General features: G+C 40.4%; 7 protein-coding genes, 2 long non-coding RNA genes and 1 pseudogene across 14 annotated transcripts; 5 read left to right on the forward strand and 5 right to left on the reverse strand.

Moving 5' to 3' along the window:
• The first annotated feature begins 21,647 nt into the window (after positions 1 to 21,647).
• On the forward strand, positions 21,648 to 24,879 carry LOC127753746 (uncharacterized). Its single transcript, XR_008012690.1, has 3 exons — positions 21,648 to 21,953; positions 22,078 to 22,791; positions 22,894 to 24,879. It is a non-coding gene; the product is annotated as an uncharacterized LOC127753746 (long non-coding RNA).
• Positions 24,880 to 26,383: 1,504 nt separating this feature from the next.
• Positions 26,384 to 28,438, reverse strand: LOC127755711 (uncharacterized; annotated as a pseudogene).
• Positions 28,439 to 30,253: 1,815 nt separating this feature from the next.
• On the reverse strand, positions 30,254 to 47,771 carry LOC127755256 (uncharacterized). 3 transcript variants are annotated; one of them, XM_052280913.1, is made up of 6 exons: positions 41,966 to 42,309; positions 37,057 to 37,297; positions 34,704 to 34,820; positions 33,296 to 33,366; positions 32,651 to 32,773; positions 31,199 to 31,265 (listed from the first exon to the last, which is right to left on the reverse strand). In XM_052280913.1, the coding sequence occupies exons 1-6, from the start codon at positions 42,307 to 42,309 to the stop codon at positions 31,199 to 31,201; spliced, it is 963 nt and encodes a 320-aa protein (XP_052136873.1). The 3 variants fall into 3 exon arrangements, 1 of the variants encoding a protein (XP_052136873.1); XR_008012982.1 differs by lacking the exons at positions 31,199 to 31,265; positions 33,296 to 33,366; positions 34,704 to 34,820; positions 37,057 to 37,297; positions 41,966 to 42,309 and adding an exon at positions 30,254 to 30,517 and having other exon boundaries at positions 32,651 to 32,741; XR_008012981.1 differs by lacking the exons at positions 31,199 to 31,265; positions 32,651 to 32,773; positions 33,296 to 33,366; positions 34,704 to 34,820; positions 41,966 to 42,309 and adding an exon at positions 46,829 to 47,771 and having other exon boundaries at positions 37,215 to 37,297.
• A 16,581-nt stretch (positions 47,772 to 64,352) lies between these two features.
• LOC127754581 (zinc finger CCCH domain-containing protein 63) lies at positions 64,353 to 73,017 on the reverse strand. 2 transcript variants are annotated; one of them, XM_052280158.1, is made up of 7 exons: positions 72,782 to 73,017; positions 69,139 to 69,290; positions 68,561 to 68,623; positions 67,589 to 67,708; positions 67,177 to 67,473; positions 66,099 to 66,425; positions 64,353 to 65,192 (listed from the first exon to the last, which is right to left on the reverse strand). In XM_052280158.1, the coding sequence occupies exons 1-7, from the start codon at positions 72,888 to 72,890 to the stop codon at positions 64,926 to 64,928; spliced, it is 1,335 nt and encodes a 444-aa protein (XP_052136118.1). In that variant the 5' UTR covers positions 72,891 to 73,017; the 3' UTR covers positions 64,353 to 64,925. The 2 variants fall into 2 exon arrangements, with proteins under 2 accessions (XP_052136118.1, XP_052136117.1); XM_052280157.1 differs by lacking the exon at positions 72,782 to 73,017 and adding an exon at positions 70,753 to 70,903.
• A 22,049-nt stretch (positions 73,018 to 95,066) lies between these two features.
• LOC127755089 (GDT1-like protein 3) lies at positions 95,067 to 99,326 on the forward strand. The gene is made up of 9 exons (XM_052280728.1): positions 95,067 to 95,271; positions 95,373 to 95,435; positions 95,549 to 95,674; positions 95,818 to 95,916; positions 96,251 to 96,323; positions 96,921 to 97,006; positions 98,282 to 98,365; positions 98,601 to 98,660; positions 98,859 to 99,326. The coding sequence occupies exons 1-9, from the start codon at positions 95,212 to 95,214 to the stop codon at positions 99,045 to 99,047; spliced, it is 840 nt and encodes a 279-aa protein (XP_052136688.1). The 5' UTR covers positions 95,067 to 95,211; the 3' UTR covers positions 99,048 to 99,326.
• Positions 99,327 to 101,243: 1,917 nt separating this feature from the next.
• Positions 101,244 to 102,563, forward strand: LOC127754429 (uncharacterized). Its single transcript, XM_052279954.1, has 2 exons — positions 101,244 to 101,573; positions 101,838 to 102,563. Exons 1-2 carry the CDS (start codon positions 101,471 to 101,473, stop codon positions 102,236 to 102,238), a joined length of 504 nt encoding a protein of 167 aa, XP_052135914.1. The 5' UTR covers positions 101,244 to 101,470; the 3' UTR covers positions 102,239 to 102,563.
• A 40-nt stretch (positions 102,564 to 102,603) lies between these two features.
• On the reverse strand, positions 102,604 to 111,061 carry LOC127754430 (uncharacterized). 3 transcript variants are annotated; one of them, XR_008012827.1, is made up of 3 exons: positions 110,788 to 111,048; positions 103,454 to 110,370; positions 102,604 to 103,192 (listed from the first exon to the last, which is right to left on the reverse strand). It is a non-coding gene; the product is annotated as an uncharacterized LOC127754430 (long non-coding RNA). The 3 variants fall into 3 exon arrangements; XR_008012828.1 differs by lacking the exon at positions 102,604 to 103,192 and having other exon boundaries at positions 103,350 to 105,167; positions 110,152 to 110,370; positions 110,788 to 111,050; XR_008012826.1 differs by lacking the exon at positions 102,604 to 103,192 and having other exon boundaries at positions 103,350 to 110,370; positions 110,788 to 111,061.
• A 13,386-nt stretch (positions 111,062 to 124,447) lies between these two features.
• On the forward strand, positions 124,448 to 128,204 carry LOC127754822 (ER lumen protein-retaining receptor). Its single transcript, XM_052280417.1, has 6 exons — positions 124,448 to 124,646; positions 126,424 to 126,689; positions 127,142 to 127,257; positions 127,542 to 127,615; positions 127,699 to 127,762; positions 127,842 to 128,204. Exons 1-6 carry the CDS (start codon positions 124,556 to 124,558, stop codon positions 127,876 to 127,878), a joined length of 648 nt encoding a protein of 215 aa, XP_052136377.1. The 5' UTR covers positions 124,448 to 124,555; the 3' UTR covers positions 127,879 to 128,204.
• A 153-nt stretch (positions 128,205 to 128,357) lies between these two features.
• LOC127754823 (uncharacterized) lies at positions 128,358 to 130,858 on the reverse strand. The gene is made up of 5 exons (XM_052280418.1): positions 130,568 to 130,858; positions 130,366 to 130,439; positions 130,145 to 130,248; positions 129,941 to 130,009; positions 128,358 to 128,952 (listed from the first exon to the last, which is right to left on the reverse strand). The coding sequence occupies exons 1-5, from the start codon at positions 130,648 to 130,650 to the stop codon at positions 128,695 to 128,697; spliced, it is 588 nt and encodes a 195-aa protein (XP_052136378.1). The 5' UTR covers positions 130,651 to 130,858; the 3' UTR covers positions 128,358 to 128,694.
• Positions 130,859 to 135,935: 5,077 nt separating this feature from the next.
• On the forward strand, positions 135,936 to 143,953 carry LOC127754500 (ubiquitin carboxyl-terminal hydrolase 5). Its single transcript, XM_052280058.1, has 13 exons — positions 135,936 to 136,378; positions 137,298 to 137,540; positions 138,340 to 138,484; positions 138,706 to 138,765; positions 138,849 to 138,944; positions 139,124 to 139,540; positions 140,295 to 140,435; positions 140,514 to 140,684; positions 140,865 to 141,122; positions 141,212 to 141,360; positions 141,546 to 142,028; positions 142,617 to 142,890; positions 143,101 to 143,953. Exons 1-13 carry the CDS (start codon positions 136,236 to 136,238, stop codon positions 143,275 to 143,277), a joined length of 2,757 nt encoding a protein of 918 aa, XP_052136018.1. The 5' UTR covers positions 135,936 to 136,235; the 3' UTR covers positions 143,278 to 143,953.
• Positions 143,954 to 144,179: the final 226 nt, after the last annotated feature.

The raw sequence follows: 144,179 nt of genomic DNA on the forward strand, positions 1-144,179 counted from the left end.
TTGTGACGGGTCTCAATTTAGACCCCTCCGTCACAGGTGACCTCACCTGTGACGGATTTTAGTTTGCAGTCCGTCAAAGGTAACTTTTACCACTGACGGGTCTTTACCCGTCACAGGTGACTGTGAGTCATCAGTGACCACTGATCTGTGACCAGCGCTTAACCCGTCACAGGTAAGGGTATGAGGCCGTCAGAGATGACCTGATCCAGTGTAGTAATACTATCTGCATATATCTCTAAAGCTGCAGGCCGGCTAATTCATTCCACTCTGACGTGTGTGAGTCTCTCGTTTCTGGTTAGTTTGTTAGGTTTTCATTTTCAAATGTTGCTTTTTCGCAGATTTACCGTTGGAAACGTTTTGCAACATAAACTTCTACATATTTTTTATAATAAATTTTTATCTGTTTTACAAACGTACAGTAATCTACAACTTCTTTATAGTTGATACCCACTAAAGCTCAACATCCCTGCAAATATCTCACATGACCATCAACTACTATCTCCGTCCCAAAATGTTGCAACCTAGGATAGTGTGAGCCATCCTATCCTAGATTGCAACATTTTGAGACGGAGGTGGGAGCAATTACTATTACAGACACTACTACACAACAGAACATCAGACACTACTACACAACGAAATCTGGCACAGATTATGGTTTCCCGCACATAAAAACAAGAACCCGCGATATCGATGCTATACTCAGTATAGATGACAAGGCATCAGTGCCGGGTATTGGTAAGACCAGACATTGATGGGTAGGTCCGATGTCTTATCAGTATCGGGTAGTACTATAACCCATCACTTATGATCAACCCATCAGTGTCGGATGTAGCTGATTGGAGAGGGTATCAGTGGAAAAATTCATTAGTCCCGGATCTTATGATTACCTGGCACTAATATCGGTACGACATCAGTGCCGAGTATCCTTAAAGACCCGACACTGATGACATAGCATATGTTTTTTCCATGACCTGACCTCTTCCTTTCTCCTACATTCCTCATCAACCTCTTTTACCTTATCTCTTATATTCCACAGCTCACAGCCAACTTAAATCACTTGCAAATATAACACATCATTTAGAATTAAACAGTTTAACATATAAGTATATCAAATCATCTTACTCATATCATTTTCTTAATATTTTAACATTCATCATATACTATAATATTTAACATATATTCATTCATTCATTCCGCAACAAAGCACGGGATTTCACCTACTGTTTTACCATATCCGTCCTAAAATACTATTGAAGAAAATTTTACGGTTTATTAATTGGACTGCGTTTGAGTGTGAATCAGTAATCGTTCTATTGCAAAGATAGACCCGTATCACATGTTCACAGTACACGCCATTTTTCAACTTTGATAATCATAGTAAACTGACAGCTAGCGCCTTTTGTCCGTTAGTTAAGCTTGTAGATTAACTGTGTGCAGCATAAAACTTGATCGTGTAGGCTCGCGTGGCATATTTCCTCTTTTTTTCATATGACCATTAGGGCATGTACAATGATCACAAATAAAGGGCTCTTAGTATTTTTAATAGGAATATATTTGCTAAAATGAAAGAAAGAGAAGACACAAACATCATGGTTAACAACGACTTAGGGTCTATTTGGTAGGGCTCCAAACTCCAACTCCTAGCTCCCAACTTCAATTTCAGTGAGAGCTAGCTCCTATAGGAGCTGAAGTGGGTATTTGGCTAGATTGGCTAGCTCCACCCCACCAAGTCCCTTGTTGGCATTTCGTCGAACACCTGGTTGGCGTCGCCCTGCCGCTGGAACCGCCGCTCTGCCCGCGTGCCGCCGCCGGCAGTCAGCCCATGGGCCGTCGCCGCCGCTCGTGCGCCTCTAGCCACCTGCGCCCCTCCCACGGCCCGCGCCCCTCCCGTGCGTCGCCTGCTACCACCGGCGGTCCGCCTGCAGGCCGCCGTCACACACGCGTTGCCTGGCCGCTGTTGCTGCCCGCGCGCCCACCGACACCGCCGCCGCCCACCGTCGGTTGCCGCCGCCGCCTGTCGCTGCTGTAAGGAGGAAAAGGGGGAGGAGACAGAACGGGAGGAGAGGGAGTGTGAATGGGGTAGTTAAGTGGCATATGGTCTAAATACGTGAAAAAAAATTAAAGGGTAGTGGGTCTTTTGAGGTGGAGTGGAGTTGTGGAGCAGCAAAAACCTAGCTCCACCCCCATAGTACAATTTTGTGGAGCGGCTCTGCCAACTCCGCTCCAAAAAAATATGGAATCTATACCGTTTGGCACAGCTTCAGCTCTGGATAAGTTGAAGTTGGGAGCCAAAGCTGTGCCAAACGAGGCTTTAACACCGACTCTAACCGTCAGTAAAATAAAAACATAGTCACATGAAGATAAAATAAGGAAATAACAGTAATAAGAATTGTTTTTTCTAAGTTAATTGCTAAAGTATTTCTTGTATTAACTATTATAAAAATATAGTCTAAATAATTTTATATTATCTAAGAGATTATATTAGGCTTTATCCTTGAACATGACCTTAATCCCCATGTATTGACCTTAATCCCCAGTAGGGTACATCATTCTTATTTTAGTTATCATTCTTTCTGTCCTAAATTAGGTTGTTTTGCAAGTTTAAAATTTGTTTTAACATAAGTTAATTTCTTAGCCTTTTGCTCGTCATTGATACATAAAACGAGAAATTTTATCTCTTCAGTACTCTTTATCTCTCCACTCATCCATGCTACTCAACAGGGGTATTTTGGTTTTTTTTACTACTACTAATTTTTTTTCTTAGGATGCTATAAATAAATTTATTGTTTAGACAGAGGAAATATGAGTATAGCCAAGACTCCACACCGGTAACAGGTACTGTACTGAAGATCGAAAGATGAGAAGATGCCTAGGTGGCACTATATTAACTCAACGATACCTCAGAATCCTCGATTTCACTGATTACATACCTATACCATTTTCAAATACTATAAGCCTCTAAACACAATCCCATAATATCATATGGGCTTAAATTAATAATAATGTGGAGGAAAGAAAAGAAAGTGAGAAAGGATGAGTCACCTCTTATGAAAGTAGCAGGCTCCACACAAACTAAAAATAGCAAAGAAAGAGAGAAGTTGATTTGTGCCCAAGTAAATGTTGGTTATTTTAAGGTGATTCACATGGTTGGTCGGGTCTTATGAAAGTTAAGACCACGTTTTTAAATATAGGTTCCTGGATTGTGAATAATGGTGAACAAGTCAGATTTTGGGAGGACAAATAGGTAGGAAACTATATCTTTAAAGATAGATACCCATCGCTTTATGCTACAGTAAGAAGGAGAAATTCCTCAGTTGCAAATGTTATATCTTCTGTTCCACTGGATGTTTCTTTTAGAAGAGGTTTAGTAGGCCGGAATTTGGCTAATTGACATAATTTGTATGCTTTACTTGTGCATATTCATTTGACAGAGGACAATGACGTATTTAGATGGATTTTTTATCAAAATGGTCAATTTTCAGTCTGTTCTATGTATTTAGCCTTAATTAATAATGGCTACATTGAGAGGAATAAGTTTTTATGGAAACTTAAAATGCCTCTTAAGATTAAGATTTTCATGTATCACATGCTTAAAGGGGTTGTGTTAACGAAGGACAATTTAGCAAGGATGAATTGTCATGGTAGTTTGAGATGTTGTTTCTACCTGAAAAACGAGACTATTCAACATTTATTTGTGGAATGTCACTACCCAAGATTTCTTTGTAGAGCTCTATATTATTTTTCTGGTTTAAATACTCCGCTTAGTATATCTCATATGTTTGAGAATTGGCTGGTGAGGGTTGATAAATAAACTAGCAAACTTATTCTTTTTGGAGCATCCGCTATTTGTTGGGCTATATGGTTGTGTAGAAATGATATGGTTTTTGACAAGTCACTATCTATATCTTATATGCAGGTTCTTTTCAGGGTAACATACTGGGTCCAGTCTTGGGCTCAACTACTAAAGTGTGATAAAAATATAAAGTTAGTGAATATTGCATGTCGCAATCTTGAGTCAACGGTTATGTAGTTTTTCGCTAACTTTGAATGGAGATTCACAATTAGAATTCAATAATTTGGTGAACTTTTCATGTTGTGCGCATCTTTAGTAGTTGGTGTTCTCCTGTTTTTTAGACTGTGTTTCTTTATTTGGTTGAATTGCTATAATAATTGGCTGTAGCTCCCTGAGCAAAGGCCGGGATTCTATTCCATTATTAAAAAATGTTGGTTTTTAAATTTATGATGAATAAATGATGTGGATAAAAAAAATCTTAGAAATAGCAGCAGCATCACCTCCAACTACCATCTAGAGCCCACGAAAAAAAAGAAGGAAAGCTTTGCATTTTATTTCCATCCACACGAGTAAGACCACATACAAGATAAATTGAATACCCTTTATTATGGAATTTTCCATCACTCAATGATATATAAAAAAATTGTTACTCCTTTTGTCCCAATATGTAGCAACCTACGATGAGTTTAATTTCATCTTATTGGGACGGAGGGAGTATATGCTAGTACGATTTGAATGAAGTTTTGGAAATGAAGCGATTAAGATGACGGATCGTTTTCAATAGACTACGAGTAGTGTAGTATGCACCAATGACTCCTACACTTGTGGATGAAAACCAAGCCGAAAGCAACACGGCGGCTTTTGCAGCACTTTACTACAACTTAGCCTACGAGAATGAAATTAGTCACCTTACTACAACTAGATCGAACTGGTGTTTGGACTAACCGCTTGCAACACGGCGGCTTTTGCATCACTTTAATTTCTGTTAAAATATCCACGTCATTTCTGGCTAAACGATAGGTGATCGAGTATAGGCGATGTTTAGTTCACAAATTTTTTTCCCAAAAACATCACATCGAATCTTTAACACATGCATAAAGCATTAAATATAGATAAATAAAAAAACTAATTGCACAGTTAGAAGGAAAATTGCGAGACGAATCTTTTGAGACTAATTAGTCCATGATTAGCTATAAGTGCTACAGTAACCCACATGTGCTAATGACGGATTAATTAGGCTCAAAAGATTCGTCTCGTGGTTTCCAGACGAGTTTTAAAATTATTTTTTTTGACATTCGGTCAAACATCCGATGTGACACCCAAAAATTTTCTTCTCGCAAACTAAACAGGCCCTAAGAAGAATCTTCACCTAAAGAACAGAACTACAAAGAAAAGCGCACGTCTTGTCATGCAGGACGTAGGATCGGCCAAAAAAACCAAACGTACCGTAGGAGATGAGAACACAAAAAAAAAGCTTTTGCAAAATTAGAATAACACTCAATCCTCATGTTGATGCGTCGGTCAAGCCGCCAGAACAAAGCCAGTTAGACTGAACACTAGCCGCCGGTCAGACCGAGAGCGAAGCCGCTGGTCAGACCGCCTCAATGCCGCTGGTCATACCATCTCCCTGCTGCTGGTCAGACCACCGCCACATCGTCAGTTAGACCACCCTATACACTCCGATCAAACCATCGGGATCCAAAAAAACACATATTGACAAAACTTTTGAAAGTAGATCAACTTTATTGCATTAATATGTGTTTACAAAGTGCATTTAAAGCACTTATCTCTCAACACACGAGCTACGATTAAAACCACGAAGCAAACCCTAACTTCTCTCTCCCAAAAAGTAAATATCCTTCTAGCCTCATTCCCTCTTCTATTTATACCTATAACGTGGCTGCCACTAGCAATGATTCCAACTAGAACGAGGACTCCTAATCACACAAGAAACCTACCAAACAGAACAAACAAGATCCCCATACAACTCTACACTCCAATCTTTCCAAACTTGGACTCTGTCAGGGTTACGGATAAGGTATACTCTCTATCCTTGGATACACATTGTATACTGATACGGTATACCCGCGCGTATACGGATATTTGCTGTGTACGTTAAAGAAATCTATCACGTGATAGAAACGGAGTCCACAGATGGAAGGAGTCCTACTCGGACAGAACTGGGTCGTTACCATATCGTGTGGGGTCCGATATCTCCGAGCTCTACTTGGAGATCGACTGACCCGTGGTATAAAAGGGACCCCCCGGGCAGGACCTAAGGCATCGAATCTCACTGCCAACACATCCACTACAGCCTACGAAGCCGAAGCCTACAGGAGCCAAGTCGCCGAGTGATCTAGTCGAACCAACTCGACTACGATCTCGTCGGTATCGCCGAGTTCCATTATTCCTTTTGTAATCTGTGGTTTCCATCATATAATCTCATACCAACTGGATTAGAGCTATTACCTACCAAGGGGCCTGAACCAGTATAATCCTTGTCTTTTGTTCGCTTGATGTCGTATTACGTAGATCCTCGTTCCAACGTACCCCAATACCCTCTATATCCGGTCTACGGGTATCCCCCATTGACAGACACCAATACAAATTTGATCATCTTTCCATACACACACAACACCACGTATATGCCAAATGGAAACCTTCACATCCATATGCATTGTTATCTAGCCTGAGCATCCCGCGTGATATCCTTGACCGTCTAGATCTCAACTTCTCCAAGCCTAGTTCCGATCCATCACCGGCTATACTCCTATGACCGCAATCAACACTTGCACATGAACAAAGAAACTATATATCTTAGTACAAGTTCGCATCAATTTGACTCACATCAGCACATAATAGTATCACATATGAATAAAAACCATCTAGTAGTCATAAACATGAAACAATCTTGAAATCCATGAAAACAACCTGAAAACCGACTACATCCCGGAGTCTATTGGTCTGACCATTGGGCAACCTGGTCAGACCGCCCAGATACCTCCGGTCTAACCGACGTGCACCACCTTGTATGACCGGCCACCCAATGTTGCACTGTTCACCAACTGAAAACATTATTTACCATATTTTTAATAACACTCACTTTGACAATTTGTTCATTACATATATTAAATCAAGACCTTGATTTCACAAAAGATACGGTCATGAAAACATAGCACAGTTTATATACTCTTTACTCGTACCCCTTTTAAGGGAGTAGCTAGTGATGGTGGTGGGTGGTTAATATACCACCATCCTCTATAATTCCCTTTTTTTTAAAAAAAAAAGAAATAGATTGTTTGAGGCCAGTGGACCTATGTATCAACCAAACCTGGCATTAATTCCTGACTTTTGTTTTAGAAAAAGGAATAGAGTGAAGATTATCGATATATCAGTATTAAAAGATAATATATATGAAAAATAATGGTAATAATGGGATAATAATAACTTACTTTAATTAAAATCTCATTACATTGCAGGGGCAATATGCTAGTCTCCACAAACGAGTGAAGCACACGCGGTATGCATGGTTACATGCTAAACAGCCATATGCTAATCGCGTACTGTTAAGCGAAGCGAAGCGAGTAATTAGCGTATGATTAATTATGTATAAACTATTATAAATTTGAAAATAATTTTATTTAATTTTTAAAAACACTTTTATATAAAAATATTTAAAACGCAACATTTAGAGTTCGAGAAACATGCTTAAAAAAGAGAAATTTATCATTTCGAGTTGTTGAAAAGAACTCAACCCACGATGCAGAGATGATCTTCTGACTTCTGGTGAAGAAATGGTAAACCCACCAAAACCCAGCTCTATGCATGCCCATTGAAATTAAATCAGTCAATAACAAAAGGTCGTCGTCATGTTTTCGATGTCTAGGATCATTAATTGACTTGATGGTGAGGAAAAGGCGTAAAGCAACTTTTTTTTTAATCCACAGGCCCATTCTATCCAATGCCTTAAGCCATTCCCAACCCAATATCTAGGATGATGTCCATAGCATTAAATAAGTTGCCACATAGGATGAAAAGTGATGTGGCAAGTGAATAAATGAGAAAAGAGAAGGAAACCATGTCTTGCATGAGACATGGTTTCTACACAACATCCAAGACATCATGTGAGATAAGTAGCATTAAATTTAAATATGGAATAGTGGTGTTTGCATTGAAAGAGTGGTGTCTAGTACTAGTTTCTTGATGATGTGGAGTTTATGGAAACTATGTCTCGTGTTTTGGGTTGGGAATGGCCTTGGGGCAGTCCCAACCCTCCACCTAGGATGGTGTCTATGGCATTAACTACATTGCCATGTAAAACTTTTAGCTTATGTGGCATTATATTAATTAAGAGAAAGAGTGAAGAGAGGAAGAAACTGGGTCTAATGCAAGACACAGCTTCAACACGAGAACCTATGCACTACACACTATCAAGTTTTGCATTGGGAGAGAATAATGTCTTCATAATATATGAAGAATAAATATGATTGGTAAAGAAGAGAGATGATGTATTTATTAATGGCCCACTTTAAGAAACCATCGGTTGTAGAGTGTAGTTTCTATTGTGATGTCTTATTGACATGGCACTATAGACACTGCTTATAGACACTATGGGTTAGGACTGCAGATGTGCGAGAAAGGATAGGTGGTGTCTTGATTGCGAGGTTGGGTTGCAACTAGGTGACATTATAGCATCAGCCTTTATTTCGCCTTTAGTAGTGTTTGGTTGCTGAGATGGAGAGAAATCGGAGGAGGATGTCTTAGGGTTTGATTCGATGAACGAAATAGAATGTTGTTGTTTTTTGCCGTTTTGAATGTTACTTACCTTAAAATTTAGAACTAACATGTTTTACTAATTTTATCGGATGAGCTTGTTTGAAGCTCTAAGTATGTTTGGTACTCCCTCTATTCAGAAATATTTATCAGTTATTATCGAAAGTGAACAAATTTGGACCGCTGTTTTTTAAAAATATTAAATTGAATATATTTAAACTGCAAGATATTAGTAAAATACTTTTGTTTACAAATCTGATACAATTTTGATGCTAAATGGTTAGATCATTCAAAAGTTATCGATAGTTAAAATAGCTAGAACAACTCAATGTCAAAACCGGCAGTTACTTCTGAATGGAGAGAGCAGTTTCTAGGCCATGTGTCGAACTTGAGCGCAAAAAGATTGTCTTTTGACCATTGTACTTGCTCCTTGATTTCTTAATAAATTTAATTAACCACCGTACTTTCCTGGTCTGGCAAAAAAAAAATAGAGAGAGAGAGAAAGAAACAGCACACAAGTTTGGAAAGTTCTTGTGGAACCATATACTAATTTAGCTCCGTTCTGCATTGGTAGTAGCTACTCGATCCCTCCGTTGTAACTTTTAACTACAGTTATTCAGATTCATAGCTAAAAATATTTATATTTTGAAATGAGGTGGTAATTTAGCTGGCACTTCTACCAAAGAAAATGTCTTCCTAAGCAATGGATATTCTCTCTGCATTGGTGCACCCGACCTACATAACATGCGCCAAGCTTTGATGTGTGTTCACTTGTCAACGAAAATTAATGCCAAGCGTGATGGATATCCTTGTAGACCGTAGAGGCTGAGTAGTTACCGTTGCGAATGTGTCTGCTCACAAACATTGAAAACATACACTCAAACACTACTACTAAAAAAAACCAAATTTTTACATCCATCAGGACATGGAAATTTTATTTTTATTCTTTTTTCAAACGGAGGGTGTGCTCTGGACGGCCGCTGCAAGAGCCTCCCTATTTCCGTGAGCAGTCTGGACTTAATTATCGTGATGTACGTGGAATTGAACTCTTTAAAAAATGTGTGTGGGTTATCTACACTCAGTTATATTCGAATTAAAAGCTTTTGGAAGTCAAGCATTCAAAATTACAGATTCTGTACAGGTGGAATTGCGAGTCATCATGCAGTCATCTACCGACGACTCGTGGACTTGGGACAATGAGAGGAGCGGAAAGAGACGGTGGGTTACTAGAACAATTAGGCAACATGGTACCTTTAATTTGTGCACTAGACCGTACGGCTGTTTGGACTAACTGTGTGCAGCACGTCTGATTTTGCAGAACTTGCTGCTAAAATATCCGTAAGATAGTACTCGATCGGTGATAGCCCATTTTCCATGGCTTTTTTGTCCACTTGGAGCATGTCTAATAGGCCAATATGGACAGATGATAACATCTTTATGTAAGCTTCGCTGGACGAAAAAAAATGGTAGAGAGAACGTGAGTCGACGATAGAATAATGTACGGCTGCAGCACGCGGTACAACGAAGAAATGAAAAGATACCTACGGCTGCACTTATTTTAAGATTGGTTCAGGCTTAGAACAGTTTTCGATGCAGTAATTAGCACACCCATGTCAATAAAAAAAATATTACTGTTGACGATAGTAATAAAGACCATTGTCATACAAGCAAACTATAGTACTCCTTCCATCTGAGAATAAGTGCGGTTTTACACTATTCATATCCAACGTTTGACCGTTCATCTTATTTCAAATTTTTTTATGATTAGTATTTTTATTGTTATTAGATAATAAAACATCAATAGTACTTTGTGTTACTATTTTTTAAAAAAATTTCATAAAATTTTCAAATAAGACGGACGGACAAACATTGGACACAGATACCTACGGCTGCACTTATTTTAGGATGGAGGTAGTAACAGGCTATAATGATGCGGATATTTTACAGCTAGCAAGTTAACGATATCATTAAACCTGCTTTGAGAGCTCTCAGAGGGGCAGTGGGTGATCGAGGAAGAATTAATTAATTCTTCAACTGTATATATAGAACTAGAACTTTAGAAGAGGACATATAATGCCGTACGTAACGTAGAGGAAAGGGTTTGGAAAAGAGAGCGAAGTTTCTACTCAAACGAGTAAAATACACGCGACAACGCGGCATATGCTAACATCAACATATGTTAATTGCACGTTGCACCCGCTGCTGCCCACTGCCCACTGCATGCCAAGCCTGATAGTTTAAATTCCTAAGAGCAAGGTTAATAGTGCAGCCGGCTAATGATGGTAAAAATGACCACGTCAGCTTCTTACAGCTAGTGCTAAAAGTTAATGTATACAATAAGCAGGTTTACACCGACTGCTGTCTATTATTTTAATCTTAAGCTTACTCCATCCAATTCATCTTCTTGCTTGTTGCGTTCCTGTACCTATTTTCCCACCTCTCCTGCTTGAATGGGTTGCTGCCAGGCAACCTAGCGAGGATGTGTTTTCACAAGCTACGAGCATGACACAGATAGATGCCAGTTGCTAGCGGATTGACGCCGGCGGAGCCGGAGAAGCTGGCGGATGAGTGGAGCAAGGGTGAAGTAGGATGATAGGCAGCTGCACGGGAAACGCTGAACCGCCGTCATTCCAGTCATCGTTCGAGCTCGCAACTTCTCTCTCCGTCGCCACAACCCTCGAGCTAGCTGCTTCCGTCGCCGCCAACGGCACCGTTGTGTGACCTCGCAGCTTTCGTCACCACCAACACAGCCATCGTCGTCCTCGAGCTCAGCTTTCATCTCGCCATCAACGACCTCTCTGCTATAGTTCTTGTTGCCTCGTCGGCGAGCTTTCTGCTCCGTCGTCGTCGAGCACTTCGCACTCAAGCTCACCACGGTGGTCGCCGTTGCGCTGCCTCTGCATTCTCGGCCGGTTGCCGTTGCTTCATCTTGCCATTTCCGCTTCGCCTCAGCTCGCGTGGACCCACAACTGCGTGGCCCAATCATAGCTAACCTGGTCTTGCTGCACTGCGTTGGAGCACGTGTGTAGTCGGCGATAATTTAGTCGTCGGCTCACGCTCTCTCTCCTGCCTAGCTCATCAACAAATCTGAACGGCCAAGCTCATCAACAAATCTGATGTGGCCGTTTTATCACCGGCTAAAACAGCCTATTATATTTGCTGTAATGACTTGGATGGTGAGGAAATTAAGAGCGTAATTAATACTTGGGTTTCTTATTGAGAGGCCAATTGTACCATGAAACAAATCAGAAGCGCGAGAAAGGATGCATGATTGTCTTGGTGTGAGTTTGGTTATGATCTTTGTAAATGAGTAAAGTATATTGATGGTCACTAAACTTGTTGGTGTGTGCTATCTATGTCATCAAATACTCAAAATGCATTTTTAAGTTCTGGTTTTGTTGAAGTGCGTCATTCGGGTTCTAAAGCCACGACCTATTGGGGACACTACAAGGTGCTTAAGTGGAATGCCACGTAGACACTAAACTGACATGCCACACAGATATTCTTATTCCAAATTTTCTTCCATTTATTATGATGAGGACACAACACTGGTGGAGAAAGCCTTTTTACTCCCGGTTGGTAACCCCCTATAGTCCCGATTTTCCAACCGGGAGTATGAACCCAAGGTCCCGGTTCAAATACCCAGGACTAAAGATCGATCTTTAGTCCCGGTTGGTGTTACCAACCGGGAAAAAAGAGAGGAATCTTTAGTCCCGGTTGATAACACCAACCGGGACTAAAGAGAGAGTAGCGCTTTTTTTTTCTTTTGCCAGATTTAATCTCTATATTTTCTCCTGAATCTAGTGCCATGTATATCCCTAAATCAATCCCCAAATCCCCAATTCAAAGTAACATCCCCAATTAAATGTAACATCTCAAATCTTAAGTTACTTATAAACATAAATCAAATACATCACAAATCCTAAAAAAATACATTCAAATCAAATACATCACAAATCCTAAAAATTGCACACAAATCAAATACATCACAGATTATACATCTCATATCCATGCAATGAATCACAAAATTACACATCTCAATCAATCACAAATTATCAAAAAAAAAAGAAAAAAAAGAAAAGAGGCCGGCCGGCAGTCGAGAGGGCACGGCCGCCGCCGGGGGCGCGCCCGCCGGCTGCCGCCGCGCGCGGCACCTCCGGCCGCCCGCCATGGCCGCCGCCGGCAGTGCCCCCGCCGGCCGCCGCCGCGCGCGGCACCGCCGCCCGCCATGGCCGCCGCCCCGCGCGGCACCACCGCCGCCCGTCATGGCCGCCGCCGGGCACGGCCCCGCCGGCCGCCGCCCCGCGTGGCACCGCCGCCGCAGCTCCGCCGGCCGCCGGGCCACCGCCACCGGCCACCGGATGGGAAGTGAGGAGAGGGGAGGAGAGGGGAGGAGAAACGGGAGGAGAGGGAAGAGGAGTTAGATCTGTGAAGAGGAAGGGGAACGGATCTGTGAAGTGTAGGAGAGAATAAGGGTTAGGGATTATATACTACGTATTAAATTTTAGTCTCGGTTGGTAATACTAACCGAGACTAAAGATCAATATAATTTTTAGTCGTGGTTAGTATTATCAACCGGGGCTATAAAGATGATTTTTAGTCCCGGTTGGTATTATCAATCGGGACTAAAGATCCTCGGCCCCCTGACAGACTACTGACACGGGATGAACCGAGTAAAGATGATTTTTAGTCCCGGTTGGTATTACCAACCGGGACTAAAGATCATAAAATAGCTGTGGTCTTTTTAACCGGGACTAAAGATCATTTTTAATCCCGGTTTTTATTGCAACCGGGACTATTGTGGATTTTGGCCGACCGACCAAAGAAGGTTTCTCCACCAGTGCAACTATCTCGGATATAACCAAGACTATCTTATGTATTAATCAACCAAAGGTGTATATGTTCTACATTAGATTTACTTGTTATATATTTGAACAAAACGTTACTAAACAATGAGTTTTATGTGTTTTCGTTTGCGGAGGCACTTGCTTGGGCGAAAGAAAAGAGACCGGGCGTAAGGAATGCATGGATGATTGAAGAAGTTGATTGGGGACCAAACCAAGACCTTCTCCAAGTCCACTTCCATCTCACCACGTCACTTCTGGTCTATAGAAGATAAGAGATAAAGTTCTACACGTTTTGGATTTGGATTCGGGCCTCCTGAAAGTATCAACTTCAAACGGACCTAGCCGCTGATCTAGAAGGAATTTCGGGGGGCCCATGAGTACTTGTTGGAAAGATTATGCAGTCTACTTTCAGATGGTTTTGGTCCTACGTCAAAATTCCTATCGAGCTGCGGGAATATGCAAAACAAGCCACATATCTCATCCAGTCCGAATCTGATTTGGGTTTTGGGCCTTGTAATTGTGTCATGGGCTTAGCCCATGAGGGTGTGTGCCCAGGGGCAACCCTAGGACGTCCCTAATCATACTTAATTAGTAGCCGTCATTGTTTAGAGTCGGGTTTTGCTTAGATCAATCTATAAGAACAGTTTCGCCGCTAGATCAGTTTGTTGAACCCCAAATTGAAGCGCTTAATCATTCATATGCAATTTGGTTACAATCTATCTTATTCTTACTTCTGTTCTTCGATTCGCATGTAGGGATTAGCCTTCTCGGCGAGGTCAACCGGTTTCAGCACGGTTGATAACCAGAGAAGACGTGATGCTACGATTGCGGGGCTTAGTAGCGTCTTCGTTCAGAAGCTGGATCGAGTTGTGTCACGACTCTGCCCAAATCGACTGTTTATCTATACCTATCGGAAGATCGGGACCTAACATCCCTCATCAGTTGGTATCAGAGCGCGGTTGCCTGTTAGGTAATTTATCTTCCATAACCAGAAAATTGAAACACAAATATATTTATTCTTTACCTAGACAATTTGAGCCGTTGCATTGTTCTATTAGATTTTTCTTTGTTGAATTCTAGATTGCATCATCGTGTCGAATGCTGGTTTAGTTTTAGATTTAATTTTTAGTTTTGAGTATTGCATCTGTTCATCACTTAGGTCTAGGGTTCATCACTCAAATCTGTGTGAGTTGTACATCAGTTTTGGGTTCAGTTTTTCATCTCATCGGTTGTTGCCGGGACCTTGAAAAATTGAATCATCTCATCATTGGGTTTCCGTTTTTGTAGTTTGGAGAAGTTAACATCGAGTGGTTTTGGAGTTGCTCAACTGATAAGGCTCATGTATTGCTGTGCTTGTGTGCGGCACTAGGGGATAGGAGAGGTAGATCAGATCTATTCGGTAGGGAGAGAGAGTTGTGGATAAGGGTGGAGTCCGTTTTTCTAGCCCAGGCCGACTCGCCTCATGTCTCTACCGTGGCCTGTCCACTTCCGGGTATCCCTATATCATATATTTGTTGTATCGGATTTAAGATATTTTTTAAAAAACGGAACCTATATGACATGAGCAATCCATTTTTTAGGTGATCCAATTTTAGTTTTACACTTTGCATTTGAGTCCCTGTAATATTCATATTTATATTTGAGTCCCTATTCGAGGTCAGTGGCCAGTTCTAGATGAAAAAATAGTAAAAAAAGGCAAAAAGGTGAAAAGAAAAGGAAATAAAAAGCCGCACTAAAAAAAGAAAAAAAAGGCAGAAAGGTGTTTAAAAATAGAAGAAAAAAAGCCGCACCAAAAAAAAGAAAAAAAAAGAAGAGAAAATTCAGTGATTCTTTTGAGTGGTTTGAGCTGCTTCTAGTCCTTAGTGTTATCGGATGCTTGCTTGAGCTAGAATCAAGTCTAGGCTAGACCAGCACATTGACTAGTACTTTAAACTATTATTCAACTTCACATTTTCTGATTAGTAGAATTGTGTTCCTTTGCTACTATATATTGTGCCTCCCAAGCTCCACATATATACTTCTGGTCAGCACGACTTTGATCCTTGCAATCGCCACATCACATCCTTCAAGGTGTCACGAACCAGCCACCGGTTGTACCGTACTTAGCATTGCTGGTAAGACACTTATAAGAGCTTGATAAGGTGCTCCATTTGGCTGAGTTATTGAGAGGCACCACTACACCGCGTAGCAGATTATTAGGGATAACCATCACTGTTTGCTGCTGTTTTTGTGTTTGCAATGACAGGTATGAGTGGCGCTCAAAATCAGCGATACCAACAAGGTAACAATAATCGCGTGCCCAATGATCCTTATGCTAAGGTTAAGTTTAAAATACCATGTTTTTCGGGTTATTACGATGCAGAGAAATACTTTGATTGGGAGATGACAGTAGAGCAAAAGTTTAGTGCCCACCTTGTGCCTGACCAACATAGAGTTCGACAAGCCAGTAGTGAGTTCAAAGGTTTTGCTATCATATGGTGGGCTGGGTTAGCTGATGATAGAGTTTTACCTACTACTTGGAAAGAACTTAAGGTAGCTATGCGTGATAGATTTGTTCCTCCATCTTATCTTAGAGATTTAAGTAAGAAACTGATGCGTTTAGAACAAGGGGATAAATCAGTACAGGATTACTATGGTGAGCTACAAAAGGGATTGATGTGATGTAGCATAGTAGAGGGAACCGAGAATTCTATTTGTCGTTTTTACTCGGGATTGAGGCGCGAAATTCAGGACATAGTTGATAATAAGGAATTTAACATTGTCAACCAGTTGTTTCAGTTTGCTATGCTTGCAGAGAAGGAATTGCAGGGGCGTGATCAACAGGTTAAGAACAAGGCGAGCACGTACACGCCGTGGGCGAAGCCACCTTCGAGGCTACCCAAGCCTATCTCTTTCTAGGCGCCTCCACCAACGAGCAAGCGACCAGTTGCGTCCGGAGTTTCTGCAGCTCCAAAACCACGTCCCCCACGACCCGCAGTTTCAGGTAAAGGTTCTTCGCAGGTACATGCCAAGAGTGCCTCATCCGTTCCTTTAATGGGACGCACGCCCAGGATTCAGTGCCACCGCTGCCATGGATTTGGCCATGTGTAGAAGGTTTTCTCTAGTCAACGGGCAAACGTTGCTAAGGAAGATGGCTACATCAACACCTCCGATGTTGAAGATCATGAGAAGGAAGAGAAGAAAGACAAAGAGCAAAAAGACCTACCCATAGCTCCATGCATGCTTGAGGAATGTTTAATTAACCAAGCGCCTATAACTTTTGATGATGAGAAAAAAGGTAATGATAATGGTGCTACAACTACTCAAGGTATGCATATTTATGATGTGTCAACTATGTCCACTACTTGTGCTACATTAGGGCAACCCATAGTGGAAACAATTGTTGAAATACCTTTGTCACAAAATAATTTGCTTGATGTTTCTTGTGATAAAGAAGAGTTGTGCGATGCTTCACTTATATCCATGCCACAATTAGTGGATGAACATGTTAGTTCTGTAGTACAGCCACCTTGTGTTGAGTTTAAACATGTTATTCACATTGCTAGCGAGAATGAAAAGTTTAAATTGCTATCTTCTTTAAATACTTGGGGATATATTCAATTTGATGATCTTTGTCCAATAAATTGCTATCTTCTGATTTGATTTTTCATGTTATTGGCAATTGAGATAGTAAAGGAGAATATAATGTGCATCGAGTATATATTTGTTCAAATTTTACTATACCTCCTTTTCATGACGAAATGTATTGTCTAGAGGACCGCATGCGTATAAGTAATTCTCTATCTAGTTCCTCTAGTTGTTTAAATGAGTTACAAGTTGGTTTGCAAGAAGGGGAGTGTTGTGGTTTTGCGACTACAAAGACTTCAGGATCCAACCATATGACCATCAAGAAATGTTTCTCACCGGATGTTGTGATAGATAAAGATAAGTTCAATATGCTCCATGACAAGGTGAAACCGAGGACGGTTTCCCATCAAGAAGGGAGGATGATGAGGACACAACTATCTCGGATATAACCAAAACTACCTTATGTATTAATCAACCAAAGGTGCATATGTTCTACATTAGATTTATTTGTTATATATTTGAACAAACGTTACAACACAATGAGTTTTGTGTGTTTTCGTTTGCAGAGGTACTTGCTTGGGCGAAAGAAAAGAGACCAGGCGTAAGGAATGTATGGCTGATTGAACAAGTTGATTGGGGACCAAACCAAGACCTTCTCCAAGTCCACTTCCATCTCACCACGTCACTTCTGGTCCATAGTGAAAGTGCATCAATCCCCCTAGTGGGTTTTGGTGATTAATGACAAATGTGGTTAAGGGACTAATGAGTTCATTGAGTAACTTTCAGGTGCATTAGTCCAAAGGTGTGGAAGATGAATGCTTGGAGACCCCCCAAAAGTACAAAATCAAAGCTGACCGGAACTCGAGAAGTGCATAGGATAGTTTATCTTTTGAAATCGAGTTTTTAGGAAAAACCGTACTACTAAGAAGGGTTCCAGGTGATGCTCTGAGATATGTCAAGTGCTCTTAGTGTGAACCAAGTGTCAAGTTTCCCTAGGAGTTATTTCTGCAAATTCTCCATCTATCCAAAAAATGCAAGTCCGGAACTTCCTGTCTTCCAGGTCTGGAAGTTCCGGTCTTGTGTAAAAGATTTTCCAAGTGTTGTCCGGAAGTTCCTGTCTTCCAGGTCCGGAACTTCCTGTCTAGTTTTCAGTTCAAAATTGTGAGTAACGGCTAGATGATGTCATCTAGCCGTTATACATAACCAGCTCATTTCCAGCTCGTTCTTTGGCCATTCCACTTTCACTTTTCGAACCTAGAGCTGTTGCTAGCCTCTCCCAAGTGTTTCTTGCCTTCTCCACTCAATCTAGAGCCTAATTCTAGTGAGAAAGAGAGATTGAGCGGAGAGAACAAGATTTGGAGAGGTGTGAAGACTAGGATCTTGGGTGAGCACTTGGAATATCTCGTGGGATGTCATCTCGGTGCTTATTACTCTTGGAGATGATCTCCTAGACGGTTAGGTGTCGCCCGTGAGAATCCGTTGCATATTGTGGATGTCCCGGGTAAGTTTGTGAAGGATCTCCTCTCCTCCGAAAGGGAACGAGGTAAGTTAATGAAGTTCTTATGCTGAGATTCTAGAGGCTTTCCAAGTAGAGCAACCCACACTTGTGGCGGATTTCTAGAAGTAGGTTGTGTTGGATCTTGGTGGTCACTCAATTCTAGAAATTTGCCTAGGAGTGTTTGGGGTTGAAGGCTGTGGATTTCCTCTGGGGTTTTTGCACAAGTGAGGCAAGGGGTTAATCGAGACCCGGCTCTTTGGAGCTCCTCAACGGAGAGTAGGATCGCAAGATCCGAACTTCGGGAAAAAATCGCTCTTGTCTCTTTCTGTGATGTTTCTATGGATGTTTCTGTGATCTATCCTCTGCTTAGAATACATGTGCTTCATCTTGTGAAGATTGGCTTAGTCTCGTGTTTCGAAATTTGAATTTCATCCTTGTTCTGTTACCCGAAAGTTCCTGTCCTAGAACACCGGAAGTTCCGGGCCTAGCAGACCGGAAGTTCCGGTGTTCCTTACCAGGAAGTTCCGGGTCTGTTTGAATTTTACCGCTGCGATTTGTTTTTAAGTTTTCAGGGACAGCCTATTCACCCCCCCCCCCCTCTAGGCTTCATCAGCACGTTCACATAGAAGATAAGAGATAAAGTTCTACACGTTTTGGATTCGGGCCTCCTGACAGCATCAACTACAAACGGACCTAGCCGCTGATCTAGAAGAAATTTCCCATGAGTACTTTTTGGAAAGATTATGGAGTCTATTTTCAGATGTCTGTCAAGAACAGTTTCGCCGCTAGATCGGTTTGTGGAACCCCAAATTCGAGTGCTTAATCATTTATATGCAATTTGGTTGCAATATATCTTGTTCTTACTTATGTTCTTCGATTCGCGTGCATGGATTAGCCTCCTCGGCGAGATCAACCGGGTTTCAGCATGGTTGATAACCAGAGGAGACATGGTGCTACGATTGCGGGGCTTAGTAGTGTGTTCGTTCAGAAGCCGGATCGAGTTGTGTCACGACTCCGCCCAAATCAACTGTTTATCAATACCTATCGAAAGATCGGGACCTAACATCCCTCATCATATTACTTCCGTTCTATGTTTCACTTCTATCTTTTTTTTCACATAAACAGGAAGGAAAAAGAGAAGAAAATGGAGGGAAATATAAAGAAAATGAGTTAACGGCCGTATGGCTTGCCGCGTACGCGCCACATGGGATCCCATTGGAGTCGTAGTAATTTGGGACCGAATGATACGCTTTGATAAGTTCGAAAATCTGAAAATGTATTTTGATATTTCAAGAATCTAAATGACGTAACGAACTAGGGACCGCACTCTACTTCACTCTTTGTAAATTATAGCTTTAGTTATGTTTGGTTGTGAGGAAACCTGAAATTGACGTCAGGATGGAGTTTTCCTTTTTTTTTTTTTGTTTTTTACTTGAACCACTGCAATAAAAGGCCCACGAAGTTAATACATTGAAAATAAGGAAGTTTTATACGCATAGAAAAGAATGAAATAGCTAGAAAGATTACAATGCCGACGAAAGCTAAACAAATAAGATATCTCTTGGGGTTCTATCCCATAAAGAATAAGGTGCAAATCATCCTTTAGAAGGGTTGCAACCGTAGCTGTCTTCCATACAAACTACCCTTGCGCATTAGAATGGATTTTCCTAAAGATTATAAAATTAATTTTTTTTTAAAGTTTCATCTCTGTTCGCAAACTTATCAGACATAATGAAAAATTTTAACAAAATTTAATTTCTCATTTGACTGGAGTTTTTTTCCTGTGGTCCACTTTCTAACATCGGTTTTTAATTTATCTGTGGGTGAAAGGTGAATTTAAATGTTTTATTTGTAAGTCTTTGCAATTTCAAGAATTAGCAATTCCAAAACCATTAACATATTGTACGAACCTTATGTTTTTGGCTTCATATGTTACTTTTTGGTGTTGGAGGCAAATTCGGTCACCATCATATATCATAAATTGATAAAAATTACAGTACAACCATGTTTTAAGGATGGTCGATAATCCATTGCGGTTGCGGACAGTATACGCGAGCTAGGTCAGCCATCTAGCCTTCGCCCCCCCCCCAACCATCGGGCTCAGCTCACCTAGATCGAGCTAGGGCTGGCCAGATCAACTCCATCCAACGCTGCTAGCCTTGGCTGACCCAGATCATTGACACCTTATTTGGATCATTCTTCTCAATGTCGCCGCCGAAGTCGATATCACAGACCTTCAAATCTCACGTCCTCGCTATGTCTCTCCGTCTTGGTGTCTGTGATGACTTGTCGAACCACCGGGACCTAACGGTGATAGGCGGTCGAGCGCAAGAAGCCCTAGAGGACAGGATGCGGTGAGTTCTCCAACAACGATTCTCATAGACGTGCAAGGCCCCTGCAGCTGGAACAGGCCATTGGCATTTTCAAGTAAACACCCTGCGCCGGAAGGACGCGCTAACTCTATTGGCAAAACGTTTTGAAAGAAGAACAGCCCTATCACACATGGCTGAACTCTTCTCTTCAGGCCTGTCACCATGATAATAAGAAGTTATTCATCTATATCTATACCAATATAAAAAGTACCAGTTCATCAAACACCTCTCTCTCCTGACACTTAGATCTATTTATCCAACGGTTTATATCAAAAGTTGAATCAACCCCTGCAATTAGCAATTCCCACTCCCCACTCCGCCTAAACAGCGGTTACAGAAAGCGATCGGTAAAAAGAAAAAAAAATAGCGATCGAGTGCCGCTTCTTCCGATCTTCCCACCCACCCTACGGCTTGTTTGGCAACTTGAGAGAAGGGGATTGGGAGTTTACACGAGGGAATTGATAGTGAGATTAAGATGGGAATTTGATTTTTCATCCCAGTTTCTTGTTTGGTAGAGGTGTTTGGTAGAGGTGGTGGAAATTGACAGGGAGTTTAGTTGAAGATTAGGTCATTAATGAAAACGGATGGCTGAGATTTGTTTAGGCGGAGTAAAGGAGGAATTCCCTCCCAATTACCACCCCCACCCAGGTATTGAAAAGGAGGGAGTTCGTTCTTCAATTCCCCATCCCCATCCCACTAAAATTCACATGTCTCCCAACCAAACAAAACAGTTAATAGCCTCATCCTTCTAAACTCCCAATCCCTCCTAAAAACTCTCCCCAACCAAACGGTCCGTACGTCCCTACGCCTCGTCCTCACCCTTCCCCTCGCGCCCGCTCCCTCGCAGCGCCGTCGTAGGCGCCGGGCGCCGCCGCCTCCTCGCGCGCGCCCGCCGGAGAGCCAGTTTCGAGAGGACGGAGAGCCAGGCGCGACACGAGAGAGGCAGGGGTCGACAGCGGCTGGCTTGAAGCCCTCAGTTCCGCCCCTCCCCGGCGGTCCACAGCGGCCGGCCCCGACGCCCTCAGCTTTGCCCCTCCCCGGCACCACTCCTTCCCCTGTGCTCACCAAATCTCCTTGCAGCGCGAAGCACCACCACGCCTCTGGTGAGTCTGCCTTCCAACGCCAGCTCTCAGCCTCTTAATCATACACTCGATCCATCCCTAAATCCCTTAATTAGGTTAGTTAATCACTAAACAATGCTTCGATCCCATCCCATTTTTATCGCAGCATTCAACAATCCCTAGGACGTATGCAATGTGTTCGTTGATTTGCCTAAGCCAGGTTGGCCAAACTGCGTATTACGTTCTTCCGTGCATATTGGTTCAACCATTGCTTCATTGCCTTTATGCTTGCTTTGCTATCAATTTTTTATTGCTCCGATCTGACATTCACAATCCACAGAGGCTTGCTTCTGTTTGATTTAATGGCTCCGCTTGATTAAGCCTCAGAAGTATGCACTTTGTACCGTGAAAGTTGAGCACTTTGTTGTCAGAGGTTTCATATTATAAGACTTTCTATCATTGTCCACATTCATATATATGTTAATGAATCTAGATATATATGTATGTCTAGATTCATTAACATCTATATAAATGTAGGCAATGCTAAAAAGTCTTATAATCTGAAACGGAGGTAGTATAATAATGGAGATCATCGTGTTCCTGGAATTTGTAAGTGGGTCACGAATTTCTCTCGTGATGAGGTAATCATGCACTTCTTCCCCCTATTAATATTTTTTAATCATTTCAGGAATGTCAAATATTGGAATCAAAATTTCAGCCTTGGAACTTAGTGTCCCTTGTCCTAATCAATGGGCTATCTTTATTTTAGGAACATAAGCTGTGTTTCAGTCAACAAGTAAAATGGTCCACATTGTTTGTTGCTGGTGCAGTCCCTATGCACAAAGTTGGATGATATCGTTTCACACTCCTTTTACTTATGGTAGAAATCCTAGCTAAACTTTTGCTACCTCCTGCCCATGCATACATCTATATACTTCTAATTCCCCCCCCCCCCCCCCCCCTTTTTTTAATGACACAGCAGGTGCTCACCAAACAATTCAGATTTATCTAAAGCTCCAAATATATTTTAAAAAACGATGTCCTGCTGCCAAAGATTTGTGGATATGTGAAATGAGTTCTATTTACTAATGACGTAATGTATAAATTTTATATATCAGCATATATTTTCTTGGCTTGTTCTTTTATTTCTTTTTATTTGGCTGAAATTTGATTGAAAGATTTGATGTGGCTAAAAATGAGAATTTCTAAGGCCATGTTTGGTGTCTCAAGAATTGAGTACTTGCAGCCATGCCGAACATCCCTCATGCTAATGTCTACCCAAGCTTTCAGATTTTAAGGCCCTTGCCACATTGATCAAAATATTCAGTCCAGTGGAGGCTCTAAATTTGCTTTAAATCTAAATGGTTTCCAGCGGTAAGGCCTTAAGGCATCATATTCTTATGGTTAGTGTTTCTATGTGCCGAGCTTACTGATGTCCATGTTTGAACCATTTTCATCATCATTGTGGATATATTATTTATTTGTAGTTTCACCAAAAGTGGAGTGTAGCTGTGGACTCTTGGATTACATTGAATCTTGAAAAGGTACTACCTTCGTCCCAAAATATAAGAAGCTTTGAGGTTGGACATGGTTATTAAGAAAGCATGCAAAATTAAATGGATGGAGGTGTGATTGGTTGAAGAGTGGATGTAGGCGGGGAAATTGAATAATGAAGGATTGTAATTGGTTGAGAAGAGAATGTTGGTAAAGAAGTTGCTATATTTTGGGACAAATTCTGAGTGCTAGAATTTGTTATATTTTGGGATGGGGGGAGTATATGCCATTCCAATTTCAGATGATGCATTTTCCCTAATTTGAGATGTTGAACTTTTTCCAGCCTAATAGAGGAACCCTTTCCTTCGGGGAAATTCCATGAAAGATATTAATCTCCAGATTTTAAGATTGTTGGCTGCCACTTCAATTCTAGGTCTTTGCATGCTTTACAATATGGTCCTTTTGTATTAGTATTATGATAAAGGAAAATATAAAGGTGGTTTAAACTAATTTTAGTGTTTGTAGAATGGTCACATTTGATATATACTTTTGTACTTCAATTAAGGCAACTATGGATGATATTTTTTGGATAACTATGTGATGACCATTTTTTGCAAGTGAAAGAGATATCAGCTTCTGGGTTTTGCATATCACATTAACAAGTGAAAGAGATATTAGCTTTTGGGTTTTGCAGATCACATTAACTTATATTGGTCACACGGCAGGAGATGTATACATCTCATCGGTGATCATGTAAATGCTATTTTAATTGCAAGGCAAGAGGGGCATATTTGAAGTAGTTGTTGCTGAAGAGAAGCTAATTTATGTACATCGTGGAGACGTGGTCTTTTTTTCCAATTAGATACTGTAGGCAGTGAGCTTCACTACAATGCCATATAGACAAATATCTTGCTTTGAGTTTTCGAGTGTTTATCGAGCTACGGCAAATTATATATTCGGTATTGTTAGCTGCTTTGTATTTTTTTAGTGTTTTAAAAGGGTGCTTAATGTATAGTATGTCAAATAACATTTAAGTAGATATAGTTATTAAACTTTATTGTGTTTGTATATTTCGTCTGACATATAATGTGGGAAAATGCAATAGATTTTGAGTGTTTGTTAACATGTGATGTTCGAGACAACCTACTAATCAACATTGCGATCCACAAATTTCTCAAAAATGGTCTCAGATGCATGATGGTCAAAACAAAGCTGAACTACAATCCTCCATTTCTGAGAGGAACTTATCTGGCAATGGATGTTGAACTGATGATGAAAAATAATAATTTTACACATTTTCCATTTTGGTACGATATAATAGAATAAAAGTTTATATTATTTCATGAATTACCAAGTCAACGCTTACAATATTTTTTGATCGGTGCCTATGATCTCTAATGTATCTGTATATGTCAACATGCATCAGCATTCAGCAATGAAGGGGGTGTTTAGATCCAAGGGTATAAAGTTTTAGCGTGTCACATCGGTTATTATATAGGGTGTCGTATGGGATATTCGGGCACCGGTAAAAAAACTAATTACAGAATCCATCAGTAAACCGCGAGGCGAATATATTAAGGCTAATTAATCCGTCATTAGCAAATATTTACTGTAGCACCACATTCTCAAATCATGGAGCAATTAGGCTTAAAACATTCGTCTTGCAAATTAGTCGCAATCAGTGTGATTAGTTATTTTTTAAGTCTATATTTAATACTTCATGCGGGTGTTCAAACGTTCGATGTGACAGGATAACAAATTTTGAGGTGGGATGTAAACAGGGCTAGACATATTTTTCTTCAATTGTATATGTCGAGGTGACAAATGTTGAGGTGGAATCTAAACAGAGCCGAACATATTTTTCTTCAATTGTATATGTCGACGTGTCTTGCATGTGCACTCTAACTAGTCATAGGTAGAAAGAAAGACCGTTTCTCTAAAGAGAATCCATGAAATACCATTGACAAGCACCATAATCCTAGAAATGCTATCGACCAGCGCAACTTCCTGAAAATGCCATCATACAAGTCTTTTTCTCTCAGAAATGCCATCACAGCCATACTGTTGTTAACTCCTCCCCATTAAGTTGTATGAAAAGACAATCTTACCCCTGGGTTCACACAACATTATTTTGCATTGATGCATATTTAAACTCACATATATCATTATTTTGCTATCAATCAAATTATTTCAAAATTAAATTCACAAATTTTGGCATCAAAATTATTTCAGAAATTTTACTATCAATTATCAGGGTTGTGATATCAGCAAAAATAAGGCTATCAATTATCAAGGCAATACACACAAAGTACCAATTATGATCAACATGAATTTTGACAAAATAAAGAGTACACAGTACTTAATTAGCATCACAACCCAATATAAAGGGTTCACAGTGCCATCCCTATGCCGCCGCTTGCCACCTCCTCGCCGCCCGTCGCCTGAGAGCCTGCTGCCGACGCGCCACCGCCTGGGAGCCGCGCGTCGCCGGGGGCCCCGTGCTGCCAGCTAGGAGCGCCGCCACGCCGCCGCCTGGGGGCACTGCATCGCCACCGTCGCCCATCGGTTAGGTTTAGGGTTCTCTTTTTTTTTCCCAATTTCTTTTCTTTTACCGCGTGAGGATAGTAAAATTTGGAGCGAGGGCAATCTGGTCATTCTAGTAAAAAAAGTTCTAACGGTGTGGACTAAACGGTACGTTGACTTTGATGGCATTTCTGGGAGAAAAAGGCTTGTACGATGGCATTTTCAAGAAGTTGCGCTCGTTGATGGCTTTTCTGACATTAGGATGCTTGTCAATGGCGTTTCATGGATTTTCTCTTCTCTAAAAGGTTAATTTGATTCATGCTATTGCAAATATAGCTATTTAGATAAATGCCATTACAATTCGTCTATTTGTAACTGTGCCACTCAAATTTTACAAAATTGAAAATTTGGAATTATGCCATGCCATCACGTTTTCCATCTTCTTCCTCACATACATGTGGGACCCACCTATTAAGATTCATCTTCTTCCTTTCACCTTACCTTATATTCTTCCTTCCCCATCTCTTGCAAGAACCACAAGTATGGCTGTCCGTCATTCCTGCGAGCACGAGTCCTGCTTCTGCCCGATCTGCCGCTGCAGCTTCTCCGCCTATAGCCGACTTCCTGGGGTGCCACCTGACCACGCGATATGGCAGGGGCCCCCTCGGCGGTGGTGGTGCCCGTCCAGTCGCCGACCATCCTTTGCGCTGACGACGGGAGGATCTTCCACCTCAGCTACACGCAGGAGCGCGGTGGCATTGCCATGTGCATGGCGTGCATCCGCCCCGACCATGTCGCCGGCGCCGAGGAGGAGTTCACCTACGAGGTGAGGACGGCGTGCCAGCGGCTGCACGCCTGCACACCATGGACGCGGCAGCTCCATCGGGCGAATCTCCGGCATGTCCAGCCCGATGTGCCCATCGCGCCAGTCCCGTCTTGTGGGCCATGTCAGCAAAGGGGAGATTAACCATCGCTGCAGTCGCTGTCGTGTGCTCCTCGTTGTGCAGTTTTGTGCATCGATCTTCCTGTGCTAGCAAGCAAGCTCCAGTCCGGAGCCCGTTCTTGCGGCTCTGCCTCCGCCACCCGCGGACGCAGCCGCTGTTAGCTTTGGCCCAGGAAACAACGAACTCACACTCACACAAGCAGCAAACTCACACGAGAGCTCGTTGGATAAACACAAAGAAAGCAGACACACTAGCTTTTGCGGCAACTAATGCCTTTCCTCTTTTCTTTGTTAATTAACACACACGTAAACAGATGATTACATAGCTTATATAGCTAGCTAGTCTTCCTCACATGCACATACGGGAGCGCCTACTCCCCAGGTCATACGCGCACGTACGCACGGCCTGCACGAGCCACGAACTCATGCACAACAGACTCACTAACTCCATGATCCACATGAAGCGGTCTACCAGCCTGACCACCTAATCACGCATACAACTAACTAACTACTTGCTAATTCCATGCATCTAGTTATTCCACTAATTAAATTAACTCCTACATGCAACACACGCGCGCACCTCTACCGATCTATGCACGACAACACATGCAAAATATTCTAATACATGTACAAGTCATGATTAGTGCTAACAGCCGCCACATCCCTGCCTTCACTGTAGTTGGCAAGAATCTTGCAGCCCTTTGTTCTACATGTTTCTCTGTGTTTTTCTCTACTACAATCAAGATTTTTCCAAACGGGCATTTTGACTTTTCCGTGCGGCTGTCCGGTCCGCCTGGAGCCAATCGTCTGGGAAAATCAGCATTTTCGCGTGCGGGCGGTCCAACCGCACGGGATAACCGATTATCCCGTGCGGTTGTGTTATACCGACCGCACGGAATAAAAAAACCAAAAATAAAAAAAAAGCGAATTCGGTCGCTTGCTGCCGCCGCCTCGTCGACGTCGTCATCTGGGCCGCCGCCGCGTCTGGTTCGCCGCCTCGCACGGCTCGCCCACTCGCTGCCGTGCCTGGCTCGCCCAGCCGCCGCCGCGCCCAGCTCGCCGCCTGGCCTGGTCGCGGCCGCGCCCAGCGCCCGGCTCGCCTAGTCGCCGCCTCGCCCACTTGCTGTCGTGGCCGGCTCGCCGTCTGGTCTGTTCGTCATCGTCGGCCCGCTCCCAGCCGCCACCTTGCCGTCGACGTCGTCGTCGCGCACACGCCACTTCCGGCCGCCGCCTCGTCGTCGTCGTCGGCCGTGCGCACGCTGCTCCCAGCCGCCGCCTCCCCACGTCCGCCCACCGCGCCCGCCCATCGCTGCTGCGCCCGCCAGCCGCCATCGACCCCACCGCCGAGAGCCACCTAGAGGAGAGGAGGCGTCGGCGCCATGCACAGGAGGAGGAGAGGAGGCGTCGGCCCGGCCGCCTCGCCCAGCTGCCACCGTCGCACCCCACCGCCGCCGTCGCCCAGGCCGCCGCCGCGCCCAGCCACCGCCTCGCCTAGGGGAGGGGGAAGGAGGAGGGGAAGCCAGCCGGGGAGGAGACCGGTGGGAAGCCGGAGAGAAGAGGAGAAGAGATAAGGTAGAGAGAAAGAGAGGTGGATGGGGAGTGGTTGAGGGAGAAGAGATAAGGTAGAGGTGGGAGTGGTTGAGGTTGCACGGGAAAAAGGGAAAAAGGAGGAGAGAGAAAGGAAAATTTTGAAGTGGTTGAGAGGGAAAGGAGATAGGAATAACCCGTGTGGTTGGGTTAGGACGCCCGCACGGGAAAATTGATTTTTCCATGCGGGCGACACCCCAGCGCCGGTTCCTTATTTTTCCGTGCGGTTCCACTTACGACCGCATGGAAACAAAAAGGGGGGACGTCCAGGAAAATCAATGTTGTAGTAGTGTTTGTTCGTTTGTTCCTTTGATCTCTGATTGTGATTGAGAAGAACATAGCAATTTGGGAAGGAAGAAGACAAAGAAGGTGAAAGAAAAAGATGAATCTGAATGTTGGGTCACACGTGTAGATGGGGAAGATGATGGAAAACGTGACGGCGATGGTATGGTTCTAATTTTGTAAAATTTAAGTGGCACAACTATGAATAGACGAATTGTAATGGCATTTATCTGAATAGGCATAGTTACGATGGCACGGATCAAATTAACCCTTCTCTAGACCCCTAAAGCTTTGCATAAGTACGAATTTGGAAAGGAATAGGTCTTGCTTGGAACAAAACGGAATTTGGTTGTTGCAACACAAGGGGAAAACTCATCATAAAGTAAGGCAATAGTTTCTTGCACAACAACAGAACCAGCATAGGATTTTCCAAATATTGCCTGACTTTCCAACAGAACCAGCCAGGTTCTATCATACAGCAAGCTATTTCATTCTCGGAATTGGGTTTGAATCAGAATCTCTTTCCCAAATAAAAACACATGCTTCTAGAATATTAGGTAGATGAGTACCAAGCTATCATGTGGTTTTCCTTCAATACCACTCCTATCATAAGTCTGATATGACTACGATATTCCTATCCTTAAGCGAATACTGGAACAAAAGTAAAAGTAAGGTCTTTGTCATGACCTAATTTTTTTTTCTTTTTTTTCCTTGACAACCTGCCGTATCCTTATAAGCATATATATATATACTAAATATTTATATATATGTCCATAAGGATACAAGGCAAGGTGTAATGTCTAACCATCACAACTGGAGCTTTGACACCTACAGCCGTGGTTCCATTTATTTTTGAGAAAATTCCTTGTGTACCCCTGAAATTTCACCTAATCCCTTTTACGCCCTTGAATTTTGTTAATTCCCTTACATACCCATGAATTTTAGTTTGGATCTTTTCCATACCCTTTCCGCTAGTTGACCGTTAAATTCTTATGAAAAAGCCCAGTTTGCCCATTGCTATGAAGAAGCATATAAATTAATAGAGTGTATTGTTGGAGCGTAAAATTGTTTTAGATGGGACTACTATATTTATGAGTTAGTTATACACCATATTATTTGCGATAAATATACTTTTAGATATGACATAAAAAATTAATACTTATTTATTAGTTATTAAAGTTGCTTATGTGGCATATAAATATATTTGTCTTATACAACAAATCTATTGTATTACTATCAAAACACATATGCTACATAAAAAACTTTTAATAACTAATAAATAAATATTAACATTTATGTGATATCTAAAATTAAAATAGTCAGAAATAATATGGTGCATAACAAACTCGTAAATATAATACTCTCATCCAACAAATTTCTACACTCCAACAATGTACTCTATTAATTTATTATGTTTCTTCATAGCAAAGGGCAAAATGGACCTTTTCATAAAAATTTAACAGTCAACTAGCGAAAAGGGCGTGGAAGGGATCCAAACTAAAATTCAGGGGTATGTAAGGGAATGAGCAAAATTCAGGGGCATATAAAGGATTAGGTGAACTTTCATGGGTACATGGGGAATTTTCTCTTTATTTTTCACCTGCTACATTGCATAATACATCGGTTGGTTCACTGACCAACTTATTATCACCAGGACGATACCTATACCTAGCATGCAGGTATGTCCTCTTGTATGCCTCTAAAGACTAAGTAGGCCACACTCTCCACTAGGTTTGCGTGTCACCATTTCCCTCTGACATCACATCTTGACTAGTTTCTGCGCACATCAAATAGTAATAATATATGAGTATGTGAAACATACTCAGCGAGATTAGTACATAAATTTTTATATGCATATTTTTTTAAAGAAGAATATTACTGTCCATGGATATTAATTAACGGCCGAAAAATATATTAAAAAAACATTAAACATAGTAAGTGACTTAAATACACTCTACATAGGTATTAAAATAATCGTCATAATCTCGTTCCTTCAATCCATTTTTTCCAACTAGTGATAACCTCATCTGAGAATCACACCGCCGAATTCCCTACTTGTGTGATGCATTCCTTCTCTCACACTGATATCAGCTGACCCGATATCGTTGTTTCAGGTATCGGTCGTCTCAGGCTAAGTATCACAATCACGTTCCATGATTATGACGTTATTATTCTCACTGATAAAATCATCAATTTATTATTCGGGTGTTAATAATATTTACTGTTAGATTGTTAGTATCATCATGCCAATATATAATACAGGTAAACGAATTTAGTTAGAGATGATTAAGTAAAATAGTTGATGGGCACAGTCTTGCCTTGTATTCTGTTATTCTTCCTCTGCGTCCCACCTAATCAAATATATAGGTCTTGGGTATTAATTTATATTTATATTTGTCATGCAGGACATTAGCTACTGACATCAGCTACTAGCACCATAGATAGCTAGTTGATGTGACTATACTGGAGAAAGAAAACCAACTTGTAGTAGTATGTACTCCCTCCGTCCCAGAAAGAAGGGATTCCTGGAAGCCCAAGGTAGTTTTAGGACAAATAGCAAAAGTCTAAACTACCCTCAGAAAAAGTACACCCAATCATTAGCTACAAATAAAATAGTGCAAGTTGAATTAATATTACTACTGCTGTCACACATGCAGACATTAATAAAATGGTAGTAGTACTCCATACTCCTATTTCTGCTGCACACATGCAGACATTACCAACACACAGGCAGACATAGGGCGCCAGGTGCCAAAAAATTTGAATGAAGAGTTAAGCGCCACTTAATTGGCAGGAAGTAATACAAATTTAGCACACCCCACCACAACAAACCCTACAAGCTTCAAATCAAAAGTTTCCCTCCCACTTTATCACTTTATAACTCTGCAAAAACACAAGTTTCCCTCCCACTTTATCCCTTCATAACTCTGCAAAAACACATCCATGGCTTTAGATCTAAACTACTCCCTCTATCCCCCTAATATAAGGAATTTTGACATTTTGCTTGCACTGTTTGACCACTCGTCTTATTCAAAAAATTTGTGCAAATACAAAAAAATTTGTGCAAAGTTCTGCTTAAAGTACTTTGGAGAATGAAGTAAGTCACAAAAAAATAAATAATAATTCTAAAATTTTTTGAATAAGACAAATGGTCAAACAGTATAAGCAAAATGTCAAAATCCCTTATATTAAGGGACGGAGGGAGTAGAAAATATGCGCACCAAACGGCGCGCTTAATATCTAACCCGTTGGTTCATATGAGTGTGTTCGGGACTCACAATCCGCGCATGCAAAATGGAGCGACATATTTTCTTTTGATTAATTAAGTATTTATTATTTTTTTGAAAAATAAATTAATATAACTTTTTAAAGCAACTTTCGTATAATTTTTTTTTAAAAAAATACACCGTTTAGTAGTTTGAAAAGTGTGCGCGTGGAAAATGAGGGAGCGAGTTGGAAAAGTAGGGAAAAGAACATAGCCATATATTTATGTATAAAACATTAGATTTAGAAATATTGGTTTTTAGTATGTGAGCATGAAAAATAAGTTTAATGAAGGCTTATATAACTATCTGAAGTGAGCGCGCAGACAACTATTGTTTAATTTTGTACATTCAAAATTGCTATGAAACGTTTGGTCCAGCCCAAACTGACGGACGGACACTGGGACCTGTAGGTTCGTGATAATTGTAGAAGTGTGAATCGTGAGAGGCGAGATTAGAGAGATTTAGAAACCTGAATGGGCAACTTCTCCGTTAGCACCGTAAAATATCCTGATTTTCTTATTACATAAAATCGGAATTTATTTGCAAGATGAGGAAGGACACGTGGTCCAATCAGCTGGCTGGATCTCCAGCCAGCTTTAGAAGTATAGATATACCATTAGATGAGGGAGATGAACAGGCTGTACCTAATCTCAATGAAGCAATGGCTGAAGAAGCAGTAGTGGCTGATCAAGAGAATGACCAGCTTGGAGGTGATCTCCACAGAGGTGCCATCCATGTGCTTCCTTTTGATATCAACTTGTATGCATCTGACCATCAAGGAGAAATACATCCAGGTAACCTTGTAAACATGAATAGAAAACAATTGATCTTTGTAGATATGGCTTGCATAAATCACTCTAAAATCTTTACCATTTCTCTGTAAAAATGATCTATAACATGTGCATTGATGCAATTGCTATCTTCTTGGAACAAAATTGATCTTTGATAAGTTTGAGAAAACAATTACGACTTGATTTTTTTTCTTTGATATTTACCAACTCAATTCTGTCTTTGATATTTATACATGTATCTACCTACAACTAACCATGATATGCTAGATTCTACATGGATAATTTCCTTTACAGTACTGGTATTGAGCTAAATTGTTTGTAGCTCAAGCAACATCATCTTAATATAAAGTAGGAATAAACATGAGAAATCAGAAAGCAAGACCACTGTTTTCGTCTATTTGTAAAATCATGAACTGGAATAAAAAACAAACAACTTTTGTATCTTCCTTTCTAATGTCATAATTTCAGCTAGTACTATAAAAGAAAGTTAGATTGTACCTCCAATGTTGTGCGCAAAGAGCTCTGAACTTCAGCACGATATATGGAACCATGGACCAATATAGAATAATCTGCATGGAACCATGGATCAATATAGAATAATCTGCATGCAAAAATTATTGTTTTTGGACATGTGTTAACGGCTGTTAAGTACTGAATTAATGCCGTCAATACTTACATAAGACCATAAATATAAAACATCCAATATAGTGGTAGAGTTTATTTCTAACAATTCCCATGAGTGTTGCTGTATATTCCTATGCAGGTGACAAACTACCAAAGTTGAGAGAAAATATACATGAAGGTGGAGGAGAATCAAACTCGTATCCGAAGTTATGGAGTTTTGGACCCAGAAACCTAATTAAACACCTCCAAATGGACCAAACATTCATACCAATGGATTTAGGGGCCTAAAATGAGTGTCCAGGCCGAAAACCGAAGCGAACGGAGCCGTCCCAGGTTCGGCTGAACCCTGAGTACGGATGAACCCTCACGAAGGCCGTTGGCCCAGGCCCAAGTTGCGTTTGGTAGCAATCCGCTTACCAATGACGGTTATGGCCATTTTCACCGGTAAAAACCGTCATAACATGGACACTTGGCAACACAAGAGAGAAGATGCTCTTTGGATGCTTGAAGGATCTCCACTCTCTCAAGTCACCTCCACACTATAAATACCCCTCTCCTCCCTCATTCTCACACACACTAAAGCATGAGCTGAATTATAAGAGGCTCTAGTATACTTTATTGTATATTAGATTAGGGAGAGAGTAAGGTAGAAAAAATCGGAGGAATTACGGAGTTGTCGGTAATCTTCTCTTACTTTTGTATCTTGTTAATTACTCTGCTTTAATAGAAATATCATTCTGAGTAATTAAGATTTACTTAGTGAGAATTACTTTTTGGTTAGTTCCTAATTAGCGTACAGGATCATTGTTCATTATAGTTTATTAATTTATAGTGATTGCTTTAGTGTTTGATCGGCACTAGAGTATTATTAATTGCGTAGACGCGGTGTCTAGGTAATTAATTTCCAGTGGTTGCTGCATATCCCACAGTACGTTTGAGGTAGGTGTAGAGGTGGTGACAGCCCTCAAGAGAACTTAAGTCCTCCCTGTCCAGGTACGTAATAGAGCAACATCTGGGAACAGCGGGTTGCCAGTGCCTGAAGTATTGCGTTAGGATTAAAATTAAGCTTTCCCTAGACACTTTCTCATTAGGAAATCCTCTATACCCTCTGCCCACATTAGCTTTGTGTCCTTGGATGAACCTGACGATGAGTTGAACTCACACGTTCCCTATGGAAATCGATACTCTGGAATACTCCCAGGTGAAGTGCTACATCTGTATCTTCTGTGCGCTTGCGGATTCTATCTCTAACGTTAAGAAATACCAACAACATGGTACTCACATGGTATTTGTTATTGTAGATGATGCTGATGCCATGGATCAAGTTCTGCAAGTAAATGGAGGTCATAACCATAATGCCTTTCCTTTTGATCTCAACTTTGATGCCGATGAGGAAGACCTACAAATGCATCCAGGTAAACCCTTTCATGAATATCAGACTTACAAAAAAAATGATAAAATGTGGTTTTACCCAAAGGATCATTGAAGAATAATATTATTTATCTAAAACCATGTTTTTAATTAGTAGTAATATTATATCATGCCAACTACCTACAATAGTCCAGCCGTGTCATTGGTTGTATTAGTTGCAATAACAATTAAGGATTGTAAATTAGACATTTCAGCACATAGTATGTCACAAAGAATAAGGAGATTGACCAATAAATACATTGATATCTTGTATTTACATACAATTGTCATGTCAATTGGTTCACTACCACAGCAGTCGGAAAGAAAGCACATAAACTAAATTGTGTTAATGTCTCTCTGTCTCACTTAGATCTGATATGTATGGTTAAATCATATTACAAATAAAACCACGTGGTGAACCTAAAAAGTTATGCCATAATGTTGCAAGCATGTTGATCCATGACAATAAAATATTAAAATTCTGAATTGGTACATATGACTAACCGTATAATTGTTGTTGTAGACATGCAAGAGTATGGCGTGTATGCGGGTGATGTGGAAGTTGTTTTCGAACAAGAGGAGTTGGATGATTCAGATCAGGAAGATGAACAACAAAACAAAAATCTGACCAAAATACAAAGGCAACAAATATATGCAGCATTGGCTGGAAAAACTAACAATGGAACCCTAAGAAAAAATGCTACAACTGAAGTTGCAGCAATGTTTAATGTGAAAAGGGCTAGAGTGCAAGCTATTTGGTGAAGAGTGAAGCAATGTCGTGCCAAGGGAATACCAATCGATGTAAGGTCTAGGAAAAAAAAGAATTGTGGTCGCAAAAAGAATGAAATCAACCTGACAGATGTTGCTAATGTTCCCTTGCAACTAAGGAGCACTTTACGGTCATTTGCATCAGCCTCAGGTATACCAAAGAACACGCTGCACAGGATGTTGATAGAAGGGCTGCTAAGACGTCACTCAAACACACTAAAGCCATTGTTGAAGGAAGAGAATAAACAATCAAGGCTGCGGTGGTGTCTTTCCATGTTAAATTGGCATACTTTGCCAAATGAACCCAAGTTCATTGATATGCGAAACATTGTGGACATAGATGAAAAATGGTTCAATACAACTAAAAGGACAAGAACCATTTACATGGTCAATTGGGAGGATGATACATACAGACCTGTCCAAAACAAAAATTCTATTGATAAAGTGATGTTCTCGGCAGCAGTTGCTAGGTCTAGATACAATGAAGAAGGTATCTGCACTTTTGATGGCAAGATAGGCTTGTGGCCTTTCACCAGAAAGATACTATAACCTCTTCATATATGCATTTTTACTTAGTGATTTGATCTGAAAATTAATTATTTGATCTAAAAATTAATTGTTAATCTAACTTGATTATTGTACTACTTAGGAACCAGCTCAAAGGACAAGTCATAATAGATGAAGGGGGACTCTAGTCACCAAGACAATCAAGGTTGATCAAGATACCGTAAGGTCATTTCTGATTGCTAAAGTCCTACCTGCTATTATAGCAAGTTGGCCTCGAGAAGAAGCACACAACACTATATGGATTCAGCAGGATAATGCTCCCTCTCATGTCCCAGTGGATGATACTCAATTTGCCTATGCAATTTCCCAAACAGGGTTTGACATTCAACTCATGCATCAACCTCCTAATTCCCCATATATGAATGCACTAGATCTTGGGTTTTTTGCGTCTCTACAATCATTAACATATAGAAGGATATCCAAGAATATGGATGACCTAATAGATAATGTTGAGCAGTAATTTCAGGTCTATGATGACAAGCTAAATAGGGTGTTTCTAACATTGCAGTCTTGCTTGTTAGAGGTTATGAAAGCTGATGGTGGAAATGGAGACAAGATTCCTCATATGGGTAAAGAGAGGCTAGAGCGTCTAGACATTCTCCCCAATACACTTAGTTGTGGTTTTGAGCTATATGATAAGGTAAGAACAACATTAGCCAACCAAGTGCAATAAATCATGCAATATGGGAAAGCACTATCATGGTTTCAGCTTTTGGTTAAATGTCAGGTTGTATATGTGATAAGTTAAGATCAGTGTTACGCAAGTAATTTAAGCACTTCAACTATGTTAGGCCATCATTCATAACCACCAAACCAGCACAAAAGCAACACATAATTTTAAGCATTCATCTAAATTTTGTATTCTTAAAACATTCCAGAAAATTCTTTACCGATTTTTCCAAGGCATCTTGGTCTTGCATGAGTTCTTCTAGGCCTCTATCATCGTATGGATCTTGCGCATATCCCCCAATGACCATGCCAACATCATTGTCGCTATCCTTCATCTCCTCGCTGCTCCCCTCCTCGCTGATCACATCCTTAGCTTTTCCACTCATATCCTCAATGTTGATTTGCCCGACGAGTGCCTTCTCGAAGAGGGGCTTGTGGTCGCTATCGTCTTCTAATATTGTCCTGGAAAGGATAAAACACAATACCAATACAAGATGGGATCAGTTGTTAGAGACTTGAACCTCCAACATATAAATAAAGTATTTCGATTTGTGATGTAAAGGTGAATCTATCACCGAATCAAACTAAAATGTATTTTGATTCCATTATATAATGATGCAACATGTGAACAATCAATGTCTAAAATGAAGTAAAGACCAAAGGGACTGATCATGGCAATGATATCTAAAAATCAGAGTACATCAGTGTATATATATATATGTGTGCCCTAGTTAAGGGATCAAAACCAGTGACTTATCAAAAAAGAGTTGCGCCAAATAAATGTTAAGCATCCATGCTATTTCTCATACAAAAACAGCAAGATTATCTAGTTAATTTAATTGGCTATGAATGGCAATATATGAAAATGCTACTCCTAACTATTCGTGGGTGCAGTTGGACTGTTGGAGCAAGCTGAAGCTGTTCAGGGCAAGGTTTCAGAACTCCTTACTGATTATTCTACTCTTAGTGTTACTAGTAGTTTTAAAATAAACAGGTCAAGCAAGCAACAGCCGCTAGCTAGTTAGCTGAAGCCAGCAGGGGTCCCAAATTAATCATGTCATGCCATGCACGAGGGAACAAAACAAGTGTGACAAGTGTGACACTAGTATACTCCTGTAAATTAGTTTCAGCTCAACTGAAAAGGAGAGGGGAACATGGTGTAGTGACCTACAAAAATGAGGGATGGAGTGAACCCAAAGACCGCCCATAGGCCACAACTTAACTAATATTTGTGGACATAGAGAGTATTATGGATTATCGAGGGTAAGCTTTGTAAGTTACAATCTTCCCATGAATTCTTTGCCTATAATCAGTCCCTTTTTTAGAAAAAAGAAACTTATCAATCTTCTAATATTTTTTCAGAGACCTTTCTAATATTTAAATCCACCTACTTTCTACTTTCTTAATACTTTCTAATATTCAATTATCTCAAGAAATTGGTAGAAACTCAACATATATAATTAATCATCCACCGGAAACATAGATTGGTTTGAACATATATAATTAATCCCATATTAACATTGCAGGAGATTATATATGCTCATAATTATATGCAAGATAATACAATATTTGATGGAACATTAAAGTTGAAATAACTACTATAAAGAAAGCATGCCAACCGGCACGCTAATGTTATAGTACTTGCTATACCTAATAGTTATTTTCATACAAAAAATTAGGTATGCAACCACACCCCGTGCATCTGTGCTACATCCACCATTGAAAGCAGTTTTCAATGCCATTCAAATGTCACACCTGGAGTTTTCCCTTCCCTTAGGTTTCAAATCACTAATAAATAGCTTCAAGAATTTGCTTTGGTTAACCAGGAGAAAACCCCAGTTAACAATGCATTTAATAATCAGAATTATCAGGGAGAATTTTTTTTCGAATTCTCTTTGCTCTAAAAATCATTAACAGGACTTAAAGAGTAAATATCAGATCACCGGAGGCAATGTTGCTAAGTTAAAAGTGTCAAGTTAATCTTCTTCTTTTTCCTTTGGTCGTGAATTGTGCCCAATTCACTCCTCCTCTTAGTCAGCGGTTCATTTTGCATGACGAACCGTATCCGTGTCAGTTCGCGGGACCGTTTCCTTTCCTTTCCTAGAACGGCACCGCCTTGTTTTTCCTTGTTGGGAAAGTCCTAGTCCCCTCCTTTTTCCTTTTTCCCTCCCCCTCTCCCACGCGCGCGCCTCCCCTCTCCCCCTTTGAGTCGGACTCCCTCCCCTCCCTCCTAGTCCTACTCCCTCTAGGACTCCTCCTTTCCTAATCCAGTCCTCCCCTATATAAGTCTTCCTCCCTAGTTTTTATTTCGTGTTTTCCCGAGTCCTAGCTGCAAGCCGCCGCTGCCCACTGCCTAACCGCGAGCCGCCGCCACCGCTTGCTGCCACCGCCGTCGTTAGCCGCCATTGCGTCGTCGGTACTCCGTTCTCCTTTATTTTGGATGTATTTGGTGCAGCATTCATCAATTCATCTATCTAATTCCTTCCGTTCAATCTTTTCTAGCGTCGTCGTCGTCTATCCCGAGCTCGCCGCCGGAACAGCCGCCGCCGCCGTCGTCCTCCCTCCGCTCGCCGTTCTTTTCCGGTGAGGTTCTCCGTCCTTTTAGGGCTAAGTTTTCTTGTCCCTAGAGTTTCTGCCGTAGCCCTAGCCCTAGAGCCGAGTCGTCATGCCGCCGCTGTCGCCGCTACCGCGCCTTGCCGACCCGCCGCTGCCACGCGCCTAGCAAAGCCACCGCCGCCGCCACGTGCCGCCGAGCCGAGCCGCCCTAGCACTACCGTGTCGCAGCTGTGTGCCGCTAAAACCTAGCCACCGCTTTAGCCCATTGCTCGGTAGTTGAGTTGTCTAGCCGTAGGTGCAACCCTAGGTTCCTACGGGCCAATCGTTTGCCGTACCGGGGCTTTACCGTGAATCGTGTCTATCCCGCAGGTTTAGCCACAGTCGTTGTTGAGTCGTTCGCTCGTTCGTACGAACGAGGAGTTCTCCTGTGGTTCGTTCGTTCGTCCGTCCCGAGTCAATTAGGGTTCAGAGCCACCGGTTCCATTCGCTGGTTTCGGTTGATCATTTGGGTGATCCCGTGTCACGTTAAATTGACTCGTTGGGTCGGTATCTCGTGAGGCTCGCTTGCCAGTCAATCTATCCTTTGATTCTATGTTCTTTTGGGCTTAAATCCCTGTCAATTGACTAAGGTCTTTATGTTAATACTCCCTCCATCTACTTTTGATAGTCATATTTCATCTTGGCATACAGACCAAGGATAAGTAATTCTACTTATCATCCATTTAAACATGCTACTAGTCATTCCTCGTAAACAAGCGATTCATTAATATTTACATTTCTCGATGCCGATGTAGCCAATCTTGTGTGGAAGAATGGAGAGTCACGCATTAAATCCGAGAAAGTCATTAAGATGATAGGTTGTTGGATTGAAATATGTTTATCAAAAATAAATTTTTCAGATTTGGAAATATGACTATTAAAAGTAGATGGAGGGAGTAGTAAAAGACACAAAGCACATTGTAATATTCATAACTAAATAATCTGAGCTCCGTTTTAACCCATTCTAATTGCAGTAAATTCGTTAAAATGTCAAGAATCCATTAAAATTGGTTTCTTTTCCTGTTTCGGTATCTTTTTAGCTTCTATTTATTGTGTTCCTTTTTTGTCGTTTAGACTCTGGCAGTTCCGACGCTCCAGTTTATTTTGAAGTGGTCGCGAGGTCCCGTCAGCTGAAGAGCAAGGCAATTCATACATATATCATTGATTATATTGAGCCTATTTGCAAAAACCCATGCTTTTCTCTCAAAATTGCATTACTTTTGTAATGTCATGTGGGATGGTTTTACCCATACTTAGCCTTTGTTACCCTGAGTCATTGATAGCTTGGGTTAATAATTTGACAAGATGATTGGTCTAGGATTGCTTAGCCATGCTTAGATCAACTATCTCACATTGGGATTCACTATAATATAGTCCTTAATTTGCAGTTGCTATGCCTTCTTGGCATATGGTTAATTAATTAAAATATGCTTTACTTGGTGGGTCGTGGGCACATGCATGGTTTCCTTTGGTGGTCGTGCCCAAGATAATTAAGGACCGGTTCTCGAGAATCCCTGGAAGATATACTCGTACTAACCACAAGCCAGATGGGCTCCAGGCTGAATCTTAAGTATAATCTTTTCTAGCTAGCGCACCATTGGCAAGGGTAAGCGTGATGGAGTATGGATGGACCGGGAGGCGGTCTATGCTGCTTCCGATTTACCTAGGCACGAGCGGGGGCTGCCTGCTCCTGGATTTTGGCGTGGGGGAGAAACCGGAGGTGCGTGTGCTAGTTAGGGGTGGTTATATGGAGGGTTTTTTCACGATTTCCCCCTTTGCAGTATCGTGGCAGTACTTTGGGGCATGTTTTCATGTGTGGAATCGTGTCTTGTGGGTAAAGTTGTACACCTCTTATCAGAGTAAAACTATTCGAATAGCCGTGTCCGCGGTTATTGGGCTGTCAACCAACTCACCGTGATTAGTCTCACCTTAATAATTTGCCTTAATGAACTGGTGTAGTTCATGTGGTTTTGGTTTGGGCCTGTCGCAACGTGGTTTAGCGTTGGACAATGATGATGTTAATACTACTTAATTATCTACTGTTTTACTACTTTCAACATATGATTTACAAATGCTGCTTTTACTGCAAAATATCATGAGCCAATCCTTTGTTTACCCTTGCGTCATACCTTCCCCTAGGTATTACTTGTTAAATACGGTGGTTGTACTCAGTCTTACTTCTTTTTTCCAATCCCCCCGAAGCAGAAGTTGGTTCAGATGGTGAGTTCTATGAAGATTAGGCTTGTGCCAGCCGTCAAGAGTTTGCCTGGGGAGTTATGGAGGAAGCTTCGCATTGCTGTGAATATTAAGTCTAGTTCTTTAGTTTTTCCGCTGCATATGAGTTTTATTTTGTTATTTTTGTAAGACGTGGAACTGTATAAATTGTCATCTGTGTACTCTGGTTGATGCCTGGACAGAGGTTAAATGCACAGATAGCCGGTGATTCGGGTTGTCGAATCCCTGGGCGTGACATCAAAGCAGTTTTCATTGCATGAGAAGAACGTATTGGTGGCAGGGAGATGAAGCGGGAGATACCTTTGGTAGCAGGATGGATTTTCTACCTCATCACCGCCAATGTCCACAGCTCTTGGCGCCGGAATTAGAAAAGGTGGTCGGTAAGCCACCTTCTCCACTGTTGTCCCCACCTGCATCAGATCCGCGGGCGCCGCCACCTCCTTGTGCATCACATCCACCGCCTTGCATACCTCCAATGCCTTTGCCACACCCGAACCGCTTCCATCCCCCGCCGTCGCCACCACCTTGCAAAGCTCCGATACCGCTGCCACATTCGAGCCGCCTCCTGCCGTAGCCTCTTGAATAAGAGCCGCAAGACGGCATGCCTCCTCTGCCTTGGCTCGCGTATCTTTAATCAAAACCATAATTTTTTCTGCCGCTTCCATGAATGCCGCTACCGAGCCGAATCTTTCCACCGGAACCGCCTCCTTTATCGGATCTAAACCCTCGCAACTGTCTGCCACCACATCCGAGCGGCCGCATCCTGGTGAACGCAGAACATCGAAGGGAGAAGCGGGAGCGAGGGGAAGCGGCGTGGAGCGGGGAGGGGTGTGCGGGGAGGATCGGGAGGGAGGTGCGGGGAGGATCGGGAGGGAGGGAAGCTTGCGGCTTCGATTTGGCATATGGAGGTGCGAAGGGGAAAGATCTGGGAATGAGAGAGAAACGAGAGGAGTACGCAAGAGAGAGAGGCGGCAATTCTGGGAAGGGGAAGAGATAATGTTTCTGTGGTGTGAGAGGAGAGAGAGGTCGCCGCCCTCAGTAGTATGGCCCACAGATAGATGCGATAGATAAAATATCTGGTTTTTTGGGCTGGAATCGCTTCTTTGTGGGACAAATCCTCCCCGCCAGAAATTGCCTTATTCTGGAACGGAGGGGGTAGATGCTTGCATGTATCTAATCTAGCAGTGCTGCATGGGCGCAGTACTGCATGCATGCAGCATGTAGTACAGCTGCTTGCTAGTAACTCCTAGTCTCTATACTAGCCACTAGAAGTACTAACCTTTCACACTAATATATCTATCTCCTGCTGCATTTAGTACACAAGTTCATAAAAGCACCCTATTTCTATAAAAAAAATATGGTAAATGTAGCAGCTTACTAGTACCATAAGAAATTTTGCTGATCTAGCTAACTTATTACTAGCTACTTGCTAGGTCTGAACACTATTAAAATGTAACAATACACTTACCTCCTTGATCTGTGCAGCCCTGTTCTCACGCTGGCTTCTATGGTGTGAGTAGTATTCCTAGGTTTTCGTAGGCTTTTATAGCAACAGCTTTCTTCGGACCGAATGAGACACCTGCCTTGTTTATGAGAGGAATGGATAGCTTTCACCTGCTGGACATTTATTTGTTTTTTTTTACTGGTCACTACGTTCCTATCCACTGGTGCATGTCTATCCTATTCCCTTTGGTCAGTAAAATATACTGCCCTCCCCCATTCTCTTTCTTTCTCTATCTTTCTCTAAGCTTAACACACTTTAAGTTCACAAAATTATTATTATTATTATTATTATTATTATTATTATTATTATTATTATTATTATTATTATTATTATTATTATTAGCAGCAGCAGCACTACAGGCTTCCCTCCTTTAGAAATTTCATCCTCGAAATTATTATACCTTGGTGATGGAAAAACTGAGGCTAGTTTTTTCTAGAGATCATCTTCCTTCTCCCATGTGGCCTCATCCATGGTGTGATGACTCCATTGTACCTTTAAAAATCTAATTGTTTGGTTCCTTGTTTTTAGATCTTTAATATCCAAGATACAAACAGGATATTCCTGATATGTCAAATCGTTATACAACTCAGCCATAGGAATTTCAACTTGATCACTTGGCCTCCGAAGGCATTTACGAAGCACGGAGATGTGGAATACATCATGTACCCCGGTGAAAGCATCTGGTAGCTTTAGCATGTAAGGCACTTCTCCTATTTGCTTGACAATTGTAAATGGTCCAACATATCTGGGACTTATTTTTTTTCCAAGTCCGAATCGCTTAATTCCCTTTATAGGTGATACTTTTAAATATACCCAGTCACCTATATCAAAGTTAAGATCCCTTCTCCTATTATCTGCATAACTTTTTTTGTCTATTTTGAGCTGTTTGCAGTCGTTCCCGTATCAGTCGTATTGTTTCTTCTGTCTGTTGTATTATATCCGGTCCTAACAATTTTCTTTCTCCTACTTCGTTCCAGCAAACAGGTGTTCTGCATTTCCTTCCATATAAGGCTTCATACGGAGCCATTTGTATACTAGATTGATAACTATTGATATATGCAAATTCTGCTAATGGCATAAATTCTTTCCATGATCCTTTAAATTCTAGGATGCAAGATCGTAAAATATTTTCAATTATTTGATTCACCCTTTCAGTTTGTCCATCGGTTTGGGGGTGATACGCTGCGCTGAAATCTAATGTTGTTCCCACGGGCTTGTGTAGTCTTTTCTAGAAATTGGACAGAACCTGTGTATCTCTGTCTGACACAATCCTTCTTGGAACACCATGTAAAGATACTATTTCTTTGACATATAGTTTAGCTAACCTTTCCAAAGAAAATTTGCTTTTAACGGGTATGAAATGAGCAGATTTTGTTAGCCGATCCACTATTACCCAGATACTATCATTTCCTGGAGGTGTGGTAGGTAATCCTTGAACAAAGTCCATACTGATTTCTTCCCATTTCCATAGTGGAATACTTAAGGGTTGTAACAGTCCTGCCGGCCTTTGATGTTCAACTTTTACGCATTGGCAGATATCACATTCTGCAATGAATTTTGCAATTTCTATTTTCATGATACATTTTGGTACTTCTTGGATGTATGGTATAGGGAGAGAAATGTGATTCTTCCAATATTCTCTGTTTTAAATCAGGGTCGTTAGGCACACACAATCTATTTTGAAACATATAGCACCATTATGATCAATTCGAAATTCAGACACCTTCCCTTCTTCAATATTTTTCTTTGCCTTTTGCAATTCACTGTCGTCTCTTTGTTTCTCTAGAATATTATCTTCTAAAGTAGGCTTTATTTGAAGCATGGGTAATAATATTCTGGGTTCATGGATCTTTAATTCCACATCCAATCTTTCCAAGTCTCTAAGTATATGTTGATCCTGTGTGATCTGAATAGCCATATTACAAAGAGCTTTTCGACTTAGAGCATCTTCCACAATGTTGGCTTTCAGAGGGTGATAATGAATATTCAAATCATAATCTTTCAATAATTCTAACCATCCCCTTTATCTCATATTCAATTCCTTCTGAGTAAATATGTACTTTAAACTTTTGTGGTCAGTAAATATTTCACAATGCTCACCATATAGGTAATGTCTCCAGATTTTTAAGGCAAAAATAACAGCAGCTAATTCCATATCATGGGTAGGATAATTTTGCTCGTATGGCTTTAATTGACGCGAAGCATAGGCAATTACCTTACCTTTTTGCATGAGAACACAACCTAATCCAATTTTTGAAGCATCACAGTAAATAGTAAATTCTTCTCCCATTATAGGCAAGGCAAGAATAGTAAATTCTTCGCAATTCTGAGTCCACTCATATTTTACTCCCTTTTGTGTCAACCGGGTTAGAGGAGATGCATTTCTAGCGAAGTTACTAATAAATCGACGGTAATATCCTGCCAACCCAAGAAAACTTCGTATCTCGGTTACCGATGAGGGCCTTTTCCACTCTGAGACGGTTTTGACCTTTTCAGGGTCCACTGATATATCTTCACCCGAAATAACATGACCAAGGAAAGATACTTTATCCATCCAGAAATCGCATTTCTTTAATTTGGCAAATAGTTTATGATCTCGCAATGTCTTGTAGTACTATTCTCAAATGATTTGCATGATCTTCCTTAGTCTTGGAATATATCAAAATATCATCTATATATAAATACCACTACAAATTAATCAAGATAAGGCTTGAATTTACGATTCATTAAATCCATAAAAGCTGCCGGTGCATTAGTCAAACCAAATGGCATTACTAGATATTCATAGTGTCCATAGCATGCACGGAAAGCAGTCTTGGGTATATCACTAGGTTTAATCTTTAGTTGATGGTAGCCTAATTGAAGATCAATTTTTGAGAAAACCCGAGCTCCTTGTAGTTGATCAAATAGATCGTCTATCCTTGGTAAAGGATATTTGTTTTTGATAGTCACCTTATTCAGTTCTCGGTAATCCGTGCATAATCGCATAGTTCCATCCTTTTTCTTGACAAATAGAACAGGAACACCCCACGGGGAGACACTAGGACGAATGAATCCTTTATCTTCTAATTCTTTTAATTGTACATTTAGTTCCTTTAGCTCAACAGGGGCCATTATGTAGGGTGCCTAATAAATCGGAGTAGTTCCTGGTCCTATTTCAATACCAAATTCAATCTCTCGATCTAGTGGTAATCCTGGTAATTCAGCTGGAAAAACTGGAAACTCATTCACAATTGGCATTCCTTCCCAACTTGCTTCCTTTCTCATGATTTCTGCCACTAAAGGTCTTGGTAAATTGTTTTAATCTCCATGGTAAGTAATTTGGTTTTGATCCCATGGTTTAAGTGTAATTTGTTTTTCATGGCAATCAATATTTGCTTTGTTCTTACATAACCAATCCATACCAAGTATAATATCAAAATCATGCATATCCAAGGGTATGAGGTCAGCAGTTAATTCCCATCCATCAATAGTAATTGGACGCAATTTGCAAATTAAATTAGTTATTTGGCTATCCAAAGGAGTTTCTATGCAAATCCTTTCTTTTAGTTGACTAGTAGGGATGGTGTATTTTCTCACGAAGTTGGTGGAGATAAACGAATGTGTTGCGCCAGAATCAAATAAAACTTTACCAGGATAAGAGCACACTAAGACATTACCTGTAACCACGGTGTTGGATTCTTCGGTTGTGCTCTTAGTTAAGTTGTATACCCCAAGCGCGATTCCCACCTTGTGAATTATTCGACCGTATTCCTCATGTAGTATTAGTATTTGCAGGTGGCTTTCCTTGATTTGGCCCATTATTATTTGCTGAAGATGGTCCAGGTAAATAAAGCGACGGTACTGAAGTCAATACTTTAGTACTTGGCTGAGTAGTTCAATTAACTCGATTTTTACCCTTCTGTAACAGAGGACAAAGGTACCTAGTATGTCCTGCTTCTCCACACTCAAAGCACCTTCCCCACCGATTAGGACAAATTGATGGAACATGGCTACCTTGGCATATTGGACATTTTCTGTCTTGATTTTCTAAAGATTCCCTCTGCATTTGTCCAGAGTAGTTTCCACGGAATCTTCCCTGGTTTTGTTGATTATTTGTCTTGAATTTCTTTTGGGGTTGTCCGTGTTCTATTCTTTGTTCATGATACCCCTTCTCAAGAAGTTGTGCTTTACTTACTACCTCCCTGAATATGGTTAATTCAAAGGCTTCGACGCGCCTTTTGAGAGGTTGGCGTAATCCACTTTCAAATCGTCGAGCTTTAGAGCCGTCCGTTTGTACAAATTCAGGAGCAAATCTTGCAAGTCTCGAAAATTCTATTTCATATTCTACTACAGATTTATTACCTTTCTTAAGCTCTAGAAATTCCTTCTTCATTCTCTTCACACTTTCTGGAAAATATTTCTTGTAAAAAGCTTCTTTGAATAATTCCCATGTAATAGAGATACGTTCCGAATATGACTTTTTGTGAGCATCCCACCATTCAAAAGCACTAGACTGAAGCATATAGGTAGCATATGTAATCTTTTCTTTATCTGTACAACCCATAGCTTCAAATGCCTTTTCCATTGCTACTATCCAAACTTCCGCTTCAAGTGGATTGGCAATTCCTGAAAGGAAAAAGTATGAATTACCCCCTGAACTATTGCGAGAGTATGAATTACCCCCCCCCCCCCAAAAAAAACCACAAAACCAGACATATTAAACCTCAAACTATTGAAATCGGATTACCCCCCTGATTCAATCCGGAGCGGTTTGGTCCTACGTGGCATACACGTGGCACCGCCGTGGAAATCCAATCAGCAATATTAGGTGGTCCCACATGTCATGATCATGTATTTCTTCCACTTTCCCCTCTCTTCATCTCCTCCAGGCCAAATAGAAAGCGGCGCGGTGGTGGCGCTCTCCAGGGCGGCCGGGGGAAGCGGCGGCGGTGGCGTCCAGGGCGGCTGCGGAAGCGACGGCGGCGTCCAGGGTGGGCTAGGGAAGCGGCGGCTTCCAGGGCAAGCTGGGGAAGTGGCGGCGGTGGCGGCGACGGCGGCGTCTAGGGCGGGCTGGGGAAGCGGCGGCGTCCAGGGCAGGCGGGGAAGCGGCGGCGATGACGGCGCCCTCCAGGTCGAACGGGGGTGGTGGCGGGGAAGTGACGGTGGCGACGGCGCCCTCTAGGGCAGGTAGGGGAAGCAGTGGCGGCGGGTGTGGCGGGAGCGCTCGTGCGGCGGGCGCGGCGGGAGCGGGAGCGGGCGCTTGTGCTCCTCCTCCGTGGTGCCAGAGATGGAGCGGGCGCTCGTGAGCGGGTCGGCCGCCGCTGCGAGCTCGCCGTGGAGGCGGCGAGAATCGAGTTCGACGGCGAGCTCCACGGAGATGGAGAGAAGAAGGGAAGGGGCAAAGAGGAGGGGGAGAAGAGGAGGGTTGGGCAGACAGTGGGCCCCACCATATTTATTTGTTGTGGCTGACAAGTGGGTCCTATATATTTTTCTTTTGTTTTGGCTGACCAGACTGCCACGTGTGCATCCACGTAGGACCGAAACCACCCTAGATCGATCTAGGGGGGTAATTCATCCGGTTTGTAAAGTTCAGGGTTAAAAATAACTGGTATTGGAGTTCAGGGTTAAAAATCGGACGACCGTAATTGTTGAGGGGGTAATTCGTACTTTTTCCTTCTTGAAAATGTTGGTGGCTTCAATTTCTGAAATTCCCCAAGTCCACTCCGTTTAGCATCACTTTTAGTAGTACGTTCTAAAATCTCCATCTGTCGTTGTTGGGTTTCCTGTTGCTTGCCCAATATATTCGCGAGTAAGTTAGCCCAAGGGTCTTGACTACTTGCACTAGGAATTATTGATCCAGTGGCACCATTACTAGTATTATTTCCATCCTGACTAGTACCATTGTTGTTGTTGTTTTGCTCCATCTATCATATTCAACTCATTAGCTAGAATACATAAATGATCATTGGATGGATCTCAAAATGGTAACAAAAATCAGATTTACTATAAAATATTCAATATAGGTAATATTAAAATAAAACTATTTAGTTATATTATCATCATTATACTTTTCTCTTCTTATTTTAGTCTAATCATTATTCTTAACATGCACCAGTTAAAAAATAAATAAATAAAATTAGTACAAACCACAAGCACCACAGCACTAGTGCATTACGGTCATGTTTAGATTCAAATTTTTTTCTTCAAACTTCTAACTTTTCCATCACATCAAATGTTTGGACACATGCATGGAGCATTGAATGTGGAGAAAAAAAACAATTGCACAGTTTGCATGTAAATTGTGAGACGAATCTTTTAAGCCTAATTACACCATGATTTGACAATGTGATGCTATAGTAACAAATGATAGATTAATTAGTCTTAATAAATTCATCTCGTAGTTTACAGGTGGAATCTGTAATTTGTTTTGTTATTAGTCTATATTTAATACTTCAAATGTGTATCCATATACTTGAAAAAAAATTTGGCACACGAACTAAACACAGCCTACTTCGACGAAAAGAAAGTGCAGGAGCCTATCATGCTACACAAACACTAAGGCAAACACCTACTGGTGTACTAGTGCCACATACAGAGCTCTGGTTGTTTACACAAGATGTCTAGAAAGACATCACCATGAGTTCTGATGTTAACTCTTCAGTTCTAAAAACTCCTTTGGCTGTCTGGTGGCCCATCCACACATGCTACTGACACTAAGGGTGTGTTTAGTTCACGCCAAAATTGAAAGTTTGGTTGAAATTGAAACGATGTGACGGAAAAGTTGGAAGTTTACGTGTGTAGGAGAGTTTTGATATGATGAAAAAGTTAAAAGTTTGAAGAAAAATTTTGGAACTAAACTCAGCCTAAAGGACTTATTATAGTGGAGTACATCCCATCCCAAGGGAAAACAAAACCCATACTGACACCACTCCTACATCTCACACACTGCCACTAGAGCTGTCACTACCCCCAACCCCACTCTGCAGAACAGTAAATGGTTTCACTCAGGTAGCAGACGCGGTGGTACAGGCGATAGGTGAGGCGCTCCAGAACCATAAGCTGTGTTTAGATGGTGGAAAAGTTGGGAGGTTGGGAGAAAGTTAGTAGTTTGGAGAAAAAGTTGGTAGTTTATGTGTGTACGAAAGTTTTTGATGTGATGTGATGTGATGGAAAGTTAGGAATTTGGGGGGAACTAAACACGGCCATAACTTCATTCTCACTGGAGTGAACAATAGTCGGCAGTTATTTTTATATACATATTTGTTAAAGAAGAAATATTACTGTCCATGGATATTAATGGCCGATAAATAGTATAAAAAACATTAAATATAGTAAGTGATTTAAATACATTCTGCAGAGGTATTAAAATAATTGTCATAATCTCGTTCCTTCAATCCATTTTTTTCCAACTAGTGATACCTCATCTGAGAATCACGGCGCCGAATTCCCTACTTGTGTGAGGCATTCCTTCTCTCACACTGATATCAGCCGACCCGATATCGTTGTTTCAGGTATCGGCCGTCTCAGGCTAAGTATCACAATCATGTTCCATGATTATGACGTTATTATTCTCACTGATAAAATCATCAATCAATTATTCGGGAGTTAATAATATTTACCGTTAGATTGTTAGTATCATCATCCCAATATATAATACAGGTAAGCGAATTTAGTTAGAGATGATTAAGTAAAATAGTTGATGGACGCAGTCTTGCCTTCTCTTTTGTTGTTCTTCCTCTGCATCCCACCTAATCAAATATACAGGTCTTTGGTATTAATTTATATCTATATTTGTTATGCAGGACATTAGCTACTGGAACCAGCTACTAGGACCATAGATAGCTAGTTGATGTGACTCTACTGGAGAAAGAAAACCAACATGTAGGCCTGGTTTATTTCCCCCAAAATTTTTCCCAAAAACATCACATTGAATCTTTGAACATATGCATGGAGCATTAAATATAGATTAAAAAACTAATTGCACAGTTAGGGGGGAAATCACGAGATGAATCTTTTGAGCCTTATTAATCCATGATTAGCCATAAATGCTACAGTAACCCACATGTGCTAACGATAGATTAATTAGGCTCCTAGTCTCTATACTAGCCACTAGAAGTACTAACCTTTCACACTAATATATCTACCTCCTGTTGCTTTTAGTACACAAGTTCATAAAAGCACCCTATTTCTATTAAAAAAAAGGTAAATGTAGTAGCTTACTAGTACCACAAGAAATTTTGCTGATCTAGCTAGCTTATTACTAGCTACTTGCTAGGTCTGAACACTATTGAAATGTAACAATACACTTACCTCCTTGATCTGCGCAGCTCTGTGCTCACGCTGGCTTCTATGGTGCGAGTAGTATTTCTAGGTTTTGGTAGGCTTTTATAGCAACAGCTTCCTTCGGACTGAAGGAGACACCTGCCTAATTTATGAGAGGAATGGATAGCTTTCACCTCCCAGACATTTATTTGTATTTTTTTTACTGGTCACTACGTTCCTATCCACTGCTGCATGTCTATCCTATCCCCTTTGGTCAGTAAAATATACTGCCCTCCCCCATTCTCTTTCTTTCTCTATCTTTCTCTAAGCTTACTATGGTCTTCCTTCAGAGGGTGTGTTCACACCAAAATTGAAAGTTTGGTTGAAATTGGAACGATGTGACGGAAAAGTTGAAAGTTTGTGTATGTAGGAAAGTTTTGGGGTGTGTTTAGTTCACGCTAAAATTGGAAGTTTGGTTGAAATTGGAACGATGTGATGGAAAAGTTGGAAGTTTGTGTGAGTAGGAAAGTTTTGATGTGATGGAAAAGTTGGAAGTTTGAAGAAAAAGTTTGAAACTAAACAAAGTGAAATGAAAGCAAAGGGTATTGCAAATAAACCATCCTATCCTTGATTTTGTTGAGGTGAGTGGGCATGGCGTCGTCACTGCTATTGACATTGCTGACTCCGCCTATGTCATTCTTGCCTCGGAGATGTGCACGCCAGGGAGAGGGACTTGGACTCCGCCTATGTCATTCTTGCCTCGGAGATGTGCACGCCAGGGAGAGGGACTTGGACTGGGGCGAGGTATCGAAAGAGAGGGAAGAGGGAGAGACTAGTCATGGTCTCTGTCTCTGATGCATGTGGGCCTTACTGGTGGACCCCAATGTCAGGTTGGTGGGGTTGCCAGCACAACGGACACCACCAATACCAACTTTCAGGAGTATCAATAAAACTAACTTCATTTCTTTGCTTCCGCATGTGCCAAGGTGCATATAAGTCCTTTTTATAGCCAATGAAGACCTTGCCTCTAAAAGGATGTTGGAATAAAATGGGATGACCTAGTTCCAAGGAGTGCAATACTCTTTTAAGATTTGAAAGACGTTTTACTATTTTTTTTTTCTCGACAAGTTTTAATTGAGTAGAAACTTTGACCATTATTTTTAAGCGATGTCAAAAACAGACATGCTTTAATGTAAGATATTAGTAAAATGCTTTCGATTATATATCTCATGATACAATTTTGAATGTTCTCTCCGTTTTTGCAACTGATAGAGGGATGTAATTGGGATGAGAAGGCAAGTATCTTTTGCCAGCTTATCCCACTTCCTGTTTATTTTTCTCCCAAACTGTATACTACCATATGGAAAATGAGGCGATAATGCGCAATTGCCCACGTGCGGTCGTGGTGCCCCTGTTCCATATGGAGTAATTTTCAAAAAAAACAAAAAAATAGAAAGACATATTTGAGTATATAAACTTTATACATGGAAATATATACATGGAAACTTTGTACACATAAAATTTTATATGTAGAAACTCTAATAAAGCAATATTTTGTATGAAAAAATTGAATTCAAATTGAAATCCAACTCAAGCATGTAAAATTTGTGTACAAAATTTCGGTGTACAAATTTTTTGTGTATAATTTTTTTCTATAAACTTTAGTTTATAGAATCTAGGTGTACAAAGTAATATTTTGTATGAAAAAAATTGAATTCAAATTGGAATCCAAATCATTCATATAAACTTCGGCGTGAAAATTTTCAATGTAAAAACCTTAGTGACAAATTTTAGATGTTTAAACTAACCAAAAATGTATACTGTGTGGTATAAAAAAAATAGTGGATCAAAAAAGCGAGTACTTGATGTCAGCTCAAAAACCATACAATTCCAGTTGACTCATGGCTACTGCAAACCTCCAGTTGAGGAGTATGCATGTGGACTCTATTTTAATAGTTGATTAGTAGTACTCCACTGGTCATCCACCCGTGCTAAAAAATATATAAAAATATATGAACCTTCCGTGCATTGTTGCGGGATGCATGGAAAAATAATAATTACTCAATGATGCTGCTGCAACACCGATCATTCATATGAAAAGTGTCCTGAAAACTAAAGACTGGCATGCACCGGAAGAGTCCTGTGTTGCGCATCACCCTTGAGCTCGACTTGGCCTTCTCCCCGCACGCAACTCCTATACTAATGCCACCAGATCAGCTCGATGCCTCGATCCCCCAGCCAACCTCCAAATCTGTGATAGGAAAGGAGAGGATGAACTTGGGAATCAATGCCGTGGCCGAATCCTCACCGGCCATCGTGCCTTGGCTAGAATCCGGTGCCCCTGATGAGAGAATAGGGTGAGGGAGCAGAGCTCGTCACCATGGAGCTCGCAGCCACTTTGAAACCACCTGCGCGACCGTCGTCGATACCACAGGGAAGTGGCCACCATTGTCACCAACAAGTGAGGAAGGCTAACTTCTCGTCCTCTCCTCTAGGTGACCAGATACGTCAGCGGGAATCCGTGGCCCCCTAATCCGCCAGGCACCCTTCCCTCCGTCGAATCTGACCTCATAGTAGCAAGAAGAAGAGGGAGGAGGGGGGGCTTCTGCTGGGGGAGGGCAGCAACTCGGCTGGGGAGATGGGGATTGGGAGTAGCGACAGTGCCAGCTGGGCGAGGAGAGGTGGCGGTGGTGGTGAGCCTAGCTGGGTGGATGTGTGGAGGGTGGAGAGGAGACGGGGAGGGAGGGAGGGAGGGAGAGAGGACTAGGAGAGTGGAGGACTTCAGCTTTTTCGTGGAGAGCGGAGGGGAAGGTGGAGAGGTCGGGGTGATAGGGTCGGTGGGACAGGGGAAGGAGACTTATATTATTTTTGCCCCTCCCCAAGCATGTTGACTTAGTCAGCATATGTTTTTTAATCGGTTCTTAATGATACTGGTATCACTATAGGTTTAAATTATTATAGGGAGCGCGCCTATATGCGGCTGACTGTGTGCGGTTAGTCCATCACCCCTATACAGATATATAAATTATAAAGTTTATACATATATGTCAGGGTTACGGATAAGGCATATCCTCTATCCTTGGAGTCATAAGATATACGGATACGGTATATCTTCAAGTATAAGGAAAGGATCCTTTTGAGTTAAGGAAATCGATGAGTACTAAAGGAATTAATCTCCACGAATAGAAAGTGTTAGAGTCCTATTCAGAGGAGATAAGGATGTTGTCATACCGTACGGGGTCCGTTGTCTCCGAGTACTACTTGGAGACTAAGGTAATTTGCGGTATAAATACAGGCCCCTCGGGGTATAGATCATCAAATCCTAGCGCAAGACACACGCCATAGCTGAGGCAATCTAGAGGACTTGAAGCCAATTCGCCCATAGATCTCATCGAGGCGTTTTCGACAGGGGTCTCGTTGGTAATCTCGGGATTCTATAGTTCTCTATTGTACTCCATGGTTTTCTTCATAATCGCATATAAATTGGATTAGGGCTATTACCTTACAAGGGGCCTAAACCAGTATAATCCTTGTTTTCTATGTGCTTGATGTTGTATTGTATAGATGCTCGTATCAACGTCCGCCAGTATCCCCGTCGATAGTATAAACTTTATATTTATACATATAAAGCTTATACATATATGTATACACTTTGTATTTATACGTATAGGTATAAAACTTTATATTTGTATCTATATGTATATATTTATAGGTATAAACTCTTTATAAATAAAAATTGTATATATGTACACATTCTATATTATATATATATATATATATATATATATATAAAACTTTGTACGTACAGAGTTTTATAAATTTTATACATGTACATATAAAGTTCATGCACACGTATGAACTTTGGCTGACCTCCCGGTAGTATTTGATCTAAACATGAAAAAAAAAATCCCAAGACCTAACAGAAAAATGAAAAGTGAACTTTTTTTCCAATAGAAAGATAAGTTAAACCCGTGAAGATTCAACTGGTCAAAGAGAAAAGCAGCGACGCAATCACGCTTCGTGCACCCCGCACGGTTGATCGTGCAATAGCATTTTTGTATTTTTAGGACGGGAATATGAAGTGGATCGGTAATGACAGGGTAAGTGATGGGTCGATAGTAATAGCCGTTTCTGTGGAGTAGTTACTGAAGTGTGTACCCAGTAATTAAGAGCCACTTTTAAACACATGCATCTTGTTCTATTTTTCTTTCTTATTAGAAAAAAGAATAATTCCCCATGGTGTGCTATCTCAATGCTAAGTTGGTACTTGGTTGCAGGAGATGCATTCATATATGTACACCACCACCCAACACCACAACTGACCAATTGTTATTCACTTATTTGTGTTCTCTTTGTGCTCACTTGGTTTGCATGGTTAGATGAAACGGTAAACCACCTACCAGAAAGCCATCCTCCGCATTTCATCCTAATAAGTTTGGTGGTGAACCAACTACCATTGGATAATAGGCTTAGGAGTCATCTGGAATTTCCTTTGCTCACGGGTGCTGAAGACAAGCTTCTGAATTTCGACAAAGAAATGAATCTGAATTTTGATCTATTCTACTCTTGCATTATGTCCCTTTTCTTCTCTACTAGTAATCATGCACGTGCGATGCACGTTTCCATAATATATCACTGGAGTACATAATTACAACAATATTTTTCGAAACTACATCTTCTGAAATACAATCTATTTAACCAAAATACATATGTCCTCACATAACTATAAAAATAAAAATAACCAACATTATGTAAATTACTATGGCCTTGTTCAGTTTAGAGGGGATTGAAGAGGATTGGAGGGGATTGAGGGGGAATAATTCCACACCACAATAGGTGTGGAATAAATCATCTCTAATCCCTCCTTCACAGGGATTAACCGAACAAGACCTTAAGGAGAAGAAGACCCGCACTTCGTAAATAGAGAAGGCTATGTTTTCTTGCTCAACTATGGAGCAAAAGTAATACTATATGACTCCCACTATATAGAAAGCATATCTATAATTCCAATCATTCACCTTATCTTAAGTCAATGCAAGGTAGTTCTGCTTTTAGATAGTCAGGACATATTATAGTATATTAGTATATAAAAAAGAGAAGATTGCATGCTATTCTGCTTGTCATATATGCTGACTGAATGATCCAGAAGAATCCTTTCGGTGTGGTATAAAGAGTCAGTTTAGATGATCATATTGGCAACTTAAAATCTACATGAATCTAACTCAGAGTCTCACCCAATCTAAAGAAAATCAGAAGCTAAATCTTTGAGACAATAGAATTGATTCATTCACCATGTGTAAATCAATCTAATCTTCCAATGTTCAGGGCAAAAGAAGGGCCATGTAATAGTATTTTTATGTTATGTTAGTGATTGAAAATATATTTTTTTATAATAAACACTCTATGTGATTAGATTTGCCGGCTCTAAAAGATTCCTAGCTATGCACTCATGAAGTAACAACGCTTAGAAAGATTGAAGATGCTGGTTCAGATAGGTGTATTTCTACATGAATTTTAATTTGCAAATGTATAAATCTAATTGATATTAAAAAATCAACTTGTTATTGTGCATTTGTGATATATGAATAGGCACAATTGTAAATACTATGTGAAAAATGGACACGCATTGAACTCTTACAGTCAAGTTCAATTTGAAGAGAACTTGTATAATATATGCATAGCATACATTCCATTGATGTCCAAACTACAGCTGAATTATCCACCAAATATAGCTAGAGTTGATTTATTGGAGTCTTCAATTTGAAACCATGAAAGATATCCATATTCTTATGGGGCAATAGTTGTTAATGTCCATTATTCAAAGATTAAAATACATTGAAAAATCCAAGGTGGTTAGCATCCCCTGCAAGCAACAAAATAATTCTGTCATAATCATCCCTTCATATATTGCAGGAACTTCGAAAAGATACATCCTTTTTTGTTTGCATAGATGGGTTTGAGCTCTAAGCATCAAGTAATAGTGACATACATACTTGTTTTTTCATATTGTCATGATACCAGTGAAGCAATTGTAAAGACAGTTCTGAAAGTCGTTGCAAGTAGCATAATCCCTACCAAGAGAAAATTTTCCACTATGTTTAATCTATCTATCTATCTATCTATTCTATTATATACTAAAAGTCCATTAAACTTCCTACAGACGCTCTTAAGCCGCCACGTGAGACTCCTACAAACACTCCTAGGTTGCCACATGGCTCTATCTAATCTAACCGTCGATTTTAACTTAAATTGGTGGACCCAATATTTTAGACCATTAGATTAGATTTTCACTTAAATCGATGGACCCGGTATTTTAGGCTATTAGATTAGATGTATTTTATTTCATTTTAAAGAAACTAATTCCTTACTCTATTACGTACGTATATGGGAGAAACACAACTGAAGTAACCAATAAAGCCTACCTATTGTTCGCGTCAGAAGAAAAAAAGCTGCGCACAGAATTACTATAAAATCAATAAGAAAAGATCAATAATTATTAACTAAATATATGCATGTGTAATCTCTTCCCTTCAACTCTCTCTTCCTCTCTTCATTTAATTCCTTTATCTCCTAATTATTAACTAAATAAAAAAAGATCAATAATTAAAAAGCTAAATGATTATAATTATTAAGTTAAATCATAATTTTAACTTATTTGAATATTTATTTTATTTATAATTAAATAAATAATTTATGATCCATGTTACCCATATTTCACTCTATAAAAAATGAAAATACATCATTTAACCATAGACACCGTTCCTTTGCAATGTAGCCAAATAGAAAAAATTCAGAATGTCATACAAAATGAAAATAAATATTATATTACCATAAATCATTGTACATCCTCTAAGCGCACTTAAGACGTCACGTGTTACGCCTTAAACAAAAATAAAACTTTACAATTGGAAGAAAAACCATCTGACCATCAATTTCCACTTAAATAAGTAGGTCCATTATTTTCAATCAATAGATATACTTTTAGGAAAAATCTTAAGCCGACATGTGTTACGTCTTAAACATTAGATAAAATAACAGAAAATGTGAGAAAAAAATGGATTATCGGTTTTACTTAAATCATTTAGATAAAATAGAAAAAACCACCCCTCCACTTTGCCCTCCCCCACACATACGCACAACACGACAGTACTCATCCCATCCCTTCTCGACTTGAGCTCTCCACTCTACCCCTTCTTGTTTATATAGCGAGAAATAATCAAAATTATTAAAACATGCATAAATTTGAAGCTACACATCTGATTTCTAATCCAAATATTATTGTATTTATAATTAAACCAATGATTTAAAGATCCATAAAGCCTATATTTTGAACTGATATAAAATATAAAATAAAGCAAGTAATAGAATATGACAATAGGGACTCAATTGAACTATTTAGAGAAAATGTAATAAGTTCGTAAAAAATTTGCTTCTTACATTTCACTAAAATTAGACCAACCATTGCATGTTCAATTTTTGTAATAATTTTAAAATGATTAGACATTAATGGCCTTACATCTATCCTATATTATAGCATTATGAGTTTCTCCGCATATTATTACACATATAAACCGCACTAATGTTCACAGTATATAGTTCATTGAAAAGTTGTATTTGTTACTATTAAATTTAAAATTTTGGATTCATGTTAACTAGGTATTTTATTTTAAAAAATATAGTATAGGTCACACAAATCACAAGGAAGCGAGGTATATGACAAGTCTTTATTAATTTATATATAGAACAACTTACGTCAACTTAAACCAACTAGAAGGAGACCGACTTGATGGTACAAATAAAACATTTTTATTAACTATAATAGTTCTTTAGAATTTATTAAAAAAGCAAGTAAACATTCTATTAAAAAAATGACAAAACACCTTGTTTCTAATTTACACTTGATTTGTTAGACACGTTTTCCAAACAAACTGAATCGAACTTATTGTAGGATCGAATCAAAAGAACTAAGCCAACCAGAGGGGGTGAATGGTTGGTATGCCCAAAAACCAAAACTTTTAGCATAAATAAAAGTTACCCTCAAATTCGACGGATCGCGGTCTGACCGAAGTAGATGCGCCGGTCTGACCGCCTGGTTGACGTCGGTCGAACCGCCGAAATCGCCTGCTCGCTCCTGTCACCGCCGTCGGTCTGACCGCAGGTCACCCGCCGGTCTGACCGCCCCTTGCCACCGGTCTGACCGCCGGAGTGAAACCGGTTAGACCGCCAAAACCCGATGAAAGACAAATCGAAGAACTCTTAAAGTGGATGACGACTTTATTGATTCTCTCTGTGTTTACCAAGTGCACCAACAACACTCCTTACACAAATCTCGACTAAACTCGAAACCCTAACTCAACTATCAACTCAATTGCTCTCAAAAGCGATACCGGGAAGCCTCACGCTCCCTCTCTATTTATACCAGAGGTAGGCAGCCTAAAGCCACGAACCAAACTCATACTAGAAATCCTACTCACCCTAGGAAACCCTCAAGTACAAGAAACAAACTTTACATAACCAATCATATCAAATTTGGACTCCTTCCAAATTCGACTCCGCATCCCATACGCACACAATACCTCCATCGTATGCCATATGGAATCTTCACCAACCACGTGCATTGAACTCTAGCCTTAGTATCCCGCATGATCTCCGACCACCACGGACGTCGTCTTATCCCCAAGCCGACTCCCGGTCCATCACCGCAAATATTCTCCCGGCATCTCGAGTCACGTACACATAGAACAAACAAAGAAACCATATTCCGAGACCAAGCTATCCCCAACTTGACTCATTAGTAGCAAACAATAGTATTAGATACGCATAGTATCTATCTAGAAGCCATAACCATGAAACAATCATGGATATCCAAATAAACAACCCGAAACCGAAACCGACACAACGTCGGCCGGTCTGACCGCTCGATCACCGCCGGTCTAACCGGCAACCCGTGCCCGGTCTGACCGGACCCAAATCAGCAGCACCTGTAGATCACCTGTAAAATTCCAATCATCTCCAAAACCACTTCGCAAATAAATTCCAAATATCAAAACCTATAATCTCCAATGCCAATTGTTCATCATAGAATAATAATCAAAAACACCTTTGATTTTACACTTATTTCTATATAATAAAGAGATCATAGATAATTATTTATACATATGTATTAAATATTATATATATTAAAACCTAACAGATTTCTTGGAAAAATTATCAAAGCAAAATGCCGACTAACAGCGAAGGCCTCACCTGATGTGTCTTATTCAAAAAATAGTACATACATATATAGTTTTCAAACACAATTTATAACACATGCCTGCGCGAATGCGCGGGCTACCTTCCTAGTTGATCTAAAGTGCTGAGAAATGCTACAACAGTGTGCATTGTTTGTCTGCTGTCCTTTTTGGCAAACCAAAACTCTGAATTTAATCATGAACGATTATTAAGACATGTCTATATATTTGAACTAAATATATTTTTAGAGGTAAAAGTTAATTTGAAGAGGAGTACAAATTTACAGCAAGAATCAATGGTGTTAGGCATGGAAGAGAATTGAGTTAGATCACAATATCTTATTGACAGAACTAAATTGAAGCCAAATTTCTATCAACCATTAATCACATGCACGTTTGAGTTATTTATATATTCATACAATACAAAATTGTCAATCGCCAACCTGCAGAAGGACATGTCAACGTGTCAGACACCTATGCCTAACTGCATATCCATGAAAATCAAGAAATTACAGTAGAAAGCGACTTTTCTACACTCACAAAGTGACAGTAAAATCAAAGGCAACGGTTATAAGTAGAATACGAACCACAAATATGTTTGTTTTGAAAGAAGCCAACTATTAACCAGAAGAACCTGTATTCACAATCGGAAAGAATTATTGACTGAGAGATCAGCTTTGTTCACAGGGATAAAAATGATATGACACAAAAAAATACCTAAAAATATGCCTCATGAGCTCAGGAGCCTTCTTTGCTACTTTGGTTCCTCCTATTTACTGAAGCCCAAACATTGATGTCACTGCATCCACACATCTGGCCATGTCCTAAGATACTTGCTACATTCTCATCCACCAAGCAATCAACCTATAAGAGCAGGACCCCATATGTCACCTGTAAAAATGGAACGTTCAAGTCAATATAATCGATCAAGTTACTGCTGGTTCATGGGAGCGCAGCCGATGAGCATGTACATCCATCGTCTGAACAAATATCTAAAGTATTAAAAGTGACCCCCGGCTGCTCGCTCCTCCGATTTTTGTGCTGGTGTGGCCACTCCCGCGTCGCGACACGTCATCAGGCGCTGGAATCCGGTGAGATTTCGCGAGCGCTCGTGAGGCCGCGTCGTCTTTGGAAATTTTGCAGAAAAGCCCTCTCTTTTACAAGTATTTCATTATACGTCCTCTCTGTGATTTACTCCGGTTTAAAAATATTATGTTTAGGACCTTAGAGCCTTACGAAATCCTACACGAAGGAGGGAAAAAGGGGAAAAAAGGACTGCACCCTGAATCGTGAAAAATGAGGGATCTTTGCGCAAAAAGTCCTTTCCTCACGCTCTCTCCCCCCCTCCCGAGATCCCTATCGCGTAAAAAAAAAAGAGCGCGCAGCCGCCACGTCCTCTCGTAATATTTAGGACCACGTCTTTCCATGCATGTAGACAGAAACAAAAGAAAGAATGCCATCGTTGCTGCGGTCATAATGAGAATAAGCAGGAAATAAAATTCATAACAAAATATTTCGACAGGTAATTAATATGCATGATGGAATCAATGTAGCATATTCGTGAAGCAGCAGACCATGAATTCTAATTTGCATTGGAATCCTTATTAACATATAAAGCTTTAAAGTAACCAAAAATTAGTAGACAACAGGGCATATTTCTTCCCTAGAATTCATACCGCAGTATAATTATGTTGAGACTTGAGATGATCAGCACTGAATAAATGAACTCTTAATCTCTTATAAATTTGCACAGATGCAAACCAACACCCAGAAATATCTTAGCAGCCTGCAGGCATGGTTCATATCGATGCACAAAAACATACGGAATTTCAATCGAAGAATTATGTCGCTGAAATACCCAAAGGTATAAGTGAGTGTCATATGGAAAAAAATGGAAGTAGTGCTGTTGAACCTGACATCGTCGGCAACGAATACACTTCTCTGCCTGTGTGAGGATGAACAACCAACGGTGTTATCATTGATGGAGAAGGAGGACGATGCCCAAGATGGGCAGCAACTACCGCGGCAGGTGGTCAGTGGCAGGGAATACGTTGGTTGAGGCTGGCGTTGGCCGCACGGACGTCAAGCGGCCGATCGAGGAGGCACGATGGAGCGGGCCAGCGGGGATGGCATCCATCGAGGTGGGCGTCAAGGCAGACGAGGAGACTCAATCGGACTCGCGCCAAGCTACTAATGTTGTTGGCCATGCCGCCATCCCCTCCCTCTCCGCCTCTACCCTCCCCTAGGTAAATGCCAGCCGCTCCCCTCTCCGCTTCTCCCCTCCCCTATAGAAGGTGACGCCGACCGCTCCCCTCTCCGTTGTCGTCAACAAGGCCGGGGATGGTGCTCAGCGGTGAGGTGAGGCGGGTGGCAGCGTGGGGGAGGGCAGCGTCGGTGAGGTCAGGCGGGCAGAGCGGCGGCGTGGGTTAGGTCCGGCGGGCGTGCGCGTTCTTTTTTTTCGCAACGTTTCTTTTTTTTTCTTGCACGGTGCGGTTTCTTTCTAAGGGATGACAGGTGGGTCCCACGCGATAGCGGATCTGAAGGATTACAAAACTGTTGATGAACTAGTTCTACTTTTTATATTAGTAGAGATATACACCTTTACCTCTACCCCTACCATGTGTTCTCTATAAAGAAATGTGTTTTCACCAGGTGTAACACCGGATGCGGATGTTTGCCAGTCTTGGATAGCTGTGCCAAAGAGACGAATTTTTTCATAGAATTTCAATCCCAACATAATATTGGTACTAACCCAATCAATGGTTACCTCTACATTACTAGTACTGATGATTTACCTCTACATTATTAGTACTGATGATTTCGGTGCAGCATATATATAATGGCAGAAAATTGTGCAAAATTAATTGTAAGTTCAATTGCAGAACAGCAGAAGCAGAGTGCAAGATGAAATGGCCTACTAAAGCCGGCACCACCAAGGTGAAAATGATACCCTCTTAGGCAAACTTATAATGTGGACATATAAGTAGTGTTCCATTTGTAAGACCTGTTTGGTACAACTCTAACTTCTAAATATAACTCTAGGAGTTGAGTCTGGAGTGGAGTTGTGGAGCTGCCTAAACCCAGCTCCACAACTCCAGTACATTCTGTGAGAGAGCTCCACCCAACTCTACTCCCATTTTTGGTGGAGCTGAAACTGTTTGGCTGAGCTCCAGCTCCAGGAGGGGTGGAGCGAGAGCTAGAGCTGTGCCAACCAGGCCCGTAGTTTTGAAGGGCTGATGAACTGATAGTCCTATTTATAAGAAACCATCCACTACATTTGTAGTTTAGAAACCATCCACTACATTTCATCCGCATGTGGCGAACCTACTCGGATCGGATGATTATAGGATTAGGAGTCATCTGGAACTCCTTTTGCTCCACATTATACCTTCACCTACCTGACACTCCAGAATCCTGATGCAGCTGCTCCGTTTATCAGGACATAGGTGTTGACGCAGCTGCTCCGTTCATCAGGATTTAGGAGGCGTAACACCGGATAGAGGTGTTTGGCAACCTTGATAGCTGTGCAAATGATAGATTGCTGTAACAGAATTAGGAACCGGACCTGTCTCAACCAGTCTAACCCTACCTCTTGTTACTTGTTCTTTAGTAACCATCCTTCTCGTGCACATATAATGGCAAAAAAATGATGCACAATTGATAAAAGGTTCAGTAGCAGAACAAAATTTTGCAAGATGAAATGACAAACTAAAGCCGGCACCACCAAGGTGAATTTTCTGCTCTCTTATGGGAACAAGTGACAGGGTATAAATATGTAGATGATTATACAATTGCCTATTATTTCCGCATCCTCAACATGCACAATTCCAGAAGCGGGGGTTGCCCCTTATGAAACTGCTAAATTAGAGGGAAGGCAAAAAAAAGAAAGAAACAGAGAGGAGAGCGATTTGCACATATCCCCAGTTTGGCAAAAGCTTTGTCCATTGCAAGGCACCTGTATAACTACAACAAAGGGATCAAGGCACATCACTCGAATGGAATCGAATGTCCAGAGGTGAGTTTGTTCCATATATAGATGTTTAAATAAGGTTGGTTGTCCCGTTTACACGGGGCAAAAGAGCATCCCTAACAAGCAAGAACTTTTTCCTGCCTGAATGCGATACATGTTGGAAGTCTTGAAGCAAGCTCCGGTATGTAAAGCTCAAAGGTGAGGCAAAAGGGCGAGACCTGTACAGCTTCGGCTCCTCAAGTTTTGTTGCGGGTAATTTACTCAGAGAGTCAAGAACAGGAAGCAGCATGAAACATTTGCACCGAGGATGGCTTAGGACGCCTCTCTCTCGGTGCCTCTTTCACCAGAGGGTATTTGCTGGGAATCTGAATGGGTGATCCTCCGAGACCTCCCTGAGACATTGTCAGGCGATACTTCTGAATGTGCTGGTACAGGTGCCAGCATACGTCGGGCAGACACATCACCAGTTGGTGATGTCGCGAGACCGTACATCACAGTTCCCATTGGATGATCAAATTTGCAATTCGGACCAAACTTGCAGATGCCATAGCGAGAATAGAATGTGCATATGGGCTCTCCCTGCAAGCAGGAAAAAGAAACAGAGGATTAGGCAACACTTGTCCATCTTCTATATTGTATGTATTTATGCTTTATCGGTTTTGAACATTGCATGATAAACAACCAGCAATTACTAAAATGTGCATTGGTACGCTCCATGCATAGCTATTGTCGAGAAATCAACTACACATAATAGAATCACATGCAGAATGCCAAGTCATCACTCAGAGTAACTAATCACTAATCAGCAGTAAGTAGGCATCGTAGGCGTGATGATAACAGTATCAATAAAAGAAAGTACAAAAACTAGTGTATGCAAAGTAAATTTAGAAATGTGCCAATCTTGAATATAGTACCATTTACACATTATTGTATTCAAATGTAGATCAACAATCAAAATTAGCATGGGAATTCTCAGTCAAGATGCACAAGTGGAAATCTAATTCGCCCCATGGGATTCTGCTTAGCCATCAAGTTCCTTCAAAAAAAACAGCGAATACCAAGGAGGACTGGTGCAAATAATACACTAAATGGTTTCACTTTCTGCAAAGACAACTAAGATCTAACTAATTTACACCACACTCCCTGTAATTATTTTGTACATGTTTATATATTTAATATATTAACATAGTAGGAATCTCTCCTGATGTCTCTTGTCAAAAAACAATTACATCACATGACAACAAAGAGTTCTTTAGGACAGATTTATTTAAACTACACTACACGGATTAGTTTATTTTTTCTAATACCCTCTGTCAAAGGAACCACCACTCCCTATGGAAAAAGGGATTTGCCGCATGAGGTTTTATAGACAAAATGAGGCCACAAAGCTAAGGCAGCATACAGCAAAAAATTAAATGACCATGTTGCTAAGAATACATGAACTTAGGAACTTAGGGTGTACAATGCTATAAAAGACTCCCTTACCGGACGCAGTGGAAGACCTAATGAGCTCAACGCACAGTTTGGAGTAGGGATAATTCTCTCCTTGGGATGATGGAACTTGCATACAGCACCAAACTTACAGTCCCCAGTCTTCATATAGAACTGGCATTCTGGTTGGTCAGGTCGCTCTGGAAATATGCTCTCCCTCTGTACTGTATATAGCCCAAGAGGAACAGAACCAGCTTGGTATGATGAAAACATTCCCTGGTCACCCATGTTAGGTGTTTCACTGTGACGTGAGCCAGTATAGTATTGTGCACCTCCAGCTGTCCTCTGTTGATCGTCTGAGGATGAAGAACCAATTTGTGCCTAAGAAAACATAAAAATAGTTGAGCAATCACATATTTGACATGAAAGCTACAGAAATGATGGCACGACAAAATCAACAATTAATCTCAAGGTAAATGATTTTCCATGTAAAAATATTAAGCTCATCACTCTAGGCATGTGGATCAACACAAATGTACAATAAGAAAATAATGTTTTTTTTTACTTTAAGAAAAATAATGCTTGTTAAGACAATAGATTTAATTAGCCTCTAATGGATGACATGAACAAGCCAGCATACAATAGATTTATATAAAAACAGGTAACACTTTGTTGCGCAGAGTGATATTATAGCCAATATTTTCATTATTGTTATTCTAAAGAAATAAGGATCACACTTCAAGTGATCTTGTAAGGATATGTTGGAGATCTATTACCCAACAGAAAGGCAGAAATAATTATACAGATGTGTTTATTAAATATTCAATTCTTTTTGCTGCGGAAAAGTGCCAATCAGGTAACAATTGGTGACAAACTTCAAGGTAATTAGCAGTGTGTAACTGATGACAAAATGTGGATGCTGAACACTGCAACGGGTGAAGCTGCCTCTTCTTTCCTACCACAATATGTGGTAGAAAAAGGGAATACAAAAAACAGATTAAATAGAGACCATAAGACCATAGTCACTTTGACAGCATTCTCAATAAACCAATGAATTGCACCATCTACTCCACTGGATGAGTATACATTTAATAGACGATCGTAAATGTCAAAGTGGGAGAAATAAACATACTGCATAAGGATTCCACCCTGGAACTTGAACGAGCCCTGGAGGAACAATCACTTGTGCATAGCTTGAATGGCCTGGCCACCTTGGACTTGCAATAAACGAAGCAGATCTTGACAAGGGCCAGTTTGTTACAGCCCCTGGGTAAGTATGCTGACTAGGAGAAGTAACTGACTGTCCAGGTGAATAAACAGAGCCACGTACAGCAACCATCGTATTAGATGGCTGTGGATGATGAAACTTACATGTGCTCCCAAATTTGCACTGTCCGGTTCTTAAATAATAAGCGCATTCCTTCTCATTCTGTGGTAATAAAATTTAGGTAACTAAAACAAATATTGCAGAGAAGTTGCAGAATAATGAACTATCCTTAAGTCCAACAAGTAATAGTAAAAGATAATGGAAATTTAGAACAAACCGGCCGCAATGGGTAGCCTAAAGCATTCAGCTGTACTCGGGTTGCCATTGCAGCTTTTTCTCGGGGGTGGTGAAACTTGCATGTTGCTCCAAATTTGCATGTTCCAGTCTTCAAATAATACTGAAAAAAAAGGTGAAGCACAATAAATAATACAGAAAACAATGCTGCTAAGTCGTCAAAGATAAGATATACTAATAGACAGCTTTAAGCAGCTACATTATGAATATATGTCGTCCAAAATACCAAAACAGTCCATATCATCATGCAATGAACAAGAAATTCAACGAACTAAACTAAATCACACTTGCTAAGAGTTGGGTTGGATGCAAGTCATTCTACTCCAGTTTATTTGGAAAAATCCAAGCTATGGCTTGCAATAGAAAAAGATGTCGACATTACACTCAAGATCATGCTCTTTGATCTTGTTTAAGATACTACAACTTCAAGCGCCAAAAAACATCAGGTAAAAGCATCAGAAAGTAAAATAGTAAGGAGTTGTCTGTGATAATGTGCATGAGGCAACTCTGGTGTTGGTATTCACCAAGCTCAAGAGAATTAGCGCTGCAATTAAAGGATGATTTCAACCCATGTGGCTGCCTTCATCAAAGTAACCACTTAGATCATACACTTATGAAACTATTTATCTTTAATGCCCTCAACTTCTTACTGAAGAACAGCTAAGGAAGAACCTCTAAGACACCTGCGGCTTGACAGGGCACAGGATAACTGAAGAACAGCGATAAAACAATTTTAGGCAATATTGTTTCAAATATTACCAGCAAAAAAATATTGTTTAAAATAGCTCAAAAATAAGGGCGCAATGTGAAACTATCAAGTATGTTAAAAGTTAACGTCACGAGTATAAACTTTCAAATATCAGAGCATTAAAAGATATGAAACACCACCAATCCGTTACTGTTACATGATCAAAAGTATCAAAATTGAGGAAACTGTTAGAATGGAAAATCTCACTTGACATTCAGGTTGACCAATTCTTTGAGGATATTCCCCCTTCATCCTTGCAGCAGCAACAGCCTGATGATCAAAACCATTTACATCAAACAAAGGTAAGAATTTATAGAAAGTAGCACAAAAATGGTGAGTTCCATAAGCTTTCCAACTTACAGCTTTGAAAATATTATCATGCTCCTAAACTATGCAAATCTAATAAAAAATCTATGAATTCCAAAAGATAGAAAATAGAAAAATATTTACAAGTCATTTGAAGAGGTTTTCAAAACAGCCATATGCCTACAAAGGAGGAGCCAAGCTGTTATCTGGTTTTCACTGTTGTGTTAATTGTTCAGGAAAATAACTCGCACATGAACTCCAAAAGAACCAATCTAGATAAATTCTTGTAATTAGAAGGGAATCGCTACAGAATCAACAAAGTACTTCCTCTGTCAAAAATTCAAACAATTTACATAGATTCAAGTTGTAGCATTAGTCTTTACCACACTATATTTGTAAAAATTGTAGAAGACATTAATGCTAATGAAAAATATACTCTAATGTGGAAAAAAAGGGGGTACAAGAATAGTTTAGTGTACCATCTTACGATCTGCTGGGTGATTAAATTTACAGGTCATCCCAAACCTGCACAAGCCAGTCCTCATGTAATAACTACAATCTGGTTCTCCAATACGCTCTGGGTATGGCCCAGCTTCCATAGCTTCTCCTAGATTCATCTGCCACATTGCCTCTGCAATTTAATTATAACAATACCGATCACTCACAAAAAATTGCAGCAAAATCTATAAGCTGGTAGATTATTGACATCAAAGGAGAGAAGGTAGCATCAAGAAAAGTGGAAAATGGAAACCAAGAATTCCTGGCAACATCATTCAACAATACGACTACTAATCCATGTCATTGGATACCTTAAGACTGTTGCAGTGAATAAACACCACATGAAGACGGACATAGAGAGAGCTGGACTGGATATTATGAAGTGACAAAATAAGCTATATTTAGCCAGTATAACGGGAAAAAAATTAATTTACATAAAACAAATAGAGAACTACTGAACTTAATCATACTAATGATCCTCTGTACCCTCAAATCACATAAATAATTATCATCACAATACACAGCCTCAGAACTCAAAAGATAGAGAAAAGTTGCACCAAGATTAGGAAATAGATTTCCACCCATATTCTTTCTACAGAAATCAATAAAATTCATTCATTCTATCTTGAGTAAAAACCGAGTCGTAGTCAGTTCATCATGCCCTCTATATCATTATAATAAGTGATTCACTATCACTACATAAACTATCTAATACTCTGAAAGCTTCGTCTTCAGCTGTTCAGATACTGACAAGAAAGCATCTGCAATAAATACAATTACATCCTAGAAGACACTTAACATTTTAACACTTTTCGCAGAAAAGACTGGTATTGGCAACAGTAACAAGAGTTCCCAAAAAAGCCTTAAATTAAGCTGAATCCTAATTTCATTGTAGCTGTGGACCCCAGTATAAAATCAGACCTAAACCTCTTCACCAGAATCAAATAACTTAAATTCCAACACAAACAGGAAACTTTGCAAAACTGAACTACACCCAACTCAAACAGCACCATAAATCAGATTAACTCAAGGTTCAACTAACAAATAAATTATGCAAACCAAAAATGATGGAACACCACAATCACACAAGTATTCCCCGCATTTAAAATGAAAATTCAGATCACTTGCTACCTCTCCGCAATTTCACTTCCAAGACCAGCTAATCCCAAAAATGTTCCTCCCATCCAAAACATTCACCTTTAGTTCTTCAAATACCCATGATAAAACAAAGTAAGATTAACATATCCATCTAGAAGAGTGCAAACCAAATGATGAGATGACATGTATTTCTAGAGATTCACTTTTCTGCACCCAAATCAAAAACTCCACTACGAGGACCAAATCAGACTCAAGCACTGCCTTCAAACAAAAATTTCACCATACAACCATACTTCAAGAAACATAAATCCATAAGAAGCGTACTTGGAAACAAAAGCAAGATCCGAGATCCAAATCCTACAAACTCTGCAGTTTCAAGGATTCCATTCCTTAGAAAAGAAAGACCCCAAATGAAATAGCCATACAAGTACACTAATCACCAGCTAGACAGGCTACACCATAGAACAAAGACAAAGACCTAGGAGGGTGCAGCACACCTTCATCAGAACTATGGGGCCCAATCACAGAGGCTGCAACAGCAACTGCGGTAGCAGCGGCTGACAAGCCCTCCCTGGCAGCACCAAAGCTGATCCTGCCCATCAATGGTGTCGCCTTCACAGCCACCCGAGGCATCGGATCAGAAATTTAATCTCAGGTAATTGCATACTTGGTATAAATAGTTCAGGAAGAACCATGTACCAATAAATATAATCATAAAACAACAGAAACGGCAACCAAAAAGGATTAAAGTGTTCCCTTTTCTGCAAAAAGATCCCTATACCACTTCCGCTTCAGCGTTATCAGAAAAAAAGGAAGAAATGAATTTATTTTGTAGAACATACCTCACAGCACGTCAAGTGCTAAAGATGCACAAAGAAATAGTTAAATTGATAGTAACGGTTCAAAACAATTGAAAGTACTGTCATAACTCATGAGATAAGGATGGGTTGTCACACTGATAAACTTTTAATAAATTCTTTCATGTACCAAATCTTTAAGAACAGCCATACTGCTTCCATTGTGGCGTTAACAAAAAGACGACAAAAGTGAATTTATCATTTTGTACATGTGAACACAAACAAATGAAATTAAACTTGCTAATTTTGCTTATGAGAAAACAACCCAAAATATTGCAGAACTCCAAATTATCACAGAAGAATGAAAAGTGTAACTAATTAAATTTTGTCTGCAAGAAGAATACGGTCAGAGTCTTTAGGGGCAGCATAACTTCAAGTCACAAATACTAGCAGGCAAGCTATCCTACCAATACTCTGACCAATCTTCCAAAACTGAAGTATCAATACCTCATCCCGCATTGTGCATCAGGTCATCACCTCACCAGTCCATTTTTTAACAGAGAAGGGTAGTAGGTCTTTCTAAACAAAGTATCCTCACTAAAAAACCTGCCATATCCTCCAAAGACCTTTAATGTACTGGAGTTCAAAATTTTGAGTCGTGATTACAACCATACCATCAATCTATATAAAAGAAATGCGGCCAAATTTAGAAATGTTCATCCTGATACACTTCAACAAGAGTGATACAAAAAAATAAACCCAAAAAGGCCAAAAATATATGTAAACACACCCCATGTCTATGTGCCTTTCAAGAACCCTTGGTGGTAACTCCTTTCTACCTCCTTTCTACCTGATAAATAGCTCGGATACTTGCCCAGAACATTCACAAACCATAACAGCCAGGTTGAAAACATACTGATGTCCATATCTTACTTCAACCACACAACATAATTGAGTAAACATTTACAGAATGATAGCTTGAGTCCAAATGAAATTTAACCGAACCACTGCCTGCCCTGCCCTCATGATTCTTTCCAAAACCAACAATAACATTAAAAACCTTCCCTATCTACCAAAAACAATGTATTCTTTCCATTTGAGATTCTTACTATTCTCATGGAAACACCATCGACAATCACCGACATCCAATAGACGCACAAACAAAAATTCACATAGAACTCACCACCGACATCGTATCCACATTATAAAACATATCAGCATTGTGAGAATGACCAAAACAGAGCGCTCCTGCATGGAGTGGGATACCAAATCAGCTCAGAAACCTTGCCTTTCCGACCCGATGCACCGTTCCAATCCAGCAAGCTGGAGTGACTTCTCCAATATGGTACATGAGCCCAAACATAGGAATTAATCACCGAATCGAGTGGCTCCGCCGCAGAGCCAGCACTGCGTTGGAACACCGTCCGCCATCAAAAATTAACCGAAACCCTCAACCCCCCACCACACCCCCGCCCACCGACAGCACAGTGTTCACCAGCATTGGTCGGCCGCACGCGTGCCCTCCCCTCCCCACCACCCCCCGCCTGCCGCCCAAACCCTAGCACCCGCGCCACCGACACCCCCGCTTCCCCACGAGGAGAACCAATCGAAACCTACCCCCAGCTGGCACCCGCCTTCGCCGCTTCCCCCCACACCCACCCTGACGGAAAAGGAAAGCGAACGACGACGACGACGACGAGGAGGAGGATGAGGATGAGGGGGTCGTCACCTTCGTCGACCACGTGGGGCCCGATCGTCGCGGCAGCAGCAGCGGCGGCGGCGGCGGCGGAGGAGGAAGAGCCCTCCCCAACGCCGCCGGCGGACGGCGCCGCCGCCATCACCGCGGCGCCTGCAGCAGCAGCGGCGGCAGCATCAGATCGCCGCGCCGTCGCGTGCACGCGCGCGGGGGTAAGGGCGGAGGAGGAGGAGGCGGAGGCGGAAGAGGGAGGAAGGAAGGGGAATGAGAGGAACGAGGCGTCCCCGTTCGGACAGCCAGTCGTTTTTGTTCCTCTCCTCCCTTCCCCGCTTTTTTTCACCGCCGCGCGGCCGCGCCAACCAACCCAGTCAACTGGGGCCTTCACCGCGGCTACGCGCACCCCACGTTGGGTACACACAACACGACACAAGCAAAAGCTACCGCCCGGCTCCGCGGCCCGCACATGGAGAGGGGCCAGGCCGCGCGCCGGACAGAATGACGAGTGGGCGCCACGTCATGGCGATGGTGTGGGGGAGGGTCGTGGGTGTGGTTGTTTTTTTTTCACAAAGATATGTGACGACGTGACATGTTTAGTGTTTTTGAACGTCATGTTTTACAGTTGGTATCGTCTTTTGCGCCTGGGATACGACGAGAAAAAAAATGTTATGAGCGTCACGGCGTGAGGGCGTGGCGGATAGGAAGGTCTTGTATCTTTCTTTCGTGGTGACGAGGGTATACGCTGGCACGCAAGGAGATGCATCAAATATTTTCGATATTAGATTGCGTATGAAATGTGTGTACCACTCGAATCATCTAGAAAAGCACTTATGGTCTTTTTTTTAGGCAACAACCTGAAATGTAATCATGCTATTGATAGCATTTTTCGTGGCAAGACATGGGAGATATGCAACATGACATGACATGGCAAATGTCTTTTGTAGTGTCATATTTAGTACTAGATACAACTAGAAGAATGGTTTATTTACCACGGTATGTTAATATGATAGATAGCCCTATATTTTTGTTATAGATATTTATCTTCTCTTCTATGAGGGAAAGGTTGTATGCTGACACACAAAACAGATTTGTGGGATGCTTTCGGTGCTAAATGGCATGCCAAATCAAATGTGTGTGATTGACATTAATTGTTGGTTAGACAACAACGCAAAGGGACAAACTATTATGTGTATTTGTGGCAAAGTCCATGCATTTTTTGTAAATGATTGTGTTTGCCTTGCGTGTTAGGTATGTTCCCTTTTACTTGTTGATTCTTCCATATTATATATCAATATAGAAAGTAGGTGAACCATGAGGTAAACAATACACTATTTATATTAAACATTTAATTTGATAAAACTCACTTTTTTTGTCTTGATTGTCTATTTTATTGCATTGGCCTTGTGTGTTGCTATATATAGCAAAAAGGTATCATGTTTCAAAATTGTCATGATCTTTTGATCCTTTTGGGAAATGAGTTTTTGTTGGAGCACACAAAGAGGTTGCTTCAGACATTATAATGTTAAGTAGCCAGTACAAATCTAGGATACATGTGTCTAAGGATTCTTAATAGAGAAATGTAGGGTTGACTTATTTTAGAATGTGTCGGTCATATAAATAGCATCATGAATTTTGTAAAGTCAATAGTGGAATCACATTCATAATTTTATACCAGATATAGACAGGATCAACTCTAGTTTTTTTTTTCACCGGCACACATTAGTGATTGTACATGTTAAAAAAATGTGTAAACCAAGTATGATTTGTTTGAAAATTGCCAAAGCAAAGTTAAAATTAATTGTTTGATTAGAAAGTAGACTAGAATGGAGTAAAATAGGGTCGATGTGTGTTGTAGCAATATGGTCCATCAAATCAACAAAAATTATGCATCTTAAGCTGAGTTTGAAGGAACGTTTGGGCTTAGTAACTTAGCAGCTTGTAAAATGAAATAAGCCATTAGCATATGATAATTTAAGTATTGATTATTTTTAAACTTGAAAAATGGATCGATACGATTTTTTGAAAAACTTTTGTAGAAAACTTTTACACAAAACGCACCGTGTAGCAGTGTGCGAAGTGCGTTCATGGTAAACGAGGGAAAATTTCAACTCAAATGCTCCTTCAAACACAGTCTTATTCAGCATAAAAGGTTGCACATAAAAAATAGTGCAAATTTTCATGGCTAACTAGTTAAGTCCATCCTATTTGGCCTAATAATAAAAAAATCAATGAAGATAATAAAACTAAAAGTAAAAGGGAAATATGGCTGAAAATTCAAATTTGTTAGGTCTTCAATAAAATTTACCTCAAAAATACAACGAATAATAATCTAATAGAATAAGGTAATAAAAGTAAAAGTGAAATATGCAAACAAATAAAATTGTCTGATTACGAGTAGAAAACAAATTTTAAACTGCAAATTACTTATTATTCATCTACGGAAGTTAATGACAAATAAATAATATTTAAAAAAATATGAAATATCATGTAGAAAAGGTATGGTGGAACCTTCTACAAATATAATAGGTAAAGATTATGATACTGTGCCTCATTCCCATAGCCTGGTCCAGTATTGGTGTACTGCAAGCCCTTTTCTTAAAAGGAAAAAAAAGCACGCTAAAACTTACCTTACCTGAACATGGTACCTATGACTTATAGGTTGCAACATTTTTTTTTTAGAAACGGTTGCAACATACTCCCTCCGTTTCACAATGTAAGTCATTCTAGCATTTCCTATATTCATATTGATGTTAATAAATCTAGACATATATATCTATCTAGATTCATTAACATTATTATGAATGTGGAAAATGCTAGAATAACTTACATTGTAAAACGGAGGAAGTAGTAAACTGGATATATCCTTCTGATGTTATGTATGTGATGATATTACGAAATATAGTTTCTACTAGAAAATTAGTCCAGAATAATGCGTTATTCGGCCAATGCAGTGGACTAGAATTCAGTGACATGTTGTAGCTTCTCCCACAGAGATCAAGGTGACAAAGTACAAATTGGGGTGTCGTGTTCTTCTCTTATCAGTGCAGTTTGGTAATGAATTGATATTTGGTGGAAAGACATAAGATTTAGCGTCACCATCATACAATATGTCCATAAATTGTTAATGACAACTACCACTCAAACAAGATGACAAATCAACAATGATTCTAGCTAGATATCCAAAACAAAAAGGTTAAGACTGTTTAGAAATTTTAAAAATAAAATACTATTATTAAACGACAGGCAAGGAGTGTTGGGGAGAGCCCATGGGATTAAATTTCACTGAGAAAGAAATTGTATTAATCATATTAAGAGTGTGCCTGGATGCATTTAAATTTTGTTTGTACCAAGATTTGAATGGTGGAGTTTCTTTTCTTCCCTGTATTTTTTATTATTTTTTACCGGTGCACTTTTTATTATTATTGGTGTGTAATATTCCTTCAATGTTTGTAATACTTGGATCGAAAAACCTTTTGGATACTATTGATAAATAGAGATACAACAAAGGGACTACCTACAAGTGTGTCGATTTTTAAGGACTAGTATATCACATGTGCGCAAGGGGTTTTTAGTTGAAGAAAATTATTATTACCATCATTTTATACATATTCATGGTTAACAACTATCATCCAATTTTCTATTGTTAACTTACCTCCAATCAAATTTGTCAACAAAACCGTAAGAATTCTATGGTAGCGAACGAATTCAATGTGATCATAGAATTTGTTCTTCTTTGGGTTTAAGAAAGATCAATGAGCTTTGCTTACACCATCCATCCATCGTCGGTCAGACGGTCACTATCCTAACAAAAAAAGCCCAAATTTATTAAGATATAGATTTTACCTCAGTTTCCGTTAGCACATCTTTAAATTATAAAATGGTATGTTTTGTGTGAAAGCTTTATATATATAAGTTGTTTTAAAATATCAAATAAATATATATTCCAATTTTATAATAATTAAAACTTAATTAGTAATGCGTTAATAACTTTCCCATTTTATGAGCGCTAACTTAGTATTCATCCAACTCTATCATAAACCAGACCATATGCCAAGCAAGAATTCACGGCAAAGAAAGTTTTGTTTTTTTTTTTTTAAAAAAAAAGAGAGCCAAATACATATGCACTTGGGCTATTGCTGCCGTGTACCCGTAGCAGAAAAACCACCCCACAGGCCACAGAAACCGTCCACCCCGGTAGCCGCAACGGGAACCAACCAGGGTCGCACACGCGAGGACCTCCCTCCCTCTCCTCTCGTCCAGCCTCTCTCCGTGCGACCACACCCAACCGCCGTCCGATCGTAGATCGACGGCTGCCGATCGCCCCAAGCCGGCGCGGCGGCACACGCCCCGCACGTGCGCTACCTCCCATATCCCACGTGGCGTCGCCGAGGTGGGAACGCGGCGACCTTGGGCCGTCAAAAGGCGCCTGGCGGGGGTGGGGCCCACACTCCCTCCTCCCCGCGCGTGCCTCGGTGGGGCCCACCCACCACGCCGCCCGCCCCACCGACGCCCGCGCGCACCCACCTCGCTGCCCGACCTGGCCCACCTCCGCTCGGGCCCACCCGCCAGTGACGCGGAGCTGGGGGCCCCGCGCGGTGGTGGAGGCCCATGCGCGGTTGCGCGCGCCACGTGTCGGATTGGGATAGGGAGGCCGGATATGTGGGGCCCACCGCGGGAGTGAGCGAGTGTGAGTGAAGAGATTCGCGCACCGACGGCGGCGTCCGGTTTACTTACCCTCGGGGCGAGGGGGACGAGGACAGGTGGGCCCGGGGGGTGGGCGGCGGAGGGAGGCGGGTAGATGCGCCGGTGAGAGAGAGAGAGAGGAGAGGGGATTTAATGAGGGGGTGGGGCCCACGCGTTAGGATTGAAGGGGTTTTGACTTTTGACCCCTGTGTGTGCTGTGCGTGGGATTTGATTACGGGGGACATCGATCAGCGAGGCAGCAGCAGCTGTTTTTACTTGGAATTTTTACATTTTGGTCCTTTTTGAAAATTTATTTTACAAATAGACTCCTGAAAAAACTTAAACCGGAAATGGTCCTTTTTGGGACGCCAGAGTGGCTGGCGCCGTACCCCAACATGGCGGCGCCAGCCACACTGGCGTCGTGCCTGTGCCACCGTGGCAGTAGGGCTATCGTGGAGGTGCTGACTAGGCCGAAGGGGGCGCCAGCCAGAGTGGCGCCGCTCCTCATACCACGGCGCCAGCATGGCTGGCGCACCCCTCCTCTGCGGGCCCCACCAACTTTCTCCCCCCCTCAAAATTTTCGCTTCTGCCTCCAGGCAACGGCTGGCGCTCCCCCCCAGACTGCGACGCCAGGGTGGCTGGCGTCCCCCTCCTCCCCCCATCGAAGCCCTTCTGCCTCCGGGCCTCGGCTGGCGCCGCCCTCATGGACCACGGCGCCAGGGTAGCTGGCGCCGCCCTCCCCCCGCCCAAAACCCTTCTGCCTCGCGGCACTGGCTGGTGCCGCCCTCCCCAACCGCGGCGCCAGGGTGGTTGGCGCCGCCCTCTGCCTCCCTGCAAATTGAAGATCCATATTACACAAATGTACCAATTCACAGTTCGCAATTCAAATCACAATTCACAGATTCGTACGGACTAAAACAAGTTCCAATTGCACAAATCACAATGCCAAAAGTCCATCACATAGTCCTCACATAGTCCATCACATATTCCACACATCAAACAATGACAAAAGTCCATCACATATTCCACACATCAAACAATGCCAAAAGTCCATCCTATATTCCACACATGAAACAATGTCAAAAGTCCATCACATAGTCCTCACATAGTCCATCACATTTTATATCACATAGTGCACCACATATGTCATACTACCAACAAATAGATTAACTTCATACAAATCACTTCTTCCGTTGGCGTCGAATAGCTTGCGAGCCCGGAGTGTACCTACATTTGAAAATCCAATGTTTAAAAAATTTTAAAAACAAAATGAGGGAAATCAAATAACATTTGAGAATGGTAAGCTCATTTTACCACTTTTTCGCTGCCCGAGTGGATCACAAGTTGTATTGCGTGGGTTGCGTCCCCTGAGGCGCGTCGGGAAGCTGCGACATGTCTATCTCCTCAGCGTCTGGTGCGACGTAGTCCTCATCCTCCTCGTCGTTGTCGTCATCGTCGTCGCTAGGTGGAGCCGGCGCCTTCCCCTTTCCCCTCCCTTGCGGAATGCGTGACGACGACGAGCCACCAACTTCTTCACGCTCTTCTATCCTGATGGAGTGTCGAGCGGTACTTGGACGCGCGGATTGAGGTAGTGGTGGTGGTAGTCTCTGCGGTTGGTACACGTCGTCCAATCCAACTGACCTGCAACCTAATCTTGCTGCAAGTTTCCGGCACCTTTGACGAACTTTCTGCATTTCAAAAAAAAAAAGAAGTTTGTTAGGCATAACTCAAGTAATGCATAGTGCTAAATAAATTTTACCTCTAAAACATTGCGGAGTGTGTTCTCCGTGTCCTCACCACCCCTCGGAGCTTGGAGGGCATGCCCCATTTCATTCACACTCCTGAGGAGCTTTCTCGACTGAAAGCGTGAGAAGATATATGTTAGGGTCTAGGGTGAAAATGGAAATAACTTTGACAAATGCAAGAAAACTTACGACTCTGTCTCTAAGTAGGGCGTGCTCCATTTGATATCCAACTCTAGTCCGGACATCATAGGGATTCCGCCCCTCATCGGAGTCGCGGTCATCCTCTATGTCGGCTTCCGTCCAAATAGGGCGGAGGAACAGTCTATATGTCCTATGCAGCCAACGAAGGTACTCTGAGAAAAGATGATTTTGGTGTATAGTCTCGATGTACCTGTCGTTCCTTCCGGCTGTCCTCCATTCATCAATGTATCTATTATGCTCTAGCCCCCAGTCTTTCACCTTCTTTGTTCTCACCCTGTCATACCTAGACAAGTAGAAGGTGATGAAACAATAGTGAGCATCGACAAGGGTTAAATGGTACAAAATTGAACATTGACAATGAAAGCAAACAAAGATAAGAAATATTTACTTGTGTAATTCAACTCCAGTTGAGATGTCCTCAACCAGCCAGTCTTGTTTCTTCCCGAACTGTCGCATGACACGGTGCGGAAGGTGGTACTCAACTGCCCAGAAACAAATCAATAGGCACTGGTACATGAAATAGTCAGAGTCTCGATTGCACATCGAGTTCAGGGTCAGGCTTGAAGCCTCATTTGTGTGGTATGGTAACCACTCAATTTGTGTGGTAGAGCAATGGCCTTTGGCAAGAACATGAGTTCCCCTCACCTTCAACTTTGAAGGCTCTTGCGCCGAATCTAACACCACCACGCGTTATACCACCCCTCTCTGTGACCTCGTATGTCTTTTTCTGCTTATCGAAACACCTGGCAGTGTGTTTGTTCGCCTTACTTTTTTGCACCTTCATCTTACTATCAACCTTGGTGGACCAACGCTGCCCTAACTGGACTCGCTTCAAAGCTTCATCATGTCTGTTCACAAAGTAGTCATTGCACTTCATGAATGTAAATGATACTATGGCCGTCACTGGAAGCTTACGAACACCAACTAGCACGCTATTGAACTGTTCGGCCATGTTGGTTGTCATGTAACCCCACCGGCGGCCATTTCTATCGTATGCACGAGACCACTTATCTTTATCCAACAACTCATCTTCAAGCCATTTACGAGGACCTTCGGGAATACGCTGCCTTAGTGCCTCAACATCCCTCTCAAATATCCACTTCTCGTCAATCTGACATATTCTTAGGAGCTCTTTTGTCTGGTGCTTGTCCGCACCGGCCTTGTGGAAATTAGCACTGAAGTGCCTCATGCACCATCGGTGGTGAACCGGTGGCAATCCTGGAATAGGAGTCATCATGGCATTCATTATACCAGCATGTCGATCTGAGATAATACAAACCTCCTTATGCGGCCCAACCACAACCCGTCGGACAAGATCGATAAACCAATACCAGTCTCGTGAATTCTCTTTCTCCACCAAGGCAAAAGCTAAAGGTACAAGTTGGTCCTCCGCATCAGCTGATAATGCAGTCATCAAGGCACCACCGTATTTCCCAGTTAGGAAGGTTGCATCTATAGCTAGTACTGGCCTACAATGCTTAAAAGCCTCAATGGAAGGACCAAAGCACCAGAATGCACGCATAAAAATTTTCTTGGTCACTCCATCAACGTTGACAACCCTATCAGGATGAGTATCGATGTGGCTCCCTGAACCTTCGGCAGTAGCACAACTATGTTCCTTACCTACCCGTGATATCCTCCACGTGCCACTAGACCTCTTAGTTGCATGGACCTTCCATTTGCACCGTGGGTTTTCACATTTAACAGCGTACCTCCTATTTGCGCAGAATTGACAACACGGTATGGACGATGGTGCACGATGGCGTACTCCTGGAGCCATAGCTTCAATGCGACCATGGATGGGAACTCTAAACCCTTTCTGAGACCATCCACCTGGAATGGTTCTGGCAACTGATCTAGGTTGATGCCGCCATCTAGTAGTGCACCATGGGCATGTGTTAGGTCCCTAAACTCAGGAATGTCCGGCTTCCTCCCAAACACCTTCTCAAATGCACGACATTCCTCTAATGCTAACTTGTCATTATTAGTAAGTGGAGGGAATGGACGGTCATCATCAGAGTCTTCAGCAAATTCAATATCATATTGCTCAACACTTGCCTCCTCATCAACATCATCTCTATTGACTTCTACTGAGATAGAATCGTGACCACCACTCAATTCGACATCAAAGTAATCATCTGGATTCACATATTGGCCTGCTACTTCTGTCGGGTATTCAGGGTTGACTCCGTACGACGACCAATGAACACTCGCCGACAAATGTTCACTTAGATCAAGCCCCTCTTGTACTAACTCCCTTTTCATCTCCCTCGCTGCATCCACATCATCACTACCGCAATGTCTCTTTGATGGTCCTGCCTCCCATAAATCATTTGCAAGCAAAGGTCTCTTCTTCTCTCCTTCCCCCTCCAAGTCTTCTCGTACCAACTCAGTCTTACTTGCACCCCCTCCACGACGAGAATAATATGTCACAAAATTCTTCTCAACGTAATGATAAGAAGGAGATTTGTTTAGATCCAAATTTTCTACGGTACAAACTAACTTTGATGCAAACACCTCTAGAGATCTAAACTGAGACTCTTTTACCAAATCAAAGTAAACTTCCCATTCCAACTGACCTATCACATTTAATATATACTTATGCCCTTGACCAACATCGTATCTCCCATAAAAACGAATCTCCACATTATCCTCGGTCCATCCAAGAACTTCTTTCACTCGTGACCTTAGTTCATCTAGAGTTGGGTGGGTGGGAAACAAAATGGTCTTCAATGACATATCCTCAAACTCAACATGTGCACCAACATAAGGTTCCACCACTCTACCACCGTAGTAAACACGAACAAGTCTATCCATCTACACCAAAAAATCAAATATAACTTTGCAACAAAAATTAAATCTTCATTCCTAAACGTAGTCCAAACCGACATATTATAACCAATGCATAACTTAAATTGTCCCAAAGCTACTACTCCAAAAAAATATTTAATCCACCTACAACTATCAACAAGTTTACTAGTGCATTACACATCGAAATATTACAAATACTCCGTCATACAACCCAACCTAGTTCTAGTTAACTACAATCAATTTATATTATGCAACCAAAATTTTCTCACCTTCATATAATTAATGGTTAAAAGTTTAACCTATAGACTATAGCATCAAGTCCATCAAATTAAAATTACTTTCATGCCTCAACCATAATTTTTCATCCATCCATCCAACCAAACCATCCAAAAATTAACATTACCACATATATGGTTAAAAAAATCGTGACACCAATGAGTACATTGCAAACATGTAGCACTACAACAAGCCAATCCTAAGAACAAATGCTAAAAATCACAAATTTGGGTAAAAAAGGGGTTCTAGGGTTACCCACCGATCTACAAATTCAACGAATAAAAACGAAAAAAAGAGGGGTGAATGAAGGAGTCTACCTTTCTCTTCGATTTCCACAAAAAATTCCGCGAAAAACGAGTTCAAATGGAGTGGATTTGAGGTGGGGAGGTGAGGGGGAGAGAAAGGGGGAGAGCTGCTGCTGCTCAGCTCGGGCTGGTGCTTGGGCGAAAATGGGAGTGGGGAGGAGATAGGTGGTGGGGCCCACGGGGTTTAAGGGGTCGGCCCACAGAGGAGGGGCGCGCCAGCCATGCTGGCGCCGTGGTAGGAGGGGTGGCGCCAGTGTGGCTGGTGCCCCCATTCTGCCCAGTCAGCACCTCCACGACAGCCCTAGTGCCACGGTGGCATGGGCACGGCGCCAATGTGGCTGGCGCCGCCATGTTGGGATACGGCGCCAGCTACTCTGGCGCCCCAAAAAGGACCAGTTTTCCCAGGGGTCTATTTGTAAAATAAGTTTTCAAAAAGGACCAAAATGTAAAAATTTCAGCTGTTTTTACTGGGATTGAAATTTTGGAATTTCTTTTAAATATATAAAACTGTTTTTGTTTTCGGAATGCACCGGCTAGGTAGTTGTATGCACGCATGGAAGCTGCAGCCATGTGACATTTTTAAGGTGAGTTTGAAAGTGATGATTGGGTTTTACTACTCTCTTATTTATTTACTGCAAGCATGATGTTTTTTTTAAAAAAATAAATTTATTTATAATAGTTATCACTTAATTAATCGTGTGTTAATAATCTAATCTATTTTTCGAGCCACTATAAGCTCCGGCGGAAATGATGAACGGAGCCTGATATGTAGTTAGGGGTAGATAAAAAGCTCAGACTTGGTTTGGGCTCGTATAGTTCGGTTCGGCTCGAAACCAAAACGAGTCAAGCCTAAGCCTCCTTACTAGCTTGTTTCTGAAATGAGCCAAGCCCGAGTTGGCTCACGAGCTCATTTGGCTCATTATAATAGTGCCATATACAAGAACTACGCACCTTTTCTAGCTTTTTATTTGTTGGAAATGTAACTTTGATTGCCATAGGACATTGAAGAAAAGTTATCACTTTATTGCACATTCGATATATTAAAATATTGCTCGATTTCTTCTAGTCCTACTTTAGGTTTACTTGTTGCTCGAGGCCATTAATGAGTTGAGCCGAGCCTAAGTTTTAGCTTGTTGCTTGTATCGAACCGAGCCAAGCCGAGCTTTCACCAAGCTTTCATGTTTCCACCCCCTATATGTAGTCCTAAAGAAACTACACCGGGCATTTCTACGATAAATATTACTCCTAATTAACAAGTGAACAGTGCAGCGCGTACAAAACTTTTTTTATCTTTAAATTAATTAGTTGCACGCCAAGTTTTCTTCTTGATGAAGCTATCGCTTTTCAACACCACTCTCTCCAATGCTTCACGCAATATTCACATGTTTTCGTGAAAGAAAACTTCATAACCAAACTTGGTCCATCTATTTAAGAAGCACAACATCATTAGATCTACCTAATGTAGATAATTAGGCCCACGGGAACCATTTATATCCATGTCATCAGTAATTAGAAAAGGAGAAAAATGACTCTTTATAACAGAAGTACGCCTACGTCAAGTATTCAATATTAAAGCCAAATTGACCAGATTAGTATGGTTTAGCCTTTGTGCAATTGAAGGTAGACATCACAAAAGATGCCAACTAATTAAAAAAATGGAGATCAAAATTTAGGTATATATGAAAACAATCATGGAAATTCCTGATCGACCGATATTCGTTTCCGATTTTTACTGGGTGAACAATGTGGAAATGATTATTGATGAAAAAAAATAAAATAGTTAAAAAAATGAAAAAATCTAAACGATTTTACTATTATACCGTTTGTTTCCGATTTTTACGTCTTCTTTATGACAATTACCTTTTTTATCATGGTAATTACGCAAATATCTATAGCACATTTCTTTATTTGATGATTCATAGGCCCATCAACTCCTCAACGAAAGCCATAACTTAAGTGAATGGTTAAAATGGAGACAATGCGTAATTTACATAGTGTACCATTGAGTTTATTTCGTCATTAAATATGTGATTTTATAGCTCAGTGTTTCCAATATTTATTACCTGTTTCCGATCCATACCGACATGTTTCCATCCACATAGCTTCGTTTCCAGTTTCTTGATAACGTTCTTATTTTCGATTTTACCATTTTTTTTTCATTTTCAAGAAAAGAAATAGTTATATGAATGGTTTATACATTTTCCCACCATTTCCAACCGTTTTCATTCCCAAGATTCAAAACTATGAAGGCTATATAATAACGCAATATACGCTTCAGACCTCATGTAGGTCCTTGATCTGGTGACATAATTGAAAAGTCTTTCTTTTCCTTCAGAGTGCTGAAAGGTTAAATGTTTTTGAGTAAATTGTACCCATGGTGCATCAACTTGGCAGGTGGGTATAATTTGGTATAAAAACTTGAGAAATGAGCGTTATAAGTATAACAACTTGGCAGATAGGTGCAATTTAGTACATGAACTTTATAAGTGATCGCATAAATGCAACAACTTGCAAGATATGTACCATTTTGATACAATAAGTTAAGAAGTTATACGGCAACTTAATTATTTGGAGCACTTTTTTTATACATATTCAATTTTTAAGTACTTATTTTGATAATATACTAGCGTGGATTTGTATATAAAGAAAACAAAAATTCTTAAAGGTAATTGGATGTGCACTACGATTCTTAAAGATTAAATTCAATATTATAAGGTAATATCCATAGTATTGCTATGTAATGGCATATTAACATCATGAGAAAAACTCACCTAGCATATACTTAGCTATTCTTGTACTAAAACGCACCCACTTATCAAGTTGTTGTACTCGAACGTTCAATTCTCGAGTTCTTGCACTATATCGCACACACCCGCCAAGTTGTTGTACCGTTGGTGCAATTTACTCAATATTTTTTATATACTAAGCTAGTCTAAATTAGAGGCTAAGACTGTGTTTGGCATGGAGGGTTGAGAACTATCCACGCAAAATGGAGCAACTAATTAGCACATAATTAATTAAATAATAGCTAAAAACTTGGAAGAATATTAATATGATTTTTTTAAACAACTTTCCAATATATTTTTTTTACTATTACGTGAAAATGTAAACGGAAATGATTTTACTATTATACCGATCGTTTCAGAATTTTATGTATTGTTTACAGTATTTCTGAATAAGTAACTATCAGTAGTCGATTTATTTATTTGATCCATAGTTTAGTGGTCCATCAACTCCTTGTCCAAACCTCTAACTTAAGTGCATGGTTAAAATGGAGATAATTTGTAATTTATATAGTGTAACCTTGAATTTATTTCATCCTTAAATGTGTAAATTTATGGTTTAGTGTTTTCGATATCTATTACTAGTTTCCAATATATACCTACACGTTTCCATTATATAGTTCTGATGTTATTTTAATTTCCGGTTTTACCATTTTCAATATGGTTATGGTAATAGTTGATACATTTTTTTCCACCATTTCCGACCATTTTCATCTCTTCAAAACTATGAAGAATATATAATTAGTGACGGATCCAGCATGGGTGCTAGGGGCTCAAGTCTCCCTACCCGGCTAGATCACCATAGAGAACAAGAAGAGAGGGGAGAAATATGAGTAGGGCAACCGGATTTGGAAAAAGGCAATGAGCCCCTACGAAGACTAGATACATCCCTGTATATAATAACACATATGCTTCAGACCTCATGTAGGTCTTACTCTGGTGACATCGTTGAAAAATCTTTCTTTTCCTTCAGAACGTTGAAAGGTTTCATGTTTTGTATACCAAGCTAGTGCAAATTATAGAGGCTAAGAGAGGTTGTTTCCACCCTAGCAATTGGCAAAACCACGTTATGGGAGGGAAGTAAGAAGCATTTGGATCAGTGTCACATGGAGATGCAAAGAAGAGTAGACCCTGGAACTTAATCAAATTATTTATAGTGCTGTTAAAAATATTGTTATTTTTCTTTAATAAATATTTAAAATTGAAAACATGGCGTGCTAAGTGTTAAAAGTTCTGACTTAAGACCAGAGAAGGGAAGACAACCTCTACACGAGGCCAATTGTTTTTCTCCCGCAGGCATTTGATCTTCTTCTTACTATTCTTGAGGAAGGTGATCTTAAACACACCTAGAAAAAAAAAACATATACTACATTTTTGAGCTAATATAAATGCTCGAGCACATACTTTGAATCTAAGAAAATCCTCTTGTTTATCGATGAATTTCATGTGAACACTATGATTAATTTTAATATTATTTAGTCAAAGAAACTATGGTGTTCAATGTATGGCTTATTTTACTCCAAAAGTCAAATAGGTAGTAGTATTTTTCTTTTAAGAAACATAGTGCAATCATAGACGTTCACAACACGCTCACACTCATCCTTATAAACACGTACACACACCCTACACCTATGTGCACTTCCGAAAGATTGGGCCAACATATCTTGAGATACGTACAACTTAAAGAATAATTAGTCGTAAATGCGAGCACACATATCAAGTTATGGACTTAAATCCAATGGGTTGGTTCCTGTCGACGTTTGAGGTCTTGAATACGGTATTTGCATGGTATGGGAATCGTCGGTTCAGGGTATATGCGAGATTGAGATAAAAGAGATGGAGACAGGGATTTTATACATGTTCGGGCCCCTTATCTGATAGGTAATAGCCCTACTCTTGTTGGCCGAAGCCGGTGTTGCTCTATATTTATCTGAATCACACAAGTACAATATTTAGGATAACCTATCTAGCTGTCGTCGACTTGGCGGCATAGATAACCAACACGTAGTCGATGGCAGGGTAATCTTCCTCCTTGAGTACGAACTCGTCGAGATCAGAGATGGCGCTAGATCCCTCTTGTCGGCCTCCATAGACACCAGATTGGGTATGTCTAGGCTCATCCCCGATATCGATATTCGGCGGCGTGTGTTGGCTTTGTCTTGGCTTGTGTGTCGATCTTGTTGGTCTGTCATGTCCCTTCTCCTTCTAGGGGGTCTTGTATTTATACCCATAGATGTCCTCTTGTCCAAGTATAACTAGTGAGACCAATATGGATACAATCTAAGTAATCCTTATAGTTTCCATATAGAACACTATTTCGTCCTTCTTTATATATCCAGAACTCCTATATACGAGGTATGATTCGGTATAAAACTTGGTATATGGTGGGCCCCACTGAGCTTAGTCGATTACTATTGGGTATGTGGTATCCATAACCCTGACAATTCCACCATAAGAGCATCTGTAGTGTGTTGTTGAAATCGATTTAGAGACAAAAAAAACCGAATCAACCACATAGTGGGAGTCGGTTGGTACGTGTCAGAGCCGTGTCAGAGTAAAAATCGAATTGAGTTTGGAGGTCGAACGGAAGGCATTTAAATAATATTTGTTGGCATGTTACCGTTGTAAAACCTAGCTAGCCGTTGGGCGTTGTGTTCTACTATATATATACAAGTTTACACATATTGATTCACATACATTTCTCCACAACTTTGACCCTCAAATATGGACAACAACTCCACACCTAGTTTTACAAATTTTTTGAACTCTGCAATCTCAAGTTCAGATCCTCAAACCTAACCAACCAACAACCCCATAGTTTTCAAAACACAAACAACCAGCAATCCCATGGTTTCTCACCCTATTTCTCCATGAATTTTTCACCCCATCAGTTTAGCCCCAACTTTCAACCATAGTACTACCCACAAAATTTCAATCCATTTGGATTTCCACCAGGTTACCAGCAATTCCCAGCTTCAAGCTATTAACATGGCATTCCTGTCCATGGCAACTTTCATGGGGGTAGTATGGCTACTGGTCCATCATCACCAGTGGACTCAGCTTCTCCGGTCACTTCTCCAATAGCTCTTGTATAGAATACAAGCAAAGATCCAAATGGAATTGAGGAATGGAGCGATGTATGTTCAGATGAGGAAAATAAATGTGTGAGGATGCATTGGTCGAAAGAATACAATTTGTGACTATTAAGTGCTTGGTTGAACAACTCCAATGACCCAATCAATGGCAATTCAAAGAAGGGACCTCATTACTGGAAGCAAGTCGCAGAAGAATACAACACATATGCCCCTAAAGGAAAGAAAAGAACAGCTATGCAGTGCAAGAACCATTGGAATTCAATCAGCACACTTGTTGCAAAGTTTCATGGATGTTGGTCAGAGTTAAGCAAGACATATCAAAGTGGACGTTCTGATCAGCAACTTATGGAGTTAGTTCATGAAGAATACAAAAAAAGTGAAGGAAACAGATAAGCCCTTCGCATTTGAGTATTGGTGGAGAGTGGTAAAGGATGAACCTAAATGGCTTAATCGAGATGTGGCTGCTGCATTATGAATAAGAGAAATAAGGTGTCTTCATCAGGAGCTTACACTTCTTCTTCAAACAGAAACACTGATGAAGCAGCTGATGCTAAACACCGTCGACCACAAGGGCGGAAGGCAGCAAAAGAGCAGCGGAAGGGGAAGGGGAAAGGGAAGTTGGGGAAGGGTCGGTTATCAGATGAAAGTGTGGGACAATTCAATAATATGCAAATCAAAAAATCTGAGGCAATAAAAAAAATGGCACATGCTGCAAGAGAACATGCTCAAGCCATTGCTATTCAGGCTGAAGCTGACAAAGAGAAGGCGAAGATGGAAAAAAATCAAGCAGTTCAATGAACTCTTGATGATTGACACCTCATCATATAGTGAGTCACAAAAAACACGCCATGAAAAGATGCTGGACTTCTTATCTAATGAAATTTATGGTGTTGAGAAGTATTTGATGTATTGGCAATGTACCCATCTAATTATTGTAATGTGCCAATCTAATTGGTATATTGTACCCATCTAATTGTTGTGATGAGTGAGAATGTAGCCCAATGTTACCTTAAGTCAATCTTGTGAAATCATTGTCATGATTAATATTTGTGATGAACAATTGGCTGTGCAAATAATTTAATCAATGAATTGGTTTGAAATGATGTGTGAATGTTGGCATGAGTGCGTGCGACTAATGTGGGTTAGGTTGTGATATCTGTGCCCAGAAACGGTTGTTTTGTCTGATTGTGTGCAGGTGACTTGAGGTCAGCCTTGGTCAATGGTGAGGACCGGGACTATGCTCAGGAGAAGCAGAGGTCTAGTGCGGTCGGGATACCATGTGAGAAGGTGACTAGAGTCAGGATTCTTGGAGGTCAACTTCGGTCAACGGTGGGGATCGGGACTAGACTCAGGGAGGAGTTGAGGTCTAGACGGTCAAGGATACCGAGTGACGAAGTTGGATACGAGATGGCATATGGTGAATGGACACCGTGTGGGAGAGATCTTCGCAACGGGTTTCATGAGGTGTGCGTGCAAGCGTCGGTGTTCACGAAGGAATTGGAGAAGAGTATATGGTGCTATAGTATGGCATGGTACTGTAGCATGCATATATGTGTGATTGATCGTGTCTGTGATTGGCTGGCATATGGTGCTACAGTACAGGTGGTACTGTAGCATGCATGTGTGTGCACGTTCTGTGCAAACAGGTAGCAATGCAGCGGCTCGGTTGGATACAGACCGTGTCGGCCTGGAGGGCAAGGCAGAGAGGCCGAGTTGGTGTCGGCCCGTGCGATGGAGACCGAGACCGAGCCGGTACAGCAGATGCGTTCGGTTGTGGTTTCGGTGAAAAAGGAAATTAAGGGATTGAGTCCTATTGTAAACTAGATGATACGCCGCGTATTGCGGCGGGATATTTTGGAAGCAATCGTACTAGATTGTTGGACGATATTTTGAGGAAAAGAAAATAAGTAGAAAAAAAAGAATAAAGCAAAGGTATAACATATAAGGATTAATAATGTTTTACTGAACTGCTAATTAAGGATGAACTTTTGCAAAATGATTAATTCACATGTAAAATTAACTACTACCCAAGCCAGAGTTTGTACAATTGTACATATATGGGTTGTTGACTGAATGTGCGATTTTCTCAATAGGGACAAAGAAATATGAAATTGATATGGAATTGAGCCTAAAACATATAGCAAAACTTAATGGGAATTTCGAGAAATTTAAGAGGTCTCACTCACATATTTGTTGGCAACGGACCCCTGTAAATTACAATTAGCACGTTCATCGCTATAAAATTTGCTTACGTTCATAAAGTGCTGCAGAAGCTTAAATGGTCATTCTGTATTAAATCACCATGTTACTTAGAAGCAAAATTTAGAAGACAACCATCCTAGAGAGAGAGAGAGAGTAACAATTACAATAACGAAGTAACGTGTAATTTGATTGGGGTACAAACTTGACCCTGTTTGATTATGATATAGTATGACTTATGATTATTCATCACCCAATCAGTGAATCGATATGTATGCACTTGCTCTAAGCTAGCAGGAAACAACAGAAAGCAAAGAGCACTTATATTGCAAAAATGATCGTCGAGTAAATAAAAAGGGAAAGGGAACCTAATGTTGTTCATGAATACACAGATGCAAATATGTTAGAGGGAATTTGTATCTTGTGCTTCTCATAGGTGGAGATCATATGTTGGCTAAGTCAGCCAGCTGTCGTCGCAGTGGAAAGCAGCTTCGTCTTGTGAGAGGCATTCGCAAGTGATGAAATCAAATTGGCTCGGTGTGGACGGTGCAAGAAAACCGGTAGTGTTGCGCACTTATATAGGAGGAATTGCAAGTGCATTGCAATATAAAGACACTAAATGGGATTCATCATGACGCCTATAGATAATGGCAGTTTTTCATTACAATTGCTGAAGAGGAAACGAACCATGGTGGAGGCTAGCATTGTTGCATGAGGAATTGCAAAAGGCTTATCAAAAGAGTAAATTCAATTAACTGTGGTGTCTATTCCAATTCATGGCATTGGGCTGATGGGAAGATGATAAGGTTCGACTGGACTGAAAGCTCCAATCAGGCCTTGATTTTGCAGGCCTGGTAGAAATGAAGATCTAACGATGGATCTTTGTGGCACAATGTTGATCCAACAGCTGAAATAACATGATGACGTGGCTCATTGTGAGACTTGCTTTATAGCAATTAATGCATGTTAGTGGGTACCAATTACATAGGAATAATGAATAGGAGTTTTACACCTACTTTGAGTAGGGGCTTTTGTGGTATAAATAGAGAGGGAGAGTGAGGCCTCCTGGTATCGATTTTAGAGAGACACAAGTTGAGAGAAAGTTAGGGTTTTGAGTTTAGTTCGAGATTTTGGTGAGGAGTGTTGTTGGTGCACTTTGTAGACACTAGTTGATGCAATAAAGTCGAAAAGTTTCAATCTACATCTTCGAGTTTGTCATCTACCGGTGTTTCTGGGTCCTGACGGTCTAAACGCAGGAGTGCGCGCGGTCTGACCGGTGGGATAGCGGCGGTCTGACCGCAGGTGTTCGGGCGGTCCGACCGGCGAGGCTTCGACGGTCCGACCGGCGGCAGGCAGGCGGTGTGACCGGCGGCGACAGGGCTTCGACGTCTACTTCGTTCGAGGGTAATCTTTAATTCCGCAAAAGATTTTTAGGTTTTTGGTTTTCCCTACCATTCAACCCCCCCTCTGGTAGGTTTGTTTGGTCTTGTGCGATCCTACAAATCTTGTGTGCTATCGTGTAGTTTTTGAATCTCTAGCCCAAGGTTGTACACTTTATATTGGCCTAACATTTGAATATGCAAAATAAAAAAACACTGAATCAAATTAGTAAAGCTGGAGGCAAAAATATTCTACAAGCAAACTAGCCGTTGTAAAACTAGCCATTGTGAAACTAGCCATTATGAAGCTTGTCTACAAAAGAAGGGTGCAGATCCCTTCCATCCCACCAAATCTCCACATTCTCTCTACTACAAGAAGGGCCCACATCCACTCTATCAAGCAGATCCCAACTTTCACTCTACTCTACCAGCTGCCCACATCCACTCTACACTACCAGATTGACAAAAATGTCCACACAACCTAGCTCCCAACATGATAGTTCTGAGGTTAGCAACTTTGATGCTATCCCATTCCACTTGATTTGGGATTACATCAATGATCCAGTTGAGACTCAGATTGAAAAGGACATTAGTTATCAAATTGAGAAGCAACAGAGAGGTCCACCAAGCCAGCAGAGAGAAAGTATATAAGAAGGGAGTGTCAAGATGCTGAGGATCGGTTGAAGGCTTACTACTTTTCAGAAAACCCAATGTACAACGATACCCAGTTCCGTCGGAGGTATAGGACGAAAAAGCATCTATTTCTACACATTGTGCAAACTCTTAGTGATTGGTCTCCGGTTTTTCAGTAAAGAAAGGATGCTTTTGGTAAAGTTGGATTTTCTCCTTTACTCAAATGCACTGCTGCTTTGCGAATGTTAGCATATGTAACATATGCTGATATACTGCTGAGACCACTGTCATTGAGAACTTGGTCAATTTCTGCAAAGGTATTATTGAATGTTTTGGGCCAAAGTACCTAGGAGGCCCACTGCAAAAGACATCCAGAGGTTGCTTCATGTGGGAGAGGCTCGAGGCTTTCCCGTATGTTGGGAACTATTGACTGCATGCATTGGGAGTGAAAAAATTGTCCGGTGGCATGGAAGGGACAATATACTCGTGGGGATCATGGAGGGCCCACTGTCATGCTTGAAGTTGTTGCCTCACATGACTTGTGGATATGGCATGTATTTTTTTTGGTGTGGCTGGGTCCAACAATGATATCAATGTGTTGAACCAATCATCATTGTTCACAATACAACGTCAAGGGATAGCACCGGAGGTTCATTTTACCGTCAATGGCAATGAGTATGACATGGGTTACTACCTAGTTGATGGCATCTATCCTGAGTGGGCAGCATTTGTGAAAACATTCAAATTGCCTCAATGTGAGAAGCACAAGTTATTTGCTCAAAAGCAAGAATCGACAAGAAAAGATATAGTGTGCATTTGGTGTTTTGCAATCTCGTTTTGCCATTATACGTATCCCAGCACGTATGTGGAAAAAACGAACTCTTGGTGAGATTATGTATGCTTGCATTATTTTGCATAATATGATTGTCGAGGATGAGAGGGACTCATATGAGGGCCGTCCTGACTTTAACTATGAGCAGAGAAGCTCTCCTGTACACTGAATGGATATGGACAAGGGCCAATTCCTGGATTTGATAGGGTGCTTGAAATATGTGTGGCTATTCGGAATAAAGACATGCATCATTGACTAAAAAATGACTTGACTGAGCATATATGGGACAATTTTTTTAACTTATATGGACAAATTTGGAGGCAACCAACCTGAGCACTAATTAGCTAGTCTTGTTTTTCATGTACTAAGTATTGTTTCCCTTTCAAATTATTTTTTCTTTACACAATGCAAGCGTACTACTAGTTCTATTACAAATCTATATACCGGATGTTGTTTCTTTTCGTATGAAATCATTTGTCAACTAAATTTATACCGTCAAGTCACAGCAAGAAAGAATAGGACTGTATAGATTACAGAAAAATAATCACCTTGATGCACTTGGTGTGGCGGATCCTCGCCTTGGAAGCGCATATCCTCGGCCTCCGTCTTCCCTCGGCAAGGTTTTCATCCAAGGCCGCCGGCTAGCAGCGCCGTATGCGACGGCATACTGATTCCACTGTGTCATGTGCAACAACCCACATGAGCGCGAGCACGAGCCACACGAGCACTGCGAAGGATCCGATCTAGTTGGATCCATAGCTGGTTAACCTAATTTGCTCTCGTCCATGGGTTAATTTCTGGATTATTACGGGATTGGAAATTTGGAAGGTTTTGTGAGGGAGAGGGGAAAGGAAGGGGAACGAGGGAGAGAGCAGGTGCTTGCGGATTTTTCCACGAGGGGAAAGGTGGGACTTAGACTTTTTTTTCCCATCAAAATCGATTACACAGTGCAGGGATCGAACCAATATTTCGTTCGATTTTTTGTCAGAACAAACCGACGTTACACTACAGATGCTCTAAGGAACCTAACAGTTAAATTACACCTGGTAGTACCATTTTGAGATGTAAGGAAGTGTATTTATTTTGGGGACACAACCCTAGATATCACGTATCACGAATTGGAGGAAGTATTTCACCAAAAGAAACATGTCAATTACCAAGTTCATTCATAATTAGAAGTTACGGGCATAGAAAATGGTCGGTTTATTTTTGCAACAAAAAGAAGTGCTTACGCTGTCACTTGCTCAATTCCCATGTGACCAAAATCTGAAACTCTGAAACCACAAACCAGACTCCACAAGACCACAACTCGTTAATCCCTCGATCTAAAGAAAAAAAAAAAACTCGTTAATCCCTCACGCGGCTTCTCAAATTCGCACGTGACGGCATAAAAAGAAAAAAGAAGAGGAATAATTCGAAGGGAAGAGGAGGAGGATCTCAATATCTCATCCTGCTGCCACTGCTCGACTCCTCCTACCCTCCCCCAAATCCGCGAGCCTCTAGGGTTCGTGGGATCCCCCGGAAATGGATCCGAACCCTAGACTTCTCATCCTACTCGTCCTCCTCGCGTTCTCCGCCACCGTGGTAAGAACAAGAACCCGTGAAAGTTCAGATCTTTGGGCAAAAAATGTTGTTTTTCTTGGACAAATCTTGTGAAAAAAGTTGCTGCTTTTTTTTTTCTGCAGGCGGTCGCCGAGGACGGCGAATCGACGGGGGGATCGAAGGTCTCGCTGGGGCGCCGTGCAGGGGTGAGGAATCTGGCTCTTTCATCATCGCTAAATCTGATTAAAGATGTGTGTTTTTGTGTTTTTTTGTGCTGAAGTGCGAATCTGTGATGGTTTTGGATGATGCGAATTGTTAGGGGTTCTTGCACGGGCTGAAGAAGGAAGCAGTGGTGGAGGGAGACCATGGGGTGGCCCTCGATGAGGTCGGCCCTGGGCTGTTCGATGCGCTCTTCGCGAGTCTCTCGATGATCTTAGTCAGCGAGGTACTTGCTTGGAATGAGCTAGGAGGGGTTGGAGTTTGGGTTCCATATGTAGTTGCTTGGTGCTTGGGGGTTAGTTAGGGTGGCTATGAAGTTTTGATGATGAGAGGGGTATTGATGTTTGGGTTGTATTCATGGTGATGTAGATTGGAGATGAAACCTTTATTATTGCGGCGCTAATGGCAATGCGGCACCCCAAGTCAATCGTTCTGTCTGGTGCGCTATCGGCGCTCTACGTGATGACGGTGAGCTCCTCGAGATCAATTCATTTCATTTATCCTATCCAATGAGTAAAACTTAGTATCATGCTTATACTTGACTTGTTAGATAAAGTTGTAATTTGTAATCCTTCACCCTTAGTATATGTAGGTCCAGAGATAAATTATATGTTACTGCATTGTTTATTTTTGAAGTATGCATTTTCCATAGTTCTGATTAGTGCTATTATGATGGCCTATTGACCTGTGGTGTCTATACTCATGTTTGGTATATGTATATGCCAATTATTTAATTTCATTTAATCTTATAAGAAATTACATGGGTTTGTATATGCTGTTAATATGTATATTTGTTCTCAAGGTACTATCAACTGGACTTGGTAGGATAGTCCCCAACTTGATATCAAGGAAGCACACTAACAGTGCTGCTACAGGTACTTATTTTCTTACTTTGTGAGTTTCCAGGTGTTTGCTTCGGGAGTATGCTAGTTCATGCTTTTCATATCTGTAGTTGTCATGCTGGCATGCTGGCAGTCCTGCCGTTTCTTGTTCTTATAGATAGAGGGATATAATAAGTCAGCTAGTTTCCATCATTATTGCAAACTTCTTACATTATGTGGAATTCAATTAGAAAATTAGGTATCGCGGGCAACTGATTTTATAACATATATCTAATATTCCTGTTCAGATTTCTCAACGCATGCTTCAATATTTCCATGGATGATAGTTTCTACCATAATTCACATGCTGGACAGTTTACATATGAAACAACTTAGGGCCTGTTCACTTTGATGCCAAAAAAAACCTTACCAAATTTTGGCGTTACCAAAATTTTGGCAACTATGCCAAAATTTTGGTAGGATTTCTTATATAGTTACCAAAATTTGGCAGCAAACTAAATGTAGCCACTTTTTTAACAACTTTACCAAAATTTGGTAAGGTTGAAAATGGCATCAAAGTGAACAGGCCCTTATACACTAATATTCCCATTATTTTCTCATAATTTATCTACTCCTTTGTTTCCCTGCTAGTTTTGTACTTGTTCTTTGGACTACGTTTGTTATACATTGCTTGGAAGTCTGACCCAAAGGGATCTCAGAAGAAGGAAATGGAAGAAGTATGTCATCTTTTTATGTACCATTTGCCTGTCATTGTTCATAGTGCAACTCCATTATTCATTTGTTGAGTGTTTGATGCCATGGTCTAACATTAAACATGATGTGCTATTATCTTGACTTTTGTTTTGGTATTTGCACTATTGTAGCTGGTATTGGATTGCCCATGCGAACACAGAACCTGCACACCTGCAATGAGATACTCGAGGAACGAACAGACTTTTGGTGCTGTGGAATCTCTGCAACTTTGGTTCTTCTCATTGTGAAAGGGAAAAAGGAAATAACCACGAAACTCTTGCATGAGCTCCATGATCAATTGACGGCGTGTGCCATCCCACACATCCCGATCATGGCGTGTGACACAACTGGATGTGCGTGCCACGACCAGGACGTGTGGGATGGCACATGTTGTCAACCAATCATGGTGCACATGCAGGGGCTTTGTTGCTTTGTGATTATTTCCTTTTTTTTTCTTAATTTGCAATGAGAAGAATCAAAAGGCTGCAGCAATTACGTGGAGCCAAAATCCTCTGTTCATTTCCTCCTCGAGTGTTTGATTGCGAGTCTGCAGATTCCGTGTTTGTGGGAAATTCGATGGATGGTACCATCGGTTCCAGAACTAGCATTGTGCCCAGGTGTTGTGACAAATGCGATATAAATACTGTAAGATCTGAAGTCAAAAGCACGAAAAGTAATTATGCTTGAATCTAAAAATTGTATACATGACTACGTATTAATCAATAACCTAAATACAAACCTGTGCAAACTATGCAAAGTTCTCATACAACATGTTGCCAACAATACAAATATATGCATATATCTAGCCACACAAGATCTAGTGTGGGGGATGGATGTTAGAGCACCCAATAGCACAACTCTTATTAAAAGAGTAAAGATTAAAACGTCCAGAGTCCACTTGCTGACAGAAAAGAACGGAAGGAAGAACTACAAATGAACTATTGACCAGCCTAAATCATCACTTTAGGAACATGAGTCCTTCTTTTCATCAGTAGCTAAGATAAATAAATAGCATGATACTTTGTTCCTTCAAAACTGGCAGACGGGCATATGCTAAAATGTCTAATAGTAATTCTGATGCCTTAGCATTAACTGAAGTTTTTGTAAGTTACCCATTTCCTAATAGGCTTTGGACTTGGTTTGACTTAGTTTTTGATAGATCGGATTCATTTAAGTGCAGATTGACTAGCTGCGGCTTTTGAAGTGTATGCGTTCAAAATGACTGCTAATCTTATAAAGGTTTATGCATGTCTGGACAGGTGGAAGAGAAGCTTGAGTCAGGTCAAGGAAAATCAACCCTTCGCCGGTTCTTTGGAAGATTTTGTACACCGATCTTTTTGGAGGTCATCTTTTGTCACCTTATAAATGTTTGTTAAATGTTCCAAACTGGGACTGCATGCGTATTCAGTACTTATATTCAGATGTTAAATGTGTTGTACAATAGCGCCTTATTATTGTTGCTGTGTTATATTTGACTTGAATATTAGTTCTCTTTTGGTAAGTAGTTATCTATAATATGCTTTTTCTGATGAGACACTCTTTGAAATTGCACCTCATAATTTTTTTCTCTTCCCGCAGGCTTTTATCTTAACCTTCTTAGCTGAATGGGGCGACCGAAGCCAAATAGCAACTATTGCGGTAGTGCTACCACTCAACTAGCAGCACATTTTTTTTTCTATTTCTTAACCGAGTTAACTCTAGCTATAAGCACCCAAAACTGCTGATATAATTGATCTATTTCATTTATTTTACTGAGTGATGTGATAACATACAAGAAGATGAATCTTCCAGGCCCAAATATATGATTTAATATTTTGCTCTTATGTTACCTTGCAGCTTGCAACCCACAAGAATGCAATCGGAGTAGCAGTTGGAGCATCATTGGGCCACACTGTCTGCACATCACTTGCAGTCATAGGTGGGAGCATGTTGGCATCCAAGATTTCACAACGGACAGTTGCAACAATCGGAGGTGTTCTCTTCTTGGGGTTCTCCGTGTCATCGTACTTCTATCCCCCACTATGATTAACAGCATTAACAGCTCCTTACTCTTGCTTGATACCCTTTGGTCACCCTGCTCCCTGTGTTGAGCAAATGAGTAGAGGAATTAAATTGATTCTTTGGGCACCTCTACGCTACGATTCGCAATTCATGTATAGCCCTTGCAAATGAAATTGTTCCTGACCATGCTACTTCACTTCAGTCTATAGCAGAAACCGTCTCGATGATGAAATCATGTCTGATTTTTTGCTTGGTTGTACCTGACATCTAACTTATACAATATATATACACTATGTTATTCAAGGTTCCTTGCGTATAGAATATTATTCTGGTACCATATTCTATCTACTGTTGTCCATTTTCTTTCAGCTATACAAAGTTTAGGATGAAAAAGAGGTGAGAATAAATCAAACCATAAATTCACCTTTTGGAACTTAATAATCTGGACCTGCTACAGCTTTGCACAGTTGTACCCCAGGCTTATACCAGGACATTTTGTATGGATTTAATGTTGATTGAATGGCACATTTATCTTATTTGAGTTATGATCACCGCAAGTTCTCATATGCATATATTTGTACCAGTGGTCATTCCGGTCCCCACAGTTATAAGAGGTTACAATAAAGTCCATCCATCATGGTTTGCTGGTGACTAAATGTTTGATAACATTTATTTTTTGGAGGGAATGTCTGGTGACATCGATCTTTGCAAGAACACCAACTAATTGGCATGATGCGATTGTGAGACCCAGCAAATCCAACCTTTGCATTGAAGTTTGGTAGAAATCTATTTATTCTTGCTTTGTGCTAAAAAAATGCTTGTAATTAGCATCGTTTTGATGTGGTACAAGATTATGCAACAAACTACTTTGAGAGAAATTTATGAAATAAATCTTGGATTACTCTTTATTTCCTCATTGCTGCACTCATTAGTTGCAATGGAAATTGTACCTTTAAGATGGTAGTATGAGAAAATAAACAAAATTATATAGCCACAACCAAATTTAGATTATAGTTTTTAACTTTAAATTAACTTAAGTGTTTTTCATTACATTATAAAAGTTTAAGCTAAAATCATTGCTTTGGTCATGTATCTCTGCTTGTAAGTTACAGCCAGAAAAAGCTCAGTAATATCACTGATAGATTTTTTTTATGTTAATAACAATAAATACTTCACTTATGATAGATCGCTATAAACATGAGAACAATTCTTACATAGGGAAGAAATAAGATGTACGTACAATGGTGGAGTTGTGAGCCTTTTTTTTTAGAGTAAGTAATAGTAAGTTTTAAATCCTGGTAGCTATAGTTACGTGGTACACTTTCAATAGCTTCTGTTTCCTGTCTTTTATATAACTGAAAAAAAATAAAATCATACGCTAACAACAATACACAAATCTACAACCATCATCAGCTGTCAACGTTGATGTGCATGAAATTCAATCGGCACATCGATCAGCAGTTGATTTTGGATATTCTGTTGACAGGTTTGAGAAAGACACAACGACAACATGCAACACCACCGTATAGAAACAACGCTATACGGATTTTCACCAATCGTAGATGGAGATTTAGCAGTAGGTGTTATCTCTATATTTAGGATGATGTTCTTAACTTAGGGTGTGTTCTTTTCTCCCATTTTTCAACTTTTACTCTCCCATTTTCTGATTATATGTTTTCCGAACTACTAAACGATATGTTTTTTAAAAGAAGCTTTCTACAGAAAAGTTGCTTCAAAAAAAAGCATAATAATCCATTTATCAAGTTTTGAAGCTAATGATACGCTATTCCGTTGCTTCGTTTTGCATGCCGAGGAGAAATAATTTCTAAACCGCTCTACGAACAACAAAGTAGCTTTCTTCTGTTTAGTCAAGTTATACTTTGTAATTTATAGTCCATCGACCTACAAACTTCAACTTTTTATAATAATTGGTTGTAGATTCTTTCAAAGCAAACGCAGAAACGAATTTCATCATCTTTGAAGAAAACATCACCCACAAATCTGCATCGAGATTCGTGCACATAAGCCTACAGGGGGCGAGGAGCCAATCCCGCGGCGACAGGTGGCAATGGCACGCCCAAGTGGAAAATAGTGGATGCACCGTACCGCCCGGTCCGTCCGTGTGGCAGCACAGCAGGCAATAATAACCAAACTGATACCGGCAGCTACCGCACCTTCCTTTTGTTTTTCCATCCATCCATCCAGATAACCACCATAACCACCTCCATTTCCTCCCTCCCTCTCTCACTCACTGCCTTCCCTTGTACTCCACACTCTCCTCTCTCTCTCTCTCTCTCTCTCTATACATACTTAACAATGTGGCCATGGCGACCAAACGAAGGCAGGCCAGGCACCACCATTCTGCAGTTGCGTCCATCTCTCACAGCTCTCTCTCTCTCTCTCTCTCTCTCTTTCCCTGAGCATTTTCTAGAGTGTTTCTGGCAACGATGACACCGATCTCCGAGCAGCAGCCCAGCAGCAAGGAGGTGCAAAGAGGACAAGCTGCTGCTGAAACGAGCCATTGCAGATCAGCTCCAGTTCTTCCTGCAGGTGAAATGCATGTTCTTCAGCATTTGTATACTGTCCATTTCTTGTTAATTATCATGGTTCATGGATATGGTCATATTCGTCGGGCGACACAGCAGTGACTGCCATGTGGGTCCGGGAATGTAATTGGCGTATTTTTAAGTAAATGTTAGGAGGTTCTATTTTTTTTCACCTCTTTTTTCTATAGAGGTAAATTAATTGGTACGATTGATAGGCTTTTTTTTTTTTCTCATATCATTTTTATATGCGTATCTTTATTTATTTTAGGCGCTATGCGGGACGAGGAATCGACATTCGGGAAGGCGAAGAGCGCGGACCAGGAGGAGAGCCAGCAGGCGGCGAGGCGCGACTTCCTCGCGGGGATCCGGAAGCTCATCAAGAGCTTCAAGAGCCTGTCCCACATCTTCGAGGTGTACAAGGAGGACGACGAGGACGAGGACGAGGACAGCATGAACATAGAGATCGGGTTCCCCACGGACGTGCAGCATGTGGCACACATCGGGCTGGACGGGTCCAGCAGCATGTCGAGCCTGAGGGGCCTGCAGGAGGAGGCCAGGGAGCTGCTCTCCATGTCCAGCCTCACCATGGAGCAGTTCGAGTTCGCCATGGCCTCACTGGCTGCTCACAAGGACCCCAAAATGGTGGTAGATAGAGTTGCCCCCAATTAGTTTACTAGGATGCCATAATATATATAGTTTATGCTTGCGATCATGGTTAATTTGTGCTGTAATTCTCTTGGGTACTTCTTTCTCTTTTTTTTTTTTTTGTATTATGATGCTCTTATTTTTGTTCTCTTTTTTTTGTTCATGCCCTGTGCTACTTTGTATGGAGTTCAGAATTTTAATTGATTCGTGATGTGACTAGGTTCCATTGGTTTGGGACTATAGGCCGATGAAATGTTTGCTTATATATAGTGTATATATATGATAGCACAACAATGTTTAGAGAAAATAAATGGATGCGGTAAAGATTACGAAATAGTATGAAAATAGATACTAAAAGAACCCCACAAAAAATGAGAGAACATGTGCAATCTTCTTTGATGGTATCACCTATCTGTCCTTGCTAGGCCCTATTTGGAACATTGCCAAAATATCGTGCAGATTCATGTAGGAAATAATTCTGTTAAGTTTGGATGCAACAGCCATGAGTATTGTCACATAGGAGTACCAGTCAGTAGTGTTGCAATCATATACAGTATACAAAAAATCCATTTCAGTACATGTGTAACTTAATTTCCCCAGTACTGCAGTACTACTAGTAGAAGCAGCAGCAGACAACCCTGGAAGTTGTCTGAAGAAACAAGTACACTGCACTATCTGCAACAAGAGAATACCTGATGATGATATATAAGCAAATAAAAATTACTAGATGAATGATAGTAGTTTCCATACTTGTCCAATCACATGTGCAGGAATTAATGAAAAAGGAAAAATCAAGACCACTGCATCTGTCACAAAGATGTACTAGCTCACACGATTTCTCAGTATATATACTTGCACCAGTTGACAGCCTTGGCCTTTGGGTAAATCTAATTTTCAGAGTGGGACACCAACAGTTGCTTGCTTTGGAGAATACATGCTGATGATGATGGACGCACATGCATACACCAGAATCAACTCCTTGGTATCCAGAAGAATTCAAGAGTCAATGCATATACAATACTACCAAATTAGTTTTATTAGATCTAACATTAAATACATTTTGATTGTATATTTATTTTGTGTTGAAAATGTTGGTATGTTTTTCTATAAACTTGATCATACACAAAGAAGTTCTCGTTCAAAAAAAAAGTACACATTGAAGTTTAACCAGGAAAAAAACAAAGCATCTTAGAATATGAAATAGAGGAAGTAAATGATTCCATCTAACAGAAAAGACACCTGATTACGCGGCAGTCCTTGGAGAACAGCATACTATAAAATGACAGATGGAACAATACCAGGGATAGGTGCCCAGTACAAAGAAACTTTGATCAAAATGACAATATGCATATGCTTGTACTTCTTTGGATCACCATGTGTCACCAGTACACTTAGAACTCATTGTCAAATCGCATCGCCCAGTCTTTATTTACCAACCGATGCATCAGACGAAGAAGTCGGTACAAACATCTGAAATGCTCTGTTTTGTTTTGTTTCAATCAAAATCCCAAATGCACAGCCCCATGTTAACAGAACTCTTGTTTGCTGTAGTGATCTGGTACAAGAACAGCTTCTTGATCAATTTCATGCTGAGATGGATCCCTCAATACGAAGGCTGTGTGTATAAAACATCCAAGACACAGGTCAACAGAAACCCAAAAAGAATAAATAGCTTGATTTGTGGAATATTTATTCATTACATGCAAACACCTACCGAACGAAATGACAACTACATCCTTCATTTAATCGCTGTTTTAACATTTTTCCAAACTTTGTCATAACACGATTCATACAAAGCTAAACTTTATACATTCAATGAGCCATGACAAATGTGAATTTAACAATGTTTCTGAACTCCAAGCAAATTTATGACAAATTGATTCTGCACTGATTTAAGTTTTGCAAAATAAATGTGCTCTCTACAGACACCCACTAATTGACCTAACCACAATGACACCTACTGGGCAAACTTTCAGTTCATGGACCATAATAGTAGGATTTTTTTTTTTTTTTTTTTTTTGCAATTTGAGTATGGTTCTATATCCGAATGTGCAATATGATAATTGGGTTTTCTGAAGATGAATTCTCAAATATTAAATCGGAAATTTGTACTCTACATGAATTATACCAATGAAATCTGTGTTAGAAAAATGAGTTCAGGAGTATTCTTGATGCTCAGGACATAGTTTCATGTGTATAATCTCTAGGAAAAGGAACCTACCTAAGATCTTATTGCCTGTCTTTTATCCACATTGTCTTTCTGTATGTACAATTTGGCTCCTCAATGATCAGTGCATGATGCTACAGAATAATTTCATGCATGCCCACAAAATACACATATTTGTAATATATGCTCTTTACCTTCATTAACAAATATAACTGTGAGGAGATAATTGTTTCACAGAACCACTCAATCAAAATTAATTACTTGTGTCACATCAAATAAGTGGACCATGTCCAATGCATTCTAAATGCCAATTTGTCTGTTGTACCCTTTTTTCAGCAAAGCCAGTTTCTGATGTTCAGTGTGTCAAATTATGGTCATATCAATAAATCATGCATTTATATGTCCAATCACAAACAACACATAAAGAGAAGGCAACAAATATGCAACACATTAACATTAAGGTACATAATTAATTTATTTAAAAGATACAGGCTAAATCAAAGATAATGATCATCACAAACGCTGTAGATCTATGCTAAGAAATGAAATAATTAAGTGCACATGATTTCAGTAGTACCTCATGGGGAATTCTATGCTGAGGCATATAATCAAACCTGATCATCCTCTGTTTCCACCTTGGATCATTGGAAAGCAATGTCACTTTTCAATCATGTGTACATGTAGTTGTAACATCAAACTCCCTAATCTGCACAGGTCTTCTGAGGAGTGGACCCATTTACGCATAGAACCTCACTTGCACATCCATCCTCGCTTTACGCATAGAACCTGGAGATGTTATGGTTGGGACGCACGGATTTATATGATGGCATTAATCTGTGTAAACTCTCCATGATAGTCTAATTCCACCACAATCACACAAGATAGGCCACAAGGGCCTCTACTACAGGCCAGGGTATTACATGAACCCCCATGATCACTCCCAAAATCCCTTCCAAGGAGCAGGCTCGCTTAGGAATAGCACCGCATTTACCTTTCATCCTTGCTTCATGTAAAAGGAGTAAGGAACCCATAGGTATTAAGGTTGAAGTCTAGTACTCTAGTTTATATGTTAGCTTTAACTTATCCAAACACTCCATATGAGACTAATCCACCAACACAGCAAGATGAGCCACATGGCCCTCCTCTACTACTAGAAGGCCAGGGGATTATGACACATCCTTCCTAGCACCCAGGATAGTTTGATTAGGTTATGAACTACAGTTTCCTTTCACTAAAACTTGTTACCCTTCATCTTTTGCTTCTTTATACACTGCCCCACACCCACCAATTACCTTCAACAAAATTAACTATAAACAACAAAAAATAATATAGTTATAGTTATAAACTTGTTGCCCTTCATCTTTTGCTTCTTTATACACTGCCCCCACCCCACCAATTACCTTCAACAAAACTAACTATAAACAATAAAAAATAATATAGTTATAGTCCACAATAATATAATACCAAAGTTCACAACAAAAAACTAGTAGAGGTGCTTTTTATATGCTAGGGGCATTTTATTCCACCTTCATAAGATTTTTTTTAGGCTTTCCAAAATGGGGAAAACATTAATTTTATGCCTCTAAACCTTGATTAACAATATTTCATTGAATATACTCCTTGTTTCCCCCATAACCTATTGATAACTTAACGTTGTTGATTCTCTTCTCCCGCAATTCCAAGTTGTATTGTCCAAGTGGCATGCCTATATTTGGTGAGAATGGCTGAAATGCCACTCCCTTTCTCCATTGGTCACAATCACAAACCTCAATACCCTTTCCCTACCGCCTAGAGATGGCAATGGGAACCCGATCACCAATTCCCCGCTGTGAATTCACATATTAGGGGATGGGGATGGTTGATACCTACCATCCATGGGGAATCAAATGGTAAAAAAACCATCACCATCGGGGATGGCAGTGGCGGGGACGACGCTCCACCCCCCGTCCTCGTCCCCCGCAGTAACTCGCATTTATTGTACCTAGGGACCAATTTTAGACTATTTCAGTAGATATAACTTGCCTGGCCCATAAAATTAAGGCCCAATGATCATGTATATAACTTCCTAACCCTAGACCGGTCAACCCTTAGTTTTCAACTCATTCCCCATCTCCACATCCATCGGACAGGCTGTCCACTGTGCTGCCGCCCAACCGTTGCCGTTCAAGTGCGCTCACGTGGCGTCGTCTCCTTTTCCTCGCGCGCAGCCCCACCTCCAGCCGTCCTCGTGTGCGGCGCCACAGCTAGGAGCACGAGCGCCGCCCTCGTACATTGCTAGCACGTCGCTTGCCGGCTCTAGCTGTCCTCGCATGCGGTGCTGCGGCAAGGAGCACGAGCGCCCTCCTCGTCCATCACCAGCACGCCGTCCGCCGCCAGCCGCCACCCGACCGTTTCTCTCCCCTACTAGCTGTTGACCATGGCTTCGGCCTTCCCCGTAAGTTCTGACGGCGACGAAGCAAGGTGAGCACACGCGGGGATGAGGGTAACCACGGGAATAAAATCATAGTGCAAGGGGCGGGGATGGATAAAATATAGCCCCGTCGTGGTTGGCAGGGGCGGGTATGATGAAATTTTAACACTGCAGGCCCAAAGACATGGTTGTGACCCCGAACGGTGAATTCGTTGCGATCTCTACTACCACCACAAGTCCATGATCTCCTTTTTCCCTTCTAAATCTCTAGCATCTTTCAATGCCAATCCATGACTACCAAGAAAAACTTATTGGATGTATTGTACCTATAAAGGGGCATAGTCATGGAGCTAGAGTTTGCCAATGAGGAGCTAGGGTGCCCATGCGTGCCATTAGACACATTTAGCACATGTAGATATGACTACACTACCATGGAATTAATTCAATCCCTTGATCATTAGGAAGATCAATTAACCCCATATGTAAATGTTGATCAATCCACCTATTTCTCTTGGTTTGATTTGATTGATTGTGATCGATTAGTTAGTCCATTGTGTCGCATCGCCATGGATTGTCAAATTCTTCGAAAATTAAAGGAAATGTGAGGATGCAATACATTGCTCTATAAAATATTGTTTTTTTTTATTTATGTGTTGCTAAGAGAAGGGAATTTGTCCATTTCATGTTTCGGGCTCCAAAAAAAGGGTGTGGAAACAAATAGAAACTCTTGAATGGAAATTGAAAAGAAATGTAGCCTAAGTGATTTCACTAACTTGATCATACAATGTTTATTTCTTAAGACATGAGGTATCCAAATCAATATATGTAGTTGGTGTCATGGAGAAGTAATATTGTGAAATTGTTGTACTTTCCTTAACCTAATGCCTTGGAAAAGGCAAGGAACACATGATAATGGCTCCAAAATAAAATAAGGAATATAGTGGGCATGGGCAAGGTGTTAGGAATTGTTTGATGGGTCACTACGGAATTTTTCTTTCAAAAGAGTTAATTGTGTTACTGGTGCCATAAACAACCTTGTCTCTATTACTGCAGGGGAAAACTGTATAATTTGCATTATAAATTTCCCTTATCACCTGTAACAGTAGTAGAATTTATTCTGAAATAAATACAGTATTAATATTGAACTCATGACCTTCTGGGAAAAGAATACTTAACAAGCTGGACTAAGCAACTCAACCAACCACATAACCTACTTGAGGTTACAATAGTGCTTAATCTGTCAAAAACATATGAAAGTATGTCCCCTTAAATAAAGAAGTGCCTATGAACTATATTTTAGGTTATTTAAGAAGCGTAATAAAACAATATTCGTAGAAGTGTAATGACTTTTCTTTTCTCAAGGAAAAAAAAAATCTAACTGCCAAATAAAAGTGTGCAAAACAGTGTCAATGATAAAATCATCAAGGCGTCCTGCGGAATGCAGGAAAGGTTGAGAATAGAATTCTGAAAACTTTACATTGGAAGTTACAAGACTAGACCAAGCAAAAAAGTTGGAAATCAAAACTGTACATTTCCAACGAAGTCAGAATAACAATCCAAAGAAAAAGAAGAATTTGGAGTGCACCGAGGTGTCAAGAATTTGTCAAAGCAAAAGGGGCACAACTTGTTAGCAGGCTATCCTCACAATTCAGTTTGCCTCTACACCATACGGAGTACTTAATTTCCTATCTTATTTGTTTCCAGTTTGGAGTTGAGATAATATCGCCAATGGATACAATATCTAAATATAATTAATATTAAAATTCAATTGATTATTTATGATTGACTATTAGGATCAAATGTAACTAGATTCATCCTTTCTATTTATCCTATCACAAAAATCGACAGCAAATAATTGTTTACCATGTTTTTTTTTAAAAAAAGAAACAATAATGATCCTTCCCCAATAAAATGCTGAAAAAGTTCCATAGAAGGTACGATAATGCTAATTTTGTAGAGCAAGTTGCTTTAACTCAATCTCATAAATCAATTATGTTAGGGCAATATAATTGAATTTGGGTTCTCAATTGTGTCAATCTTATTGGATTCAAGAGTAAATATTAGAATAATATGGAAAACGTCTTTTTCTCCATTGTATCATTTCCGTAAGGGTGATGACAAAAGAAAACTTATGTGGGCCTAATTGTACAATGTTTTAATGCATTACATTTTGACCTTGCCTATCTCCATGGAAGTGGTTGAACAGTGAAGAACCATACTAATTTAAAGATCAACCTTTTCAAAGTCCAAGATCTAAGTGTTGTACATTGTGCATGTACATGTTGTATGCTCAGTATGGATTAAAAAAACAGTATGCCATGATCACATAAGTGCAGAGTTACTGCAACAGCAGTCACACATACCATGAAGAGCCAAAACAAAATTTATCTCGTCCCAAATACAAACTAAAGTTGGTTCAAAATGGCAAAGCAAATTATAATTCGTACTCCCGCCTATGATTCCAAATGTTGAAGTTGTGCATGCACAAGAACTAAGAAATGTGTGCTAAAATAAACTTGTTTCCCTGCAGTTATTATCCATTGGAAATGAAATGATACACCATTTTCTATACATCAGAGTGGTAGTGATCTCAATTAGCAAATGTAAGAGGAAAAATTGGGTACAAGTGCAGAATCAAAAGTCCTATATCGTCTTATATCTAAAGAAGTGTAAATAACTCCAAAATGACCTATATTTAGAAACGGATGGAGTACTAAATTCATATAGTCCCAGAATAACCAGCACTGAGCCACTAATGATGGAGCAGTACTGCATTAATTACTCTGCAAGTTTAGTTGAGTTAGCAGAGAGTGCCTAGGAGTCTGATCATAACCTTAAAATTTCATGTGGTCCTGCACTTGCCTAATACTAGTACTAGTACTAATGCATGCAACAATATAATGTAAACGATGAGTTCAGTAGATAAAATACTGAACAAAGTTCGCATGAAAGTAATTAGGGGAAATTATGCCATCAAGTTCTTAACAAAAAATAGCGAAATATTTATCTTATGAATCTGTAAAACTAAGGTGATGGACATGATTTATAAGCTCCATTTTGCTCCAAACGAACTAATAAATAGTATATGCACATAAGCAACCTTTCTCAAAGAAAAAAAGATTACTGATGTGGAAAGGTCAACAGAGAAAAACAAATCGTGTGGAGAAGTCTTCAAAGAATTTTCATGCGAAAAGGCTCACTAAAGATGAAGGAAACAAAACCATATGCATGCATATGCGGTTGAAATTGATTAGTCACAACAGCATAAACAATAAGAGAACATTTAGGGGATGGGGGTACATATAACTATATATAGCTAAGTATGGTGAATTGGTGATTGAGTTGAGTAAGTATACTCACCAGTGAGACTGAGAGGAGAAGCTGAGCTTGTGCATGCGAGCGAGAGCATATATGTGTGTATGGCAGTGACAACGGGAGAAAGCACGCAGGTACGCCGCCGCGGGCCGGCTCACCGTGACCGCCGCACCGGCGTGCTCTCTCTCGTTGTCACCGCCGGCCGGCGAGCAAACTAACCAACCAAATCTTCGTCGGCTGGCCGGGCAAGAAATCAACCTGAACCTGAACCAGCAGAATCAAACCGAAATTTATTGGATTAGACAAGATCAGCTCCCTCTGAATCAAGATCGAAAAGAGACGCAGATGTGTCCTCTCTTCTCTCCCTCTGAATCAAGCAGCGCAATATTACATGGAGAACGGATCGATATGCGGCCATGAAACCAAGATCCAAGATTTTTTTGCCTTAATTTAATGCCTTTGCAAGAAAACAGGAAGAACAGCTCGAGAAAAGAAAAGAACCAAAACCAGCATGCATGAAATCTGAAAGAAAAAAAAAAAGATCAGTAGCAGACTACTACTCCGTAGCTACTCTAGCAAGTAGTAATAGCAACCAAGAAAACCCGTAAACGACGACCACGGACATGAAGGAAGAAGGCGAAGTTAGAAGTTAGAACAAGGGTTGTTTTTTTTTCATTTCACCTGAGGTAGAAGAAGAGTAGATCCTCGCGCCATGGACGAGCGAGGTTGGATCGATCAGAAGATTGAAGACAGGAAGCTTCGAGGTATACTTCAACAATATACTAGAGGATGAGGAGGAGAAGAAGAAGGAGGCAGCGTGTCGTCGCCTCGGCGCCTGGGAAAAAGCTACTCCTACTACTACTACTAGCTGGACTACTCCAGTAGCTTAGCTCTCTCTCATCAGTTGGCTCCTCGATCGGCGAGTGTGTTGCGTTGTGCGGTGAGCTGCTGATGGTGTGGCTTTATCGTCAGCCTCCTGCTCGTCCTGTTACTCTTGTGCGGTACGGAGTGAAATTGTTATTTGTTACTAGTACAACTAGAATGTCATTAAAGTTGAGAAATTTTGACATAGCACGGAAAAAAAACTGGTATTAAAAAAATAGCATAAATATTTCTTCTTTTTGACCAAAATTAGATGGCACTTGTTTTTCTTTGATTAATATCACTGCCCGTCACATTTATCATCCAGACATTGTTTAGCCATGATTTAAGACGTGAAAAGATGATTTTGTTCTTTATTCTTACCAAACTTGATCTTGGGCTCCTTGGCTATTCGGCTTGGCTTGAATCCTGATGGACAGCGAGGGTGAGTGGGCGTGGGTGCGATGGCTGGTGGAGGTGGGACGCCGTGGCGGCGGTGGCAGAGGAGGAGGAGGTACGTCTGATGGAGGTCGTGCTCCTAAAAGAAAGGGCGGCAGCGGTAGCTACTTTCAGGGCATCGCACGTCGTGGAAAAGGACGATGACAACGGCAATTTTGCAAGCAGTGATGGTTTCTTGCTAGGCGCTGTGGTGCGACAATGACGGCTGCTTGCGGGTTGCTCGACCGCACGTGGCGGCGAGGCATTGCGGATTGGTCAGCGATGGCCAGGGCCGGAGGGGCAACGACAATGGTTGTTTGCGGGTCGCTCAGTGAGATGAGGATCGAATGGGAAAGAACGAGAATGCGAGGAAAATGAAGAACAAATTAGTCCCATGAAAAATCTCTCTACTCTAGTCTAACCTTGTTGGGTCAAAATTCAACGGAAGTGTTACATGCTGAAGAAAAACCGATTGCATATTTTCCTGGTTAAAGAGAGAAACTACTTTGCTATTTATTTTATTGGTACCAGGTTGTTTCCTGTGATATTGTTTGAATTTTCTCACTAAAAGTCTAATATGGCATAAATATAGGTCACCGTTTACATATTTATTATATTTACTTTCCTTTCATCTGTCTTTTTTAAATACTTCCTCCGTAAAAATGAATAAGGTGTATAGTTTGACGAGTATTTCTAAACCCATCTTTAAAAGAGCCTTACTAAAAGAAACACATGAAAACTTATAGTGTAACTACTTCACTTCAATATTTATAGTTTCAGGTATAGCACAGGTGACAGAGCTATAGCCAAGAAAAGAAGGCATGAGAAGGACAAAAAGCATGCCATACTAGTAAGAAAGATCAGATGATTCATGAAGCCAAAGTGATATTAGAACAGTGGAATTTAAATTAAAATCACATAGAAAAACACACACTTAACTTTGCACTAAAACCGCAGAACGTGCGAAAAGTGAATTATTGGTTCAAAAAGTGGGATCATCTTGAAGTGGAACTTCGGTGTGGTCCCATCGAATCTAATCCTCCACCGACGGGAAAAAAAGAGAGTGGTATGCATTTTTAAATATAAGTGTACAAAACATAAGATTTGTTAATCCTGATGTCTATTAGACGATTAAAAAGGTGACAACTTTTAGAATATTGATATATGATTTTCTTTGATATGCATGTTTCCTATTAATAATCAGCGTAGACCTCGTCTGTTAAACAAACGAACAAAACCCCACCATAAGCTCAAGAAGAGAGCTAAAATCATCCATGATTTGGCTACTAACGACTATATGAAAATCCATTGAGTTTTCTCTTGATTTTTGCTGAAGCTCCAATACAAATCACAAATAAGTCTTTTTTTTTGGAATTATAACAGAGTAAAATTGTGACAAGAGAAAACATATGCACATAAATGCAAAACGAAGCCACATGCCTACAATGTCACACATGAGCAGCAGCAAAATAACCAGACTCGGGTACGAATCTCCCATGCAAAACAAAAAACACGAGCCCAAAATCTACAGAGAGCATTGGTAGTAGGACTTGTAGTATTGTTTTTTCTCTCTTCCTCGGATGAAATTAACACGAAGGACCGGGGGCTATTTCCGGGGTGGCTGTACCACTCCACGTCATTTGGCTTATCCACTTCTCGGCTCACTAGGCTATCCCCACAGCACTGTAGAGCTAACTGAAAGAAAGCTAAGACGTACCCGAAAAGATACACCAACCGATCTGCGTGGTGGGCCTGCGCCATGTTGGTTTAAAGAAAAAAAATCCGGGTGGGGGGGGGGGGGGGTAGGGTAGGGATACAAGTGGGTAGTCCCGCTGCCCGCATAAAAACCTACTTGCTATTTCATTTTCCACATGGTAGTACAAAATTTTAAAGAAAAAATGAACTAGAAGTAAGATAAGCGGGTTAAAAAAACCCGCTTGCCCGCCCCGCTTGCATCCATAGGGGGTGCGTATTGCAGCATTGATGCTGAACTTATATGATTGCATAATACAATTAAACCCTATTATTTCGTGATGATTATAAACTGTAAAGACTTTATGAATAATAAAAATAGTTTATTTATAAATACAACTTTTATATATGGGTTTTAGAGTTTAAAAACTAGTAATATTAAAAATAAACCACGAAGAAAAATCCCCTCGAAACCAACTTAATTTTAAAAATCAAAGTTTAACAGCAGCTTATAAATAGAAAAACAAACAATATAGTTGTTACTCCCTACATCCAAATAGTGTACTTTTAGCTAGTCAAAAATACTAATTTGCCAGGATGTTAAAAGACAACTATACCCTTTATTATGTGGAGGAAACACAATGAGGAGGAGAAAAAGAGGAAAATGAGAGACTTACTACAAGTTCGGTGGTTAAAATGAGAAGAAAAAATAAAACACCAGAGCTTTAGAGCAAGGATAATAGTGGACTGTAGCCAAGCAAAAACTTACATGGAGATATAGAAGAAAATGAGTAGTGTTTGCTCTAATGCAAGAGAGCCAACACTACTTAATTTTGAGTATTTGATGTCTCACTTATACATAAGTGTCTCACATATGGATTAATGCATTTGTTTTAAAGCTTAAGTGAGAAAAAAATAAAGACAACCTTATAGCTAATTTGCTATATATATTAGCTTAGTTAGCTCTACTATTAAACTTGCTCAAGTAGCAAGTATCGATATTACGAGTTAGGTATAGCTCATATACTTGTATTTGTAGTCTCATGGAATACCACATAACTATTACTATACGGAAAGGTATATTCAAATATGGGAATATATCATATAAGAATAACAACTTCTTCCATGGGAATAGGGGTTGTCGGAGTCTGACATGTGAAGGGGTCTTATCTACCCATGTCCTAAAAAGGCTCTCCTAGTTCTACCTGGAGAAAGAAGTTGACTATCTGTATAAATGCATCCCTAGAAGGGGAGGACATCTAATCACAAGCCACATCGTAGATCCATCAGATGGAAGACAATAGCTAGCCGCTGACTTCAGGTCGTTGGATTGGTTCTCATCGAGTATTAGTTGGTAAGCTAGATTAGCTAGCTTCCTGTCCCATTGTAATCTATGAGATACACTCTAATTCTCTAAAGCTATACATATAAATTGCATTAGGGTTATTACCCATATTGGGAGCCTTAACTAGTATATAATTAATCCCTTGTCTTACATCTACTTATCACATTCTCGTATATACCTTGGTACCAGCGTGGTAGCGTCCCCCATACTATACAAATACAGTAATAGGGTATAGCTCGTCTACCATGACATGCTAGGTAGGGGGCTTGGTGCTAAAAGGTTTAGATAATATGGGTTCAAGAGGCATATTTTTCGATGACGACTTCTATGATCAGCTTGACCTGGGAGATACGACCCAGTCAGTGTTCACTCTTCTCCAAGTCGGATCCGTCCCGTTCCCGGTCTTTGGAGCTACGTCGTGGATCCACCCTACAGCTCCCAGCGAGAATAGGGCATTGATGTCAAAGCCCGCTCGCAAGGCCAAGAAGCAATGGTGCCCCTTCGATGATATGAGTTCTCACTCACTAGATGGATGCAACGTTATGTTAAAGGATAAAGCTGAATGTGTGCTTGCAAGCTTCATGATACTCAGTGTGTTTCCCCCCATACAAATTTTGTCCCATCCATAAGACAAAATCCCAAACTCTGTTGGAGTGCAAAGTCTCATCAAAGTCGTCGAAGCTATGAATCCGCACATGCCAGCAAGTTCTCCTCCCAAGAGTTGTCCGACCCACCCCTAACAACGTCAACCGATCAATTCAGGATCAAATGATAACATGTCGTATAACTCAATTTTCGATGATTCAGAATGACTAGTTGGTTACCTCAGACTAGATCCCCTGAACCATATATATGTTCTCCACAGTTTGAATCCATTCAAGTCCTCGGGATAGAATTTAGATCGTAGTGTGAATTTCGTTGAGATCGATGATCTAGCCACTTGCAACGGTAGACTGGACGGTCACAAGTCATGAGAAATCGAGAGCTCATCTAATCCAAAAGTAAAAAAAAAAAAAACTCCTCGAACCGAGTCCAACATCACATCGCTCGAGCACTTGACCAACGTACAAAGCCTCCTTCAGCGTATCTTTTTTTATGCATAATTTGAACGTATCCTCCTTGAAGGTACATGTGGTGTTCAACATGGCATCCCAGAACCAGGTAAAAACCAGCTAGTGGTAATTTGAACGGTTTCAGTAATTAGAGGATGTTAAATACTTGGTTTTGAAGTTTGAGGATGTATTATAGACAAAATTAAGAGTTGAGAGATGTAAAATGGATTTCTGTCTAGAGTTTAAACCCCGTCACCACCTTATCTCATTCTGTTGCCAAAGGGGCATGTAGAGCTTGACAAAAGAGAGAATGAGATATATAGCGTACATGATATTCATTCTATTATGGATAAGATGAATCACATGAGTACTAATTTTATAAAATTATTGCTACCACAAGGAGGATTCAATCAAGATCGTGTGTTCAAAGCCTTTAGAAGACTCTTTCCTTTTGCCTTTGTCTGCCCAAGCTTATGAAGAATATCTGCTCCTGGAGGATGACTTATCTGAAATTCACTCGTAGCCGGTTCATGGGATAGTTGGAGTTTTATATGGAACAGTGACATCTACACAGCTAAGAGGTTCTACAAACTCAACTTCAATGCATACCAGCCTCCATGACCTTTTGTTTGGTTGTGGAAAACTAAGTGTGTCATGAAAATCAAAGTGTTTGCCTGATTACTATTCAGAGATAGGCTCAACACCCATGATATGTTGGATAGAAGGCATTGTGCAAAAGAGGATGATGATCTCACTTGTGTGCTGTGCAATGGAGGGCACAGGGAAACAAGACTCCACCTCTTCTTCACATGTTCTTTTAGTGTCAGATGTTGGCAGCATCTTGGAATTGTTTTGAACCCTAATGTTGATTTTTTCCAGATGGTGGTCTTGGCACGGTTGCAATCTGGTCAGAAAGATTTCCTAGAAATCTTCTTCCTGGCGTCATGGCATATTTGGAAGCAAAGGAATGGGCTTATATTCTAGAATATTCAGACATCCTTTCACTCCTGGTTGACACTTTTCAAGAAAGAAATTCTTCTGCATATGTGCAGAATGAAAGTCCCGCTCAAGCAATTAGTTTTTGATTGGTTACAAACCTTGTAATGTTAAGCCCCTTTTTGTTTCTTTTTCCCCTTGTAAATACTTTTCCACTTAATGAAAATATACTGTTGGGCAAAGCCCTGGCAGCACTTCTAGTAAAAAAAATTATTGCTAAAATTATAATATTTCTTCTTTTTGATAAAGCAAGTAATGTATAAATTTTCATGGAGAAACCTCATAGACAATATAATATACGGACTCATTTGTTTCTAGGCTCCATCGGTTGGCCTAATAAGCCAAAGCAAAAGCTAAAATTTGAATTTTTGAACTTGATTTTGAAGTTGACTTAAAGATATTTTCAATGTAATTTCTTTTCAGCGTTGGCTTTTAAGTCGCTACGAACACACACATATAAATAATTTTTACTAATAAATTAATTTTTATTCCCTAATAAACCGTTTTGGCGTTTTGGTTTATTTGCGAATATGGGCAACCGATGAGGCTATTTGTCATGCCATAATATCGAGAATTTCAAAACTTAGATAAATTTCGATACTGCCGAAATTTTGACAACTTACGTATGTTATTGTTATATATTTTTATAGAAAACTAAACATTACCCAAAACACTCTTCAAAGTATCAATAATTTGATAGGGCATATTTTACCTTGAAACCAAAATGACCTTACAATTGATAACATATACACGCGCAAACATGAAAAAAGAAAACTTCACCCATAAGAGCATGGATACTACATATAATTTTATACATACCCTATATAATAGTAAATTAAGAGGTAACATATATATTGACTCTAGCATATAAACCCTAAGAGCAATTAATAGTATAGCCAACTAATAGCTCTAAATTATCTATAGTCAACTTAATAGTCAATTCATTCAATAGTTATATACTAAACTATTAATACCTGGTCCCACCTATCATATACACACTGTGTCTTCAAGTCCGTACTACAGCTGGCTACAAATCTATAGCCCGCTGCTCTTCTATCTTCTCTTTCATTTTTTTTAAATATGTTTATAGCTGACATATAGTCTGCTAGTGTACCTGCTATAATAACTCTAACACTCTCACGTTGTTACTAAAATTTGTGTAAGGATTACCAGATGTATGAGCTTTGTCTTGGCTCTTCTCTGCTCCACCTCACTGTTCACTCCACTCTCACGTTACCTGCTGTGAGGACTGAAGCAGCCGATCGGGCAGGCGTGTCGCGTTCACGGTGCACCGGGCGCATGCGGAATGGCAGTCGAATCCGGGGTCGAAACGTGTCAGCGCTAGGGAGCACAGCTGGTCTATCTCCTCGTTTCCAAAGGACGACAGGAGGCAGGCGGTCCCCATAGCCGATAGCTAGATAGCCCACTGCTGCACTCCCCGTCCTCTCTTCTCTTCTTCTCTCCCTTCCCTCTCCCTCCTCCATCTCTCGTGAGATTTCAACGCATGGGATCGATGCGTTTACGGGAGTGGTACTGCTTGTCGTATCTTCTGTCGCAACAATATGTAGGAGTACGCTCCTATTGCATCATCTCTCTTCCGAATAAGGAAAAAGTACATCCAAGGTCCCTCGACTTGTCAGCGAGATACAAATATATCCTTAAACCGTAAAACCAGATATATAAGATCCCTTAACTATACAAAACCGGTCTTCCAAAGTTCTAGAGCAGTATTGACGCCGGATTTATCCTACATGGCAGCTGAGTCAGCGTGGAACCCATATGGGTCCCACATGTCAGGATGCCACGTAGGATAATCTCTTCCCCTCTTCTCTTCCTTCCCCTCTCTCTATCTCCTCGTTTCTAGCAGCCGGTCCCCCATAGCCGATAGATAGCCCCCTGCTGCATCTGCGTCTGGACACATCGACCGACACAAGGCCTGACGCGACGTCCCTATCCTCTCTTCTCTTCTTCTCTCTCTTCCCTCTCCCTCCTCCATCTCTCATACAATACGTACGTAGGAGTATGCTCCTATTGCATCGCCTCTCTTCCGAATAATTAACGGCGCTTTGGTTTACTAGGACTATCGCCGTGTTTTTTTCCATCACATCAAAACTTTCCTATACACATAAACTTCTAACTTTTTTGTCACATCATTTCAATTTTAACCAAACTTTTAATTTTAGCGTGAACTAAACACAGCCAACATTGCTGGGCTGCTGGCTGCCTCTGGTCTCTGTCTCTATGACCCCGTCTGAGTTTTTTCAAGGTAAAGATTACTGCTCCGTACGTCCGAATACATTAAAAAGTCCTTAATGTATGATTTATTAAGTTTTAATTATTTTAAATCTGAAAATATATTTTATATGATATTTTTTTAAAAAAAAACCTTGTATGTAGAAAACGAAATGTATTATTTTGGCAGTTTGAAAAAATATACTTAAAAAATAGGGTAAATTGCTAATTTAGTCCATCAAATTTTACCAAAGGCTCAATTTAGTTCTTCAGGTTTCATTTTATTTACGTAGGTCCTCTAAGTATTTCGTTTTGGCTTAAAATCATCCTTGGGCCTACTTAATATGCCATATGGCTATCTCTAATTAATATTTCTGATAGAAAATATCCCTTTTGCCCTTAATTTGTATACAACTATAAACTAGAAAAAAAACCAAGATGAATAAATAATATTGCAAATATACTTCTCATCATTTCAACATGTGCACATAAAACTTGAGCCTAATGGCTATAGTATACACTTGCAAATACATATTTTTTTTACATAAATTACTACTCCCTCCGCCCCATAAAAAACCAACCTAATACCAAATGTGACACATCCTATATGTCTAGATTCATCGTACTAGAATATGTCACATCCGGTCCTAGATTCGTTTTTTATGGGACAGAGGGAGTATGCATTATCTTAAAAAATTTCATTGCACACAATTTTGTTCTCTTATATGTGTAAATGAGGGGGGTATAAGTGTCATTTATCAATAGAGTTGTTTATATTTAGCCATATGACTTCTAAGTGAGTTTATGGATAAGTTTGAACCAAAATAAAAACTTGAAGCACTAATATGGACAAATTGAAACATTAAGGACTAAACTGAGCATCAGATGAAAGTTAGAGAACCACTTTAGCTATTCACCCTAAAAGATAATAAATATCTTAATCAGGAAACAGAAAAGAATTGGGGCCTATCTCCTCGTGCCAAGAAGCATTATGCTCTTTGCAGACTTGTGTTCGTGATCGATTCGTACTACTACTATGGAGGAACAAACATATCACTGGTGGAGAAGTAGTTTTTACTCCTGGTTTGTAACCCCCTTTTACTCCCGGTTTTCCAACCGAGACTACGAATCCGGGACTAAAGATCGCTATCTTTAGTCCCAGGTGAAATAACCGGGAGTAAAAATCCATGTTTAATCTGGGACTAAAGATAGAGCCATTTTTGTTCCGGTTGATAACACCAACCGGGACTAAAGATAGAGCCAAGCTTATCTCAGTTGCTCCTTTATTCTTTTCTTTTCTTCATTGTTTTAATACATTGATTTCACTCCATCCCCATCCCCAAAATCTCAAATCAATTATCACCTCCAAATCCTCAAATCGATCATCTCCAAATACATCACAAAATCTTAAAAAAAAAATTACAACACAACTTCTACAAAATTCATCACATATTCACATCACACACAAATCAAATACATCTCAGATCCGGATCACAAATTCTAAAAAAAAACAAAACAAAACAAATTTGCGCCTCGCCGGCCGCCGGTGTGCCGCCCATCGCTGCGCAAGCCGCCATCTTTTGCCTGCTGCCCGGCAGCCGCCGAGCAGGCCACCGCCTTCCGCCTTCCACCTTCCACCTTCCACCGGTCGCCCGACCACCGCCGCGCGCCGCCACACGAGGCCGGCGCCGCCGCCTGCAGATCGGGGAGGAGTAGGGGAGGGGGAGGAGAAGGAGAGGACCCTCCGCGCGTAAGATGGCGAGGCGTAAGATGGCGAGGAGAAGGGGATCGGAGGAGAGGAGAAGGGGAGGAGAAGAAGAGATAGGGTGTGAGGAGAGGAGGAGAGCAGGAGATAGAACCGGGAGGGAGGAGGTATGTATCTCGATCCGATTCACGCGCACGCTTCGATCTCTCCGCGCATGCCGATCTTTTTTTCCGATTGGTGTTACCAACCGGGACTAAAGATATTAGAGGGGTCTGACATCATCTACCATATTTTGAACCGGGACTAAAAATGATCTTTAGTCCTGGTTGGTAACACCAACTGGGACTAAAGATCAAAAAGTAGCTCTAACCTTTTCAACCGGTTTTTATTGCCACCGGGACTATTGTGGAATTTGGTCGACCGACCAAAGATGGTTTCTCCACCCATGTATATAGCGAGACGTGTATACTTCTGATTCAGTCCGTCCTCTAATTAAGAGGGTGTCTAGATCCAGTGGTGTAAAGTTTCTGCGTGTCACATTGGGTATTATATAGTGAGTCACATGGGGTGTTCGGGCACTAATTAAAAGCCTAATTATAGAATTTGTTAGTAAACCGCAAGACGAATTTATTAAGCCTAATTAATCCGTCATTAGCAAATGTTTACTGTGGCACCACATTGTCAAGTCATGGAACAATTAGGCTTAAAAGATTTGTCTCGCAAATTAGTTGTAATCTGTGCAATTATTTATTTTTTTAGCCTATGTTTAATACTTCATGCATGTAGGTGTTTAAACGTTTGATGTGATAAGGTAAAAAATTTTAAGGTAGGATCTAAACAGGGCCTGAGGTACGATATAGCAAAACTTTCCTTTTGCTTTTAGAATATAGATGTAATTACTGATTTTTTTTTTTAAAAACACGGCACAAATGTAAACGCTCACAACACACACTCTCACCCATATGAACGCGCGCACATAAAACCCATCTTTATAAGCAACTCTGAAAGACTGGTACAGCGTATCTTAACATTGATGAAGTCACCACAGCTAAAGAATTAGTTATAAACGTGAGTACATATGTCAAATCTAAGACTTGAATTCGGTGAGCTAATTCCATAAAAAAAAACCTAACTAATTGAGTTACGCTCATTTCGCATACCAAATACAGATTTGGATGCTAATATCCATTGGACATGGTCTGAGCTGCTCAGGCATAGATGATAGCTTCTTTTTTTTTTCTCAATACTTTATCAGCCGCAATCAAAATTTTAGTTTTAAATTTTAATTGTAGAATTAATTTTGATGTTTTTTCATCCCATCTTCTCTTTTTTAAAAAATTGGCTTTTAAGCCTATAAGCAGATATATAAAAAAGGTTTTATCTATAAATTATTTCTTTTATATTTTTTAATCGCTAATAAGCAGTATGACTTATAATCTCCTGTACACGTAATGAGGGGACTGCGTGCAAATTCCACAATACTGACCATCGATCTTAAGTCGTGATAATATCTTCTACTTTGTCTTTTTTACTATATCAATATATAAAACAATCTTCTTTGTCCTCGTTTTCAAGAACTTTAGAGCATCTATTCAAAAATTATTTGAACACCGGATTGTCTAGTTAATTATTATGTTTTTTTACCACCGGATTATAAAATGAACAAAGTTAACAGCTACTGCATAATACTCCTACTTGAACAAACAATTCATGCACAACCAACTAATTGAATCATCAGTCAAGTGGATATATATTTAAACGACTGATATCCTATTATATAATAACATATTAAAATATTGATCAGGTTGATCCGGAGTTCACCTCTAGCTCAGCCTCGTTCTTCTCTAGCTCGGCAACTTGCTTTCTCGAGCCCAGCCTTCTTCTTCTCCAGCTTGGTGAGCTTGGCTGAGTTGGCGATCTCAATTGTCTTTCTCATGGCCTCGTCCTCTACGCCGTCGCCACGAATCAATCTTCTCCTCTAGTTCGTTCCACTATCTTGAAGTGAGATATGGCCGCCCAAGGAAGTGTTAATTTCCTCGACGCGAGGCTGCTTTCGTTTGGAGGGGAGTTTGTTTGTTTCGTTTTTCGCGCGCACGCTTCTCAAACTATTAAACCGTGTGTTTTTTTAAAATTTTCTATATGAAAATTGCTTTAAAAAATCGTATTAATCCATTTTTAAAGTTTTAAATAGTTAATACTCAATTAATCGTGTACTAATGGCTTACCTCGTTTTACATATCTTAATGCTTCTCCTTCGCTAATGCTTTTTCTTCGCTGAGGTATTTTTGAATAGAATAGGGGAAGGATGAAATTTACCATTGGCTATCTAAAGTCATGGTATTTATAGATGAATAAATTGTTGGAACATGTCTTTACATGAGAACAATGGCGATCAATGACACCTCTCCTCGACTCTTGAGCATGAACATCTCTTCGGCTTTCACCATTGATCAGGAGGGGAGCTAGACGGTTGGGCCGATACGTTTCACATGAGATGGCCACACCATACTATAGGCTGGATGCAAATAATTTGTATACGTACACACCTGAGTTGGAAAAATAAACATTGAACAGATGTACGGTGATCAAAAAAAAAAAAACAGATGTACATAATTGATGTAAACACGGGACAAACTACATCCTCTTTTAGTTTTCTCATACGCACACAGACCTCAAAACAACCATATGGCTAGGCTAGCTAGTTCTGTACCAAAAATACCCCCATCATCGTGTGCTAGCTTGACGTTATGTCAACTCATCGTGAAAGTGTGGTAGCCCAACTCCCATAATGAATTATGGGTCTTCTTTTAGATCCATTGGCAAGTTTCTTCACCCTATCATATTGAATGTTTAGACATACATATAAAGTGGATCAAACTGACTGGTATGCCCGTATCTCATTAACCTTTGGACCTGCACTGGAGCTAAGCAGATCTCCCAGGCCGTTGTGTTCATTGACTTAGTTCACGCCAATACAGTTCTGTACCACCAGCCAAGCGCGGATTTTTCGTCAACAAATCTATATGGCTAATAAAAAAATAGTAAGACTTCTGATTTATCAGTGTCGATTTTCTTTATTTCCCCTTTTTTCATACGGTTTTTTCTGCCGCTGTTTTTTTCATTGCGGTTTTTTCACACGCGGTAAGGGCTTTTGGTTTTCTTTTCCTCACGTCCTTTTCCTTCGCCAGGCCGAACCCTAGCTCCACGTCGATCTTTCTCTCCATGCCTTTTCTCCTCTAATTGATTGCAAAAATCGATTCCCACTCATCCTTCATCATTTTCCCCATGATTTCTCCATTCAATTTGGTTTTAATTGACCGAATTTAATATCAATTTAACCGTTGCCGATTATGGCCGGCCGGCTAGCTTCCTCGACTGTTTTTATCCCGAGTTTTTTTCGCTCCGATTTTGGAAAAAATGGAAAAAAGAAGATCGAGTGAATCAAAAGTCCTAAACAATTTTAGGAGATCGAGAAAGATTCGGCCGGATTTGATGGGGAGAATCAGCTCCAGCATCGTACGTGCACAGCACCATCTTCTAGAGGTAGAAGATGTGTGAGCTACACCACGGCTCCATTGGGTCAAATAGAAGCAGGTCGAGTGGATGGAGGTAGCAGACTGGGCTGGACTGAAAAAAAAAAGGAAGGATGGGTTTTCGACCTAAAACTAAGAAAAGAATATAACGTATACTGATTAAAAACATCTTAGCCGTTGCAACGCACGGGCACTGATTCAAAACATCATACCCATTACAACGCACGAACATTTTTTTCTAGTTATATATAAAATATTCTTTCTTAGTGTTCAGGGTGAGCTCTTCGTTGGAAGGCCCAAGGCCCATCAGATGTGCGAGTGCGACGGTCCCAAACCCAACACCTCCATCCATCCAGGCAGCGCGGCCTCCCCCCCACCCGTCCAATCGTGCGCGGCCACCTCGGCCTCACCACGTAGCACTAGCCCTCCCCCACCCCCCCACCTCTCCGCCACTGCCAGGTGGGCCCCACCTTCCCCGGTCCCACCCGCACCGACCGTTCATTTGCATTGCATCGCCCCCCTCCCTCCTCCTCCGTCTCCATCCAACGCCGACGACTCGAGCCTCGACGGCGACGACCCCACACCGGCGGCGGAGATGAACGCGTTCCGGTTAGCCGGGGACATGACCCACCTCCTCAGCGTGGTGGTGCTCCTCCTCAAGATCCACACCATCAAGTCCTGCGCAGGTAACGCGCCACGCCGCGGACCCAAATCTTTGCTGCTGCTGCCGCCTGTATGATCCACTCTCCTCGCCTGTTCGGCAGCGATTCTGCTTTACTTTTCTTTCTTGTTTGCTTCGGATTTACTAGTAGCATATGCGCGCCGAGGTGTTTGCTCGTGCCTCGGATCTCGCGCGGTCTCGTTTTGGGGGGTTCGATCTGGTCAGGTCAGGTCAGCGCTGTCGATTCCCCCAATCTTGGCGTGGCCATTCCCGTCTGATGCGTGTTGTTTGGGCCAACTAATCCAGGAATTAAATTGTTAGAAGATTAGCTTGTGTCGATGGATGGACCTTGTGGATGATTTGCGGATTGTGGGAGAACAAAGAGGAGAGTCGGGATTCGTTTCCAATCCATACTACAGCTTTGGTTTGTTAAAAGTGTAGGAATGCACTGTCCATTATGCTGCATATTTAGATATAGTGCAGTTTGTGTGCTGCTGCCGCTTAGCAATGCGTTTTAATTTAACCATGATCTGTTCGGATTCTGAGTTTCTAATCGTATTTAATTTCGATGCGTATGCCTGAATGGGCCTTCAATTATAAACCTACCCAGATAAAATGAAATAGCTTTTGCCTCATTTTTTGCAACCTTAAATCTGCTACTGGCAATATTTCATTTAGCTGCATGTGGCTCACAATATAGTTGGATTGGGCAAGCCGTGTTTGAATGCAACTCAGATGGTAAGATAATCAGTGTTGAGTGATTTGGTGAAGCCAAATGTGTCTATCTCTCTCATGGCACTCACCCACTGGTCACTGTTCATGGACAAAATTGTGAGGATGCTATCCGGAAGTGTTAATTTTTTTTAACGGTGTAAACCAAAACTCATTGTATCTTCAATAGCCTGATAGGTCATAAAAGGAAATCTTCAATCATGCCTATCTAAAACATCTGTTAAGGGCACATACCACTCAGACAGTAATAAAACTAGGCTTTTATGCCTTTCATGTATTTCATTGTACTCTACCTGTTATATTAGAGTAAATTGCATCCACGGTGCATCAACTTGGTAGGTGGGTGCAATTTGGTACAAGAACTTGAGAAATGAGCGTTCTAATACAACAACTTGGTAGATAGGTGCAATTTAGTATAAGAAATTTATAAATGATTGTATAAATGCAAAAACTTGCAAGGTAGGTACGATTTTGATACAGTAAACTAAGAAGTTACGCAACAATTTAATTATTTGGAGCATTTTTATATAGATTCATTTTTTAAGTAATTATTTTGACAATATACTAGCGTGGATTTGTATAAGCATATTTATATTTTTATCCTAATAACCCATAACTGAAAGTCAATTAAACTGGATGTAAAAATTATTATATTTCGGTTAATATTTGAGAAGACGAAGAAAACAAAAAAAAATCTTAAAGATAATTGGATGTAAACTATATGTGCAATATAATTCTTAAAGATTAAATTCAATATTTAAGGTAATATCCGTAGGATTACTATGTAATGGCATATTGACATCGTGAAAAAACTCATCTAGCATATGCTTAGTCAAGTTGATGCACCAAAATATTGAATTATCAAGTTCTTGTACTAGAACGCACCCACTTGGCAAGTTATTGCACTCGAACGTTCAATTCTTAAGTTCTTGCACTATATCACACCCACCTACCAAGTTGTTGTTGTGGGTGCAATTTACTCGTTATATTATGTTGTGTTGATCCTACTGTCATAAGCTTCTATTGCCATTTGGTTTGATGATGCATTGTACATGACGATCTTTTTGCAGGCATATCTCTAAAGACCCAGGAGCTATATGCACTTGTGTTTGCTGCTCGTTACTTGGACCTGTTCATTCATTTTATATCTCTGTATAACACTGTCATGAAGTTGGTCTTTCTGGCAAGTTCTTTCTCAATAGTTTGGTACATGAGGCGGCATAAGATTGTCCGAAGAACCTATGACAAGGATCATGACACCTTTCGTCATCACTTCTTAGTGTTGCCATGTTTGGCTCTGGCCCTCCTTATTAATGAGAGGTTTACTTTTAGAGAGGTCAGTTTGATTTCTTCTGCATTACCGCATAGTGGTGTTTACAACTGTGATGCTGTTGATATGTAAAGCAATTCAATGGACCATTTACCTTTGTAGGCTCCCATCGGATGGCCTAAATAGCCAAAGAAAAAGCCAAATTTTAAATTTTCAAACTTGATTTTGAGATATTTTCAACGTAGTTTCTTTTTCAGCATTAGCTTTTAAGTCACCAAGAATACATATATAAAAGTTTTACCTACAAATTCATTTTTATTCCTTAATAAGCCGTTTTGGCTTATTAGGGGAAAAGCCAAACAATGGGGCCGGTAGATTATGTACTACCATTTTTGAATTTTGGACATCAAATCCATCATTTATGGATGTGATGGAAGTCTGTTTGCCTCTTTTATTGTTGAAACTTAGTACATTATAGACTCTGCAATTTTGACCATTCACACCATTATTTGGGGCAGGTTATGTGGGCATTCTCCATATATTTAGAAGCTGTAGCAATTCTACCTCAACTTGTGTTGCTACAGCGCACGAGGAATATTGACAACCTGACTGGCCAATATGTCTTCTTTCTAGGGTAAGATCTACTACGCCATTTAGGCTGAAATGTGCAATTCTACTTGTGTGAGAGGCATTGGTTGGGCAGTCTTATAGGATAAAGCTGCTTAATATTTAAGCAACATCAACCTATCCTTTTTATTATTTCAGTTGATGATAAATCCTTTGGTTGACTATGAATTTTATAAATTCCATCTGCTATTCTGATGTTATGTTGGATCTTCATTTTGTTCAGTTTCTTGTATTTTGCCATTTCTAGTTTCTGATATAATGCTATCTCAACACATTTTGGTGATGATGCAGTGCATACCGTGTGCTGTATATCCTTAACTGGATCTACCGATACTTCACTGAGCCCCATTTCGTTCATTGGATAAGTATGGACTCCATCATCTTACCTTTCCATTTCTCATGGTTATGGTGGATGATCTTTTAACTGTTATATATACTTTTGTTGCAGGCTGGGTTGCGGGCATCGTGCAGACTCTCTTGTATGCTGACTTCTTCTACTATTACATAATGAGGTATTTGACTTGGTTTTACCTTATCATTTCATTCTGCTACTATTGTTCCTTTCCATTGACTACTCCAAACAATTTGCAGCTGGAAGAACAATGTGAAGCTGGAGCTACCAGCCTGAGCTCATTTTTCATCCAAGATAGGCTAGGTAAAACTTGTTAAATAGATAGAAAGGCATGATACACCAAGGCCACTGCTCCAGGTTATGATATATGCATCTTGGTTTCCTGCTCTATCCTCTTGTTTATTTCTTTTCCTATTTGTCGGATGAGAGGAAATCCAAGGGTCACCTTGTATCTTGTAAGACAATTAAGCACAGAGAGATGAGTACCAGGACGTTCTGAGTTATGATAGGTTTTGAGACACAATGGAAATGCTATCTTTTAGTGTACAATGTGGTATGATCCTTCAGCTTGGAAGAATAAAGTATTCTGTGTTCTGTCTTCATTTTCATAGAAACTGGAGGCTATGCGCAGGGTGTTAATTGCTAGTTCCAAAACTCTTTGTATTATTACCTGGAAATCCACAAGCCGATGAGTTGGTTCTCAGCAGAAACCGTGTTTTACAAACGAAGAAATGTCACAGCACACATGGACATGATGACGAAGTCACATCAACAAAGCACTGCATCATAGAGAGAACAGACGAACTCTCAGTATCAAAATCTTTCCCAGAGTTTTACAAGGGCAAAAACACCACATTCATGCTATGAATAGATGCAGCAACATGCAACTATACTGCTTGCAAAGTGATGATCATTCCAATCAGCAGGCCACTTGGCGCTGATCGGTCTCAATCTTCACTATACTTAAAAATTCAGAATTGGACCATAGCCAGTCATATTTGTAGCAGAAAACATCTTTCAGTCGTCCGAAAGGCTGCGATGAGTTCATCAGGTATCCTTCGGACAAAGGTATTGCTGCATCTAATCTGATCATCAGATGAATATGCTGCTGAACGCTTCCTCTAGTGCTCTTCTCTTGCCCATTTCGATAGTCCATCCACCTGCTCGAGCTCCTCGCTCTGCTCGTAATCTCATGGTCTCCTCATCGTCTCCCTGAAGTGGATCCGATGAACCGCCGATTGGTTGGGGGGCCATACCTGTCGGCCGGGGCTGAGACATCCCAACAGCAGCAGGCGCATACTGGCCCTGAACTCCTGCGCTGCTGCTAATGCCCTGGGAGCTTCCAGCAGCCTGTTACGAGTTGCAAAAGTGACAAATATTCATATTTATACTTCACAAAGAAAAGTGATAAATTATTTAAAAGAACAGATAAAATTCATTGCAAACAGAGAAACAGAGGGGCATAAGAGTGAGAAGCTTCCGGTAAATTTTCTATGCCTTACAGAAGTAGAATAAGCCAGGATAATTAGAAACTAAAAAGTAAGGCTGCAAAACAAACATGATCATATTATATCTTCCTAAACCGTGGACATTGTGCAGAAGCGGTATATGGTCAGATAACAAAGCAGTGAATACATAAAGCTGTAAGGTCTCCACGAGAATTTATTTTTTTAAAGAGATGGGAACACGCGGTCTACTGATATATTGCAAGCAAAAATTGACCTAGGTAAAGATTGTGCTTCCATCACCAAAGTCTGAGCCATCAATTCTACTGTGGCCAAGTTTCAGCTAGACCAAAGCTTGCTGATAGTATTTATTGATAAAAAAACCACTCAGAAAATTTTGATGAAAATCAAGGTAAAAAATCTAATAGCACGACATTTGCAATACTAGTATTTTCTTGAAGGCTGGAACATGCGATTTAGTATTTTATTGGTAACACTTGCTGAAGATATTTATTAGAGGCTTGAACAGTAGAAGCTATTAGGTTATGCATTCGCTTTGGCTTATAAGTTGATTAGCTGACAGATTATTATATGGATGAATTAGATATTATACATTATAAAGCTAAAACATACCTTAGAGAGTTATCTAAGCAATGCAAACATTTTTTGAGAAATCATAGTTTCAAAAGCGTGGCATGAATAATCCATGTCCGCATAAGCTGAAAAGAACAGGGCCATCGCAGAATGTTCGCAATCACGCAAAGCTGATGGAATTGCAAATGCATATGGACATATCCAACCAAAACTCAAAGCTTAATTGCTGTTTTACCAAAATAAAAGAAAAACTTAGTGTACCCATACTATTACCATCCAGTTTGCGAATATAAACTGACCGTGTCACTGGCAGCAGCCTTTCCAGGGTTCATTCTGCTTGCTTTAAGTGCGGCGGCAAGATCTTCAGCCTACAAAAGGATACAAATTGGAACGAAAATGTCTCTCAATCAAGCATTCAAATCTGACTGCAAAAATTCATGGAACAACCTATGAAGTATTTTTTTTTCTACTCGCACCAAAGCCTGAAGCAATTTACCACATACCCTTTTAGCCCGGGACAAGTATATCTGTTCAGCATTTTCCTGCTGGTACCTGGCAATCTTAGCTTCAATCTCCTCGACATCTATCCCCTCAATCAGGTTGAAAGCTATATATACATAAAAACAAACGAATCTTACACAAATAAGCCTTGGTCAAAACTCAGAAACATTTAGCCCGTTACTGCTCAAGAACGACCAACCAAAGTGGTGATGTAACAACTCACTCATATCCTCAACCTCTTCTAGATAATCGTTGTAGTCTTTCAGACACGGGAAATGGTCCTGCGTCTTGTTGAATCTGGAATTCGTATCAACACACAAAGCATATCAAAGCTTAGCATCTTTGGCAGCCAAAAAAAAAAAGAGATCATTTTCAAAAAAAAAAAGAAGGAAAGAAGATGAGTTGAGAGAGTAGGGGAGCCCCACATGCTGGCCATCCTGCGGCGGATGGTCATCTCCTTCGCCCACGCGTTCCCCCCGCCGCCGCCGCCGCTAGACACCACCACCATCTCGCCGCCGCCGCCGCAAGATTTACTCGGCCATCGTGGACGGCGGCTGCTGGTCGGAGCTTTTGGAGTGAGGCCGAGCAGCGGCCGGAGTGACGAGGTCGGCGGCGGCGGCGGAGGGTCGACGAAGGCCTTCGTCGACACGGAGGGGAGAAAGGAAACCTCAGGTTTGGTCGGGGTGGGGGACGGCGGCGAGATTGGGGAAGACGAGAGCGGCTCGAGCTTGGCGCAACCATGAGCCGAGCCGAGCCGAGGCTAGAGTCCAGAGTCCAGACCGTGCCATGCAGTAAGGCTGTCATGGATCGGGATACTAGTTAGTACCGTTTTGTTTAAAGTAATATCGTATCGTATAATCATATCGTAATATCGGGATACTATAAAATTTTACTTTTTTAAGTTTAATTAATATAAATATTAATTATATATAAGTATTCTGTATAAAAAAATGTAGTAATGATATATGTCATGCAAATAGAGACATTTATCAAGAGAAACCATATTGGCATGGACGGATATACCCATTAGGCAGGGTGGGTCGACTGACTCAGCTACGACTCGTGTCGCCCCACACCCTTTAGATCTCCTTACCTCCTTATAGTAGTCATGTGCCATTAAAATTAGGTATAACAAGGTATGAACACCCAATAGATTGAGACAATTATGCGAATGAACTATTAATACGATATGCGTTGTTTTCGATTGCTCTTATCGAGTGAACACCTTCGTTCTCAGCCCCATCTATATTTTAAAGCTGCGTCCGCCACTAACATTGGTTTTGAGATATTTACCTGATTTTCATATAAATTTGACCATATTTATTTACATTATTTTTAAACCATGTTATTTTAAATAATATTTTGTAGTATCGTAGAATCGGAATACCACCTAAGATTTCGTAGGATCGTGTAGTAATGAATTAGTAGGATCGAGATACTACAAAAATTAGGATACTAGGTGGGATCGGTATCGTTTCGGCTTGGTAGGATCGTAGTATCGTAATATCTACGAATCAGGATACTGACAACCTTGATGCAGTTACTTTTTTCACAATAACCACGTGGTTATCACAGTAACCGTCAAACCATGGGGTGGCGGTAACCCCACTGAAAAGGTTTGGTAAACCCTAGTGACAGCCGAGGTTGTCCGGAGATTTTTAGAGCCGAGGTCGATATGTAGTTTATATATTTCTTTTTCCCGAGCACAAAAACATAGCTCGATTTATAGCTTTCTTTTCAGAGTATAAGAAGCGATCAGAACCAAAAATAAAGAGGAAAAACGTATTTTATGTCATGAAACATTTACTAATGTGTAAAGGGGAATGCCAGACAATAGAATCCCATCCCTTATCCCGTGCACGAGATGTCTCCCACATCACCAAGTCTCATGTTGGCTCGCCGCGTGCCTGATGAGTGCTGCCAGGCGGCTTGGTAATCAATTTCGTGCATGCGGATGCAGCTGAGTAGGTGACGAGCACGAGATAAATTTACACCCTATAAATCAGGCCTAATTACATGCGTGCATCCCGCAAGCTTAACTTGTCAAAGTTCTTGATTCTACTAGCTATCTGAGAATGATAGCCCCATATTTTCAATGGCAGCAATTGTATATGTTTATACATGTTTGTGGGTGTAGCCATGCAGGTGGGCTAGTGTTGCGAGCGCTATGGAGTGTGTTGCTCTGCCATAGCATGGTCATTGACTCCATCACCTTCACTTACGCTAACTGCAACGATGCTCTCTGGCTCTCTGCTCCATCGAGCCCTATGGTAGCAACAGTGCCAAGTTACCGGAGGTGGCAATGTAGAAACTTAAAGGCGGGGAGCACTCACCGAGTGGCATGGTAGCCACTCTATTTCTAAGATTAGCTTAATCAAATATATTGTACAAAACTTCATTTTTTTTAATGTTTAGTATGAGGGATCTATTACTTCCAATCCCCATCTTTCCTATTTCTTTTATCTCTATTGGATTCTAATTCAATGTCATAGTACATATCACATATAATTTTTTAGCTATTGTAAAATCTCCACGTTTAATCTTCAATTTAACAACATATTAAACCTCTATTGTATATATCTTTAATTTAATTGCATATAGATGTCACATGTAATATTTTTTCTAACAAAATAGCTCTCGTAAAACACCATTTTCGCTAAATTTTTAATTACAGATTGTGAGATGTCATATATAACAATTTTTAATGATAAAATAGCTCTCGCAGTAGCAATGACAACACCGTCGTTGTCTAGTTAAAACTCCGATCACGACACGCGACAAATCTCTTGTGAAATCTAGGCATCCCTAATCTTCAAATCCTAGCTTTGCCCTATGGTCTGATAACGACTGATACCGGCTAATACCTGATATGTATCAGTTGGTATCTAATGGGTATCGTTGGGTACCTATGAGGTACCGGATCCTATACCCATCGTTATCATCCCATCGGGACATGATCTTTATCTCTAGCCCTCATGTGTAAAAGTCATCCCTAAATTTTAAAACTAAAGTTTATTCATTCTTTAACTTTGTAAAGAGTTTATGTTGACCCCTCAACCAAAACCAGGCTGCTTTGAAGCCTATCAGGCTTTTGAACTTTGGTGAAAGTTTGAGGATGTAAAATATAATTTTTCATAATAAAAAATCAAATTAGATAGGAATCCAAACCAAGTTGGGAGAAATAAAATGGTAATTTTGTGCCACGCCTAATTGAAGAGCTAAGAGAGAGCTGTGTGGATTTGGATAACTCAACTTGCAAGAGGTCATGGAAGCACATTGGGTAATTTCGAGTTAATTTTGTTATCCAATTTCAAGATGAATGGAAGAGACAATGTGATACAATATTCGCAAATAATGAGCCAAAACAATGTAGCTATTATGCAAAATAGTGTATATATGCTATAGTAAGTTGTGTGGTCTTGTTGTATGGCATTGCTCACTGGTAACTTGTGCCTCTAACAATGATAGCTGATGCAGATCCCAGCTTGACTTGTGGACTTAGTGCCATCAATAAGGGCATGCCAGTGAGCAACCGAACAACGCCCCAAAATTAGGGGCCCTAAATATTTTATATTTTAATCAATGCAATACGTTTCGATGTATTTAAAGGCCTCTCATTCCATTTTTTACAAATCACACTGTTACTTATTTGTTGATTTGGCTAGAACGGACTTGTATTCTTCTGCTCCGATAGGTGTTTGATGGCAATCCTGGCCAACTCAGAGAGCTATATATAACTCATGATGATGATATGAACGTGCATTCTACGCATAAGATTTCATTTTTCTACTTAATAAAAATAAATCACTACATCATGACATAATATTTTTCTACATTCATTTTAAAAATCTTCTTTCAACTTAGATAGAGCTCCACTACTAATTTATTTTTTTTTCGCATTTTTATGGGCCTTAAATTTTTTTCGCACTAGGGCTTAAAATTCCTAGGTATAGCCTGAGTGGACTTACTTACAGACTAAAATATGACCCCAAACAAAACATTACATGCATGAACTGATAGTTTAATACAAATAAGTTTTATGTTTCATGGAGTGATTCTCATATGCTCTTGTGCTACCTCATAGGTAGATGATGAAGGTAACATTGTTCAATAGAACTCAAAATATTAAATGTATGACCATCCACACGCAAGGAGCCGGTTTATGGATGAAATATGTCATGGTCAGCTCCCCATGAGCTTTGATGGTCTCAGTAGCCTATTTGGGAAGAAAATAAGGTCAATCTAGTTTCTTATGATAACTTGTATCCTCAGCATCATGTAGCCTATATGCGCATTGTTGAGGTTAGTTTACTTTTGCTTTATACATAATAACTTCTTTTTTCTAATGATGTATATTGTATCATGTTGTTGACTTTCTATGTGCATATACTTATGTAGCAAATTGTTACTTGGTTCAAGAGAATGTAATGAGGGATTAAATATCATGTATGTATTATGGACGAGGAGATGCATGTCATTCTAGGGCTGATTATTGGAGTTGATGATATGCCAATACAAAGTTTTCTTTCATATAGAGTATATGCTACTGGAAAGTAATAACATTTTGAATACATCAATTTGAACTAGAGTATGCTTGTCTTCTTCATTTCCTTCTTGCCCCCTTCGCTTGATTCCTCATCTTGCTATTTAACAACCACGCCTTCCCTCTCCCTCTTTGACATTGTCATTCCACTAGTCCTTCTCTAGCTCAATCACTATAACCAACTCCTAGGTAGTTATTAAGACCAAATCGTATTGACGGTCAAACCGTATGCAGTCGACTCGACTATGAACCGGTAAAACCACCCAGTTTTGAGGAAAAACCATTACTAAACCAGGAAGTAAACCATCGTTGGACCGACCTCACATGGGATGCGAGGACATGCATGTGCAAGGGGAGCAGGTGGGGTAAAATGAGAGAAAAAGATACTGCGGTGGAAATCAAACCCAGGATCACATATCAGGGAAACCCACCAACTACTGGGCTACATGCTACTTGTGTTTTGAGGAAATAAGTAATATATTTAATATGTATTGAATCGGATTAGACACTAGTGGTCCAACCGGTTGAATCAGCGAACCTTCGAACCAAGAGCCTCACCAATTCGATTCCTGGTCCGGTATCAATAACTATATTTCTAGAAGGTTGTTATTGAAAAATCTCATTGTGGAGATAAATAAATGATGAGGTGTTGGGGGGTGGGGTGGGGTGGGGGAGGCGGGGGGGGGGGGGGGGGGGGGGCGCTATGGAAGGGATTACTAGAAGAATGCTAGCATGGAGGATAGAAACTTTGCCAAGGATTTTGGTTGGTCATCCAAGAGGTCAACTAGGGGTGAAGCCAGGATTCTAGGACGGAGGACAAGCGGACAATACACAATAAGACATGGTGCTAGAAAGAAAATCTCCCATTTTATTTCAAAGACGTGTCTTTACAGTTTTTTTAGTTTTTCTCCAAGTGCTAACGGACAAATGCTTCTGATGAGCTTACTTATACGGAAAACGATGATGCCACCTCACAGTGAGGCTGTCTAACTACGAGAAGGTGAAAGAAGTAGGACGAAACTTCTCGGCTATGGAGAGTAGCTCTCATTTTAGCCAACCTTGTTGAAGAAAGATGATAGGGACGGCATCTCTCTAAACTGAGTAAACTTTAAATTGACATTCTTTATTTATTTAAATTAATTTAGATAAAGTTAAACCACAAACCGTTTAAAAATTTCTCAAACTTCCATAGCAATGCCAAAGAAAACAAACCCACAGGGCCACACCAATCCAATATTTCCATTCGAAATACGAGGAGACAACAAATTAGAAGAGGCAAGCCCAGAAGAAGGGGGGTGAATCCGGCTCCCTCCTTCCTCCCATCCAAAGCCCACATCTCCTGCAGATCCAACCGCATCTCCGCTCCCCCCTCGCCGCCGCCGACCACCGCAGCGCTCCCTCGCCGCCGCCGGAGGCCCACGCCGCGCAGTCGCGTCCGAGAAGCTCGGAGCTTTTTCAGGCAAGAGGCAGGGGCCCCCCCTCCAAACCCTAACCGTAGCTCCTCCTCCTCCAACTCGTCTCCTCCGCCGGTGGCGGTGGCGGTGGCGGAGATGGAGATGGAGATGGAGATGGTGGTGGCCGTGCCATCGCCGGAGGTGCCCGCGGAGGAGGAGAGGGCGCTGATCCGGGACATCACCGTCGCCGCCGAGGCCCACGCCAAGGAAGGGGACACCTTCTTCCTCATCACCCACAGGTCTCGCTCCCCTTCCCTTGTTCTTCCCCTCTCCATGTTGCGCCCGGATTTGGTCGTTTGGGGGCCAAAGATTGTTTTTTTTTTTAAAGTTCCTTTATTGCGCTCCGGCGACCGTCGCCGGCGGGAGGTATGCTTATGTGAGTTAATGGAGTGGCCTGGAGGCATCTGGGCTCGGTATAGGGGAGCTTGATTCTTCCTGTGCAACATGGGCTCGGTCCAGACCGTGATTTGGCTGCGCAAAATGCTGCTTGTATGATAGTAGTACAGAATTTCTTTCAGATGATCTTGGTGGAGTTTGCAGGATATTCAGCCTGTTTGTACGCATCTGGTCCCAGTAGTGGCTGCAGTGTTGGAAGCTTGGAATTTTGACCTTTCAGGTTTTATCACACCCTGTTAAAGTGGAGCTCTAGCCATGTTATCTGCTAGGGTGATGCATTCTTTGACCGTGTTTGTGCAATAGGCATTCTATGAATTCGTTCTGTAAACTCGCAAGCATCAGCTGCCAATTGGCAACTGCCCGTTCTCTCCATGTAGGAATTGCATTGTCTATCATGCTGACTTCTGATCTCTCATGTTCATGTTTTAGAATACTTCAGCCAAGGTCTGGATGCTTGTAGGATAGCTAGATAGCACAGAAACTGCACCCATGGAAAGATAGCTTCGGCCTTCTTACATTTGGACATGGACATGGAATGCTTTCATTACCTCCTTGTGTTTTATAGATATTGTTTGGCTATTTGATGGAGATAGAAGTCAGTGAAGTATCTGTTTCAGAAGTATTTTTTGAAATATAGTTAATATACAAATCTATGCATTTTCATTTTTCTTTATCTCGTTTTTATTATTCATTAAGCTGCTAATTGCTTGTTTAATATTTATTTGATTTTTATACTTGGTGGCTCTTGGTTGACTCAAATAGGTGGTGGCAAAGTTGGATTGATTATGTCATTCAAGATTTGGCTAATTCAACGAATAATGGTTCTCATCATCATGAGCATGGTTCTAACGTTCTGAGAAGACCAGGAGCAATTGACAATACAGATTTGATAGATGATACTGCATCTGAAGTCTCGAATATGGAGATTGAACTACATGATACATTGGTTGAGGGTCGTGACTATATACTGCTTCCCCAACAAGTCTGGGAAAAGTTGCACGGTTGGTATGTCATATTTTAATACGAACCATTAAAATATATAGATCTTCAGCTCATGCTCATTATTACCTTTTTTTTTGTGATTCCTTTATTATACCTCTAATATGTCTACTCTAGGAACATGGGATCATCTTGTTTTTTTGTATGTGTAACAGATAAAATGTCCGTAAAGGTGATTAAAACTTATGTACCTGTTTCTGTTTGATTGTGTACACATACCAGATATCACTCACTATCCAGGGTCTGCTTAACTGATTGATTATCAACAGAGTGCTTTGTAAACTACTACTAGTCTGGAAAAGAAAGTGAATAAAATGAAGAAAGCAGCAGAAAATGGTTGTTTCTTGGTCAATTTGTTATATATCGTACAGATCTTGCAACCTGAGAATTCTTCTCTTATCTGCACAACTATTGTCTTGTCAGTAACATATTCCATAGCATACAGGTTATGCAGATATTTCTCATTTAGTGCTGTATAGAATTTATTAACTTAGTTTTTGCAAAGAAGGTTGATGTTTGTAACATTACTAACATACTGGAGTAATTTTTAGGTTAATAAAAATGACATTGTCTAATAATCTGAGCTCTATGTGGGTTCACTTTGCACTCTTGATGTGATTGCCATCATAAACTATGATACCCTGCTCTAGTGTTTGCACATGCACATGCACACTGTACATGCACTTCTGGATTTAAGTGCTGAAACTCCTATGGGAATGTTAAATTGCACATTTGACGTGCTAATCTTCAATTTTATTTCTTTCTTGTGTATTTATTTCTTATTATTCTGAAAATGCATTTACAGGTATGGTGGAGGACCAACATTGCCAAGAAAGGCAATCAATACTGGCTTGTCTCAAACTGATTTAGCCATAGAAGTTTATCCTTTACGTCTGCAGTTACTTCTGGCTCCAAAAGGAGAGCAAGCTGTTATAAGGATAAGCAAAAAAGTATGTATCTATTTCCCTGGCTAGGGTTGAACATGTGACAGTCATTTGTTTTGTCATTCCATCAATTGATTTAAATTGAATAATAATGTAATGTACGAAAGTACAGATCCTCTGGAGGAAAAACTGATGTAGAACTCTTTTAATGGCAAAAAGTAATAACCGTGTAAAATTTCACTACATTTTTTAGCAGACAAGAACCAACAATTTATTGATTCGTGCAGGATACAGTTGGCGAACTCCATAAGAAGGCTTGTGAGGTTTTTGATTTGATACCTGATGAGGTAGATATTTTATTAGGGTGTTTACAGTATTATGTTCCCCCCCTCTAAATTTGAAGTTTTCATGGTCATGTTATTATTGGCAGGTCTGCATTTGGGACTACTATGGCCGAACAAGACATTCTTTGATGGATAACTTGGAGAAAACCCTTGATGATGCCAACATTCAAATGGATCAAGATGTGAGTACTGGAATTTACGTAATAATTTCCATTGATAAGTTATGTTTTCTGTTCCTTGACTGGTGTTTTCCCTCTTGGCCATAATACACTATGTTTTTTAGTTTAGTTTCTCCAAATATTCTCCAGAATGTTTCCATAGTAAATGATTTAACTTGAACTATTTGTTTTGTTATTGACAGATTCTAGTGGAGGTTACTACCGATGCAAATGGTAGTTTGGATGGTGGTTGCATTGGTTCAATCCAAGAAAATGAATATTTAGAACGAGAATCAACTTCCTTGATTGCAGATGCTTCGAAATCAGGATTATCAAATGAGAATTTTGCATCAAACAATTATACTTCCAGAAGCTACAGCTCTAGTCTTACACAAAGCCAGTACCTGCGATCTTCGAATGGGGACTTAGATAACATGCATGGTACTAGTGCCATGATCACCAGAGGATCTCCTTTAGGTCTTACAGGGCTACTCAACTTGGGAAATACATGTTTCATGAATAGTGCTATACAATGCCTTGTGCACACACCAGAATTCGCTAGATATTTTCGTGAAGATTACCACCGTGAAATAAATTGGCAAAATCCCCTGGGTATGGTGGTAAGTACTCTTTCTACTAGCATGGCGTTGAAGCCTTACGTTTGAACTTAAAGTGTTACAGAGATAGTGATATTATTTTGTAGCATGGCGTTGAAGCCTTACGTTTGAACTTAAAGTGTTACAGAGATAGTGATATTATTTTGTTACATGCATTTGGTTTGATGCCAGTCGAATTTGCTGATTTTAGATTTCTACATAGTATGCAACAACCGAGAGATTTTTGATACTTGGTGAAATTAGTGAAATTGACAATTTTGTTTGTTTTGATTCAGTAACAATTCCCTTTTTTTTGACGGGAAAGTAACAATTCCCTTGGATATATACTTTTTGTGGGTTGTGCATTCTGTTATGCTACCTGCGTTCAAATTTCTACTTTTTTTCGTTGTATAAGTGACTTATCAAGTTTATTTGATGCTTCTGTTCTTTTTTATGTCAGCCTTTGTCAGTTCATATGGTTGTGCTTGAAATCAATTTTCTGATTTCTTCTTTTGACCAAAAAATTTCTAATTTCTTACAGCAAAGAGAATCTCAGATGCGTGATTCCCTTGTCATATTAAGATAACGGATACAAGCTACAGTTATTAGAAATAATTATTTTTTGGAACATTTTTTGTGCACTGATTTGGTGCGTGTGTATCATGAAAGCAAAAAAAAAAAAGAAAAAGAAAACATGGCTACTGCATGGTTAGGTTTCATGTTCATTTGCATGCGTACCTCATGTTAATTGTACTGAGTTCTGATGGTAGTCTTGTAGGGTGAACTTGCATTAGCCTTTGGTGAGCTACTGAGAAAACTGTGGGCTCCTGGACGTACACCAGTTTCTCCTCGGCCATTCAAAACAAAGCTGTCTCGCTTTGCACCTCAGTTCAGTGGATACAACCAACATGATTCACAGGTTCGATCCTCTCCATGAACAACTATTCTATTTTGTCTTCAGATATTCTTTTATATTTATCTTGGCAAAATCTTGCAGGAGTTGTTGGCATTCCTCTTGGATGGACTTCATGAAGACTTGAACCGTGTGAAACATAGGCCTTACATAAAGTCCAAAGACGCTGATGGTCGATCAGATGATGAGGTCGCAGATGAATATTGGGCCAATCATATTGCCAGAAACAATTCAATCATTGTTGATGTATGCCAGGTTAGATTTTGTGCTCTCAAGCAGACATCATTTTGAAATTCTAGCAATAGCAGTGATGACAGTATGCAAGATAAAATGGGTCCAGTGTCTGGCTCTCTGTTACCAATCGTGGCGTAATTTTTTCTCCCTTGTTGCTTGCGAAAGTTGTTTTGTAACCTACCTTGTATTGTGATTTTCCAGGGACAGTACAAGTCAACTTTGGTATGCCCAGCCTGTGGAAAGGTTTCAGTGACTTTTGACCCATTCATGTATCTTTCCTTGCCTCTACAATTTACATCAACCCGGAGCATGACCGTTATGGTCTTTACTTTTGATGGGAGTACTCCACCAACACCATACACTGTAAATGTACCCAAGCAAGGAAGGTGCAGAGATCTTATCCAAGCCATCAGCAATGCATGCTCACTTAGAAATGGGGAGAGACTTGTAATTGCCGAGGTTTGTCATAAAAGGCCAACTGAATTAAGTGCTATATGCTTGTGGGTTTTATGAAACAATTGAGTTATTATTTTCCTTTTTTCCTACAGATACGTAATCATAGGATCCATCGTCTACTTGATGATCCAGTGGTTCAACTATCAACAATTAATGATGATGATCACTTGGCAGTTTATAGGCTTCCAAAAATGGAAAAAAAGCCAAATTACATTCAGTTTGTTCATCGCCGTGATGATTGGTAAGCAAATAATAAAACTCTAGTTACAATTATGTTCATGCTAGTATGATAGATGTAGCTTACTTGCATGTTTTTTATATATAAACAAGCCTAGCATATGTGATCCCTTATACTTTACATGGAATAGTTGGAAAATAATACTTGTGATCGAATTTTTCTTATGATGTTAGCTTCACTACTTACAGGGACAACGGAAACAATATCAGTGTAACAGCTTGGAAGCCCTACGGTGTTCCTCTTCTGGCACAAGTATCTCGCAATGAAACTGTCACGGGTATGCATATCCATGAGATGGTCCGTAAAATGCTTGCACCTATGCAGAAGAATCAGGAATCCCAACATTCGGTTCAAAGCTCTGTTTCCACAAGGACACAGACTTATCATACTGACAGCACCAAATTTCAGCTACAGTTGATTGACGATAGCAACACAACTATTGAGCAATCCAATGATACTATTAGAGTTCCACAGTCTTCTCTTGCAGCTGTAATCTTTGTCAATTGGTCTAAAGCAGATCTGAAAAAGTTAAACACTCATCATTTGGAGAACCTTCCGGAGGTGTTCAAGTATGCTCCTCCTGCCAAGAGAACCCGTGGTGAACCTCTCTCGCTTTATTCATGCTTGGATGCTTTCTTGAGAGAAGAACCTCTTGTTCCTGAAGACATGTGGTTAGTTTCCTTTCTAATTTTTCGAAAGAGTGATGTGGTCAATTTTCAATTACTTGTTCCAAGACACATTAGAAATACCATTTACTTCAGTTATACTTGGTTCTAGCTGATATTCAAGGCCTGTTTGGCACAGCTCCAGCATCAGCTCCACCTCTCCTAGAGCTGGAGCTCAGCCAAACAGTTTCAGCTCCACCTAAAAGCTCCACAACTCCACTCCAGATCCAACTCCTGGAGCTAATTTAGGAGTTGGAGCTCTACCAAACTGGCCCTCAGTGACATCCAGCATTTGGGTTTTGTTAGTATGATAGTCACATTGCCAAAATTTGCATTTCAGCTGTTTGTATATACACTCGTTTACTGTAGTATATGGTATTGGCACATATACCTTATTAATTGCCCAGGGGTGTTTAAGTCTAATTTCTACCCAGTTGAAAGTGTAGGACGTTTTTTTTTTTGTTTTTGTTTTTTTTTTGCGTCTATTGTTCCATGTCTTGTGCTCTTGTAAAAGTTAAGATGATAAGTTTTCCTGCCTGATGTCTCTTGTTTTCACTTCAAACAGTGTGAGTAACAATCCTATTATTGAATTAGGTACTGTCCGAGGTGCAAGGAGCAAAGGCAAGCCAGCAAAAAGCTTGACTTATGGAGACTTCCAGAAGTGCTAGTTATACATTTGAAGAGATTCTCCTTTAGTAGGTCAACAAAGCAGAAGCTTGAAACATTTGTCAACTTCCCAATACATGATTTTGATTTGACAAACTATATTGCCAACAAGAAGAGCTCAGAACGCCAGATATATGAGTTGTATGCTGTGAGCAATCATTATGGCAGCATGGCAAGTGGACATTATACAGCATACATAAAGGTTCATCCTATAATCTGAATCTGCGTGCAATTTTATTTTACCGTAAAAAAATGTTGTTTGTTAGAGATTCCAAAGGGTTATTTGTGTTTATAGCTAGTGTATCTGAATTTTATTTTGCTGTCTGTACATGTGCAAAGAACTTAATTTGTGCCATAAAAATCCTGCTTGCTGTGCTCTCCTAGAATTCTAACTTGAAATTTCTTTATGTAGCTTTTGGACGAGGAAAGATGGTATAATTTTGATGATAGCCATGTTTCTGCCATCAATGAAGAAGATGTAAAATCAGGTGCAGCCTATGTGCTCTTTTACAGAAGAGTTAGAGGTGGAGCAGCAAGCAATGCAATTCATCCGCACGTCAATCAAAATCACAGATCTAGCCAAAGATGAAGAGTCGTTTGTTTCAGAGATTTGTTCAAGATAAAGAGGATTTTGAGAACAAACCCTGCATTTCCTTTTTTATGGGACTGCAGGGAATCAATTGTGATACCATTACCATGTCTGAGAGAAGGCTGGCCTCAGGGACATGGAGTCAAATGCGGAATGAATTAGACATTGTGAACAACGGCACGAATTGCTGCAGCATTGGACATTTTACAGATGGGAATTCGCATAAGGAGAATGCGAGTGGTCATCCCAGGTATTATGAATATACAGCTTCTGTAGGAGGTAGGGCTGGTTGGTTGGCTTCTAGTTTCGCCTTGAAGAGAGAAACATAGGGGGGACACAAGATAACTTTTAGAAACATCTTTTTGTTTGATTTTTTTTTAGTTTTGCTCCATATGACTAGAGTTCACCTTACTGTTTCCACCATCCATGCTAAGACCAAAAGGTGCTTCTGGTGCACCTGTATCACACTGATTATTGAGGCTCAAGGTGGCCATCTATAGGATGTGCTATTATGCGCCAGTACTGTGTAGACTTAAAATTATGGTGGTGTGATACCTCTTGTTACAGTAACCTGTGTTGTTGTACTTGTACTGTATGGACAATAGGTTCCAGGCTGTAAAATGGGTTTGTGCTGAGATCAAGAACAGTAAAATTAAACTATGCATCTACTATGAAAGTGCTGTATCTCAGGTATCCTTGAGCTGTAACATTGGATATCTTTGGAAGCAAGATTTCTCTAATTCTGGCCTGTCAGTAGTTCTGGAGCAAATGCCCGTAGTGTATGTGTGGTTATGCAACGATATAAAGATTCAGATGTCATATTGAGATTTTGTGTTGTTTTCTTCATGATAACTGTTTTTGGGAGGGCTTTATGCTTGAGATTATGGAATCAGTTTGTAATC

This window comes from Oryza glaberrima, chromosome 11, assembly GCF_000147395.1.
Source record: "Oryza glaberrima chromosome 11, OglaRS2, whole genome shotgun sequence".
NCBI lineage: Eukaryota > Viridiplantae > Streptophyta > Magnoliopsida > Poales > Poaceae > Oryza > Oryza glaberrima.

Excerpts from the sequence above, each read along its gene's own strand:
- LOC127755256 (XM_052280913.1), bottom strand. The coding sequence starts at position 42,309 with ATGGTTTTGATTAAAGATACGCGAGCCAAGGCAGAGGAGGCATGCCGT. Across the intron at positions 37,298-41,965 it reads AATCCATCCTGCTACCAAAG|GACAATATTAGAAGACGATA; the intron begins GTATCTCCCGCT and ends TATCCTTTCCAG. Across the intron at positions 31,266-32,650 it reads CATTGCTTCATTGAGATTAG|GAATCCCTTCTTTCTGGGAC; the intron begins GTACAGCCTGTT and ends TTGGGCTTCCAG.
- LOC127754581 (XM_052280157.1), bottom strand. The coding sequence starts at position 70,888 with ATGCCTCGGGTGGCTGTGAAGGCGACACCATTGATGGGCAGGATCAGC. Across the intron at positions 69,291-70,752 it reads GCCCCATAGTTCTGATGAAG|AGGCAATGTGGCAGATGAAT; the intron begins GTGTGCTGCACC and ends ATTAAATTGCAG. Across the intron at positions 66,426-67,176 it reads CAGGGTGGAATCCTTATGCA|GCACAAATTGGTTCTTCATC; the intron begins GTATGTTTATTT and ends ATGTTTTCTTAG.
- LOC127755089 (XM_052280728.1), top strand. The coding sequence starts at position 95,212 with ATGGATCCGAACCCTAGACTTCTCATCCTACTCGTCCTCCTCGCGTTC. Across the intron at positions 95,272-95,372 it reads TCGCGTTCTCCGCCACCGTG|GCGGTCGCCGAGGACGGCGA; the intron begins GTAAGAACAAGA and ends TTTTTTCTGCAG. Across the intron at positions 95,436-95,548 it reads CGCTGGGGCGCCGTGCAGGG|GGGTTCTTGCACGGGCTGAA; the intron begins GTGAGGAATCTG and ends GCGAATTGTTAG.
- LOC127754429 (XM_052279954.1), top strand. The coding sequence starts at position 101,471 with ATGACACCGATCTCCGAGCAGCAGCCCAGCAGCAAGGAGGTGCAAAGA. Across the intron at positions 101,574-101,837 it reads AGCTCCAGTTCTTCCTGCAG|GCGCTATGCGGGACGAGGAA; the intron begins GTGAAATGCATG and ends TATTTATTTTAG.
- LOC127754822 (XM_052280417.1), top strand. The coding sequence starts at position 124,556 with ATGAACGCGTTCCGGTTAGCCGGGGACATGACCCACCTCCTCAGCGTG. Across the intron at positions 126,690-127,141 it reads AGAGGTTTACTTTTAGAGAG|GTTATGTGGGCATTCTCCAT; the intron begins GTCAGTTTGATT and ends TATTTGGGGCAG. Across the intron at positions 127,616-127,698 it reads CCATTTCGTTCATTGGATAA|GCTGGGTTGCGGGCATCGTG; the intron begins GTATGGACTCCA and ends CTTTTGTTGCAG.
- LOC127754823 (XM_052280418.1), bottom strand. The coding sequence starts at position 130,650 with ATGGTGGTGGTGTCTAGCGGCGGCGGCGGCGGGGGGAACGCGTGGGCG. Across the intron at positions 130,010-130,144 it reads ACTTGTCCCGGGCTAAAAGG|GCTGAAGATCTTGCCGCCGC; the intron begins GTATGTGGTAAA and ends ATCCTTTTGTAG. Across the intron at positions 128,953-129,940 it reads AGGCTGCTGCCAGTGACACG|GCTGCTGGAAGCTCCCAGGG; the intron begins GTCAGTTTATAT and ends AACTCGTAACAG.
- LOC127754500 (XM_052280058.1), top strand. The coding sequence starts at position 136,236 with ATGGAGATGGAGATGGAGATGGTGGTGGCCGTGCCATCGCCGGAGGTG. Across the intron at positions 137,541-138,339 it reads TGGGAAAAGTTGCACGGTTG|GTATGGTGGAGGACCAACAT; the intron begins GTATGTCATATT and ends ATGCATTTACAG. Across the intron at positions 140,685-140,864 it reads TCATTGTTGATGTATGCCAG|GGACAGTACAAGTCAACTTT; the intron begins GTTAGATTTTGT and ends GTGATTTTCCAG.